The sequence below is a fragment of the Chlamydotis macqueenii genome, chromosome 6 (genome assembly GCF_036417535.1).
Source record: "Chlamydotis macqueenii isolate bChlMac1 chromosome 6, bChlMac1.mat, whole genome shotgun sequence".
In the NCBI taxonomy this organism is placed as follows: Eukaryota; Metazoa; Chordata; class Aves; order Otidiformes; family Otididae; genus Chlamydotis; species Chlamydotis macqueenii.
Window position 1 is genome coordinate 28,223,171 of NC_141561.1, and position 121,030 is coordinate 28,344,200.

Here is a 121,030-nt window from a genome sequence, read left to right on the forward strand (position 1 = left end):
CGCCGGAATGCGCCTGGGCACAGGAGGAGAGGAGAGGTCAAAAACTAAAGCATGATAAGCAAAGGAGAAAGCCCCTTAAAATATACAGACACATTTTTTTTGCCAGGATCTATCAAGACAAGAGCCAAAGCATGGTAATGGTATTTTGTTCATAAGGAAAAAGAAATCGCTTCTGGCCTAAGAATTTTTTTGCGGAGTTTCAGGCAAGGGGGGGGTCTAAATAACTTGTTCGTTAAAGAATTTGTGTATTTTTAAGGAGGTGTTTTAATAAGATTGGTGGCATGGCCCTTTATAACACTGAGCACAAAGCCTGTAAGTACTTACTACAGAGCATGACACTTACACCGTGGAAGCCAGCCCAGCGGAAGTCAATGGCAGCACTTACAGTTAAAGACGTCATGCTGGCTTTGCAGGGCTCAGCCACTTGGGTCACATCCAGACGTCAGTGACATTGATGGATGATCTCCCACCAGCTTCAGCAGACTTTAAATGAGGCCCTTGGTTTGTGACTGTAACTGGGTAGGGGTCCACAAATGTGCCCTTCTAATTCAGTCTGTGGAAAATTTGCTGTTGACCCTACCTGGAGTGTGGTCCAACTGGAGCTTCTCCAGCGTGAAGCTGACCAGATGCTGGGTAGGGATCTGTACCTACCACAGAGGCAGGTACCTCTGTGGGTGAGGACCTGCAGAGACCACAGTCAGTGGGCCATTTTGGGTGCTTTTGGCAGGTAGCTTGGGTCACCTCACATTAGCAAGAGGTTATTTGATTTTTCAAGAATCTTAACTGCACCCTACTGTTACAGTGGGGCAAGAAACTCAAGCCCAGTTCAAAGCCCTCAGTTGCACAGCCAACAGAATTGCCAGGGTCTGGTGGAGGGACAGACAGCCTTTACAGCTCCATGGTCTCCTCTTTGCAGGTGAGGCGAAGCCGTGAGGGATCAGCACCTTCCTTGCAAGCTGGGGGCCAGCACCAGTGGCTGCAGGGAGGAGGATACCAAAGCAAAGCAGGAACCAAGCAGGTTATTTGTGGAGATGGGGTCAGCAGGGATGGCTTGGGGTTTTGCTGCAGTGGCTTCTGCTGCCGTTAGCAAAGGGCCAGGCCCATCGGTGTGTTACAGTGGTTCAGGGTTTGTCCTCTCCAGCCTGGGTCACTGTGTGACCCACTCCCCTCCTCCATTTCCCCTTCCAGGTCCATTCACTGTGCCAAACAACAGCATGCAATCATCTTGTGGGGGTTATTTCTGCCTAATGTACCCACCCAGTGGGATTTCAGTGAACATTAAAGCGGTAGATGGAGCCTTTAATGAAGTTAACCTGCTGAAACCAGGAGAGCATTTGGCTGAAGTACACCTGAAAGCCCTGGATTACACAGCAGCTGCTTCAAAAGAAGCCCGTTGCCTCCTTTCATACTGCTGCTGTATTGAGAAATAATACAGCACCTTTGTATTCAGCCTAATTTAGTCAGCCTGCTGAAGTCTGAAAGCTTTTTTTTATTAACTCTGAAGATGCAGGGGCTTTCCTCCCCCAGTCAGCTCCGCTGACCTCCCTGCAGCGGCTGCTGTTCGGAGCAGGCCCCCAGCAGCACGCCTATGCCGCTCCCACCGCTGAGCACCTCCCAAGCCACAAGGAATCACGCTCCCTCTCTCTGCTAATCTGATGATGGATTTTTAACTCCATTAGTTTGCTTCCTCTCTTCCCTGTTTTCTGCAGTTTGTTCATTTTCCCCCATCCCCTTGTTCTGTCTCTTTGTTTCTTTCACCACCTCCCTTCTCTGCTCTTCTCTCCTTTTTCCTCAGGTTTTTTCCTCCCTTCTTCTCATTTCTCCTTTCCAGGCTGCCTCAGTACTCCCCTTGCTTCCCCAGCAGTGGTGTTGCTCCCTGGCTCTCCCCGTAGCCCTTTGCCAGCTCCTTGCACCACGGCAGGCCCATACTGGCCCAGCGCCCACCATGGCCACCTGAGCTTCAGGCCACACTGCAGCCCAGTAGTGTGAACACTTGAGTAACCTCTGCACGCCAGCAATGCTCCTGCTGTACAAAATATCTGCGAGCAAGTGAGGCAGGGAGAGAAGGCAGCTCCCTGCCGCCCTGCAGTCGGACTGGCAGCTGGAAAAACAGGGGCGGGGGGGGATGTGTTAGGAGGAGGCAAGCAGTAATGGGGTGGGGTGGGTGGGCAGTAATGGGGTGAGCTGCAGCACCCGCAGAGCCAAAGGGGCAACCTCTGGGCTCAGCCGGCAGCTGCTGCTTTCAACCGCAGATTAGCAGCCATGGTACTCCCCATGAAAAATTAACTGGGCAGCTTGCTAATTAAGCCACCTCTACACTGGAAGTTTATGGACTTGAATGCAACATGCCAAACTGCTTTCTCCAAGTTGGGGTATTGGCCTGTTTTTTGAATACAGACAAATTCCCGAGCAAATAGTCTGGCTGAAGACTAGGGCTAATGGGATGCTAAGGTAATTATTGGCTATTTGTGGCTATAAAATGAGATCTCATAATCATGCACCTGATAGAGTAATAAAAACATTTTATATGATGCACTTAGACCTTTTTAGCTGAGGATCTCAGAGCACTGTCTGGAGGAGGAAATCTGCAGCGAGAAGTCTGCACTCCCGCAAGGAATCAAGGAGACAACCCACGCCGTCTGCCCCCATGTGCACTCACACTCCTGCCAAAAATGTTTGAGTCCTTGCTCTCCTGCTGACTGACAGTACTTATTGTTTTATCTAGGCTGGGTATCATTTTTCCCCACTCTCATTCCTAACTCTGTTTCAGCCCTGACATGTTGTTTTCTCTGGAAGGCTGTCAAGTTCTGCATTGGAAACAGTATGTTTTGACATAAAACTGGGGGAAAGACCCTGTTTGTCCAGCTACTCTGGAGCCCAAAGAAGGTTACAGGAATACATGATGCCTTCGTTTCAATTTTATTTTCTTTTAAATCAGGATTGAGAAACGCTCTAAGGAAAAGCTGGGGGGTTTCCAGCTTTGCAGACACCTCCTGATGATCAGTTCAGGGGGTGAGAAGGACTCATGTAGAAAGAGGAAGCTGTGATTGAAGATAAATTAAGCTGTATGGTCAATGTTGAAAAAGAGCTGCAATTAGAGGGAAGAGAAGAGCAGAGCTGAAGAGTGCCAGGGAGAACCCCAGGTATGGGGGCCCTTGGGTCGGCAGCAGGGAACGAGGCAGAGTTTGAGGAGGCGAAGGCTTTCTGCTGGAGGGAAGGAAAGAGATGGGGAAAATTTCACTTCATTGCAGCTCTGACTAACACTTGGGCTGCAAAATTCCTTCAACCAAATTTAATGCAGATGGTACATTAAATATTACATATTGTCTCATTTTCAGTGAGGTTCTGTGGATGTTTCTGACATACAGATACGGAAAAACGCTGCAGTTCCCAATGGGTTTGGCAAGTGCTTACTCGTGGGTTTTAAATACCCACAGGAGGAATGAATGGAGAGCTGAGCCCTTTGGCAGAAGCAAGACTCCTCCAGCATCGAAAACTGATGAGGTTCAGCCTTGCTTGGGGCAAGGAGCAACGGCCTCAGCAGCAGCAGCTGCCCCTGGAAACAGGCAGAGGTGAGTTCAAGGTGCATAGCTTCACCTTGTGTTCAGTTCCTTCAAACTCAATAAAGGATCTGAGTCTTACATGCTCCCAAAATAAGTATTTTTGACTCTTTCGTATCTGAGCTGGACTAGCAGGTGTCACCAGTTGGGTGTCATCCTGGCCTGAACACCTGCCGTGGTAGAAAACTGCAGTAGTGCTGCCTGTGTTTTAGTTGTGCCTTTCCTTTCCTGACAGTGGCATGTTGTGGAGAGGAGACTTGAGATCTGATACTACACTCATGGCTGGATTTGTGGAGAGCTATTGAAAAGGACCTGAGAGAAACCTCTGCAGAGCAGCAGGTAACTTCATTTCCAATCACAATTTTCTTTCCTACGGTTATCTTCTCTTCACTCAGTAGCAGATCATAGCTGATACCAGTTCAAGGTCACGTTTGCACTCTTCTATTGACTGCAACCAGGGGAAACTCTGACTGAATATAACGGGAGGACAATTGCCCGTGTGCTGTATGGTGTGTCTGTGACTAGGGCTTGGTAACCTCTTCCTTTTCCGTGCACATCTCAAGAGAGGAATGATTCATGCTGTGGGTTGATATTACACTCCAGTATCTGTGTTATGGTTTGCAAGGGCTATTTATACACACACCAAAAAATCACACTTTGCTAGCTTCATAGTAGTCTTAACTATAAGCAAGTAGTAAATAGTAGTTGCATAATTACACATCAAAATACAATAAATAAGGCAATAGACTCAGTTGCCACTGGCTTTGCATTGACTTCAACAGGTGTTGGAGCACATTCAAGCCACAGAAGATGCAAAATCAGGTGTTGAAACACACAGGAGGAAGAGGCATGCCCTCAGGGTAGCAGGCTGAAATATCAGATCTATCTGTCAGGCCAAATCTGTTGCTGTCAATGAACTTCCACTGGCCTCAGAGGAGCTCAGTGTGTTCGTGTTGTGTGAATGCGCTCAAACAGGTTGGCATCGTGATATCATTGACGTGAGTTGGTGATGCTACCCGTAACTGATAGACAGCAGAGTACAAAATAATTAGTCTCATCACCCTAAACGAGTACCAGTGAAACGTTTGTACTTTCCCTCTCACCCACACAATGATGTATCTCACTTCTGCCACATGCCAGTATCTCTTTCACTAATTACCAACTTAAAAGAACTGAGGTAAAGTAGTTTTAATCCCTTTGTCTGCTGTAAATTTGGAAGTTGGAATCTATAATCTAGGGACTGATAACAACATAAATGCTTTTAAGTAGCATTTTGGTGTGGAGGTTTAGGGCTCATTTCACTTGTGTGCTTTGAAATTCCTCCTCTCAAACTGGATGGAGGTGTGAGTTAGCCCCGGTTTGCCAGGTACTGGCTTTTAAGCCTGTTGCGGTCTGTGAATTTAAGCAGTGTACAAACTGAAGGTCCCGGCGGTTCCGACCCAGGCAGGGGCTCCTCGCCTTCTCCAGGGCAAAGGCAAACAAACTTCCTGAGCGCTCTTAAGGTGACGATGGGAGGGCTGCTCTTGGCTCATGTTTGTACAGAGTGTGAGAAAAGGGCCTAAGGTTTTGCTTAAGCCATATCACACTTCCATTTTATAACCTTAGCCCGAGCCACGTAGATAACCGAGGGGTTTCGTTTACTAGAAATTACGTAAATGCCGTTGAAACGTGGATGTGGTCAAGTAGATGGTGAGTTCCACCAAAAAAAAAAAAAAAAAAAAAAAGGAGACAGACAGATCGGGTGATGAGGGGAAGGATATAAATATTGTAACTCTGAACTAAGAGGTGTGCCTCTCTCGTTAGAAGCACCCGACTCGGCTGACTCGCAAATAAAAGATCCTTTGCTTCGGTGACTTCGTCCTCTGTAAATTTTTCATGGTGGGCGATTGTTTCTCACAAGAGCATCGTGAGAAACTGGAGAAAACTGGTTGGGAGGATGGAGGCCGACGGTGGAGAGGTTTTGCGTTTGTGCCCCGCAGCCCTCACGCCGCAGCCCGGGTGTCAGAAGCGCGGGAGCGTGCGTGCTCCCCGCTCCGGCGCGCGGCTCGGGCCGAGGCAGCGGCGGGAGCCCACGAGCAGGGACAATCCTTGTCCTGATGCTCCCCCATCTGACAATTTCTGGGTGTCTCCCTTTCGCGCAGCCCTGCTCTTTCGCAATTATTTCAGCCCGGTTTGGTTGTTCGGGGTTGGTTTTTTTACTTTTTTTTTTTTAATCCCCGCCTGCGCTGCGAGGCTGCCAGCGCCCGGGGAAGGGGCCGGCCGGGCACGGCGGTGCAGCCGGGGATGCGCTCGGCCCCGCGCACCGCGCGGCCCCGCTCCCGCCTCCCGCCCCGGCGCTGCGGGAGCCTCCGCGTTTCGGCGCGGGCGGGGCGGCGCGCGGGGCGGTGCGCGGGCGCGGCCGGCCCGAGGGGGCGGTGCGCGGGCGGGCGGTGGGGCGCGGGGGGCGGTGCCGCCGGCGCGCGCTGACAGCCACATGCCGCCCTGCCTGAAAAGGCTGCGAGGCGCCGGCGGGGAGGGAGAGGAGGTGCAAACGGCGCCCCAGCCCGCACCGCCCCGCACCCCCGCCGCTGCCGCGCCCCGGGGGATGCCGAGGCGCCGGCCCCGTGGGTCGCCCTAGGGAAGAGAGCGGGTCCGTCGGCACCACCCGCCCCGCACGCCCGGCCCGGGGGAGGCCGCCGCCTCCTCTGCCCTCCCCCCCCCCCCCACCCCCGCGCTGAGCCCCGCCGGAGCCGCTCGCGAGTGGGGCGCCCACGCCGGGCGCGGCGCGCCCGGGGCAGGGAGGCGAAGCCCGGCCCCGCAGCCTCGGGCGTTGGGCTGTTTGTCTTTTAATCGCTTCCGAAGGATGGATACGTTTCTCCTCGCGTGGGGATTTCTAGGGCTGTGCTTGCCCGGCTCCGGAAGCGCGGCGGAGACAGGTAAGGCGCCCCCCGGGGCGGGGGATGCCCCCGGCCACTCGTGGGCCAGGGAGCGCTCCCCGCCCGCCCAACTTTCGGGTGCCCGTGCGCGGTCCGGGGCGCAGGCACAGAGGTTCTGCCCGGCCTCGGGCGTCGCGTGGGGAATAACTGAGGGGTCGGCGGCGCCGCGCAGCTTTCGCGGTGCGGGTTGTGGGGTGGGGGTCGTGCGTGTGGCGGGGCCGGGATGGCGCAGCCCCCGCGGCAAGGCGCGCAGTGGGTAGAGCCGCGGAGCTCCCGTCGCCCGGCGTTGGAGGGGCGAGGGGATTGGAGTCGCATCGGAAAGTTGCGTGCTGGTTTTTGTAAGGGGGGGCGGTAGGGACCGGCCGCATACCGGGCAGCCGCATCCGGATGCCCGCGGCCCCATGCCCGGTTGCAACCTTGGGAAACTTTAGGTGGGAAATTAAAATCGCGGGGCCGGGAGCCGCGCAGGGCGGCACTGGGAGCAGGCGAGGCGCGGCGGCGGCACCCCCGGTCGTAGGCGCTCCCCGCCAGCCCGCTGCGGGATCCGCGCTTACTGTGCAAGCGCCGGGGTGTCCCGGGACCTGGCGGGTTGGCGTCAGGTTTTGGGACGCGAGTGTGGTTTTTCTTGTCTTCGCTGAAGAGCCAGGCTGAGCTGTCAGCAGGCGCTGCGATGAAGCCCCCGAGCTTGCGCTGCTTCGGCGCTCGGGGACAGGAGAGGGGCAAGGGCGGACTGTGGCTGGGTCCCGAGCTTCCCCGGGCACTGGCTTTAGGGTCTGGCTGATGGGGGCAGCAGGGTCCCCCCCGGAGCAGCCACTGGAGGAAGGGACGTGCCTCGCCCAGCCGTCCTCCGTTCCCTCGGGGCTCCTTCTGTGGTCAGCGGCCCGGGGGCTGCCTGCCAGGACGGGGGTGCCGAGCCAGCGGCTGCTGGGCTGCGGGTTTACCTTCCCGATCGCCGGGGCCTCGGGACGCGCCCCAGGCAGCTCGCGGGGACGCGGGGCGCTGAGCCGGACTGCAAGGCGCGGGGGGGTCGGTCCGTCCGTCCCTGCCTTGCCCCCGGCCCCGCTGCCCGGCCCGGCCACCAGCTCGCCCTTGGAAAGGGAACCGGGAGAGGCTCTGCTACAGGAGAAAGTCCCTCTCTTTGGCAGCAGGGAAGCACAGACGTTCCCGGCACACGCGCTCCGCGTCCATTCAGATGCCGGTTGGCATCGCCTCCTTCCTTACGGTTGTAAAGGAAAGAGGAAGATCCCATCTTTTGTTCAAATAAGAAAACAAATGAATAGGCACTCGATGGGGTGAAGAGAAAGGGCAAAGTCCTGAGAGGCCCCTGCTGAGTGCAGCAGCCTTTTCGAATGGTGCCTGGTCTCCTGGGGCGGGAATCGTGCTGAGGCGGGTCGGGCTGTAACCCGAGGCTGCTCCCAAGGGGCTCCGGCCAGCCTGGCTGCATCCCTGGCGCTGCTGAGCCCCACCGCCTGCCCACGTCTGCGTGTGCGCCTCCTTTGGCCCCCGAGTGGGCTCGGGATCACGGCTTCTGGCTGGGAAGGGGTTTATGAGTCAGCCGTGTCTCCGAGGCCGTTCAGCCGCTGTAGGAGCTGTTTATTTGAACGCGGGGTTTTCCCGGCGCAGCAGAGCATCACATGGTGTTGGAGCCAGCAAGGAAGTTGTCTCCCTGCGGCTGACACCCGCGGCTGTTTGCCGAGACGTTGTTGTGGTGCTGCAAACCCGGTCAAATGACTTTATTGCTAGCCTGACGAGCAAAGGTATGGGGTAACGGGACGTGAACCTCCATCAGGCAGTGTCCAGCCCCAGTAAATTAGCCAGCCTGGTAAGAAAAACACACCAGAGGTAGATGGATTTATGTTTCAGCCTGGCATATCTGAAAGCCTTCCCCCATTATGAAGGTCCCTTTTAAGGTTCCCTAAGGGAGGTTAGTAGAGAGGGTAGATGTTTTTAATAGACAATAATATGATAATCCACATGGAAAAAAAAACCCTCGTGCAATATTTCTAGAGTAAGAGATAAACAGTGCAGCTGCCAATTTGTATGTAGCCAAGCAAACCCTGAGATAACCGTCCAGGGGAGTGGGTGGGAGACCCTGGAAGATAAATCTGAAGGCTGGGTGACTGTGTGTTTTTCATCTTCCAGTAAAAAGCAATCAAGTTAGAAAGTAACACATTTGAGTGACCCAAGTACTGAGCTGTTCAGACAATGTTTATGCAGCTCCGAGCAAAGCTCACTCTTGAAGCCTTCTAAATAGTTTGCTGGTATTTTTAGTAATGACTTAGGAGATGTACCAAGGTGGGGAGGGGGACCAAAACAAATTGCTGCCGAGGAGGCACACGGCTGCACACGTACAAACAAGCACACACACACCCAGGCAAGCGCTGAGTGTAATAACGCCTGTTGCCCGTTAGTTGCCCGTTATGCTGTTAACTCGGCTCTTACTGGGAACAAAAGCTTTTTTTAGCTTAGGAATCAGACCGTTGTCAGGAGCATCACTGAAAACGACTGATACAAGCTCAGTGGGGAGCTCGGACCCAGGTTAGGACGCTGCATTTTGTTTTCCTAACTTTCCCGCCACTGAAAAATCACAGTGTGTGATGTCTGGAGTGACAGGCAGGCGTATTGGTCCCAGGGGGCTTCTACAGAGGCGCTTCCTATCTCCCTGCCCTGCTCCTTCTCCCCACCAGCCACCTTCCCAGTATTTACTCTGTGTCTGGTGCTCGTGTATGGCTTAGAAGGTTAAAATGAGAAAGTGACCCGCTTTGCTGGGCCAGAGAAGGCAACGCTCCCAGTCCCAACAGTGCGCCGCTCTGGGCAGGCGGGTGGATTGGTTTCCTAGCAGAAACCTCTGGTGTCACTGGGCTCCAGGACATGGTGGCCTTGTATCACAAATAGCCTGAAAGGAGAAAGCATCCTTCATGGGGTTTAGGAAGCTGTCAGGTTCAGATAAGGCTGGGATCCTATCCTGTGGGACCCCCAGTTGTATTAATAAGGAAAAATTAATTTTTAAGCACTGGGATTGCTGCCAAATTATATGACCTCTGACAGACCAGCTGTGCTAGGAAAATAAATCTTCTCTATCTCAGACCCGTGATCCTATCTGAAATCGAAATAGAAAAAGTCGGCATTTCACCACAATGGTGGGGGCAGATTGCAGCAGCCTGAGAGCAAACTGGAAGCTGCTAAACTTGCTCTCCATTGTGCGGTGAAGTCACTGCCACTACGTCCCCATGGGGACTCGGGAGTACAGTTGTCTAATCCAGGAAGTGTGGAGAGCTGATGTGCCTGTACACACCCAAGCTGGGGCTGATGGTGTCAGCATGGAGGTGGGGGCAGATGTAGGGTGTGAACATTTCCAGCTCTACCCTCACTCTGTAACAGCCCTTTGACACATTTCTAATTATAATACACACACAGACAAAGAGGTAGCTGGGCTATTTTCGAAATCCCTGTCTACACCCTGGTGGAAACCGCAATACTAGCAACAACATAAATCAGGGCTGTTGCTAGCAGTGTTGCGCACGGCTTAGTGCTACAGTAGCATGGTTTTAATCATACTCAGAATCAAAGGGTCAGCCTTCTCCCTGCCTGAGCCAAATTGCAATCTCAGAAGGCCGAATCCTCAGCCAGGCTTGATGCCTGCGCAGTGAAAAGACACAAGCACAGACACGGAGGAGAGGTTTGTCAGCACGAGGTCGGCAGGCACAAGGCCAAACACTCCAAATCACAACTCAGATCTGTAACCCTTTCTACATGCAAGCAGCGCCCATGGATCGCATGAAGGAGGACAGCTAGGATAGTGCTGAGGGGCCAGGGCCCCGACTGCAGCCTTGGTGAGGCAGCCTTTTCCCGGTTTGGGGAAAGGGGTACAAGCAGCGCGTTGGCATGCAGAATAGCGCAAAGTATTACTTGCAGGGACGGATGGCTGCAGAGACTTTCTGTCTGAATGCTTCTCACCCTCTCTTCATACTTGATGAGTCAAAGAAAATGGGCTCCAGAGATGAAGTGCTGGGAGCCAGGTCTTTGAAACCTACCCTGATTTTTCTCCCCATGCATTTGAGACAAAGGCAAGACATCTGCCCCAGCTGTTCCGGTGGGTCACCCCAGCTGTTAAGTGCTGTCTGTGTGGGGCTTGAACTCCTGCCATTCTCTGTGTCCCTCCTCAGAAGATGGTGAAGCCAAAAGGACACTGTCCTTTCACTCTGCTTACATTTTGTTGAAAGGCTTTTTGGGACCTGTTTTTGTTTTTTTTTTTTTTTTTTTAGGGGATGCCTGAGGGGAAAGGAGGGAGAAAAACCACAACCCCTTGTGCATGTAGACACATACACACACGCTTACTGTCTCCCTGGTTCCTCCTCTCTCTTCACAAGCACACAAATCTCTACCTTTTCTCTTACACACAGAGCCCCCCACCTTGCTGCCTGCCGTACATGCACTCCTGCATCTTTCTCTTCCCCATGCTCTCCCTCGTGCACCCAGAGCCCCTCAGCAACTTTCTCTCTCGTGCACACCCTAAGGCTTACTTGCTTTCCTCTCTTTCTATTTGACTGCTGAATATGTGCTCAGCAGGAAACAATGTGTTTAAGACACTCGCCAGAATGTGTAATAACTTCAGCACTAGTAGTGAGGCTCAGCAGTAGCTGGATTTGAGCAAGCCATCGTAAAGGCTGAAGCGGCTGCTGCTCGGCAGAGTGTACAGAGGGAGCTGTGGAGGGGCCTCTCCGCAGCTGGCTCCGGGGGGCCTGCATCCCATCCCATCCCATCCCATCCCATCCCATCCCATCCCATCCCATCCCATCCATGGGGCTGCCTGCTGCCAAGGCACTGGGTTTTGCTCTGCAGCACTTGGGAGGGAGGACTGAGCCAAGAGTGGTGCAGGATTCAGAGAGGCTCTGCTGGCCACTTTGGGAAGAAGCAGGAATAAACTGCCATTGCCCGGTGGGAAAAGCCAGGATTCAGTTTTTGTGAAGAATGGACCCTGACAGATGGACTCGAAAGGTGTGAGGGAGCTGGGAGGGCGCAGGGGGAGATGAGAGATGAGACAGGCTTTTTTTTGTTCTTGGAATTGTCGTAATAACAATACTAATTAGTATTTCAGAGGCATTGAACACCTTTCATCAAGCCTGAAGCTCTTTAGAGAGGAATCCTAGGTGAATCCATGGCTCTTTCTTTAATGTGTGAAATTAGAAATGTCTCTCATTTTTTTTCTGTGGCCCTCAAACCAGCCTGTTATTGATGGCATTCACAGGGGTGGCTCAGCAAGTTGTTTCATCCTTGTATTATTTCCTAGTATAGTCTATAGGTAGGGTGGCAGGCTGCCATGCAGGAAGCCTCTGCTTTATTTCTGCCTCTGCTCTGAGCAGAGTCTCTGTTTCCCTGCCTGTGGTACCGGCAAGGTTTCCTCAGAAACTGGCCAATCTGCAGCTTGAAGGTCTCCTGAAGCTGCCACCTATTCCTGGGAGATGGCAGTGTGTTTCCACGAGACTTCAAACCCTTGAGAGCCTTAACACAGAGGCAGGAGAAACAGGCGTGATTCCTGTGAGTTCAATATGCAATTATCCCCTTCTTTGCACATGCACTCACGCGCTTTCTCGAATGATTACCGGAGTAGCCAGGAGCTGTAATTCCAGACGCACCGATTACATTTGCAGGCAAGCTGGGAGAATGGTGTGCACACATATCTGTATAAAGACTAGCACTATTAAGCCGGTTGCCCTATTGGAATTGTATTTGGCTGTGATATATGATAACAAATAACAAAGTTAGCAGAGGTGGCACCACGTAAAAACCAGGATATGAAATCTCACTGAAGAGACAAGGTTGCAGGGTGGGGGGGCGTGGGGGGGGCTCTCATTTTCCATGGTGAAGCTTGAGTAGGTGGCTATTTCAGGTTTTCACTCAGTTCTTTGGTGGATTAACATGGCAAAGAAAGTGCAGATGTGAGAAATCTCAAAATCTCCTCTCTCTTCCTCCCTCTAACACTCCCTTCTTATTTAAAAATAATTTTAAATGGTCTCTTTTTGCAAAGGCTCACAGTTAAAATGTTCCATTTGCTGAGCTTTCCGGCGTTTCCCTCTCACTGCTGTCCAGCGCTATAAAGTGAATATATTGCATCCCTCCCCAGTTGCTTTAGGAAGTGGTCAAACGGCTGCATTCCTCAGCTGATGGATTGGCGCGTTCCTTTCTTGCGTAAGGCCAGACAGTGTTTTTATGAGCCTGTCTCGTGACAGGCTTGAGACACTTTGAATCAAACAAAATCCTAGCTCAGATCACAAAAGCAGTCTTTAAATTCTGCTTTGCTGTGCCTCTACTTTTAAGTGGAATTTTAGTTAAACTGGTAAAGGCTCTCGATGAAATGTTCAGGGGACTTTCCCTGGTTGTGTGAAATCCCAAGACGTGGATGTGAGTACCGCTCAGGGATGAACCATGCGTGTAAGTGCTTTGTGTTGTTTGGGTGTGTTTGTCTGTTAATTTGTTCAGGAAGCCTTTGAAGCTTTATCTTGCAATCCAAAGCAAACATGCTTCTGCTAAAATGATCTGTGCTACTGGGGATAAAATATCTAATCTTATTAGCTTCCTCTGCACTATGTCTCCCTCCTTGGCCAATGGCTAAGCTGTATCATTTAAATCCCGGAGTTCACATTTGTGTTCCTGCCTGATGCAAAAGTTGTGCCATACGGTTTGGGGTGAGAGCCCCTGCCACGTTAGCCATTCCCAGGCTCTCCCCCAGGGCCTGGGGAATGAGGCAGGATGAACGTTAACAGTAATGAATTAGCTGTTTCTCCCCTCCATGCCAGGGTTTGGCAAAGTGCTTGGACGCACATGGACCTTGAAAAACTTTGCTTCTTGAAGAGCTGTTTGACTCTAACAGGACTGAAACGCAGGGTTTGCTGCACAAGGGCTCGTGCCAAGCTCTGAGAGCAGTAGGTCGTGTGTGCCAGGACCCATATTTTGCTGTGCTGTTGGAGGGCTGGCAGGGCAAGTCTCCTCTGCCCAGCGCTGATTTCCAGGATGTAGAAATCTTCTGCGGTGACTGGATGGGAGTGTGGGGCTGGGCTGTGAGGGCCTCATGCGAGGAAGAGAACTAAGTGACGAGGCCAGGCGATGCATCCCTTTGCCATGGGACTCCCGGGATATCTCCCTCTTGCTCCTTTGCCACCCTCAAAGGCTGCTGTTCCCAAGCAGCACAGACCAATGCTGCTGCTTACCTCCAAGGCCTCAATTTAAGAACGTCTTAAATTTAGTGCACAGCCCTAAATTACATCCCCAAAGTAAACTGAACCCAGCAGATCAGAACACGTGATAGTTTTCTGCTGGACACTACAAGCTCTCAGAGGCTGTAGTATGTGTTTGTTGTGAAACAGGCCTCTCTGGTGATGATTATTTTTGTTACAGGCAGAGTTGGCTTTAGTTTCTGTGTTGAAGGTCCAACAATAACAGTGAGCCCTGCTCTCCTGGGGTGAGGGAAATCCAGAGGGATTTAATCGGCAGGAAATTCAAGTAGGAGAACGCTCTGCTCCCGGCCTGAGGTTTCAGCATGTGCTGATGAGCTACAGAGCTGAAAACCCCAAGTGTGGGTGCAGGTTCCCCAGGGTCTGGCTGTTATTTTTGCCTCCTCTGAGTGATGATTGCTCATTACAGTCTGGAGGAGGCAGAGGGAGACTTCATCAGCCTGGATGTCTCCAGCAGGTCAGGGCAAGGAAAGAAGGGTCAGCCCCTCACCAAGGGTGAGGAGCTCAGCTGCTGATACCCATCTCTGTGGGAAACTCTGGAGTTGCCCGCCATATGATGCGACGTTTACAGGAGTCTGCCCTCGTGAACTTTCCAGGTCTTCCTTTCCCGTCCCCATGGCTTGGTTGTTGTCCTCTGGTATAGTTCCCTTGTTGGGGTGGTCCTGCAAGGCTGCTGGGATAATGTGATTCATGTGGTGAGCCTTAATGAAGGAGGGCATCTGGGGATTTGTGATCCTGAACACAGCCTCCTCTGGCATTGCCAGGGAGCACCAACCTCCATAGCCTCTGCTGAGGAGCCCGGCTGCTCTCCCGTGCCCTCGCCATTGGCACGGCGCTCCACTGGCCCGTCCACCATGCAGGCTGGCAGGGGCCCCAGCAGTTTGCTTTCAATCTTCTTTTCAATCTGCTTTTGCTTACTGAGCAACGGGATGTCCCACGCACCTGGCAGACTTGGCTTATACTTCAGAATTTAATTTTAATTTTATTAAGTGAATTCAGGGCTGGCAAAAGCTGCCAGAGCCCATTAGCTGTGGAGCACGTCTTGCTTCCAAAGCATACAGCCTGGGCAGTAGCCATGCCACTCACCTTTTTTTCTTTTTTTTTTCTTTTTTTTTTTTCCTTAACTTTTGCATAGATTAAATGCATCAGTTTGAAAGGACACGTTTGTGTAGAAGCTTAACCCTCTACTGTGTACAAAACAGACATGATTTTATACAGAAAGCCAGTGGTTGGCATGTCTGCTGAGGCAAACTCATCAGTGGGCACAGTGATAGATTTTTTTGTTGTTGTTGTTGCAGCTGTTTATCTGCTAGACACCAGTGAATCAGAAGAGGATATGCCCCACAGAACACTTACAAAGATATTAAAGTTATTCTGCTTCTTCAGATAACTCCAAGAAGCCCCAGTTTCCATGGTATGCTATTACCCACCACATGGCCTGATGCTGTGCATGGACAAGGCAGCACTCTACTCAAGTAGCCTCCTTCATTTCTCTGGACCTTCTTGGGGAGGGGTGAATGAGAGGACAAAATCTGTTCCTCTGAGAGACACAGATAAGCTTTCCTGCATGTGGAAGGCTTTCCCTGCTGCAGAAGGTGAAATTTTCCTAGTGATATCTGAACACCTGAGGGATGTGGCTGGTGCTGCTGTCCGCTCGGTGGTTTTGCCTGCTTGTCCCGTTTTGCTGCAGAGCCCAGAACTGCGGAGAGCTGGGCTCTAGCCTTGCTGACCCTGAAGTGAAGCAGGCTGTCCTCACTGGCACCAAGCTGACCTGAAATCAGCATCAAGCCCAAGGATTTCCTTAGCTCAGTCTCACTGACCTGTGATGGCCTCGCAGGGGCAAGGGAGAAGTTTTAAGATCAGGATAAACCTAGGTTTCTGCTCCTGAGTTCATTTGTTAAGGAAGAGCCGGAGCAAGCTGGAGCCTAACACCCCTGTTCACATCGCAGCTCCCCTGCAGCTGGTTGAGTTGCAGCGGCTCATGGAGTATTCATAGTATCCGGTGCGAGTAAGGGGCTAGCAGCTCCTGAGTAGTGGGTGATGTTGGTGGTATCAGCCTAGCGGGTAGCATGTGTGTGAAAGCTGGAGAGACGGGGAGGGGATGACGAGGCGTGGAAGGATTGACTGTATTTTCATTGCTTTGAGACTTTGCCCTTTCCAAGAAAAATAATCTGCAGCTTGAATATTTCTCTTTGCTGGAGGGGGCGGACATGTGTGCAAACGAGGTGTGAATTTTTATGAGAAGGTGTGAAAGTGTGTACATGAGTGAAGTGTGAATTACACGTCTATTTGTACATTGATGTCAACAAGTTCGTGAATTTCTTCCTTCCACGTGAATGTCTCTCTCTCTCCCCCCCAAACCCACATAGACACGTGTGTGGGCAAATATGCCTTTCTGAGAGAAGAGATTTGTGCAGGAACGTAGGTTTGTAAATGTTTGTGTGTTGAGCAAGCTCTTCTGTGGAACAAAACCAGATGTTCTTTGGTATTCTCAGCTCTTCCATGGCAATGTTGCGATTTTTCCCCTCATATTTTTCAGGATACTTACAGGATTATTTTAAGAAAAAAGGGAAGGCTGCAGAGATGCCTTTGGGTGTGTGAGAAGAAAGTTATTTTGAAGAATGAATGTGTTAGAGGGCATGAAAAACAGGAGGGAACTGAGATAGTGCTTTTTCATGGCGAAGGAAGCCTCGCTCCCCCATGAAGGGCCCTCCTGTTGCCCTTGTTCCCATCCAGGGCAGTTCTGCAGGCAGCATGCAGGCAGCGTGCTGGCAGCAGGTTGTTTATTCAAAGTGCTTTTTTCCAGGAAGTGTTGCTGCCAAGGGGTCCTGCCTCGCTCCCACTGCTCGCACTGACTCCCCACCTAGGGACATCCTTGGGCGGTCAGGCTTGTGACAGCCTTGCAGGGGACACCCTGGGGCCTGGCTGACCTCATGGCAGAGGGACAGAGCCCACAGGAGTCTGTGCTGCTTTGCTTCTCCTGGGTGGTCCTAGGGCTTTGCAGCAAGTGCCACTGTGGGAGGGACAGGGAGAACCCTCAGAGCCAGGGCAGCGGGGAGCACCGCAGGGACCCTCAGCTCACAGAACCCATGGGGTGTGGGACATGTGGTTACCCTCCTGCACTGAGGGTGATGTTCCTCCTGGGCTTCGGCTCCCTCAGGGGCATGGGATGTGCCTCAGGTCCCATTGCAAGGTGTGCACATCTGGTACCTGGGAAAGCCCACCCACACCCCATGGTGGGGACAACCCATGAGGGTTTGCATCCCATGTTGTACCCCTGTTGCTGTGGAGGGGCCCAGGGTTTTGCTGCGTTTTACCCATTTTGCTGGTTTTTGCCCATTTTGCTGGATGTGAGAAGGCAATGCCATCTTGCGAGGGCAGCTGTGGCAGCCTGTGGGGCTGGGACAGGCAGTGGCAGGGGAGTGGGGGCAGCAAGAGGCATGCAATAGGGGCCCTGTGGAGAAAGGGACTTCATTGGGATTTGTAATGCGTTATCAGTTGACCCTGTGATGCAGATTTTCCTCCTAGCAAGTAATGCAATAATAAATTTGATTTGCAGCGTTCATGAGATTAAATGTTTTTTTGAAGATGAAATCACCCTCCAGGGCCTGTTCTAACCCAAAGCTGAGAGTGCTTCCTCCACTCACCACACAGCCGTTGCCAGCCATTTGCGGGCTAGCCCCACAAAACCACCACTGCTGAGATAACTGTGTCTGCAATTCCAACGGCTGGGTTAGCCTGAAAGGTTTTGGGAGGCAGGGTGGTGGGGGCAGGCATGGTTGGAGAGGGAGAGCACAGCAAGAGGAGGAAGGCTGTTGAGGGGCTGTGGCCAGGAGTGCCGGATGCTGTCCTCAGCTCTGCAACGGGCTGTGCGGGTGGGCTTGGGCTCGCCATCAGCCCTGCGGTGCCTCGGTTTCCTTCCTTGGGAACAGCAAAGCTTTTTGCACTCCTGCAGCTATATCAAGGGTCGTACGCGTCCAAATTTTGGTGTCTCCTGAGGCAGCTGTGGGAGACTGCCACAGAGCAGCTTGCAAAGGAGGCAAAACAAGGGATAAAACAAGGCGGCTCCAGATGATCTGATATCAATCTGTCTCTTACTTTATGGCTCTGTAATTGCCTTGGCAAGAGCATTTATTTCTCTTTTCTGGTCTGTGTGAAATGTGGTGTGTAAGTGTGGCAGGAGGTGGAGGGGAGAAGGAATAGGTTTGTTGTGTAGAATAATTGCCCTTGCCCAGAGATTAATATGAAATATTAGTGTACCAAGCGGATGTCAACAGCCTGGAGAATGGCCTTTATCAGACCACCCCTAGCAGCAGCCCGGAGGGACTGGCTGTGCACAGCTGATGCCCGGAACCGGTTTCAATGCCTTGTTCCCTTCTGTGTCTCCGCAGCTCAGCCATGCGGAGGACGCCTGAACTCCAAGGACGCCGGGTACATCACCTCCCCAGGATACCCCAATGACTACCCCTCCCACCAGAACTGTGAGTGGGTCATCTACGCCCCTGAATCCAACCAGAAGATTATCCTCAACTTCAACCCTCACTTTGAAATTGAAAAGCACGACTGCAAGTAAGAGCCTTCCTCTTCCTCTCTAGTACATAGTCACCTCCTCTTTGCACTTTTGTTTGGCGGTTTGGGCCTCATGGTTCCTTGCACGTGAAAACAAACATTGTTCTGAGCCCCCATAGCACTGCGTCTCGTGGCCTTTCAGAGGCAAGTGTGCCTTTACTGACTGGGTGGTTGTAAGTTGCTGCTTTAAACACATAGGATGAGCCTACTCTGCATTGAACTGGTGGTCCTTAACTCAGCCTGATAGCACCTGAAAGCAAGAGCTAACTGGCTTTCAACCTGAGTTTGACTTTGGTTAAAAGACAGCTTGTTTTTCTCAGCGTCAAAGTGGCCTCACTGTCCTTTTAAACTGTGCTGGGAGAGCGGAGCAATTTCCTGGCGTGTAACTAGGCAGAGGTATGGCATAGAGAGCTCGAGGGCTGGAGACCCAGGCTGGGGCCATGTGAGCCTGGGGGCCTGGGGATCTGAGCTGTTTGGGCTGAATCTGACTCTCCACAGTGCTCACTCTGCATTTGATAACCTAGGGGGTTGGTTTTGTTTGCTTTTTTTCCCTTGTCTTCTAAGAAGGGACTCAGAAACTGGATGTCCGGGGAAAAACAATTAACAGCTAGTAAAGAATAATTAACAGCATCAAAGGGCACCATAAAAGGCTGAGTTAATAACATGGTCTCAGCAGACATATAAACCTATGTGTTTAATCTGGAATCCACAGCCAGCTACAAGGATGCCTGAGCTGTGAAGGAGCTTGGAGTCTCCTAAAACGGGCTTGACACAGCAGTCTTGCCAGACATGCTGGTCCTGTTGATTAAAAGAGGGTTATATATGGAGATGGGATCTCTGTTTGCAAAAAGGACAGAGGGACAGAGGAAGCATTTATGGGGCTGTAGAATCAGTCCTGTGGAGAACAAAGAATTCAGCATGGATTTGATGATGTACTGAAGGTTATGAAGTGTAGAGCTAGATCCTCAGCTAATGTAAATCAGTATCACTTCTCTAACTCTAATTAAGGTGTGCTGATTGATGTCACTGGGGATCTCATCACTCCCTACAGATAAAGCCTGGGATAATAAGGCTTTGAGCACCATGACCTCTCCCTGAAGTCACTGTGTGTGCAAGGTGTTTAGCACTTTGCAGGATCAGGCCTGTGTTTAGAGAGGGGAGAAGGTAGAGAAAGGCTTAACGTGGACATAGATGAGCACAAGGCCTCAGCAGTGCGCATGAGAAGAATGGTTGCTATCAGATTTTATTATTGCTTGCACAGGCTGAATTGGATAGCCTTCTCATACCTAATGCAGTTGCCCCAAATTCACAGTACTAAAAGCTTTATGCAGTCTTCAGAGTGTGCAATGTGTATCGGGCAGAACAGTGTTATGTGCAGGGCAGGGGTTGAGCTGGGCAGGACAGACTCCAGCTTCTGCCTCTCCAAGGTTGCACGCAAGCAAAGCCAGGTTGGTCAGAGAGCCAGAAACCCCAGTGGGCACCTGGGTTTTCCTCCACGTGTAGAAAGCTGTCAGTTTTAGCTCTGAGCAGCTTGGATGACTTTTGCCATGTTTTGCTGCCTGTGAGAGAGCAGGGTCTGGTCCTGAGCTGCAGGTGGTGTGTGCTGGAGGGGCTGCCTGAGCACTGGAGATGTTGTCACTTTGTTGCTTTCTACTTTACTGTGGCAGATCTTCTAAGTGGCTGCTACGTGGTCTCGCCCTTTCCCTTTCTCATGTACGGGTATGCAGGGAGGCTTTAGTTCGAGCAGAAAGCTTTGAGTTGGAAGGGTTTGGTCCCCCATGTGGGGCATGAATGCTGGAGGGTTTGTCAGGGTCTCTGATTCAGTTCAGCTCCTGTGGCAACATTGCTCTCTAGAAACCAGGTATTAACATCAAACCTCTCCTGAAAGTGAAATTTGCCTCCCCTCAGCTGCTACCTGTGTGTAAGTGAAACAGGGTTCATTCACAGTGCACTTTGGCTTCTTCTGAAAACAGGTATGAGCTGGGAGCCAAGCTGACTTTGGCTGCCTGCTCCCCAGAGCCAGCACTCCCAAGTAGTGGGTTTGAAAGAACTTCATGGACAGTGGTTGATGGAAAGCATAACCAAACAAATTAAAACAGTGTGTGATAAACACTGCTGGAAAGAAATTGATAGGAGGGAGGGGGTTTTTTTGTTTTTTTTTTTTTTTTTTAAGTGACCTACCAGAAGGAGACAAGTATTAACACTGTGCAATGCTTGGGCATTAAGCGGTGCTACTAGGTGACCATCTAGTAATAAATCTCATCTGAGTGTCAGAGGGTATTTTATGAAGAAGCAAAGGCCTCATTGCAGCTGCAGGTGGGAACCTTAGCAGGAACAAGAGTTCAGCACCAAAGAAACATAGTCATAGGGCAGAACCCTTCTTTTGACATCTGATCATTAATATAGGGCACATTCACACAAAGGTGACAGGCTGATGAGCCCTGCTATGGCACTCTGTCTCTGGGCAGACAAGGTTTCCCCCTGTGGTATTGCTACCTGGCAGCTCTCAGAGCAGGAGTGGGGCTGGTCTGTGCTTCCAGCTGCCAGAAATAAACACCATAACCCCTTCCTCTGTTGCTTCTTCCTTCGACATTTTGTTTTGCCTTATTAGGCTAAAGTTTCTCCCTCATAAAGCATAACATTTACATTCCTAAAACCCATTCTAAGGCCTACAAAAATATCTGCAGAGGTCTTACTCTTAGTTTTACTCTGTCCTTTCTGGCTTTCCTTGTATCTGTTTTAGATTTCCCTTTGGGATAGGAGGCGTTTCCTCCTGTGTTTTGTACAGTGCCTCATACCCTGGGGACCTTCACAGAAAGGTCAGTCGTTTCCCCTTGCTGGGCAGCTGGCCGGAAAGGGCTTGTGTACCTGGTGCTGCCCGGATGTCAAAGCGAGAGCTGGCTGCGGAGAGCGGCTTCGGCAGCCAGCCCTCCTTGTCTGAAGGCGGGAGCATCAGCCAGGGATGGGCGAGGTGGCAGCCTGCAGCAGCCGCTCAGTGTTGATTGTTGCTGTTGTTTTTCTGGAGGCACATCTGGCCTTTTATTTTTCGGCTATGTCCAGCTGCGTTAAGAAGTAACTGCACCCCCACCACCCACCATCATGAAAGGAGAAATTTGGTGTAATTGAAGCCCCTGAATATATTCCTTTCTTTCTCTGTGCTTCATCCATGCTCCAAGGAAGCACCTTACTTTGGGAAGGCACTTCAGGTTAATAAAATTGGCCTTCTCCTGCTGTTGTGGCTCTTGTGCACCAGCACAGCAGGGAGGGTGGGCACCCCGTGATAGGGAGTATGGTACCGGGCTGTTGTTCACACTGTCCTGCAGGCATGGGGCCACAGCAGTAATGGCAGAGCCAAAAGGGAAGTTTAATGCTCTGATAAAAGACCTGCCAAACTATTCGGAAATAATTGTAATAGCCTGTCTCCTCGCTGTTTCTTCCTCTCCGTGCTGCAAGCGCAGCTGTTGCTCTGACACTGTGGCCCTGGGCTGTGGGTATATGCTCTCTGAACAGGGAAGTGGCATCCAGTGGAAAAGAGCATGCTGCTGCTACTGTGGTGAAATGTTTCCACTGCCCGCATGGCATGGCGGTAGCTGGGCAGCCTTGGGCATGCCAGGGTTTATTTGTGATCCCAGGAGTGACCTGAACCATTTACAATGGGTACGCAATAGGGGTGGCTGTCCCCTGCTCACGCAGTCACATAGCTGAGCTGCCTGCTCCTTCCCAATTGCCATTTTGCTGTTCTGTCTCCACTGCTTGCGTGGAAAATCCAAGTCAGAAACCTCGGCTCTGTGTGAATCACTGCATTTATAACCACCTTTTCCATTCGTGCCTCCCTCCCGCTGCTGGGCTTCTCTTTGGACCACTAAAAGCTCCCTCCTAAGACTGGCTACTGACCCTGCCATCCCCGGCCCCACTCTGACTGCTGGAGGATTGGGCTGCGCAGAGCTGCTGTTGAGTGCCGGGACGGCGCCGTGCACACACGGCAGAGAAATGCTCCGTCCAGACTGCAGCGGATGGGCTCGTGCTTCCTCTGCAAGCAGAAGACCTTTCAGCTGAGTCATAACATCTGCACCAGAGGAACGTTGTTCTTTTTTTTTTTTTTTTTTTTTTTTTTTTTTTTTTTTTTTTTAAAAGCCCAACTGACAATCAAACTGTGCCAGTGGGGTTTTTTTGTAGCCCCTTCTGAGAGATGGCACAGCCGGGTTGCGATGGGTGGGATCCTTGCCTGGGGAGGATTCGGGGAACCGCTGCCGTGTCTCGCAGCCCCCTCTTGTGGCATATGCCAAATGCTGGCCAAAGGCTCTGGAGACAGGGGCATGGGGGTCCAAGAACAGGCGGGAACTGGCAAACTGGAGGCAGCACAGAGCTGCACAGGCAGGCTCTTACTCCTGACTTGGGCATCCCATGTCAAGCCCTGGGGGTTTCCAGAAACAGGAACAGGGGCCACCATAATGAGGAAATGTATGCGGTTGTCACTGTGATCTCATGAGCGCCACGGTGGTGCCAAGAGAGTTGAACCAAGTTCAGTGCCCTGGTGTGTGCTGGATACAGGGCAGGCATGGCAAGAGATACCCCTTCTCCCAGCCTGAAGGGCAGAGGGGACCAAGGTTTGGCAAGGGAAGACACCACACTCCCAGTGCCCGTTCTGCAGAGCACTGCCTGCCAGGGGATGCTGGCAAGTAACATGCTGGTGTTCCTGGGCCACACTACAAAGGCTGAGGCACGTGGGCTTGGCTAGCCAGTGAAGGCCTCTTATGGCAGCATGACCATCTCCTGTGCTTCCAGGAAGCTGGGCACTGGAACAAAACAGCTCTGCATCCTTCCTAGAGAGTAGCAGAGACGCTGGCCTGAGTCCCTCGCTCAGGTGGTGAGGGGAGCTGCAGCCAGCCCCAGTGCCCACAGGTGGGCAGGCAGCTGGTGGCTGCAGTGTTCAGCCTTGCTCTCTTGACCATCTCCTTCAAACAAGAGCATAATATTGCAAGAAGCCATCCTTCCATCAGCAAAGGTTAAGAGTAGACAAGGCATCAATTATGGCCAGCTAATTAGTAAATGCTTTGAAAAGTATGCATAATTAGCTTATTAGTAAACATTTTAGAAACAATGCAGTTCATCTTGACATTGGGAAAATGCTTAGAAAAGAGAAATACATTTGGAGCATTACGGAACGCCAGGGCTTGGGCAGGGGGGTTCTTTGCTGGGATGCAAGGGGAAGTGACTGCATCTCCTGCAAAACTGGGGGAGTTGAGCTTTAACTTTGTAGAGAGAGGAAGTCAAAGATGAGATGTTAAGGAAGGCATTTGCTTGCTCATACACTTGCGGCCTGGGTAGCCAGAAGCAACATTTCTAACGTACAGGAAATAATTCAGTCTGGGTAACATGACACTGCAGCTCAAGTTGTCTTCAAATGAGCTTCTACTGTTTTTTAACTCCATTAGCATCCGCTGTATGGTTCATAATTCCCATCAAGTCCAAGTCATTTTCTGCAATGAAACATCAGTGAATGGGTTAGCTGTGATGGTGTTAGACCAGCACATGAGTTAACAGCTCAAGGTTGTTCACATCTCTCTTCTCTGCTGCCCATCCACAGAGCTGTGAGAGCTCCACTTGCTCCGCAGCTGTGCTTCCCTGTGCCTCAGCCTCTCTCCAGAGGGACGGGCCAAGTCCAGGCTCTGCAGAAGGTGATGGCCCCAAAGGCACTCTCCTGGGGTCTCCTACATCCCACTGGATCCAATATCCGGTGCGTAGGAGTCAGATCTGCTTTTGCACCTTGTTTCCTGTTGGCATGAAGACAAATTGAGGGCCAGCTGGTGACATGGGGAACAATAGCATTGGAGACAGAGACCTCTCCCCCTCCTTCCTGCTAGCGCGGAGGAAGAGGTGGTGGTGTACTCGCTTCTTACTCAGCCTCTCTGTCCAGTGAGGGAGGGAGCAGGACCTGTGGGTCCCCCGCAGTGTCTGGGGAGGGAGCGAGCACAGGGCTGGCTGTGGTGAGTCCTCACTAATGGGATTCGGGATCCAGCTAAAAGTGCCAGAAACGTCTGCCTTTTGTGAGTGTCCAGTGTAAGCCACGCTTGAGCTCTAAGCCCCTTGCATCTTTGCTGACATTGCTTAGCACAGATGCCATAGGACAGTGGTAGAGCAATCCCACTGAAACGGCCTGATGATAACCACAGCATTGAGATGCTCGTGCCTTCAGCAAAGAGCTCAGGACCCTTGGCTGTCTTTGCAACAGTGATCCGGCTCACTGGGTGACACCAGGTAACACCATTCACAGAGGCTCATCCCAAACAGATGGGTCTCAGGAGTCTAAATGTCTGTGGGGATATGAGTCTTGGTCATTTTTTTTGCATCACAGTGGGGTTAGCGCTGCTCTTCCGTGTCACAAGTTTGCTGTCTGGATGCAAGACTTAGAAGGTTTAGTGAATGTAAGGAGAGTGCCAGAATGATATTTAAAAAAAAATATCCTTTTTTTTTTTGTTAAGGACCAGACACAAAGCCCAGTAAAGGCAGCAGGAGGTTTCACCTTGATTTCCATAGGAACTGGTTTAGGCTTTTAATGAGCAACTGTTTGCCTTAGCTACACACAGCCTTTTTAATGGATATCATCCCTATTGTCAGGCTCTAACAGGGGAGTGGCAAACTCGCCAGCAGTATCAATGCTGGGAGTTGTGAGATTTGGGTGCTTCCCACTCCCTACTATTGATTTACTGTTCCTGCTTTGGCAAATCACTTTAAATTCTCCACCCTATAAAGAAGAGAGGACCTGGGCATCTGTAGCTGTGAAACGCAGTCTAGATAGCAACAACGCATTGCACCCTCCCCTCCAAAGGCTGCTGCGTGGCAGCATCACACAGGAGCAGGTCAGAGCACTGCAGATTATGACAGGTTCGTTCCCAGCCTTTTCTGGTTGTATGTGAATTCTGCAATTAAATATGAATGCAAAATAAAAAGAACAGACTGCAAAGAGCAGACTGGAAACAGAAGAAATTTCTGGTTGCTTTTGGCCAGAGCTCAGCACAGAGCTTATTTGAAAGAATTGGGGGAGGTTAGTTTTCAGTCTGAAACTAGTTCTCCGTTTTCTTTAAATCAAGCGGCTGCACACCACTATTGAATGGCAATGTAATAATATGTTGCAAACCACAGTCTAGTGATCCTGGAATTCCTTATAAGTTAATAGCAGTCATGGTCCACTAATCACAGCTAGGATGTTTTAAGCAACTGTCTTTGATATATCAGTTCAAATACACCACAGAAAGCCTTCCTTATGCTGGTTTAGCAAGTAGATCCGTAGATCATTAGAAAGAGTGAACAACCTGGGGATTTTTGTTCGTTTGTTTGTTTGTTTGTTTTTCCCCCCTGCCTGAATCCCAAGGAATTCTAGGGATCTATGTACAGCGTTGCTGAGCAATCACAAGCCAGTAAGATGTTAGTGGTTTTCAAGTAGCACTGGGTCAGACTTGGAGGTATTAGTGTTTAATAAATTGCTAGAAGCAGAGCCTGGGGTCTGACAGCAGAAATCCTGTGCCGAAGACTTAGTCCTGTTACAAATGCCACAGAAACTGGCAGGGTGGCTGCTCTGTGGCTGCCCCAAATGTCACTTCTTGCAGAGGTATAGAAGACGTTGTGGTCAGTGTGAGGAAGAGTGCACCCCTGGTTTTTGAGGTGAGGTCCCCCTTTGCTGAGACAGGCAGTACTCAGCTGCTGGTGGTGGGAGAGCCCGTGCGCTCAGCCCTGTCCCTGCCGCGGCCCTGCTGCGTGCAGGGTATTTGCATGGGGGAAGTGCTCAATGTATTAGAAACCCCCAGGGAACCCTCAGAGCTGGGGTTGTTGACGGATGTCCAACAAGGAGTAGGATCACCACCCGCCCCCCCCCCCCCCCCCCCCCCCCCCCCCCGTCGCCAGCACGAGACTTTGAGACGTGCTCAGCTTCCTTCCTCTTTTGCGAGTGTTGGTGTGAGGTTTCATTTACATTGTTATTTTGCAGTGAAAATGGAGGGTGTAACGCCTGGCTCTCACACGTTTACCTTTGGTAATGCTGATGTTTGGCTGATAATCATGGGCAGGAACAGGGTCTGGAATCTTTATCAGCAGAGGGAACTGACTCACCATTGATCTATGTTTACTGCACCTTGTTGAAGTTTTTTGACCCATTTGATTTCTTAGGTTTTCTTTTGTGAAAACCCTCTGATTTTTCTGCTGTTCAGGAGCAAAACATCTCTCTGTGTCTTTAAATATGGCAGATGGGGATTTCTTCAGATGTCCAACAACTCAATTGAAGGAGACCTCAGGAGACCTCTCCCCTTCCCTGTCCCCCTTCTCAGCCTGTCTTTTCATCTGCAATCTGGAGATGTAAGGGCTATAGTAATAGAGTGTCAGAGGAAGTAATTGATTCATCAGATGCCGAGAGAGGAGTCTGTTGCCTTCCATGTCAATGGAGCTGAACCACAGCCTGGAAGGGTGAGGGAGGCTTGTAAACACTCCATGGCTGAGCTGGCAGGACAAAGCAGATGCACCACTGTGGCTGAGTGAGAGGGTGACACAAAGGGTTGCTTCAAAGAAAATCTTTCTAAACAAAGCAGTAGCAGGACCCTTATTTGTGCAAGAAAACAGGGATGCTCCCATCCCCCTGGTCCCAGAGCTCATTAAGGAGAAAAGGTACCAACCAGGTTCATGCAGCAGCCCATTCCCTCACCTCTGCTGTCTCTCCAACTTGCTGTCCCAGGCAGGGCTGGTACCTCAGGGGTACTAGGCAGCCCCTGCAAGCAGCTTATTCCTCCCACCCTGCCTGTTGGAATTTAGGCCCCTTGGGACAAGCTACGCTCTTTTTTCTGTCACTCTCCCCACCCTCTGAGAGAGTGGGGGAGAGATAATATAGCAAAAAGCTTGAGGTTTGAGGTAAGAAAGAGATCATTCAAGTTATCGTTATGGGTAAAACAGACATGACATGACTTGGGGAAAACTATTTATTTATTATTATTAATAAAAACAAAGCAGGATAATGAGAGAGAGAGAGAGAACAAAAACAACTTCCCCCCACCCCTTCCTCTTTCCAGGCTTAACTTAATTTCAGTTATTTCTACCTCCTCCCCCCGGCCCCGAGCTGCATGGAGGGAATAGGGAATGGGGGTTGTGGTCAGTTCATCACTTGTTGCTTTCTGCTGCTCCTTCCTCCTCAGGGGAAGAACTCTTCACATTCCTCCCCTGCCCCGGCGTGGGGTCCTCCACGAGCTGCAGGTGGGTCTCTGCTCCTCTGTCGGCCTCCATGGGCTGCAGGGGGACAGCCAGCCTTACCATGGGCTGCAGGGGAATCTTGTCAGGAGTGGCTTTAGTCCTCCCCCTTCTTCTTCACTGACCTCGGTGTCTACAGCCGTTCCTCTCACAGTAAATTCTTCACAACCCGCTCAGGCAGATGCCTCTCAGGTTCCCTTCGCATCTCCTCTCTTCACTTCTCTCACCAGGCTGGGCCAAGTCAGGCCCAGACGGCCGCATGGGGGGAGGCCAGAGGGTGAGGGTCACAAGGCTCGCACCTCCCTGCCTCTTCCCTGGCTTCTGCTTCTTCACTCTTCCCTTTTTAAATTTATTTTCCCCTTCTAAATACATTATCAGAGAGGCATTATCACTGTCACCAATTGGCTTGGCCCTGACCAGCGGCAGGTCCACCCTAAACCCAGCTGAGTCCACTGGACAAAGGGGAAACTTCTAGCAGCTTCTCGCAGAAGCTGCCACTGTAGTCCCCACCGCTACACAAAACCAGGACACCCCTCAATAGATACTACTGCCTTCGAGACCCGGGTGGGAGGCCACTGCTGCTATGAATGTGCAGCAAGGTGTGATGTATGCATGGCTCAGCACTTGCCCTCGTCCAGGCATTGATTGTACCCAAACCCTTGGCGAAGCCCGATGCAGATGGCTGTTGAGCTGCAAGTGCCCTTATTTTGCGGGGAGAAGGGGGTAGGAGTGCTCTGTGGAGGGATCAGGCAGGTTTAGTGTCTTGTTTGCCCCAGAAACTGCTCTTACTACAAGCTGGCATGATTGGATTGTTCTGGAAGTGCCCAAATAGCAGAGGCTGCAGGCCAGCTTTGGCAGCAAAACTTTGCTTGTGCATCAGTTAAGGCAGGAGCTGGGCTGTGAATAGACTGTGTGAGAGAAACTGTGGGGTCAGAAAGCCGTCCTGTGGTGGGCCGGTCCTGGGGTGACCGTCTGTCATTAATGAGAGATGTAGGCAACCAGGAGCGCTGGAGGGGGCTGGTCAGGGCTCTGTTCTTGCAACCTCCTTTATACAATTGGTGCTTAATGGGGTGTTTGTTTCGATTCTGTGCTGAAAAAAAAAGCCAGTGCAAATGAGTGACATGTGGAAAGCTGAGCTGCAAAGCTCCCATCTGATCCCAGTTATGACCAGCTCTTTCGTTCTTCACGGCATGTTGTATCTAAGGCCATGACTGATCCCATGCCAGCAAGGTGCAATGGGACATCCTTCGCTACAGCTCTGTGGAGGGTGTTTTCCTGTGGGAACAGGGCTGGCACAGCAGAGCATGTGAGCATCCCTTAATCCTCATCAGCAACCGCCAGTCTGTCCCCAGACCTTTGGCCACCAGGGCCAGCCTGGCCCAGACTGGTCTCCATTTATTGCCTGGGCTGTCAAACACTGGATCCCATCAGGAGATGGGAGCCTGTTCTCCTGTTCCCCCCACTGCAAAACAAGCAAAGTGAGCTTTTGCCCCCTGCTTTCTGCCTGCTCTGCTGCTTTTCAGCAGTAAATTTTCCTCTTGTGGTTGTTATCTTTTACTATATGCTTTTTTTTCTTTCTCTTAGTGATCAAGTGCCTGTGAGTGGTGACAGTAAAATGACATAGAAACCAAAGTCTAATTTTTTCCACAGATGGATTGTAGCAGAAGGAGGAAAGTGCAAATGCAGTTTCTCAAGTGTCCTGCATTTTGGGGTATGAAAAGGTTGTGAGTTGCTTCAGTTCCCTTAGAGCAGCAACAGAAGGCAGAGTGCCATGGGAAGGAGGGCTATTCTTAACGTGCTTTATGTATTTTATTCCTGGTTTCACCATGATTTTTTCCACCCAAAGAATACCAAAGACATCTTGCAACAAAAGACCCCTGCAGCTAAAGATAGAAGGGTGAGCAATTTATAGAGATGGTTTTGGAGACAGAAATAAAATTAAACAACCATGTGTAACTCCTGAACAACAGCCTGCAGAAAACCCCTGAAGTGCACATTAGCACATCTTGTTTTCTTATATAATGAACGGTTTTCCAGACATGCCCCAGATGAGAGCACTTCTCTACTCCAACGCGCTTTTCCGCAGTGATCTACCAACACAGCTTGAAGAAGGCAGCCCGAGGATGAACTGCAAAGCGCGGGGGAGCCTTTGCTCTCCCATCTCAGGGCGGGGGGGCAGCAGCATGCTCGGAGCTGAAATTCCCTCCTGAATCAGAACGTGCCACAGGAGCTGTTTGCAGTTATGTTTTAGTCTTCCCTTTGCAAGATGTATTTTGGCTACCTTTTTTTGTTTTGTTTTTTTTTTTTCACGTAAGTTAACAGTAACTGCTGAAAGACTCTTCTTCCCTTGAGTGGTGCTTGTATGGGGGTGAAAACAACCCAAGGAGTATAAATAGAAGCTATTTGTAGTTTCCATTTTTTGTCTTCAAGGCATTTTTGAAGAAGTTTTCCAATCTGTTAGGGTTATTTTCTTTCTCTGTCTCTCTTTTTTCTTTTTTTTTTTCTTTGACTGGATTTTTCTCATTTCTCAAAAATTCTGGTCAGATTTTTGAGGAGATAAAAAAATAATCCAAAGCACAGTGGAATGATTACAAAACCCCACAATACTGTGATTACACAAGATGTAATTAGATGCAACAAATACAAGACAAACTTCCGAGAAATCCTAAGCAATTATACCTCCCCCAGGCCTGGCTCTCCCCATGCTGCCATTGGATTTTGTTCATTTTAGTTACTGAAATCCAGTGAAATCCTGGCAGATTCAACGCAATAATAGCCTATTTCTCTCTGCTGTTGCCAGGGGCAGTTACATCCATCGGGAAAACAAGGGCCAGCTCTGCCTGCTCTGTGAGCATGTTTTGCCTCAGCATGGGCAAAAACAGCTCCACAAGCTCGAGACTGAGACTAGATTTCTCTTTGCTATGTTCAGCCGCCTGAAGTCCAGGTCCAGTCAGTGAGAAGGATTTAAACTACCTCTGTTGTCAGTGCAGAAGAACGATTAATCCCATCCTGAGATGGGATTAATCCCATCCTGAGATGGGGATGAGTTGTTGTCTTCCACTGAGAGCAGAGGATGTTTAGTTGGCTAAAGCTAGATATGATACAAACTCTTTAGTTCTGTGCACGAATCTGTATCAGGATCTGTGTCTATGAGGACTGATTCTTTTCTCACCCCAGGATAAATCAGGAGTGATTACCCTTAAAATGATGAGTTGCACATGCGTAAAACCAGTTCAAGTCAAAGGAGAATCCAATTCATCTGCTGTATTTATAATTAATTACTCTGATTAAGGGTTGGCAGCTAAGATCAAACTTCACTGCTCTTGTTTCAGCAGACAGCAGAGGTGCTTCCTTCTGCTATCATGGCTATAAAAAAAACCCCCACCATTTAAAAGTCCCCAGTAGCTTCTGCAGCAATTTAACCTTTGCAGGGTACGTCCTGCAGTTGCTTAAGATTGTATAAACATCACAGAAAAGTTTTCTTGTCTTTCAGAATGTAACTACCCATGAAATAAGGATTTGGTTTGAAGGTGATGTGTGAAAGCTTGAAGATGGGTGGTGACACAGAAAAATCGACTAAGCCAGATAGCATGTAATGGGCATTAATTCTAGCCGCCCCTTGATTGCAAAACAAGCACAGAGCTACTGGTTCACCGTTTCTTAACCCAACTTTATAAAGCAGCTGCTATTTCATTTCTAAGAAACAATCTTTTCTTAGAGCATGTTTAAAAAACCTTACGCTTTTTATAACAATTTCTGAGAAACAAACCACTCGCCACCCTTTCAAAGGGAACAATTGCATTTACCAGCTGCTGTTGTGGTTGAGCAGATTCCCCACACCTTCCCCCAGCTACTTGCAGAGTATTACACCTGCTGAATTTCACCAGAATTGCTGTTTCTCTTCCTGTTTGCAGCAGATGCATTCAAGGCACCATGACATATGGTTCAAGCAGACCAGAGGTCTCGAAGGCTCAAGTCAACACTGGGCATTCCCAAATTTGGGGCTGTTGGCATGCAGTCAGTACCTATTTATCTCTCTGTCTATCTAAGCCAGACCCCTCCAATATAATATAATCTGTCTAATCAAGGCTGGCTTCTCTTCTTGGCTGTGCTGCAAACTTCCTGTGTGACCTTGGGCCAGCCACTGCTCCTCTCTGTCTTCCCACCCCCCAGGGTCTCATGAGGATCCCATCATTACTGTTTGGCAGGTGCATTCATGAGCTCCATGGAAATGCCTATAAATAACAGCTCCAAATTAAACATTGGGGAAGTTCAGGTTAGAGCCTTGCAACCCTCTCCGGCCCTGGCAAGCACCGGAAACCAGGCTTAGCTGCATGCAAGCCCTCACCTACTCCAAATCATAGCTCTGGGAAGAGACTGAGAAAGCTGCCAGCTAGGTCAGAGCTTGATCAGGGGAGCCAGGCCTCCTCAGGCTTTGAAGCAAAGCTTGCACAAATTTATGTATTGGGAGGACTCATATGGTATGGCTGTGAGCATACAAATGATTTATGATTTGTATTTATCTCCATCCTAAGTTCATGTCCTGTAATGTTTTTGAAGCATGTTTCACTGGGGAAAGCCTCGGCATCTCTTCGACCTGGAGGTAGGGGCAATAGGTTTGTTGATTATGCATGGAGCGGTATGAGTCCCAAAATTGTGCTTTGTGCTGAGTTATTTACCTCAGGAAAGGAGCACCCAGAGGAACGGCACAGGCTCTCTGGTGCTGCTCCTGAGGTGGGTCGCAGGTTTCTGGAGCTCACCAAATCTTGGGTGGGCACCTGGGCGGTCTGTGCTGGCCTCGGGGGATGGTGGAGCACAGCTTAAAATGGCCAGGGAGCAGATTAGCTATTTCACCACAGAGAAGGACTGAAAGGGTGGAGGTCTTCTCATAATCACTGCAACTGGGGCTTGTTTGCCTTTATTGTGCCTTGCAAGCCTTGTTTGGTGAGCCAGCAGCAAAGTGACTTAGGGAAAACAGAGAGAAAGGAAAGACTGGGAAGCAGAGGGTTGACTGGAGGAAAAGGCAAGCAAGCAACCATGAGTAATACAGGCATTAGAAGTGCTTTATAATTAGTTTATAAAAGCTCTCTTAACATCAGCAAAGCACTTTCTACTAGAAATCTTTAATAAAAATGGAGCAATATTTATAAGCATTGTATGTTTTCCATTTAATTCTGTTAAACAGCTCCAAGAAGAGCATCTAAGCAATGCATTTCCCTCCTTTCTCAACCTCCCATTGTCTGGGCAGTTAAAAGCACTTCAGCTTTGCCTCCCTGCCTTAAAACTCTCTGGTGGAAGCTCTGTTTGAGGTGGTTTCAAACCAGCTGGCTGGCCTTCCCACTGAAGCAACAGCTGAAAATATACTGCTGCTGGAGGAGCAGCCAACTGTGGTCACCTTCCCTGCAAGAAGACTTGGTTAATCCATTGACTGTACTTGTGGGTTACAGATGCTGCACCCTGCCCTCACATATTTATGGTTGGCTCACTGGAGCAGTGCGTAGATGGGGAGAAGTGGCCATGAAATGTGCTTGTAGATGACAGCTTGCCCAGTGGAGGTAATGCCAGAGGGTCAGCCCACAGGGATGGATGTTGGTGCAGATTGACTGAAACAATGGATTTGGTTACATGAGTGAAATGCAAATTGCTGGGCACTGGTCAAGACAGTTTGGATGCCATTGCTGCATAGATGTGTCCCACCCAGCTGTGCCCTAGTCTGTAATTACCTGGAAATGAAATGGTTAGAGTAGAAAGCATCCCCAGGGTTGAGTTTTCTTCCTTTCAATTTTTCTTCTTGTTTTTCACATGGGAAGAACAAAGTCTGGAAACCATGCTTAAGCTTAACAAAAGCAAAGGTCTGGCCAAACTAAATTTTAACGTGGCCAGTGACTCAATGGGAGGAGAATGGGGTTTATCAGCTTGTTTGTTTGTGGGCCAAGGCATGGACACAACTGAAACACATGATGCCAAAAGAGTCTGTGGTGGGGATTAGCTGGTGTTCTTGCTGAAGTTTGAAGGTTTCACGGTTTGGATCGGACATCTTTGTTGTTTCATTTTGAAAGCCCACAGCTTAATTGCTATGTGGGAGAAGAAGTAGGTGCTCCTGCTCATCTGGGCAGGAGTTATCTCCTGAGTTACTCTCCCAACTCACACTCCGTTTATATGACCTGAAGAAAGCAAGTTTTGCCATATGAGGAGCAGAGGGCTTGGGCCAAGAGTTTTTAACTAGGGAAGAAAACTTATGCATTTATATTCATTTTACGTTTGGCAAAAATTATTCCCTGACCTTCTCATAGGGGCTTTTTTAGTTGTTTGTAACATTTGATTTATTAAGGATTAGCTCCAGTAGGAGGAAGCTTAGTTAGATGCTTGGATGCAAAAAGGGTTTAATTCAGAGAGGCAAATATTTCCTGATGATTTACTTACTAGATTCATTCTTTTAATTTTCCGTTTACAGATTGCCCACGAGCAGATTGCAATATTCCCAAATTGTATGTATTATTGGAAGTTATTCACCCATTCAATAAGCAAATATTTCTTGGTCCAGAATTTGGTTCTGAAATTGCCAGGGCTCCTACAACACTGAGTGATTTGAAGAGCAATGAGGACAGCACTAGGATGTTTGGCGTGTTGGCTGCAGCAGAAGCGGTGATCATTACAGTCAAGTAGTTGAAGCTGTGTACTGTGTTGGCGAATTACAGCCCCACGAGGACACAGACAGATGTGGTTTCCCTGGGATGCAGCTAACCTCTGCCTATGCTGTGCAAATGGCAGCTTTTACAGTCCACTCCATTTGCTGTGTTTTGCCAACGTTCATGTTTTCGCCAAATTAATCTTTTGCCACATATTCACGATTTCACTAGCAGCCGGTAGTCCTGCGGCATACGTGTAGTTTGGATATGGAGGGGCTGCAAGCACTCGGAGAACAAGTATTTATTTAGAGAACAAAATGTCCCCACTGTTTGCTCAGTGCTACTTCAAACAAATAGACAAACAAGGAGGAAAAATTTCTACTTAAAAGAAGCACTAACACTGCCCTCTATGTTCCTTCTCCCTGGGGAGACTGTGGGATCAAGCCACACGTGATGGACATTAGTGGGGTCGTGCAGGGTGCTGCTGGACAGGGTCAGGGTAATAAGGGGTTACAAGGTGATGGGGAACTACACAGAGCTGAGGGAACAGATCTTCATTTACATCACTGTGTGTCCACCCACCAGCCATGCTAAATGCTCTTCCTGTGTGAGTGCCTCTTCTCAAGACCGCTTGGATTTCACCTTGGCCAAGCCAATTGAGTCTGTAATAAAGTTAAAGGCTGGGTGATTGCAGCTTGCTGAGTGCTTGGTCCAGCATAGACAGGATTTTATCTGCAGGCATTTTGCTTCTGGCTCTCAGCCTGATTTGATCCCAGAAAGGAGTGAAACTGAAGCTGTCTGGGCCATCTTTCTTTGTGAAGAAGCACACTGAGTCCCTGTAAGTTTGTTTTGAGATTGTTGCCTGCCGATGTGTACTTTGCAGAACAGGAATGAGTCACATGAGAATCATTTTGTAGCCAGCAAGCTACTTCTCCTTTCAACTCTCCATTCCCGAACAGGAGATCTTGTGACAAAGAAGAAAGGCAGATTCCTGGCAGCCTGGAAATGCTTTTTTCTTCCCTGGCCCCCTGAGAAGAGCTGTAGCATGTTGTTCAAACAGGTTGATACAAAGCGAATAAACAGTTGAAGAGAGATGGGCAGTTTCTGTAAATAGCATGCTGGCCAGAGAGGAGGAGAAGAGAGGTGGAAGAGCACCGGTGTTAGAAAGCAACTGAAGAACAAGATGTTCGCATAAAAGCTCTTTGTTTCTTCACAGCAGAGAGAGCCTGGTACTACCTTGCCATTAGTCATGGCCTAGAAAATATGAAGGAATCTGCGTGAGTTTCACCATCCAGACAGCCTTTGCAACAAGCTTTTGTCTCTGCACTAGGAGGCAATTCTTCCAACCCTACACATCCCTCCCCTAGACCATTCAGATGCCCAGAAGCCATGCCAGTGGGCAGATGGGGCATCTCCAGGTAGGCCTTAGCAAAGGCAGGTTGTGGTTACAGGGTGTGCAAGGATGTGGTTACCCAGATCTTAGCAGCGCTTATCGTCTACAGAAAATCTTTGTTAGCGTTTACTAGAAAAGGATCAGTATTCCTGTCCAAGTACTAAGTAAAGTGTGCTGGCCACACTTCTTAAAGGACCAGTGTGGTGTCAGACAGTGCACAAAATAGCTACCTGCTCACGTGGACTGAAAATTAACTATTTGTTTCATGCTTGGTGCATGCTGGGCCAAATCCCACCTGAATAGTGGATTCAACTGATCTGTGCTAAGTAGCACGATGGCACTTAAGGAGAGAGGTAAGGGAAGGAGAGCAGCCCCAGGAGAGTTGTAGCTGAGCTTCTCCCATGCTGAAGGAATATTGTGGAAATTGGAGTAAATTGTGTCCTAAATTTTGCATGTTGGCTCTGAAGTCGAAGTGGATGTGGGTGCAGGAAAATAATGATGTGAGGAGTAACAGAAGAAGGGACTTAGATGTAGCCAGACAGACAAAAGGGAAAAAATATATTGGGGAAGGTGTGGTGTGAGTCACAGAGTCCCAGGTACCTGTCTGAAAGATGTTCTGTGGAATATGCAGATATAAAGAAGTGTTTTGTGTTTGTTCCTGGCATCCTGAAGCATCTCCCTGACAGATGGTTTTACTGCCATTTCACCTCCCTCCACAGGTATGACTATATCGAGATCCGAGATGGGGACAGTGAAGCTGCAGACCTGCTGGGCAAGCACTGTGGGAACATAGCACCTCCTACCATCATCTCTTCTGGCCCCTCTCTCTATATCAAGTTCACCTCAGACTACGCACGGCAAGGTGCTGGCTTCTCCCTGCGCTACGAGATCTACAAGACAGGTGAGTGTCTGAGTCAGTGCCTGTCTCCCAGGCTGTTTGCCACGATGATCTTCACAAGGAGATGTCTTTGGCCACCTTTTCAATATGATTTTTAGCATGTTCTCCAGAGATAAAGGGCTCTTATTTTTTAAAATTTAAGCAAAACTCTTGCATCGCATTTCCAAGAAGGTAAAGATGTTAGTGGCGCATGATAGTGCATTTTTGGATCACGGTGTGACGTCAAAAGCAGGGTTCCTTGTTAAAAGCTCTCTTGTATTCGAGGACTAGAACAGTATCTCTCTTCTCCTTGACATGTGTGGAGCTTGTTAGGGCTAAGTGTCCCTTGGTTAGAAGCGCATGGAGCTCCTCCTCCTGTGGAGCTGTGATTCAGGTCTAATCATTGACGCTGTTTTCTCTCCCTGCAAGCAGAGTTTTTGACTGAGGAGCTCTGGTTTTCAAGGGACAGCTGTCAGCAGTGCTATCAAGGGCTGAGACAGTGCCTTTCCAGGCAGATGTAAGAGGAACTATTAATAATTCTGATTAATACCGAACTGTTATTGAGGAAAGGGGAAGTTGGTCAAAGGCCTTTTGAAAGTGTTTCTGTCTAGATATTTGCCAGAATTGTGTGTCTGGGAAGAAGGAGGCTTGAGAAAATAAAACCCACCCTGTTCATGCTTTGTGTGTGTGTGTGCATGGGTTAGAGGTGTGCTTGCATGCCAAGGGGACAAGAGTGTGTTTTGCATGGGGACATGGGCACTTGCCATGTGCCCACATTCCTTCAGTGGAGCCTTGGAAGAAAACAAACACATGGCTTTCTCATCATCGCATCTAGCACGAAAAAATGCCCATGCCTAGTGAAGAACCAGAAAGGAGCACAATACAGTTGCTTACCCAGCCTCTTCAGAGGCAGCAAGCAGAGGCACCAGTGCCCCAGGGCCCTGGCCCAGCTGTGCGGCAGGCAGAGGTGCGCAGGCACCCTGCAACCCAGTCACAGGTAGATGTCAATGTGGAAGCTCTGCTGTAAGAGGATGGGAATGGGAATCCCCAAATTCATTGCTAAATGGTGATGACAGAAAGTATCTGGAGGTTCAGGTGGATGAGAAAAGTGCTGTTGCTGGTGGTTGCCTGGGCTGTATACCTGACCATTGAGCTGTTGTGGTGCTGCCAGCTCACCACTGCTGTTTGTTAATGGTTATGATGCAGATTAGTCCCGAAAGAGTTTAGTGGTTCATCTGGCTATTGGGGTTTGCTGAGGCCAGTTGCCAGCATAGAGGATGGCAAAGAATGCCTATGTTGAGGTGGGGAGACTGCCAACCCACCTCAGCCTCCCTTGCCCCTTGCTCCCTGTACACACCCCATCTGACTGCGTTGCATTGTGCTTGTCAGGTCCATGCCCTGAGTCAAGGCAAGGGGTGATGCGGAGTGGTCCAGCTGGCTGAGGTGGCCAGGCCAGGCTGAGTGTGGCTGTGGGAAGGGGTGACAGGCAGGAACCCTGTCTGCCTGGGTGGGAGCCAGCAAGGGGCCGAATTCACAAGAAAAGGAGATTTTGTTGCTGTTGGTAGGAGGGGAGAGGAAGCAAGGGCTGTTCTGGGAGAGAGTGGTTGTTGGATGGAGGATGGAGCTGAGTTTGTTTCCCTCCATGTAGGTTCCTGCAGAGCTGCCCTCAGGTCTGAAGTGGTGTTGGGGCTCCTTTCACCACCACTACTCCCTGCGGGCAGCCATCCTCTCCAGAAATACCCATGCTATCTTCCAGCCACAACCCATGAAATCCAGCCTGGCAAGGCAGATTTTGGCGCAGGAGTGAGGATCAGCCTGTGACCCAGGAGCACCCCCAGCTCACCTCGCTTGCCCAGCCCCTTTCTGCCCCGGGAGGACAATGGGCAGCACTGGCTGCAGGGCAGCTGCAGTACCAGCACACCCTGCCTTTTGTTTGCAGGCAGGCAGGCACCAGCAAAGTTTCCTCGGAGCTAGCAGGGTAGCCAGCAAGGATGTCACCAGCTTTAAAGGTCATCAGATTGTCATTGTCCACATCAATAAAGGCAAAGGCAGCATGGTTGCAGCTTCTTTCTTTCTTAAAGGTGACCTAAAAAACCAACTCTTTCAACTGAGCATTTATTTCCACACCTTGTGCTAAATTTTGCTTATCACGGTGTGCGAGAGGAGCAATCTGCATACAAACAACAGCATACCAGTCTTTGAATCGCCTGATGGGTATCAGTCAGCGCTCTGTGGGCTGACAAAAGAGCCGCCTGCCCTGGCTGGTCCAGCCTCCCTGCTGCTCACTTTGTGAGTCAGTTTGGCAGAGCTGGCCTGAGCTCTCCATCCCTGGCCATCAAAGTGTCCTGCTGGGCTGGTCTGTGCTGCCGAAGCCAGCGTGACTCCCGCTGGTTATCCGCAGCTTCCTCATAAAAAACCTGATCATTGTGTTTGCTGCTATCAGCCAAACCGTAGACAAAGATGCCAAATGTGATAAGAGCCCCACATGAGGAAACTGTTGTTGACTAATGCAGTGACATAGTTACATCTCTCCTCTGACTCTAGAGGACCGTCCCTGACTCCGAGTTTAGTCTTTGATTTTCTCCCTACCTCAGAGCTTGTGTTACTTTCCCTATTTTTCTATTTGTCTTTCAAGCTGTTCAGAACAAAGTACACCCTTATCCCTGTTCACAGCATTATGCTGTGATTTGTGTTTGGCCTCATTTTTTGCCTCTGCGTTTTACCCCACAGGTTCTCACCAGAAAAGCTGGCTGCTTCATTAGGTAGTCAATTAAGAGCCTCTCCTGAGTAGCTCTCCAGCTAGGCGCTGCATAATGTGAGCAGGGATCCTGCTATTACTGTGGACTGCTGGCCTGGCTCCTGTAGGTTAATGCTGAATTGAATAACAAGTCTCCCATTAGTCCCGGGAAGGCTCGTGCTGCCTGGAAGAGCTGGAGCAGAAGGGTTTGTAGAGGAGAAGCAGGGTGTCCCAACCAAACCAAAGCAGAAACCTTTGCAAATGCTAATGCCGGGTTGCAGCGGCTGCCTCTCTAACATCCCCTTTCCCTTCTGATAGCTTCAGGCTGCAGATTTCTGTTGCCTATTGTCCTGTCACCACAGTACAGCATTTCAAAGTCACTGTGGTATGAATAGGACGCAAATTCCCCTTTCCCGGCCACCCCGAGGCACCTTGGCTGTATGAGAGGGGGCACGGAGCTGGCCCGGCTGCAGCCGAGGCCAGTGCTGAGGTCAGCAATAAATGAGAGGCAACATTGTCTGCCCTCCTCACCACGCAAAGATCTTCCTTAAGGATAGAAATAACTTGCATTTCTGGTGCGGCCGGCTCTGTCAGTGAGAAAGAGGGCTCTGTTCCTCCTCTCACAGAGACTCCCCTGCCACGGTTCCTGTTACCCCTGCTCTTGCCACGGCCACGGAGCGGAGGCATACGGTGGAGGTGGCCATCGTCCCTTGTGTGGGTCTCCGGGGGCCGCAGGCTAACCGCATGCTTTCCAAGGATTTCCAGCTAACAGTGGAGACGTTGGCACCCTCCCCCGGGCCCTTTCACTGTGTAAATATTTGTGCTACCTGGTTGTCTCAAGAGGAAACTGAGGCACAGATGTCCGTGTTGGAGAGAGAGAGGTTGCAGAAGACCAGCCCCTGGGGACAGCTTTTCCAAAGAGCTGACATCCTCATGACTCCTCTGCCAGTTCCCAGGCAGCCCCCTCCCCGAATGAGGGACCTGGAGCTGCTGTGGCCCCATGCCAGAGCATCCGAGGGATGGCAGCCACTGCAGCAACGGCCACGTATGGCAGTTCCCTGCACACTGGCTGGCTCCTCAGTGGGCTTTGGAGGGGCAGACACAGGTCTGTGGGCAGGTCACTGTTTGGGGAGACCAGCAGATAGTGGATAGGGCTGGCAAGGGAAGCCTAGCTCGGCTTGGCATGGCCTCCCTTCCCCACCAGGGCCACCACCACTGGCTTGGGGGACACAGTGGGGTGCTGGCCTGCCAAATTGCAGCCATGGCTTTGGATGGGATCACTCTCTTAGTCCTGTTTTTGGAGTAATAGACAGGGGGATCAGCAGTGGCGTACAGGTTACATTTGCAGAGCTATCTGACGGATTTAGACACATGCTGTCCCCTCCAGTGAATGCATGGACCTTGTCTCTCCACCTGTGGAAAGCTTTGAAAATCACCCTCCCAGTCCTTGCAGGAATTCACACAGCTCTTGGGTTACAGGACATTTCCAGAAGTGAATGCACAACTTCTCTAAGCTCAAAATGGAGTTTCCACAATGTGTCAAGCTTTTGGCATTAAGCTGCATTGTTGCTAAGGCTGCATTTTTTTCCTGCCACTACAGGCTCTGAGGACTGCTCCAGAAACTTCACTGCCTCCAATGGCACTATTGAATCTCCAGGTTTCCCTGACAAGTATCCACACAACCTGGACTGTGTCTTCACCATCATAGCCAAGCCAAAGACAGAAATCCTCCTCCACTTTCTGCTCTTCGACCTTGAGCATGACCCACTACAGGCAGGGGAAGGAGACTGCAAGTATGACTGGCTGGACATCTGGGATGGCATCCCTCAGGGTAAGCTATGGGATGCTGCACTGGTGTCCTCAGCCTCTCTTGGTGTCTCACAAAGCTCCAAAACTGTGCAGCCTGTGTGTGAAAACCAGAGGTGCCTAACCTCTGGCTGCAGCACGCAGCCTGCCATTGCAGCACTCCATGGATGGCTGTGGGGACGCTGCGCTTGCATTAAACTCCAAACTACTGCTCTGTTGTAACCACTGATCTGAAAAGCCCCGTGAAACACCCCCAAGATACCACCAGTGCTCCCTTGGGGTAGGGTGCTGAGTTCATGCAGTGTTGGGAGGACCTCCGTACCCCCTACCAACACTGAGATTGGAGCATTCCCCAGCAATTGCAGGGCAATGCCTGCTGCAGTGGATGTTTCTGCACGGTGCACTGCATGGCACTCCAGCAGTGAATGTGAAAAACAGCCCCTCCCCAAAGCCTTTCTTTTATATCCTAATCAGTCCCACTAAAGCATCACTGCTGAGTGACACCAGTCTGCTGGTGACCCAGGAGGCCAGTGTAAAAGCAGGTGTTACCTTTGCTGCTCTTTCTTTTGCAGTCGGCCCCTTGATAGGCAGGTACTGTGGCACTAAGATGCCATCGGACATCCGCTCAACCACTGGTGTCCTCTCACTCACCTTCCATACGGACCTGGCAGTGGCTAAAGATGGTTTTTCTGCTCAGTACTTCTTGATCCAGCAGGAAGTCCCAGAAAGTAAGTTGGAAACATGTGTGTATGACTTTAGGTAGTCTTGTCACCCAAGTCTTTCACTTGGCACATGTGAGCGCGAGGCAGGCAGGAGTGTGTCCGGGGGGGGTCCCCCACCAGCAATGCAGACAGCAGCTACATTAGGTGTGTTCCCTGTCTCTCACAGAAGTGAGATTTCAGTAAGAACCACACTTTCTGACCTTTCTTTGACTTTTCACTTGCTCATGGAGTCTTCTCAATAGCATTTGGGGTAGAATCCTTCATGTATGTGCTCAGCCCAAAGGACTTAGAAGACAACTTCAGCCCAGCAGGTGCAGCAGATTAATTAAAGCACAGGGGAGAATACTCTCTCCTCTCTGGTTTTCCAAAAATTCACAGCCTTGAACCGTAAGTTGGAGTTTCTTGGCTGTCTAATTAAAAAATGCCTAAAGCTTTAAGAATTTCAAACCAAAATTTGTTTTAGATCCTTTTAGGCAAATTGATGCGGAGTGAGGAAGTAAGTTGTGTGTTTTGAGAATGAAGAGCATTTTGATTAGCTGTGATAATGCTTGCGGGCGAGGAAAGATTGTTTGTTTTCCCATGGTATTCTACATCAGAGCTGCAGTTCTTGACCTCTGTTAGCAGTGAACCTGCGATGTAACAGAAGAAGCCTTCAGGACACCCCTCAGTCCCAGAGAAAGAGAGGAGGTCCCTGACCCGACACTGAAAGCCCATGACAGAGAGCAGGGTAGAGTAGGGGTTGTGCAGCGCTGGGGCAGCTGGGTTACAGGCTCTTTCTCTGTGATTGAGTTAGGGATGTTCTGCTCAGGCTGTGAGAGTTACAGGCAAGCATGAGGTCTTCACCATTACCTGTATCCACACTCAGCTGATCTGTCCTTTAATCCCCTTTCTATTCTGTTCTTTAAAAGGATTGGGAAATAACAAGTTAATGACACACAAAGCTTGAGAAATCAAGCACAAGAGCTGTTAAAGGGCCAGGCCTATTTTGATTTATGCTGGTGTAAAATTGAAACTTAATAATACCACTGAGATCTTAACTTAGCCCATCATTTCCACCCAGGGTTAACCTGGCCTTCAAGAAGATGGGGAACTTTGTGGCGAGGAGCCATGGGACATCTTGGTGGAGATGGAGGGAGGGAAAGGACGGAATTGTGTCAAAACTGTGCAAAGGTGAAGGAACTAGAGAAAGGGAGAAAGATCTGAACTGTATTATTTTTCAGGCCATGCAAACATAAAGCTTCCCTATCTTTAATTTTTTAGTGCCATCTGTGAGCACACACAGACTGCAAGATGGTGCAGATCTGTTCATCTTTCCAGACAGGCAGCTTTGCTTGGGGTTAGCTGGGGAGGATAGTTCAGGGCTGCCTTCCACTCAGGAGTGAAGTACAGAGACTGTAAGCTGATCTGCATGTGTGCGTGTGTGTGTGTCTGCTCCAGACTTCCAGTGCAACGTGCCGCTGGGGATGGAGTCTGGCAGGATCTCCAACATGCAGATCAGTGCCTCCTCCACCTACTCAGATGGGCGATGGACCCCTCAACAGAGCCGGCTCAACAGCGATGACAACGGCTGGACCCCCAATGTAGACAGCAACAAAGAGTACCTCCAGGTACGCACGCTTTCCAGCCCCCTCGCCTCTTCCCCCACCAAATGGAGTGTCACACTGTTAAACTGACCCTTGCCCATAAGGCTTGTTGAATTTTTTATTGCCTCTCTGGCTCACAGAGAGCAAGCAGCAGGGGAGCTGCAGTGCCTCTGTGAAATGCAACAGGCTCACTCTCCCTTTAGCACGCTGCACGAGGGCTGATTTGACCCGCTGTCCCTCTCCCACCCCCTCCTTCCTGCCCAAAACCTTGATGGACTTTCCAGCATACTGACAGAGACTGAGGGACCTATGCCGCTTACAAGGGCCATTGACTTCGCCACTGGCCTGAGGACTAAAGGCTCAAGGAGGTGTGTGGAAAAACAGCTAGAATAATATTTATCTCATCAGTGATGCAGGGAGCGTGAGCGGGCTAACATCAGGTAGAGGGGCTGACAGATCAAAGACTTTCCCTGGGAGCTGGTTAGACCAACAGTCTCTGTCCGCGCAGGGCTTCTGGCTGTGTCACATCACCGTGAGACACTGCCTGCTAAAGGGCGCTGGGAACGGGAGGTGGTGAATGTCATTGCCTCTAGCAGACATCTCATTCTTCATTCATGGCAGTGCTACCAAGCCATCTCTGCTGACCTTTTTCAACCCACGTTGTAAAAAAAAAAAAAGGGAAAACTAGGAACTGCAGCACTTGCTAATTGGACATCATGCTGTTATTTTACGTGGAAAAAATCAGCCTCTATCGTGCTTTAATGGACATGAGCTTCTGTGCAGATCCTGTTGCTTGGTCTGAGGCAGGAAGAAGGCTTTGTGATGGTCCCATATGGACAGACATCAAGATCCTTATTTACTCTTACCCTATGGTCCTATCTGCAAGCAGCCCTGCTGAAATTAGCCCAGGGGGTTTGTGGCTGTTGAAATGTGTGCCCACAGATGGAGCAAGACAGACTGAATTTGCACCTTTTCATGTTTCAGAGACAGAGGGAGGAACTAACTAGCCAGCTTGGCTCTCAGGTGGTCACTGTTCTGTCTCTTGTCCCTTTTTCCCCCGGAAAGGTGGACCTCCACTTCCTGACTGTGCTCACAGCCATTGCCACACAGGGTGCCATCTCCAGAGAAACACAGAACGGCTACTATGTCCGTACCTACAAGCTGGAGGTCAGCACCAATGGGGAGGACTGGATGATGTACCGACATGGGAAAAACCACAAGGTAAAGGGCCTTTTTTCCTCTTTTGTAGGCACCTTGGTGAATCGTGCAGCCGGCAGGAGGGAATAGAACAGAGAGACTTTACAAACCCGAAGGGTTTAATCTGTGAGGGACCCTTTTTCTGAGGAGGGCTAATAGACTGATGATGCTTTGAGCAGAAATAGTCCTTTCTCCTCTGCACAGCAATGAGGAAACATTATTCCTTGGAAAACCTGGCTGCTGTTGCATCTTTCGTGGTGGCGAGAGTATGTTATTTGACTGCAAATGAAGGAGAAAATGCTTTCACAGCCTGTGTTTTGCCATACAAGATTCATTGAGTTTTTATGGCCGTAGCCCTGTCTGCATGCTGGGTTAACAATCACAAAACCACATGAAACTGTAGTTCAGGAGTTATTGAAGCCTGGAAATGAAAGGGCACAAATCCTAAGAGGGGATCACACCATCCCAGAGAACAAAATGAACAATAAATAATGAGGCTGCTGGAGCTGTGGGATCTGTGCTAGCAGGTGTGGTCGGCAAGGATGCATTGAGACCTGGCAGCTGCTGCACACTCTCACCATGTTTCTGGGAGGCACACAGAGATGGGGGTGAGGAGGCAGGAGTGTAAATATGCGTGTTCCAAGCCTTGCGGGTGCTGCTGTGTGGCCAGGTGATGCAAGCTCGAGGTATGGAGCGTATGGGAGCTTTGGCATATGGGGATGGGGGTTTAAGGCAGCCGTGGTGCTGGTCTTGTCCTGCTCTGTCAGTTGCCTTGGTCGTGTGGTTGTCCCCTGGTTAAGGGCACCTTGGGAAAGCCCTTCCCTGCTCTTCTGTGGTGCCCACCAGCACTGCTGCTGCGTCTCAGGTCCTCCTCATTGATGTGCCGTAATCTGTCCGTACGAACTTGGTGGCTGGAGTCTCACACACCTCCCCCTGCATTCATGTCCCAGCAATTTATGCTTGCTCAGCACTTCTGTTAAATTAGCTGTCCCCTCCCTTTGCTGGCACAGGCATTGCTGGCATGAAGTGCAGTAGCTGCCTTGTCCAGGATTCATCCAGACATTTCCTTCCCTTCTGGGCCATGTGATTTCCCCTTCCCCGCAAGTGTGTCTCATGGTTCAAATTCACTCTGCTTCCTAGAATGAGTCCTCTCTGTGCAGAGGCCTCTAACAGGGTCTCATACGTGCAATATTTGGAGTATTTAAGCTCTTTGCATGCCAGTGAGGTAGTGTTAGTTATATATTTTAGAGACAGAGAAATGGAGGCACAGGGCAGCCCAGCACCCCATAGGAGAGTCAGCAGCTGGGCTCCTCCAGAGCAGGCTAGCTCTGGGGCCGCAGCTCGTGGCAGAGCTCAGGTATAACCCTAACGCGGTGCGCTGATGGCCTGTGCTCTCCCAGGACACACAGGCCATGACAGACGTTTCTGTGAACTGGGGCCGTCTCTTCACCCCAGGCAGCCTGTGGAAATGGATGAGTTTGAGGTCTCACTGGGACCATTTCTGCAAGCCGAGGCAGATGGGAGATTGGCAACATGCTGGGCAGTGTGATGGGCTAAATATACAGTTCAGCGTTTCAAATAACCACTGGCAAAAATTTACCTTTCGGAGTCTAACTGGAGTGGGAATCTGGCCTGGAGAGTGGTTTTAGTCGCAGGGGAGAGTAGGTGTCCCATCCTTGTAGTCCTGGGCGTTGGACATTGGATCATCAGCCAGGATGGAGCAGGACAGCACAGCTCATTTCAGTGCTGCTGGGCCAATGAACAACACTCCAGCAAGACCTTATAAAGCCTTGCTGGTGTCAACCCAGAGCAGTCCTGTAGCCACATGAATTGCCACCATTTCAGGATTTGGCCCTTCAGTCCTATCAGCTCTTTTCTGCTCTGTTTTCTCTCTTCGTAAAAAAGAGAAAAAAATCCAACCTCTCCTTTTTTACTCCTTTATTCCAGTCTCGCTTCGTTCCCATGTTCTGGCCTCAATTTAGCAGACACTTCCTAAGGCTGGAGGATAAGTAATTGCTTTTTGGTAGCTCGCCTACCCCTTACATCTGGGTGACTGCTTTCCCTCCCCACCAAACGACCAGCCGCCAAGCCACAGCAGGGCCAGGACAAAGCCTCTCGCTCACGGGCCTGGTGCTGGGGGGTTCTGGCCCCACATTTCCCACCCTCATTAATCCCCACCATTCCTGCGTTAGGCAAGCTCCCAGATGTCTATATTCAAGGTGCAGATTCCTCCCTGCGTCAGTGCGGCGCTCCGCGCAGTTGAGGCTGCAACGGTGGAGTGAACCATGCCAAATAGATTTGTCAAGTCTGCCGCAGCTTGATTTGGTGCCATCAAGAGCGGGGAGGGAGAGGAGGGGGTGGACAGACAGGGACTCTCTATTCCTCTATATACATGCAGATATATACATATATACACACATATATATATATATATACCCATACATATATATATATGCACATGCACACATAGGCATATGGGTTATATCAAACACTGCTTTGAATTTCTGCTGGCTGTGTGGGCCAAAAGCAAAGCTCTGCCATGATATAGGTGGGTCAGCTAACATCTACATCTTCATCAGGGAGCTAAAGCAAGAGAAAAACAGCAAGTGCAGGAGGGCTGGGGAGGGGATGGCGCACTCTGCAGAGGGTGGGAAGGTCTGACCTCCTCTCTTTCACCTCACCACTTCCCCTTCCTCTGGTGTTTCAGAGCAGAGTGGGACGAGGGTGTTTCCCTGCAAAACGTGATAGCTCAGCTTTGAGTCCCCAGCCACTGGCACTCACGGCAAGGGAAACGGGAAGGGCAGGATGAAGCAGAGGAAAACAAGATTAATACGTGCTCACAGCAGACAGGCCTGGGTGGGCTGTTTCCCTGACAAGCGCTGCTGCGTTTCTGAGGTGAGAAGGCAGTGGGAAGGCAGTGGCAGGTCTGCAGCTGACAGGAGAGGAGCCCCACACTCACACCTTCCCTTTCTCACCCATGCCTGCCAGGCTTTCCTCCTGCCTGGCAGCCTGCTCCCCACAAAGCCCAGCCCAGCACACCCTGACATCCCCCTCTGTAGGGGTTGATGCTCTGTCCTTCCCTGGGGCGTGGGACCAGGGGGAGAGGCTAACCCAGTGACCTGGCTGATGGTGCAGAGCTGTCTTCCTGTGTCCCCCAAGAGAGGAGATGGGGAGGAGAGTGGTAACCACCATGTTGCCCCACACTTGCTCCTTACCTACCCACCAGCACGTCCTCATGGGACAGGGCCAAGCAAGCCCTGCCCCAGAAAGGCCGCTCTGGCTGTTGCCTTCTCTGTTACATCCCCCTCTGTGTCGTGCGGGTCCGTAGCCCCAGAGGTTATCTTCCAGGCACTGACCCTGCTGTGCACACCAAGATCTTATCTAGCAGCTTGCAAATGCCTTTAGAAAACAACAACTCCTTCTTGAACCCAAGGAAGGAAAAGAGCACCTGGCAAGATTTGACCTTTTATTTCTGGCCGTTTTCTTCAAACAGATTCAAGGATGAGGATTTTATCAGAAAACAAAGTGCTCATCCATTCTGATCCACTTCCTTCTTTGTAGTGTCTTGGTTTCCAGCTCCCGTGTGGTCTGCGCTGCTCCGTCTTACATGGAGATCAGCTCACATGGGGACCATCTAATGTGTCAAGGGACTGGGGGAAGGGATGGATTTCGGGATTCAAGGTGGGTTGGCACAGTGACGAGTACTCTCGCGTGTGTAAAATGGGAGGATGCAACTGAAACATTTGCTCTGAGAACCTGTAGAAGTCAATGAATGAGAAATGGCAGCACAATCCAGCTGATGTGCATTTTGCATTTCCTGCTCATTTTGATGGCCTTCTGCTTGTTATCAGCTAACCTTCCTGGGTGGTATTTCTGGTGGATGCAAGAAGGCAGGTTGAATTACTACAAAGAGCTGAGTATCTCAGCTCCCAGCATGGAGCTGGGGATGTCAGAGGTGTTTGGTGCTGGCAGGGAATATTGAGGATGACTCTTTTGGAGACCCTTGTGCCTTCCCTTAGAAGCATTCCTCTGTCCTCTCGGTTCTTAATGAGATCTCTTGTGTTCATTCACCTGGGGAGAGAGAGAAAATCTTTCAGTCCTGTAGCTTCTTTATCTGGAGAACTCAGAAGAAGCTTGCATGATCAGCCAGAAAGCCACAAGTGGTTTTGCACAGAGGCATCATGGTGCAGAGGGTTTGCTCAGAAGCATCCCCACGTCCCAGCCTTCTTCAGCTGCCTTTGCAGGCAGGCAGGAAAAAGACATCAGGCTTTTGGAAAGGCAGCCCCGCGCACTCACGCTTGGTGCAGTACCAAGGGAGAATTACAGCTCTGGCTTTCCTAGCAAGGCTGCAGCTTTGTACTTCTGGGCCTGATATCTCCTTTGCAGGCTAACAGAGTGCCACTCCTCATGTCCCTGGTGACTCCCAGATCTGAGTGGAGCCTCTCAAAGACACAGCGCTGGCAAGCCTAGCCCAGCACGCTGTGCCTTGCCCAGACGGCTGTGCTTCGTTGAGTATTGCCAAGTATCATTTTTCTTTTACCTCCTTGTTCCTGGATTTAATAAATCCAGAACTATCCGCCCTCCACTCGAGCCAGAATCCTCCCACCATCAAACATGTCCCATTTTATGCCTTCCCTATCTGACAAGGAAAATAATCTCCCCTACTTTTCTCCTTCATGCTTCTCTGTCTAAATCCTGAAGCCCTAATCCTGTTAGCATGCTCTGTTCCAGGGCTCTGTCTCCATGGGAGTAACATAATCCTGCAGTAAATCTAGTGGGTACAGAGAGACACATACACACGGACGAAGGCAGGGCTGCTGCCATCCTTGTCCTTCTCCTCTGCCTGCCCCAGCCACTTTCTTTAGCTCCCCAAGAAATTGCAGAGTGGCCAAGCAGCACAATAAATAAAGTGGGAGAGAGGTTACCTCCTGCCCTCTCCCTGACTCACAGCCTCTTTGACTTCACGGTGCTTTTTGTCTCCCTGTCCTTCACTCCAAAATGCTGTTGGCACAATTCCCATACCCACTGGAACTAATGCAGCTTCAGAAATCCCCCCATCAGCCCGCAGCAGTTCCAACAAGAAGTACAACTTGTAAATGTTGGTGTGGAGCCTGCACATGTGTGCACATGGAAAACTTGCCCAGTCCTCCTGTAGCCTAGACATCATTTCCCACCACTTGCTTTCTGCAGCAAATTAATTAAGCAGGTCAGCTCTCATTGATTATCAATTTAATTTTACATGTGGACCTGCCGACTGCAGTAAAGCGGAAGTAAGCATAAAGTATATGGGGAGGGGATGGGCAACTTTTTGATGCAGCAGTGAAAATTAGTTCCCTTGACTGCTTCTTGGAAGGTGCTTTTAACTTGTTAATGGTTTTCCTATTTGTCTTCTGGCTCCATCACCCTTCAGTGTGTGTGCGTGTGCATGCGCGTGCGCATATGTCCTCTCTGCTGAGTGTGTATCTATCTATCTCCCTAGATCACAGCCAGATTTATTTTTTTTCTACTGGTGTAAATTACTGTGACTTCTTATACTTCGATGGCGATATGTTGATTTACACCATTCGAAGACTTGGCTTAAAATATGTGCTGAGTGGGATGGGAAGCAGATAGGATGGAAGGAATAGCAATGTTCTATTTTTGTAAGGGGGAAGAAATCTTTACTTTCTTGGCACTCCCAATTTCACACATTTTCCTGCTAGTTCTTCCCATGCCATGAGTGCTAATTTGAGGCAGGATGTAGAGCCTATTCAAGTCAATGGGACTCTCTCCACCATGCGCTCGGGCTCTGGGGTCAGCATTTTCGGTGCAGAGAAACCATGCGCTCAGGGTCAGACCCTGGTCAGCAGCATCAGGACCTGTGGTCTCACAATGCATTTCCACTGCAGAAGGAGACTGAGAAGCCAGGCACGCGAGAGGACCCCACTTCTCTAGCAGCACTACGCACCTGCCCTCTGAAAATGTCCCCTCTCTGTTAGGCTGAACAGAGTGCGAAGGAATTACTTCCTATGATCAGTTGGGGGTTTTCAGAAACTAGATTCACTGGGGCAGATCCTGCCAATGCAGCTGATGCTAGAGCTGGAGGTTAGGTGCCATTTCTGCCCTCATAAACTGGCAGTCCGGAGTGTCAAGGCCCCTGTTCAGAGTTACATATCTTGTTGAATGTGATCTAGTCTGAGGAAGTTACTGGGCCCCAAATCTAAAGCAGAATTGAGGTTGCTCTCCTTGGAAGCAGGTGGTTGGGACTAAGGTCATGTAAGAGATGCTTTCAGATAAAGTTTTTGGGCTCAGTCTTGCTTCTGCTTTCTGTCAAGCTTGACTTTGCAGAAGTCAGCAACAAATTACGCTGGTGTAAGTTTGAATTCTGGCCCCTGATGCTTGTATGTGTGAAGTGAGCTAAAAAAGAACAAAACTGGAAATATGTTAAACCAAAAAGAGCAGCAAACCTCATCAGTGACTGTTAAACATGCTGGTCCATATGCAACCTTTGGCTCATGGTGTCGTCAAACTGCTGATTGTGGGAAGCAAAGAGAGGTTGCCAGCAGAAGATTCCCCCGGGCTTGCTGCCCCCAAGCATCTGCTGAGGCCACCATCAGGAGCCACCCCCTGGGACAGAGGGACCTTAGGGCTGACCTGACGTGCTGCTCCTCATGCTAAAATAGTTGCAGCAGCTCAGATAAACATTTCCTGTCCTCCGGTGTTAGGTTCAGAGGTAAGGAGTTGTGTGTCAGCTTCTGTGTTGACACAAAGCTGGAGGCTTTGCTGTGGTGTTGAAATGTATCCTTTCAGCCTGTGCGTGTGTGTGTTCCCACAGGTTTACAAGACACACACACATACACACGCATGCCTGGAGAGTGTTCCACAGTAACGACTCTTCTTACAACCCTCCTGCTGGAAAAAAGGGTATTTGGTGTCTGCTGAGCAAGGAAAAGGATGGGAAGTGGGGTCAGACAGGATAAAATAGGATATTAAAAACACATAAACCATGCTGTGTTGCTAAAGGGTAGCAGCATAATGTATATTCTCCAGATTAGCATTACCGCTCAAATTCATGTCAACCCCGAATCCCAGTTGCCAGCCAGATTTGCATCCAAGGCCCTCTGCGGGGTGGCTGCTCCCTGCCCTGCCAGGAGTGCCGCTGTTTAGGGCAGGATGGTGATGTGCAGGGGCAGCCCAGAGCTGGTTCTGGTGCTGTGAGGAACTGCTGCCCCTCTCTGCAAATGCCCTCTGGGCACCCTGACATGCTGGATCCTGGGACAAGAGCAGTAACACATTCTGTCTGCAAGCCTAGAGTCCTGGGAGGCTTGTAAAATGCTTCTTAATTGCTATTGAAGGTGAGAGGCAAGGATACAGCTTCACCCCTTTTTCTGTCCCAGAACACAGTGATCTGCAGTTGAATTGTTTGTCTGTCTCCAATAGAAGGAGACCAGTGCCAGAGATTACACTCTCCCGCTTCACTCTGAGATGAACTTAGCAGGATCTCCTGTGCTCATCATGACACATGCAGAGCAGGAGCCTGCAGAAGAGTCCAGCAACATCCCAGTGCAGATGCGGCTCCTGGCTGAGGAGGATGCCCTTGCCCTGTCCTGAGAGCCTGCATGCTTGGAGGGAAAGTGGGCAACACCTGCTCCCTCAGTCTGTCAACTTTAGTGCTTTATGCTTGGGGCAGAGAAAAGGTTGAAAATTACTCTTGAGTTGGATATTTCCTCTTTTCCCATTTTCTTACCTGCTATGGCTCTGCAACCTGCAACATAAACAAGTATCCAGTGCTGGTCCAGCCTATTAAAATAATGAGAAGGAAGGGTGGATCTAACATCCACCTGGTAGTTATTGATTATAGCCATCTGCTACGGCAGCAGCCTTTTCATATCATGTCGGATCATAAACTCTCCTGAAAAGCTGTCTCTATGTGTCAGGCTGTGTGCGTGCCAGAGAGACAGAAGCGAGGGGCTGGCAGGGACGGGGGCTTGTTGCCCCAGGCAGAGGCAGCATCCTCCCTGCTCATGCTGCTCCTTGCACACAATGTTTCCTCGTGGAGCTCGGTGTGAGAATGTATCAGCCCTTTTACCTGCAGAGGGGAGGCAAGATCTCACACAGCGTGTGAGGACATCTGGCCTTTTGTGCTGGAGCGACTCTAGGTCTGGGAGTGAGCTCAAAGCAGCTGTGGCCTGATAGTCCAAGATGCCTCGGGGTGCCGTGAGAGGCAGCAAGGTCCTGGTCTCCTGCCTGATGGGCGAGTGCATCCACCATGCTGTCCTGCCAGTGGCTTACCTCTCCCTGCCTGCCCCTGGATGCCTGCCCTGGATGGAGACTGCCCCTGCCCAGAAAGCCTCTCCTCAGTTTTCCCTGTTGAGATTATTTTGACTGCTGATCTGGTTATTTCTTTCTGCCTGGAGAGGATGTAACCGTATTTGTGCCCCCTCTCTCCTGCAGACATTTCAGGCCAACGAGGATGCCACAGAGGTGGTTCTCAACAAGATCCACAGCCCAGTGCTCACACGTTTCGTGCGCATCCGTCCCCAAAGTTGGCACAATGGCATCGCCCTGAGGCTGGAGTTGTATGGCTGCCGCATCACTGGTGAGGATCCCCTCCTCCCCTTGGCCTCAGCCCTCCTCTCTGTCCCTCCGACAGCCTGTCCCAGGGTGCTGTCCCCCACAGTGGTCATGGCTACTTGGGGTGGGAATGGTGACACTGTAAGCAGCACAGAGACACCCATCCCAAGGGATGCGCTTGTGGGGACAGGCACCCAGGCCCTGGAAGCAAGGGGGAAACACCCAGTGCTGGTGCTGATTTAGTGCCCAGAGCTCAAACCTGCGGGGAAAACCACAAGTGCTCCCTTCAACCACCCTGGCTGTTCATGCCCTTTCCTTCCCTGCAGATTTGCCCTGCTCCAACTTGCTGGGAATGCTTTCCGGCCTCATCCCTGACTCGCAGATCTCAGCCTCTTCTATCAGAGGCTACGACTGGTCTCCCAGCATGGCCCGCCTAGTGAGCAGCCGCTCGGGCTGGTTTCCCCGCATCCCCAAAGCCCAGCCTGGGGAGGAGTGGCTGCAGGTGGACCTTGGTGTCCCAAAGAATATCAAAGGCGTCATTATCCAGGGGGCTCGTGGAGGGGACAGTGTGACCACCACCGAGTCCCGCTCCTTTGTGAAGAAGTTTAAGGTGGCCTACAGCATGAATGGAAAGGACTGGGACTTCATCCAAGACCCCAAAACAATGCAAGCCAAGGTAAGAACTGGCTGGAGCAGCTGCAAAATGAGATACGTTTCTGTCTGTCTTCAGTCTGTCTCATGAGGTCTTGGGAAATTTTCTGTCTTTCCCCACAGAGACCTTGGGAGTTTGAGTTGTCACCGTGAAATCCCAAGTTGTGTGCCCTGGCCCTGCTTCTAAACTTTACTAGAGAGTGTAGGTTTCCACCTTGCCCCAGGGATGGTAATTTCCCTTATTGTGGCAGGCCTGGGGATGTGGACATAACTTTCTACTCCTCTTAGCTCCTGCAGACCAGAGCCCAGAATATGGTGTGTTCGATTGAGTTTGACACAAACTCATTATATATTTTAAGGGGAAACACGTTGCTGTCATGGCTTGCACCTCTGGAAGAGGAAGATGAATTGCAACTTGTCTTTAGGAAATTTTCTGTCTGAAGTCCCTTTTGCCACACTGGTGTGACCTTGAAATTCCCTGTGTTTTTACCATATCACTGGAGTTCCCCATAATCTTTCTGCTTAGTGGTATAATCCTCTGTTACTGCCTGTTCTGTTTTTGGTATAAAGTCATCTGCTTCTGAAAATTTGGGTAAGTTTTACTTTTTCCTGATCCTACAAATGAGTCTTAGAAGGCCTGATGCTATCTATAGCCTTCTGTTTATTCCCCACAGACTTGAGTTCGTGCACGTAAGCTGAAAAGCAGCAGTACTTGGACTGTGAGGAAAACTGAGCGTTTACACTATCCTAGAACATGCAGTAGCTTCTTTATTTGCCAAAGGACAAATCTGATCTTATTTATATCTGAAGTTAGTGGATGGATATTCCCCAGGCTTCCCCTGCATGGCTTGGATTACAATCTGACCCTTGGATATAAAGCAGAGGCCAAGAGAGATTGTGCAAGTTTCTTAGAAACAGCCTGTCTGATCCTCTTGAAACTGAGGAGGAGCAGCCCGATTTCTGCTCAGCTGGGCTCAATGGCCCGGAGTCGGACAGCTAAACTGTTTCAAACTGCGGCTGTGTCCTGCCAGACCCAAATTATCAAGTCTGGTGGAAAGCATGTGGGATGCACACATGACTCGCCTTTTCTTTCTTTCTCTGTAGCTTTTTGAAGGCAACATCCACTACGATATCCCTGAAGTCCGGAGGTTTGACCCTGTTCCTGCCCAGTATGTCCGAGTGCACCCAGAGAGGTGGTCCCCAGCCGGAATAGGGATGCGCCTGGAGGTGCTGGGCTGCGACTGGACAGGTAGGAGCCCCTGTGCTTCTGCCTACTGGCTCCGTTGGGGCCACGGTGGGCAGTAAACCAGCAAGGTGCAAGTGTAAGGCTACTTCTCTCCCTGCTGTCCCGCGTCAGGGCTATACCATGGCAGGGAGACTACAGCCATGAAAGCAGGACCTGCAGTGTGGCCTGAGCCCATCTTTCTACTTCCCCCTTAAAATAAACTAGCCTTGATGCAGAATGTAGCAGCAATGTTTGAACCCCAATCCAAGCTTTCACACAGAGCCCCATATGGAATTTGTCCCCAACTTCCTTTCTCCCTCCTTTCAGATCTTTTATCTGGATGTTGTGCAGATTTTCCCACTCTCTGTGTTAGTTATCATTGGGGCTTTTTAATCCAAATGGATAAGGTAAGCAGTAGGAAGAGAAGCAGAGGTGCAGTGAGTGGTGCAGTGACCAGTATAGGTATCTTGAGCTGCCACAATAAGGTTGTGCTGTAAAAACAGCTCTTCCTCTCTCATTGAACCCCATGTGAAAATCCTTTTGCAGACAAGATAGGGGAGTTAACTCTATGACATCTCTACATCTCTGAGAACAGGGAAGTTTGTTCACTTTTGCCCACCTGTTTTTCACAAGTGATACACCGTGCAGCCACCATTAGTTTTAATACAGAGGGAAAAACTGTCTAACACACTCACTAAGATCAGTAGAGGTTGTGCCTCTGACCCTTCTGAAGCTTGATGGTGTTTGATTGCTCGATAGTTTCATTCCCCAAAAGCCAAAAATGCACCCAAGAGCTCATTGTGTCTGATGCTAGCTTTTCAGTGCCAGGGGCTAGTTATCCCTTTTAAAAATATTTTTTATTTTTTAATAATCTGCTTAAACCTGAATCTGGTGTCCAGATGTCAGTGATAAAGAGGTATGATTTCCATTTTATAAACACATCTGTAGAAGGCATTTTCTTGTAAGAATTCCCATTTTAGGAAGCTTAAAAGACACACACCCTTTCGTGGAGTCTTTACTACTCTCTCCTCCTGTGATGTGCTGTGAGAGGCATTACAAACACTTAACAGCAAATAAGAGAACACACGTACACACAATTAATAATGATAATTTGTCACCTTTGAAGTCAATGGCAAATCTCCCCCTGGACAGGGAAGGCATTGTAAATCATCTAAACTTTAAATCAAGATTAGATCTTAATTTAAATCCTACAACATCTTTGGGATGTTGTAGGAGAAGCAGGCACTCTGGCTTTCATGCAGGCAGCAGGAGCTGAGGCTGCGTGCAGAAGTGGTCAGGCAGCTCCCACATTGCAGCTTCCTGCAGTTCTCAGGAGTCTCCAGCTGCCAGATTTCTGCAGACCAGTGCTGGCTGGTGCCTCACTGCACTGCACCTCTGCCGCAAAGGGAGATAGTCACACAAGACCTCTGACCACGTGCCTGTCAGTCCCTCCATTGCACACCTCCAAATTAGAGAATAAGAGGGGTTTGGCACCCTCAACTTCTTGTGTTATCTTTGGTCCAAATTTTCTTTTACAACTATGGTCACGTTCAGTTTCAATATCAGCAGAAACAGCCTGTGTTTTTTCCAGGCAGGGTGCTTTATGGTCATTTCCCAGTGTGGCTGTCTAATCATTTGCACATTGTAATGTTTAAAACTCAACTGCCAAGTCATAAATATTTGTAGCTTTATTGATCTACAGGCATTCAGCTTTGTAATCAGAGCAGGGCTTGTAATCTTGTGGATTCACCATGTTATAAAAATCATTTATGTCCCTGATGCAGTCTGGGGAGCAGAGATAGCCCATGGCATTAACTGCATGCTAAATCCAGGCTGGCTACACGCATCAGTCCTTGACAACGCCAAGATACAGCCCTCCTTCGCTGGGAGGACCCAGGCACATTACAGAACTGGCTGTGAAAACCCAGGCGATTGCACTTGCTTGGGAACAAGATTAAGAGAGGGATTAAAACAAGCTGATTGGAAAGTGAGGGCCTAAGCCTGTGTGTACCCTGCCCAGCTGTTTGTATTTCTTATCAGCAACAAACATCTTAATTACCGAGTCAAACAGGTAACTTAACAGCAACTGGGCTCACAAACTAGTTGGCTAGTAGCTCAGCAATTGGGAAGCAGGCAGTTGGCAATTGGTTTCTTTCAAAGACCTGCCAAAATTTTTCCTCTGAAGAGCAGAGATTGATGAATGTTCACTTGCAGCTGGTTTTCTCTCCTTTGAAGTTCCAAACATCTGGTTTCAATTGCTGAGTGACTTTGCATTTTGATGAGCAGTTGCACAGACACTTGCTGGGCCAGGGAGAGAGAAAGCGAGCAAGCAAGACCTCTCCTTTTCACTTTCCATTTCACACATCACATTGTCTTCCCTGCTATTTTCATTATCTCTTGTAACCATTGTGTTGCAGCTCTGCCATGGTAGCTGATTTTTCAAGATATATTTCTGCGGCTTGTCCAGGGCAATGCAACACTATTGATTTACATCCGCTCAGCATCTGTGTCCCGTATGGGACTTGGCTTTCAAGGTCCTTCCACATTGTCACATTTCAGCTATAAATCTCAATATACAAGAACAACAACCTAAAAAAATGTACCAGCTCTAAATAACTTGCAGCCTTTGATATGTTGCCTTCACCTGCTGGGTTTTTTTCCTTTTCTTTTTTTTATGACATTTTTCTGTGCCTGGCTGCTTGCAATTTGCTTCTTGGTTGCATTTGGAGTTTTATGGGGTTGTAACAAATTTGAACTTGCAAATTAAAAGACTTTGAGGTTATTTGGTGTTTTATCCTGAACAAAAGACAGCCACTGGAGAAAAAAAAAAAGTAAAGAAAAACCTGAGAGTTTATGTGCAACATGTTTAATAACGGGAAAATAACAGGGCAGAAGGGAGCCTATGGAAAATATTCAGTGTATTTAGCCGTTTCCTCCTGCTTCTGGCTTTATTAAATGATATCCTGAAGGGTGCCAACAAAGAAACACAATCCCACGTAACTGAGCAAAGCAGTCTCTTTTAAAAAGTGGAAAGAATCAAGCCTGCTGTATTCCAGTTAACACACTTGTAAAAAGGAGAGACTGCTGGAACTTAATGTCATTTACTGCTGATCTTAATATCCTTCCCTTTCTTGCTTAAATTTCCCCTGACACCTGCTTGGAGGTTGTTTCACACAGGCCATGTTGGAGAGAGGGAAATTGGACGGAGACCCTTTGAAGGCATAGTCAGGAGCCTGGATTGTGAAACCAGATGCTTTCTGCAGCGAGCCAGAGTGCACTAGGGGATCCTCTGGGTCCGTTTGCAGTTACGTCATTTGTGGGTTTGAGTGACTTGTTTTATAAATTGGCACAATTGATGAGAATGTTGCGTGTGTTTTTTTAACGTGTCGTATACCTTTATGAAAGAAAAAGACATTCTGCTTGTGATCTCTCTTATCCAGTAATGACAGCTAAGGGGATTGCCAACACCAGTGTAGATTAAAAAATTAAGAGAAAAAGTAGCATGTATGTCTAGAGGAGAGCCTTGTCCAACAGGAACTCTAAATCAAAGGAACTCCCATACGGAAACAGCCAGTTCACTTGAAGTTGAAACCATGCTAACATTTGGAGCATGTGGAAATTTTGTAGTGTTCTTGTTCTGTCTCTTCCTGACATTATAAGAATATGAGAAAAAGATTTTTCGCTTTGTTTCCTCCTACCTGGGTTTTTTGTACTGTCTATTGCACATAGCATCTCTACTCCATTTTTTTCAGATGTAAAGGCCACTGCAGAGACACTGGAGCCCACTTTGAAGAGTGAAGAGACCACCACTCCATACCCAACTGATGAAGAGGCAACCGAGTGTGGTGATAGCTGTGGAGAAGAGGAGGGTACGTATCAGAGCAGCACATCTTCACATCTTTATCTCAATAAATGATGAGTTAAGAGCTAAGTAAATACTCTTATTTTCCCATTAACTCCTATACATGGGGCTGATTCCTGGAAAGCTTAGAGTAATATTATTAGTGATAGGCCAAGATTAAAAAAAAAAAAAAAACAAACCTGCATAAATCTGATAAGTTGTATTAAGGAAGGATGCAAGAGCAAGAGATAGCAGCTAATTCAGTCCCTAGGGTATGAGACTTGAAGAAGTCTCCCAGCTTCCTTCTGTGACCTGAAGAAACTCACTTCGTTTCTTTCTGAATAGGGCACTAAGTGCCCTATTCAGAGCCACCTCTGTTCCAGATCCCCTTGGCTGGGTGTCATGAATTCAGAAGGTGATTCAGAGGAGAGATTCAGACTGCCTGGTATGCAGGGCTCCTTTTGCAGAGGTCACAACTCTGGGAGTAAATCACAACATGTAGGGAAGGCTGATGTCCTGAACACCTATCTGTTAAGGATCATCTTCCTTAATATCAGCTGCTTAAAATTTAGGAGGACAGTCTGGGCTCCATGTGCAGGCAGCAGAGAAAGAGGAACACTAAGTGCAGGCAGGAGTTCGTCCCCCTAGTCTTAGCTGGCTGTCTGGTGTACAGGGAATTGTTTAGTATCTGTGGCACTTGCCTGTCTCTTCTGACTATAGAAGAGGCTGGATGTTAGTTTAGACTATATGCTGTGCTTGTTAAGAGCCAGTGCTGGAGGGGACTGATCTTCTCTACCTCAGATCGCTACCTGTAAAAGCAGACATCATATTCTTCTGCTCTTTGCAAGGGGGGTGTGAGCATCTAAAGCTTGTGAAATGTCCAGATGAAGGGGAGAGGGCATGGAAGAGCTGTGCAGGATTAGCTGTGTGCAGTGTGCTGGGGATGCACACCCCTGGGCATGACAGCAGAGCCTGGGCCTCAGCGCTGTAGCTGAGGCATTTACACAAGAACTTCAACAAGAGTAAGTTGTTTTCCTCTTTCCTTTTTCATGAGCAAAGTCTGTCTTTGAGATAGCTCGCAGGACTTCTGTCACTTCAACTTCCAGTCCCAGAGAAAAAATTAATGGGTATTAAAATAAATAAATTTTTAAAAAAGAACATTAATTGGCTTTTTCACACCTCCCATTGGGATTCTGCTGTAGTTCAGTTCTGGAAATGCAAGTTGCAGAAGTAGCTCAAAGGGCCTGATTCTCATTGCTTTGCCTCAGTGATAAGGTTATGCAACTCTTCTACCATTGAGACACTTGGGAAGCTGCCGAGAGGAAATTTAGGCCAGTAATAGTCTCTGCAACATGATTCCTGGGTGCAGTCCAGGGCAAGAGAGCGAGCAGAGTATGCCATGGAGCGTGGAACCAGCCTCCCCGTCAGCTTCCCTCAGATAAAGCAACAATTTTCATTCTCATACTCCATAAACAATGAGTGTGTTTCTCTGGATAATCAGATTTATGACAGCCAAACAGAAACAATGCTGCTCTCCGGGGTATGAGATTATATTGGAATAAAAGGATCCGTGATCTGCATTGTTTTATTTCTAAGTGGCAGCGTGTAAAGAAAGCCCTCTGCTCCTCGCAGCAAAGTTCCCCTTGATGCCTATCGCTTGAGTCACTCACCTCCTTCTGGCTATCGCTCACTTTGTGAGCGCTGTGATTTAAAACTTCCTCTTTGCTCAGGAAAAACCCAGCCTATAATTGGGCTCTGATGTGCGTGTCCGCTGAGTGCTTGGGATGGTCTCAGACCATCTCTGCAGCCTCTGTGTCTTATGCCTGCTTCCCCAACTGAAGGAACCAGCAGCTGCCTCGCTACTACATGCAGCCCCTGGCATGTGCCCTCCTGCCCACAGACCTGTCTCTGCAGGAGACCTCTCTGGAGCTTTTAAAGCTGTTGACACAGGGGAATTAGCTCTGCTCTTGTTTCACAGATGAAAAGTTAAATGACTCGCCCGGAGACCATGTGGTGAGTCCATAGCAGAACTAGAAATAGAGACTGGCTCCTTTTACTCAGAATCCAAAAGCTTGAGCTCATGGTGGCCCCACATTTCCCCTGGTAGCATTTCCATGAGAAGGTAGGAAGTGGTGAGTGACAGCTTGCCATGTTGACAGACAGCTCCCGTCTGGTGCAAGTGGCTAGATCTGTCACTCAGGAGCTGGGTTTCTGGAGCACTTGAGATTCTCCTTTTGGAGCCAGAGCAGGAACTGATGAGCACAGGGCACTCAGGAAGCACTCTTCCCTGACATTTAAGAAGGCATTTAATATCTGACCGCTCCAGGGGATGAAGAGAAGGTGCTGATTAGAGTCTGGAAGCATTTGGTACTTGCTTTCAGTTTTTCTTAGTTTGGTGGATTAGCTGCAGGATGTGGTGTGAGCATTTTGATGATGCAGAACTTAAGGCTGATCCCTGGAGCTGACAAAATGTGAGACAGGTTAAAAGCATCAGTGTGAGTGAGATTTCATGCTTTCTTCAGTATTTATGGCTTGCCAGCTATTTTAGTTTTAGGTTGTTTTTTAATAGCAACCCTTCATGGGGAGGTCATTTTTAATCTGACTTTATTCTGCTTCTATTTCTTTTTATAAGATTTCCATCTCCCTGCGAACTTCAACTGCAACTTTGATCTCCCTGAAGACCTCTGTGGTTGGTCACGCGACTTGGCAACGGGTTATATGTGGTCTTTTCAGCCTACAAACACCTGGATTGGCAACTCTGAACCAAGCCCTGAGACTGTGCCTGGTAAGATGGTTAATACCATACCAAAGCAGGGAAGAGGAAGCTGATGGAGCTTTCTCCATGTGAACAGTATGAGTGATTATTGCACAGCTATCGAGAGTTGTGAAGGCTCTGCAGAGCTGAACATTTTCTTTTGTGGAAGCTTTCAGATGCTTTGCTTTATGGTTCATGACTTATTTATAGGACTGTGACCACTGGCACTGAATTATACTAACTGTCCTCTTGAGATAGCCTTGAATTGGACACTTGGCTTTGAATCACCTGTGGCTGTGTAGGTTAGGCTGGGCTTTGTTCCACATCCTGCTCCGAATGTCCTCTGTAGGACCAAATGCTTTTTCCCCAGAATGCATTTCCTCTTTTGTTAGAGATGCAGTTCTTCCTCCCATATGCTGCTCAGATCGCCTATAGTCTTCAGCTATTCTGCACTCTGGGCTTGGATAGGCTGGATTTCAGCCTCCTCCAAGTGAAGGATGAGCTAAGCCCTAAGAATGCAGAAATATGCCAGCTTCTTGCTGTTTGACTTTTGCTCTTTTCTCTTCTGCGCTTTGGAAGCAAAAAATTTGCATGAGCATGGCAGAGCCTAATTTATGGAGGACTTCACTGAGATGTGCTGGCATGGGTTGGAAGGGAGCCTGCCTCTGTCAGTGTGGTTGGTAGATCAAGTTCTTCAGCTTCACATCTTGGAACTCACCTCGGGACTAGTGCCCTTTCCTTGCCCTCATTGACTTTGTGGCACATGTGGCACAAAGAACATTTGCCAATTTCCTTATAGCAGTAGATTGTGTCACCATAACATCACTTCTCTTCACTGACAGTCATTGTTTATGAAACTCAAGGCTCCCCCAGGGAGAGCTGGCTTTATCTTACCTGGCTTCTGCTCTGCCCTGATGCCTGGTGACTCCAGTGCCTGCATGCCATGCGCCCAGGGAGCCATGCATGCTATGGGCTCCTCCCCGCCCTCCCCCCGATAAGGTTGAGTCTGGAGATGCAAACATTCGGGCGAACCTGTTAGCCACCTGGCAGAGGCGCTGGCCAGATTGGCAGTGCCGCCAGCCAGTTGGAAAGCCGTGCAGCCAACACCTGGTAGGCAGTGCTAAAGAGGAAAATATGTATTCCAGAAACATATGGGAAGAGGCGAATCTGCTACATCTCCACACACAAATCACCCCCACACAAATGCACACATCATTTCTCTCTTCAGCTCCTGAGGTGCTCGGCATTTTTCTAAGAGACACGGTAATGCTGTAAGTGCAGCCTATATGGACATCTGACAAATTCTTTGGCGTGACATAGGGTCACAGTGTCTGCTACAGAGAAAAACATTTTCATATTTCAAGTGTTTATCTCTTCAGCATTTGAGTGCTTTAGAAGATTAATATCTGGAGCTCAGTGGAGCCTCAGGCAACAGGAGAGAACACTTACAGCCAGGCCCAGACTTAATAACCCTCCCCATCTCATTCACTGTAATAATGTTTAATTAATATAAGCCTTCTGCAAGTAGGATAAAAATTACTTATTTTTATAACTCAGACTCAATTTTTCATTTCATTTCCTCTCCCCCAAGTCTCCTTACAATTAGTTGGCCATAGTTTCTTGGAACACTCTGTTGTATGTGCACACGCGTGTGTGTGTGTGCATGCACAGCCCAGGAGAGGCTGGTGCTGCTCAGACAACTCAGCACACAGTTCTGGTTTTTACCCTTCTTCTACCCTTTCTTCTCTTTCTGAGTTAGTTATGAATTGCAAACCCTCATCACTGTGGCCGGGAGGATGTTTTCCTGCTGAGTTCAGTGATCTGGTTCTGTGCCAGTGTGGAGAGCCCTCCGTCGCGGTGCTGTGCTGAGCCAGGAACCAGAGCACGCACGAGGTGCAGGCAGGCGCTCAGCCCGCCTGGCAAGCTACTGGCTGTACGGGCAGAGGATGGGGAGGACGTAGCAGCTCCAGGGGACTGAAGTCACTTGCCCACAGTGGTGGAGGAAGTCAGCAGCAGGCACTGGCTGAGGGACGGTTGTTGGCACTGCCGTGGGATCAGCCTCCCAGCTGGTTTGGGCAGGGATGCGTCCTCTCTGCGACTGAGCTGCTGCCTTGCCCATGCAGCGTGGGGCTGCGGAGAGGCCGGCAAGCAAAGGCGTTGCTGCCACGCCTTGCTTCGGTCCTGTTCTTAGAAATGAAGAAGACATGACACAAAAGGAAACAACTATTTGTTTTTTTCCTCTCCACACAGCTTTTAAAAGCAACTTGAGAAACATGAAAAAGAGGCAATGCTGGCCCCTCAACAGGGACAAAATTGAAGCATTGTTTGGTTCACACTCCCCCATTCTTCTCCTGCCTTTCCCTCGCGCTCCCTCCAGCACTTTGTTTCTACTTAGAAAATTCATCCTCAGACTCCAGGGAGCAAGGAATGAAAAGCCCTTGTTCAGGGTGGTCTTTTCTTGTGAATTCCCCACCCCGGGGTGAGCAGTTGGGTGAAGGAGAGCAGCTGTGCTTGGTTTAGGGGCAGGGCAGAAGCTAAGGGGAACTCAAAGCCGCTAGAGCCCCCTTTACTCTGATTTAAAGGTACTGGCCCTGGCTAAAGGCCATGGCTGCTGCACGGTAGCAAGGAAATGCACTGTGCCTTTAAGAGCCGTGTGGGATGTGTTTCTATTTCTTCTGAAAATGGCAAAACAGAAATTAAAATTAAAAGGGAAAAAATAATAATGAAAGGAGGAGCCCTGGCTCAGTCTGCATGAGAGAGAGAGGGGGAAGGAAATGACCATGGTGAAATATCCTCTGTGAGGCACTTGATTAGAAAAGTCTGCTGAGAGACAGGCCTGAATTCCTCAGATATCTCCCGATTTCATTTTATGCGCTGCATGCAATTCCTCCTTGTCTTTGGCGCGGAGAACTTCTCGAGACTGACAAGACACCCACTGCTCTCATTCCACTATTTTTATTTCCAAGATACTCTTTCAGGCAGCTCTGCATTTCTTTTTTTAGCCCTGTGTTCCTTGGTCTCTTCGCACCATGGATTAGCTCCACGTCCTCTCCTACAGGCTCCCATTACACGTCTGGGGACCCCGTTGGTGAAAGTGGACCCAGAGTGCCCAACTCAGCAGAAACCCAGCATGGTTCCAGCTGTTACCTTGCCCTTTGCAAGCCTAAAAAATACTGTTGCTCCCTTTTCCATGCCCCTGTGAGAGATTGCCAGGATTTTTCCCTCTATGGATTTTCAGATGCTTCTCATCTGTAGAAAGATTCTCCTTAGCTGCATCTAGCAAGCTTCAAGGAGCAACAAGTTCAGGTTTCAATGAGATTTCATCCCTCCTCCTGCTGCACGCGATGGCAATGTGCCATTAGTGTCAAGGTAGAGGTCTTAAGACCTGAAAATAAATCTGGATTGGTAAGATGGACACGTCAGTTCCTCACTGTCTTTGAATTTCACCAGAGTCTTGATCCTGAAGGGTGTAAAGGTCCTGGGTCATATCCTTAGTGGGTAGGTGTGGTTGCATTGCTCTCAGTGATGCTATACTAATAAGCCAGTACTGAAAAGCTGGAATCGGTATGTTTTGCCCATTTTGTTGCACCTCCCCTTTTCTTGTAGTCATTAAGTAAATACCTTGTGCTCCTAGAACAGCACTGTGGGGTCTGCACCTCTTCCATGTGCTGCTTCTCATTCAGGTGAGCACGGTGGTGGGGTTGGAGCCCCGGCAGCACTGTGACCTCCGTGTTGTTTGGATGTTGGCAGCTGTACATGAACACAGAAGAGGAAGCGATTTTAGCATTGCAGCTCTCCTGACCACATAGTTCTTGGGCTGGGCTGTAAAACCCACTGAGAGCTTCTGTTGTGGGCTGTGGCCTCACTGGCTTTGAGGGTCAGGAATGCTGCTCGTTCGAGTCGCAGGCACTGCAGGGAAAGGTTTATTTGTTTCAAAGCGTTTCCAGCAGAGGAATATTTGTAGTGTTCTGAAGTTTCGCAAGAGCTTATTCTTTAAGGAAAACAAATGTTGAGCTGTTTTTAAGCTGATGGTAACCCTTTACCATTCCTGTGTTTTTCCCATGGGATCTTTAAAAGGGGAAGTTTCATATTTTTCCTGCAATCCATGAGAACTTCTGCCTGAAGGCCTTGATCCTACTCTGTCTAAACGAGCAGAAGGGTTTTCATGGTGTTAATGGAGCAGGGCTGGACTGAACTGGGTCTGCACTTACTGTCATGAGACTTACTCTCAGGGCTTGTGCTTTGGGGACACATTTTGACCTCCTGTCCCCTTTGAAGTAGGAGAGAGTTCTGCATGTGGCATGGTGTGAAAGTGAAGCACTTCTGTGCAAAAAGCGAGCAGCTGCGCGCTGTGTGAAGGAGACCACATACCCGGCTCTGTCTCTCCCCGCTCCCCCATGTGTGGTGCAGATTGCCTCTCAGCAAAGCTGTACGTGGCTCTCCTGACCCTCGTTTGCACAGTGCGGACAACAAAACCTAAAAAGTGCCTTCGCGGCCTGCAGCATGGTGGACCATGGCACCTGGATCATGGGAGGTTTGCTAAGCATCAGCTGGGCTGTGTGAGTGCCCTGGCCACGGGCTACAGCCAGGATGTGGCTGGACTGTGGAGTCCTCCTGCCTGTACTGGCTTTCATGAGAGAAGGGGCACGGCCACGGTCTGTCCCCACATTGCCAGCAAAACTCCTGCTCGCTAGGGCTAGGCTGGAAGCAGAGAAGAAACCATTCTTCTAGGGCGCACTCGTCTTTTTGCTGCTTGCCTGTCTGAGTCCTTAGTCACTTTTTGGACCCAAACACCAGTGACACACACTGCCTATAAAACCAGGCTGGAATGCTCTCTGGAAAGCAAGACGTTGTCTCTCAAATCCTAGCGCATGCATCACTCCATCGCTTTGCAGCAGTGACTTAGCAGTCTATGAGTCACAGAGCCCGATGTGGGAAAGCGTGCGTGCACTCAAGCAAGCCACCGTGTGCAGCGTGTGGGGTAGAAGCGCCAGCTCAGCAGGTTAATGCCTTTAATTGTGCATGCACAAATGCCAGGCACGGGTGGGTCTGTGCACACCCTTTCATGTGGGGGCATGCAGGGTGCCTGCCAGGCTGGTGGTGCAGCAGCACGGTGGTAAGCAGCTCACTTAGCATAAATGTCAGGCTCTAATTGGCATTTGGTTTGTCAGGGACGCTGTGCCCTCCCTGCGCTCCTGGGGGGAGGCAGTAGGACTCACAATTGCAGCACGCTGTTGAGGACGTGAGGCTTAATTAAGAGAGAAGATGTAATGGCCCATCCATTAGAAAGGCTCTGGAGAGCAGGCAGAGGGCTTCGTTTTGGGCAGGTGTGGGGTTTTATGCCTTTTCACGGACTGATTTAGAGACTGAAATGGCAAGGACTTGGCAAGCTAATTAACACATAATCAAAATTGAGGGGATTTTCCAGCAGACGCAGTGATCTAGTTAATATAAATATTAGTTTTACGGAGGATTGATTTCCCTTCGTAAATGAAAGTCTGTCATTGAGGAGAGGCCTGTCACTGAAATTATGGCAGCAGCCTTTTGAGGTGAATTTGCATGATTTGCCAGAAAAATTAAAAATATAACAACTATCCAATTTCAATATGCTTATTCATGCATCTGCCATCCCCCTGGTAGCAGAGCACCCTGCAGTCGTGAGAGGATCTGAGCTGATCTGCTCCCCAGGAAAGGCAAGGGCTGACACAGCCTCCAGCTCACACACCGTAGAAGGATGACAAGATCTGGCCCCGCTGGGATGTCTCCCCAGCCTTGACACAGCACGGTCAGGGTGGCTTTTGGGGCTGTGCAGGCAGCAGGCAGGGCCCAGAGCAGAGATGTCACCTATGGGATTTGGCAGACAAGAGGTGGATGCCGGTGGGCTGTGGTGCTAAATCTCACTGTGAAAGAAGCTCTGCAACGAAGGAGAGTGTGGTGACCTTTGGAGAGACATAAATGAAGGCACTTCAACGTGGGTCCTCCATAGGAGCAGCAGCTGTAATTCAACGATATCCACCGAGGGGGAAATGCAGAGGGAATCTGAAATCTCAGTAATTGCTTGTGTACATCCTGCCCGATGTGTTTTGCTGGAAAGCCTCCAGATGTGCTGCTGGGACTGGTGAGGGAAGGTGGTTTTCTTGGGAGGGGCTGAGATGTGCAGGACCTCAGCAGAGGCAGACTGCCCTTGCAGAGGGAGCGGCTGCCGTGGGTCACGGTTGCAGCCTGACGCAAACTGCGAGGCTTCATCCCCTGTTGCCCCTAATGTCCTCTCAGATGGCTGGCTAGCAGGAGGGGACGAGCTTGCCAAGAGGAAACTGCGTTGGCCAGATGGTTTGTTTGCAGGGCCCGGCTGGTGATTTATCCAGGACTCGCTGCCATGTACACATACAAGCAACTGCCATCGTCTGGCTGGGGATGATTGCATGTTCACGCTCCACTGGCTCCCCTACATCCAGATGATCCCATAAATCTTCCATGAGATTTATGCTGTAGCATCAGTTGCAAAAACAGCGGTAGGTTAAAATGCCTGAGCAGGTTTGTCCTGCCTTCTTTGAGCAGGCACTTTGAACTCGCAGTGCCAGTTCAGTGGGGGATGTAGCTGCCGTGTTAGCTGGAATAGAGGCCGCAAAGCAAAGTTCTGGGAAAGAGATTAAAATGCATTTCTGATCCTGGAAGAATTGATCAGCTCTTTGTTGCAAGGCTCCCTTCAAGCATTTTAGAAGGGGCAATCAGCCTTTCAGGTGCTTTCTGTGCCAAAGGCTTCCATTTACTGTATCAAATAGAGCAACTACTGGAACCACCAGGCTCCCACATGCTGTTCCAGCAATTACCTTCACGGTGCCCTTGTTCAGTGACTCTCAGCAAATTTGTGGGGCTTTTCAGAAGGTCCAACTAGCCATTAGAGGGATCCAGCCATTTCATCTTCAAATGACACAGAAAGTCGTGTCAGCTTACACTCCGCTCTCCATTCCAGAAGCTCCTGTTACCAGGAGCACGTGGTACCCAAACCCACTGCCACTTACAGAGAAGCCACTGGGTTCATCACCCAAAGACTGAGCCTCCCCACAGCCCTTGGGATTGCCAGCAGGTCCTGGAGAGCTCTATGGGCCCCAGCAAGCACTGGGCAGAGAACACAGAGGATGCAGAGTTTGGGAGGGCTCCAGCAGCTCTCAAAGAGCCTGTGTGATTGGGGACCGGGGGGGGCATTGGTTTTGGCTGTGGTTCAGGAGTTTCTTTGATTTCACAGCCTGATAGAAATGGGAACAAATTGGAGGTCTGTGTCATCTCTGGTGGGAGGGATGTGACTCAGAGGCACGCAGGCTCTTTTGCGGAAGCAGTGGAGGCAATGACACTGGGTACCACCAGCTCCCAATGAGGGGTGCGGATCGTGGTGGGTTAACATGGTCTCCTGCAGTCAGCTGTGGGCTTTGGGTGGATCCAAGGGTGGCCTGAGTCCCTGCACTCCATCAGGCTGCCTGGATACTGGCATCAAAAGGTCAGTCCTGAACTCTGAGGATCTGGATTTGATCCTTCTTGAGCCTGGCTGGTGCTTTTATTAAGGATTTTCTTGTGAGACCATTTCAGCTGTGAGATAATTGTATGATTGTAGTCTGATTTGCTCTTCCATCCTGCTTGTTGTTGCAGCTTTTTTCTTGTTGTTTTTGCTTTTTTTCTTTGAAGAGGCTTGTAGTGAATTACAAAAAGAGGATTTTAATTCAGGAGACCTTGGTGACTTATTATGCCTTATTGCTTCTTAGGCATGGAGTACAGCTTGTTCTTTTTTTTTTTTTTTCTTCCTCCACTTGTTTATCTCCCACATCTCCTCCTCCACCACTACCACTCCGAGGTAAATCTTAAGAACACTCCTCCATTAGAGAACGGCATGGTACTTTTTCAAGTGATTCACTCAAGCAGGAGAGGGCAAACATGCTTTCATCTTTTTTTTTGCTACTATTTGTTGGCATAAAGTGCCAAGTGGCCCAAGTGCATTTCATAGGTGCTGGAAAATACTGCTGGAAAACATTGTTCTTTATGTGGCCGGTCAGGGACAGATTTGTCCTTCACGCAGCAAAATCAGTGAAAGTTCATATGGAGTGGACACGCTTTTGCAGTATTTTGATCACACATCCCAGGAGTAGAGTGATGGCAAACCTTTCTGCTGTCTTGTCCTAAATTTATTTTAGAAAGCTGTGTGGCTCACAGTGGGTGGTTTCAGCTAAGCTCTCTGGCAGTGACAAACTTGTGGCAGGGCCAGTGGCTGTGTAACCACTGATACATCTCCCTTGGGCTGGGATGTCACCAGATTGCTGAGCGGCAGCAAGGTCAGCTCCTGTTTTCTGGATGGGACCTGTCTTTTAGTGCTTGGGAACTGGGCTTTAAGTTCAGATCTCTTTAGTTTAAGTTTTGGAGGTGTTTTGTGTGCACTTTGCAAACACTCTCGGTGCAGACGCTGCTCTTCTGCCTTTGCTGTGGGCACTGAAGCCACAGAGGGAGTAGGGCAAGCAGGAGGCAGGCTGCTGCTCAGAGCTTTCCCCAACAAGCACAGCAGGCTAAGACGCGGGGAAAGGAAGTGACAGGCCCTTAGGTGTGGTCCTGGGGCAGATGTAACTCCCCTGGGCTACAGGAGGGCTCACAGGTGCTGGCGTGAAACACCAGTGACACTTGCCCAAGAGCAAGCATGTTCATCCCTGTGTTGAGTGAAATGCGACGTACAGCAATATTTGTCATTGGCCTGTCTGCATCACCCTGCACTGTAGGTGCTGCAGTCAGAGCTACCCAAGGGACTCCGTCCTGCCACTGGTCATGATGGGAGGGGGCAGGTAAGGGTCAGATCAGCTGCACGCTTGGCTTTCAGTCTGTGCTAGGGGACTTAAGGCTGCAAATGGGCAACTCCTTGAGGAGGCTTCTTATCAGAGAGGGCTGGAAACCACTGATTCCAGAGCAAATCAGCCATGCCCAGGGATTTGCATCCATGGGCTTTTGCTGCTGTTGATATTCAGATCAAGTATCTCAAATTCCAGTCTCAGCCTTGAACTTCTCCTGGGATATCAAACGTACTGAATCTCCTCCCTGAGGACTGACAAAAAGCATGGCACAATTTAAAAAGTAATAGTGAAACAAAGAAGTTCATAGTAAAGCAAGTGAATCCCCTTGTGTGTGAAGTGTGTACTTCAGCTACCTTCAAGTTTGCAGCTTTGCAAACTTGTCACCCGTGCATACTTCACTCACTGGGATCACGTCACTCCTCTCTGCTGTGCTTTAGGGGCTGTTTTGCTGCATTATGGAAAAAACGAGAGCCAGGCTTTCATTTTGTCATGCGTATCCTTGTAACAAAATTGTCAGCTAGACCCTGATTATGGAGTATTTACTGCTGGGGATGAAAAGAGGTAGGTTGAGCACAGCTTGAGATCCCATCCCAAGATGAGTTTTCAGCACCAGCGGTTAGAAAAACCTGCCTCAGGCTTGTTCACTGAGCAAGCTCCCAGCAGAATAAACACCATTCCCACCAATGTCATTATCATGGCGTCACTTCTTCTGACAATAACTGCTCTTTAACTTCTAATTATACCAACCCCTGGCTTACCGCTTTCTGGTTTTGCTGTTGACCTCCTACTAGATGTGGTGGCTGGCAGGGGAGACGTGCTCCTGGGTGCCCTGCCCTGGCTGGGCAGTGCACAGCAGCTTGCTGCGCACAAGGGTGCCGGTGCGAGACTCTGCTTCTGCAGGCATGGCTGTGGGAGCCTGCCCAGCACTGCCAAAGCCACCTGGCAGGAGGTGAGACACCTGTTGCAAGTGGCTGCAGAAAATAATATAATGGTGTTTTCCTCTTTGAACAGATGGCAGGAATTCCCTGCAGCTGCAAAGCAGCGGAAGGAGGGAAGCCCAGCGAGCCCGGCTCATCAGCCCCACCATTTATTTACCTCGGAGCGCTGTCTGCATGGTCTTCCAGTACCAGGCATGGGGCAGCAACGGGGTGATGCTGCGGGTCTGGCGGGAAGCCAGCCAGGAGCGTAAGGCGCTGTGGGTCATCACGGAGGACCAAGGGGAGGAATGGAGAGAAGGCCGCATCATCTTGCCGAGCTATGACATGGAGTACCGGGTAAGATGCTCAGGGAAGGTGTGCTGGGCCAGGCAGGCATTTCCAGCATCTTTATTTCAGTGTTTCAGAGCCAGGGCCCATTCATCATTAGGAAATGTGGCTGTTTTCATTGTATTTCTCAAGTTACTATAGTAACTAAACGACACTGTTTGTTATTCAGAGAGTGCCTGTCTTCTGCACAGACTTGGGCCTTTGTTCAGCCTGTTGCCTTTTATATTCCTCAAATCTCCCACTCTGCAAATATTTTCCCTTCTTTTTTTTTTTTCTTTTCATTTTGTTTTGTGCATTTCCCCGCCTGAACTGATGGTCATCAGATAGTCTGACCAGAGGCAGGCACACAGCTCCGGGGAGCAAACCTGAACCCTGCAGGCAGGAGAGGTGGGAAGCTGGGATGGGGCACAGCCAGCTCTTAAGGATAGGCAGCAAACAGCCCTTCTCCAGCCTCAGCTGCAAGCACTGATGTGGGAGAAGGAAGGGGGAATGTGGATTCGTTTGTGATTCTGCTTCTCGGATACCTTAGACCAGATCAGAGGGCTGGGTGCAACGCGGTGGGATCAAGGCCCAATCCCACTGTCAGGAGATCAGTGGAAGAGACGGATGAGCTGGAGGGAACTGTGCTGCTTGGCGCAGCTGCCTGAGCCCTCTGGCTCGGCCATGCCAGCATCCCGCGGAGAGGCTGCTGCTTGCAGGAGTGCCTTTGGCATGGTTAGCCCTTCCAGACAGTGTGCCGTTTGCCAAGGAGGCAGGGCTGCTGTTGTCACTTGTTAATGAGCATCAGCATGGCATCCAGCACCCTCTGAAGCTGGAGGAAACACTCACTTGCGGGCCCAAGGCAGAGCTTTGACAACCACCCGGGCAGGGAGCCTTGCTCTGGCTGGCTTCGAGCCCCAACTCTGACCCCAGAAGCTGCTGTTCTCAGGCCACTGATCCCTCCAGACTGCTTTCTCCTGCCTGGGTTGATGGCCTACGCTTGGGACCAGTGACTCTGACACTCTGTCCTGTGTGCAGATAGACACTCAGCCCTTCAGGGAGGTCTCCCTTACAGGCAGGCATAGGACTGGGCTGTGCAGCCACCCCCAGGGAAAAGGGGCACCTAAAACAGGGACGGATGGTTTACGAAATATGTAGCCCTAGGAAATTATTTGGACCCACGAGAGCAGGCAGAGTGATAGAAAGCAAAAGACTTGCACCGGAGCTGCGTGACTAGTTTGAGTGTGTGTTTTGGCTTTTTAATAAAATATCAGTAAATGCAATATGCCTACAGATAAGAATGATGGGCACTGGCTGACTATTTTGTGCATTAAACGTGAATATACCGGCATTAGCTAAATAACAGTATCATTATGTAAATAATGCAAGTCTCTCCACTCAGCAGTTCTTAGAGCTAACGAGTCTATTTATTTTTGTAAATATATTTTGCCTGTGATTAAGTAGGAATAAATTGACCCTTCTCCTCTAACATTTCAATATTTCTTATGTAATGTTGATAGGAACAGCACTTTACAGTCAATGTAGCTATGCGTTCTGTGTCCTTCCCTTCCTTTTTCTGATCATAGCCCAGCTAATATCACAGGCCAAATCTGCTGCTGCTGCTGTAAGTCAGTATTACACCACTTGCATCATTTGTGCAAGGGCCAGAGTGTGGCCTGCAATGCTGAACATTGATTCACTGAGTCTTCATCCAATACAAGTGACATTTAATTGAACAAATTGCAAGCCAAGTACTGCCAGGCCAGGTAACAATCTTTCTGCCAACCTCATCCCTGCAGAGCAGCTTTTCCTGGGGAAGGGGTGGCAGAGACAGGGCAAGGAAGCAGGGCTGGTCTCAGGTCATCCGCAAGTGTACAGGGAAAGCCAGGAGTAGATCTCCTGCCCTTTCTCTCAGGAGCAGCAGCCATTCTCTGCCTCCCAGCTTAGTATTGACATTTCTGTCCTGATTTCTCACAGATTGTGTTTGAGGGATTTATACGCAGCGGCCACTCGGGAGAGCTCGCCCTCGATGACATTCGGCTAGGCACCGACATCCCGCTGGAGAACTGCATGGGTACGTGCTGTGTCCAGCCACGGGGTCAGGGATGGTGGTGAGGGCGGCCAGGGCTGGAGAACGTTCACTTGCAGGCTGCTAGTTGGCCACCGCTTCTCCCTCGCTTGAGTTACTGAGAATTTCTGGATCTCAGCTGGGACTTTCCTTGCCCATGAAAGAAATGAGGGAGACTCAGTCTCTGGGGGATGAGGGCTCTGTGTTGGTGTGAGAGGCAGGAAACACGTCTCTGCCGCACACATCTGAAAGAGCAGCTGAGGGTTACCGAGGACTATTCTGTGTGATAAGGACATACACTAAATTTAAAAGGAAAGTGCTGGACAAAAGAAACCAGCTGTCAGTCAGTATTACATGCTTAGAGGGGCCGATGAGTTCAAAAAGAGTCTTCTCTAATAAGAAATAAAATAGCAGAGGGGTTTTACAGCAATGTTAACAAAATAACAAAAGAAATTTTTGTCCTAGAATCCACCGTTCCCCAAACCAGGCCAAAAGCCAGGTGGATTCATTCAATGTGAAAGACAGAGAGGACTTCATAAAAAAAAAAAAAAAAGAGAGAGAGAGAAAAAAGTATGTTTTAGCAGTTTGCTGGTGGAGCTGTTGCCCTGCCCTGTTACTCTAGCTGGCATATCCGTGCACACCCTCTGATGGCTCCGGTCACCATCTAGCTTGGATGTGGATTTAGAGCTGTCCCAGCTGAGGATGGGAGCAGCAGTATTCAATTAGTGGGATCTGTGCTGAGAGCTGCCTACAAGAGCGAGGCCCTGCTCTTCTGCATGACCCGGAGCAGGCATGTTTCACTGTTAAACATCCGCAAAGTGACCATGTCCGGCCCATCCTGAAGTCAGTGCAAAAAGCTAGGTGGGGCAGAACCTCTCTCCCCTGTGAGCTCTGAAAGGTTCGGTTCAGTGAAGCCGCTCTTCTCTCCTCTACAGAGGGAGGGGAGGATCCCGGTGCCTCCTAACCCAAATGGGACGGACACTCCCTTCAAGGGGCTGTATCTCAGGGGTGGAGGCAGGGGACAAATTGTGCCTGGAAAGGGCTGGCCACATCACATGCTGCCCTGTGCAGGCAGGCAGCAGTGCAGATGGTGCCAGCACCAGCATTGATAATAGAACAGAGGACCGGGGCTGCCCCGGAGATGCACTTGAGTGCTGTCGGTCCCTGTTTCTTTGATGCTTTAAACTCTGCTGGTCTCCAATCTGCCAAAGGAGCTAATACTCCCTTGCTGAATTCCCTGTATTTAAGACTTGACAGTAGTGTTTTAATCCCTTGCCTTCTACGGCATTAAAGAGAAGCAAGTCCGATGATTAACACTAATGGCATTTCCTATCTAACTTCTTTTGAGCTCAGCAATTCACCTAGCTCCAGTGTGACTGTGTCTTGGGCCTCATGGATCTAAAGCTTAATATTTCAAAACAAAAGCACTAATAAATTACGAAGTTCCAAGCATTGCCAGCCCTAAAAATAACACCAAACTGGTACACAAAATTATTTGTCCCATTCTAGGAAATTGAATGGGAATCTTAAAACCGATAAGGATAGTTTGTTTCAGATAATTTCTAACAAAGGGCTCCCACTGCAAACTTTAACATAACTGATGGGTCATTTCCGATGTCACCAAAATAATAATGAAATGGTAGAGATACAGAGCTGTTCTGTCCCTGTCAGAGCCATGAGAATAGCTGACTCCAGCACAGGCTACTGTTTTTTCAAATGTAATCCTGGGAAGTAATCTGATTCCTTTTTAGCATGAAAGAACGCTAATAAGTCACAATAATTTTTTCCTTTGACAAATGTGTCATTCGCATTCTGAACTTGAGTGATGATTTCATAGCACTCGGTAAAGCCAAAGTCTGCTTCTGTGACTCAGAGGCATAATGCAGAAGTAATCTAAAAATAATCAGAAGTCTATTACTTCTGCAAGAAAGTAATCAGTAATAAGTACTGATTATTGCTTTTCAGATCCAATAATTTGTAATAGATTACTTCTTCAAAGTATCTTGAAAGAAGAAAAAAAATCACTTGCCTGTGTTTTTTGGCACTGTGAGATGGAGAGGAGTATGGCATCAATGCCCAGAAATAACACAGTTCCTATGTGAATAATGATGCCAGACTTGAGCCAGAAACCAAACTGCTCTTGGAAATTTTAGGAGATTTCAGAGTTTCATGACGGGTGGGCCAGGTGAGGCTTTGTCTTTCTTTGGTTGATTCATGCCAGCCAGCTAAATCCAAATGACCCTCAACCTAGAACATATTTTTCTCTGAAGTCCGTATCTGAGTCAAAGCTTATTGCATCTGGTCAGTCCTCAGCTGAGACAGGGTTTCTCCCCGTCCCAGTGAGACTGCCTAGGACCCCACGCTGTTCCCAGCAGTTGGCTTCTGTGGAGCACAGCCACATGCCTGCTCAGCTTGGTTGCTGCAGATCAGGGGAGACATGAGCTGTGGCCTTGTGTGTAATATTCCCCTCTCTAATATTAGTTTGTTTTTTTTCCTTTGCAGAACCCATCACAGCTTTCCCAGGTGAGAACTACTTTCCAGGTAAAACTGCACTTCTCTCGGTGGTTTCTTTTTGCTGGCATGGGCTTTTACATCAAAGGAAAGCAATGTGCGTGCTTGTACAAACAGCAAACATTCTGAGCAGTGAAATGGCAAGTGTGTGCTAAACCTCCCCCGCCGCAGCAGCAGGAAGCGGCACCCTCTGACTCCTGCTAGGTGGCAGGGAGCGGACAAACAGACAAGTCCCGCTGTCTTGGGGCTGAATAGCATTAGGAAACCTGCTATCACAAGGCACCTGGCCTCCTGAAGAGCAGAAGAGCCCAAAATGGGAAGGCTGAGGAGTAAAGGGTAGTTATCAACTGGCTTAAATGAAAAACTAGTAGCCAATTAAAAGTGCTATGAGGTGGCAATGACTTAGGTCAGCGTGGAGGAAGGTTATTCTCTAGTTTATGTATACTCTGCTGGTATGGATGGTGCTCGAGCTGCTGGCGGAGGAGGGTGGGGTCAGTCTGCTCGGAAGGACTTGGGAGGTAGAATTGAGAGAGCAAACTGCCATGAGGAGCTCTCTAGGTGACAGTCAATAAAAGGAAAACAAGGTGAAATGGTGCATTTAATAGCTTAATACCAACCTGGAGGACAGAAGCCAGCATTTCTCTGATCATACCTACAGAGTAAGAGAAAAGGTGAGGAACTCAGAAAAACTGCCTCGCTCTTAGAGCTGTCAGTGGGGATGCCATTTGTCTTGCTCCGGGGTGGGAAAAGCAATCTTCTTTTGTGGAGAAGATCAGTTTAGTCTGTTTGAGGTTTTTTTCCCTTGTATTTTGATTTTGGATTTTGTTTTCCTGCCTGCCTCTTCAGGAATGTGTCTAGGGGTTGTATTGTGATGCAGAGCAAAGTTGGGGCTCCCCTTAACTTTGAGAGTTGTTTTGCCAGTTCAATCAACGTGCCCTTTGCTTTCACTTGGACACGATGTCCCTACTCTTCCCATCCCCTACTCTGCTGGTGGGCTGTAAGATATGGGTGGCCTCTACCCTAGAAGTAGCTGCGTTTCTGTGCAGGGCAAAGCTCTCTCTGGTAGGTACGTACGTTGGGAACTGTGGCAGTAAAGGAAAAGTAGATGCTGAGAGTGAAGTCACGTGTGTGACTCCATCCCTGGAGTGTGAAACAGGCTGTGGAGTGTTACCAACAGGAGGCACATGCACAGGGCATAACACCGTGTTGTACAGTCATACCCATACAGTAACAACTTGTAATTTGGGTTTGCTTGTTTGTAGGCTGCTTATTTATCTGCTACTCAGGCTTGTGGTGTTACTGAAAAGCTGCTGCAATATTCCTAGCTGACAGTTAAAGCCTCACTACCCTTCCTTATTTACACCATCGCGCTACGTTCTCCTGAGCTTGGTCTGGTACCTATTTTGCAGACACTGTCCTTGTCTTTTGGGGCTTGTAATGTGTGTCATCTTCAGTTTGAACCTCCTTCTGTATCCTCACATTAAGTCTATCCCAAAGTCCTGCTAACTCATCTTGTTTCTTTTCCTCTTCACCCCTCATGCCTCGCTGCCTGTATGTCTCCATTTTCCCATCGTATTCCCAGGGCCTGCTGGCTGGGGAGGGACAGCATTTGCTGTCTGTAGCACAGTGAGGTCCTTGAGAACCACAGGCAGATGCGGTTGCAGGCACACCTCCCCTTCACACAGGAGCTCGCCAGCTCACGCCAGTGGGCTCCTGCCCATCGCTAGCTCCCTGGAGAACATCCTAGCACTGCTTACAACAGGGGAGCAATTGCAGCAAAAGGTTGAAAAGATGTCCCTGGCTGATGGGCAGAGATAGATGGAACAGAGGGACAGAGTGACCAGGGAAAGAGCAAAACGCAGACAGAAAAGGTGAAGAAGTGAAGATGAAGATTGGAGGCTGCAAGATAGTAATTAAAATGAAGGAAAGAGAGAGATGGCCAACAGAAGGAGAGGGGAAAGGGAGGGGAAGGAGTCCATGACTGGGGACAAAAAGGGAGCTGGAGAGGAAAGACTGTGCAGGAAGTATTGAGATGTTCTGTAGCCCCCACTCCTGCAATTATATGATAAGCTGAAAAAGTCAGATGCCATTAAAAATAATAGCAGATCCTTCCTCTCTTGGCTTGGGAGCAAAGCTGAAAATATGCACCTTACAGGCTCCAAGATCATAAGGCAAATAATAAAAGAATTATGTGGGTGGAATATCTTTAAGCTAGTGGGTCGAGATCTTACAGGACCAGTCAAGTGTGCTTAAACTGTGCTGCATTTGAGAGCTGATGCATCTCACCCTTAAAGAAAAGGTATAACAAGTGGCTGGAAGCAAGGAGTTTTATAAATACCAGGCTAAAAATAAGAGGCATATTCCAAATAGTGTGGAGACAAACCGCAGGGACAGTTTGTCTTTGGGACTGGTGGATTCTCCCACACCAAGTATCCTGAAATCAAGACAGGGATATCTTCCTGGAGAAATGACAGGTAGCAGTTAAGGGATTGAGGCTGATACTGGTTTTGTGGCATTCAGATTAGATGAGTGTAATACTCACTTTCATCTGTGCCATCTATGAAAAGTCCAGCGGTGTTGCTTGTCCACAGCACTTAATGTCAGTAATTTCAGAGAGGAATACGAGCTGTGACACGGCAGTGGCAGAGCAAGGCAGGCAGCCTTCTAGGAGGCTCTCTGGAAAGGATTTTCTCCTTTTTTCCCCAGATGACTTTTACTCTTGCTTGTTTGGGGTTTTGATTACTGCTGCACAGCTCTAAAACTGGTTCCTGTAGAGTCTTCGCTGTTGGGAAGAGGAGAGGGCTGTACCTGACTGGGTTGGAGGTGTGAGTGCAGCAGCACACTCACATGGAATTGTCCACACCGTAGGGACTAAATCGGGTTTCCACTGACCGATGTCCCCAGCCATGCATAGACACAGCACCCACAAACTTGACAGCAACAGCAGGAGGCATTTTGGTATTAAGAGAGAGCCCTAGTGAATAAATGAGGAAGGACAAGTGTGTGTGTGTGTGTGTGTGTGTGTGTGGCAGAAGGCAAAAGGGAGTGGAAAAATTATTAAGTTGAGAAGATGGATTTTTTTTTTTCCATTTCCCTGAGCAGAGAACTTTTCCACTGATATAAGAGAAAACTTCCAGAGAGCAGCAGAGCCAGTAAAAACAGAGCAGATAACATCAGCGCTGTGTGCTGAGTGGATGGGCAGCTATATTTAGTGGCTGACAGTGTAAGGAAGAACAATCATTAATGTTGGGAATTGGCTTCATTAGGGCTTAGAGGCAACTGCGTGTGATTCCTTAATGACTTTAGTTGCTAAATGAACTCTCCAGACTTCTGCTCTCTCCCCAGCAGAGCCGCGAGGTGCGGAAACAGGGGCCGAGGAGGGGCTCTGCGCCACCCCACATGCTTGCGTCCCCCACCGTGGCACAGGGACATCTTGAGTGGGTTAGAGCCAAGCAGAGGTTGTCCTGAACTCGCAGCCGCCTCAAGATCCCCCAGGCATCCTTCCCACGAGTGGGATCATCTGGGGCGCCTCACTCTGCCTCCTTCCATTCCCAGGCAGGCAGAGGGCAGGCTGGGCACCATGGCACGTGCTCCTCTGTGGCCAGACCCACCCTGTGTACTCCCAGTCCTGCACCAGGCAATGCACAACTCTTGGGAGGCCATGGAAACCTTCCTCCTCCCCGTTTTTCAGAGAGGAGCACTGCTCACCCGCATCCCTGATGCCTGCCCTCCCTCTCCCCACCCCAATTTCCACAAACAGGGCTGGTGCATATCAGTGGCGTGAGAGGCTGTTCGCCTGTAAATCTCCCGCTGGAGCAAGGTGCTACGTAAGCAGAGGCTGTCAGCCAGTGTAAACACAAGTGGCTTCTGCACGGCGAGCAACCCCGCAGCATTCCTTGGAGTCAGCCCTGCACACCAGTGCTGTCAGGCACAGGCGAGGTGTTGCCGATCCATCGGGGATGGCACTGGGATGCATACAGATCTGGGGCGGCTTGGCCAGCTGGAACTGCAGCGGGAGATGGGGGCAGGCTACCAATGAGGTGCAGAGATGTGCTGCTTTTGTTCCCCCATGCCGGGGCAGCCGGTGGAGGTACAGAAGGAGGTCAGAGGGCTGCCTCCTCCCTGCCTTTCCACTCCCAACACACAGCCCAGCCTGGACCCTCCTTCCCCAGGCAGGAGGGACAGGGCCACCCCCATTCCTGGCAACGAGGGTCAGCTGGGGTGAGACGAGGCAAGGCCAGCATATCTGGCAGGTAGGCTTCTCCTGAGATACCCGAATTTCTTGTCTACAATGACAAATATGTGGGTGGTTCCCAGCCTCCTGCTCTGTAAAAGCAGAATTTGTCTTGCCTGTGTGGGGTTTTTTTGTTGTAGCTATGCATCTGGGTGCAGTTCTTTCTTATTTTACTCCCTGTGCCCAGGTTTTCAGGGATGAGGAGCCATCATTTTGCTTTATCTCCTGTGCTACCAGCAGGAGAAAAGTCATCGCCATCCCAAATTTTCCAGCTGGTGGCTCTGCTGACAGGAAAGTGTTTGGAGGGGAGGGCTGAGGCTGTGCTGTGAGATGCCCTTGCTGCTAGCAAAGCCAGGTGCAGCCTGCACTGTTTTGGTTTTTTTCCCCTTGGCATCCTCCAAGCCTGTTCAGGAAACCAAGCTGGAGTTTGGTTAGCACAGAGCTCAACAATATGCTGACACCAAACTGGAGGAGCCCCCAAAATTCTGCTTGCTGGCACTCGATTTGGGGCAAGAGGAGAGGGCGAGGTCAATGCATCCAGTGGCAGAGCAAACCCTTCAGAGAGCTTCCCCGGGGACTTCGTCCCCTGTGAAGGAGCCAGTAAATAAGGTGATGCAACGTGCATCTCTCCCGAGTTAGTTACAGCTCGCCCCCGCAAGCAGAGCTGGGGAGTGGGAGCAGGAGGAATAGTGCAGAGACACTCTCGGGCCATGGATGTCAGCGCAGACACCAGCGTTCCTCTCCTTGGTGCCTGCCAGAGGCACATGTGCGTGCATGCTTCTGCGGGCTGGCAGGAAGGCCCTGCGCCTGTCTGATCACCAGATGTCTGATCACCAGATGTGTGCCGCGAGCTGTCCCGGCATGACCTGGGAAGCAGGAGCAGCGCCTGGCAGCCCTGCCATGCAACACGCTGCAGCTGCAAGGGTAGGAAGGGGTAAGCATGGCTGGGCTGAGCGTGGGCGCTGCCTGCCCTTGAATTCAAGGGAGGCAGATGTTTTTCCAGCCCTCCCTAGGTGTGTTTGCTTTATCAGCATGAATTCCTAGTCCTGGTGGCTTGCTTAAGCTGCAGAAAGCATGACTTATGTGAGTGTTGGGTTGAATTTCACAGCCTGTGCCATGTAAATAAGTGTGACCATCCTTACTGGCTTTAAAAAAAAACTAAGGAAACCTGTAAGTGTGTGAGTGGGGTACCTGGTGAGACCAGATCTGTGTGCAGAGCACTTTCAGAGAGATCTTCTTCTCTGTCTTTTCCACAAGAATAGCAAATGTCTCTCCCTGTAATTTCTTTCCCAGTCTTCTGCGGTAACTTCCTTGGCCATCTGAGATTACACTTTTCCTCCAATTAGGAATGTGATGTGTTTTGTCACTGCTTGACAACATCTGCCATGTGGAGACAAAACCAGGCGGCTAATCTGGAGAAGGCCAAAAAAAAGAGAGGAAAAAAACATTTGTTGGTGCCAGAAATAACAGTAATAATAGCATGCATATGGAATTTGTATTGTGATCCAGGCAGCCTAATTAATTAAAAGGGAAGAAAAAGGCGCTTGAATATGCAGGCTCAGCAAACACCAGGTTGTGCTCCCCCCCAGGAGCACGCCCTGTACGCGGAGGCGGCCCTGGGACCTCGTGTTACTCCGTGCTGTACTCTTGAAAGCATGTGTTTTTCTTTTTGTGCGTCTGCATGCCTCCCACCTAGCAACCCTGTTCTGTGTCTCCTCCCCAGGGGCAACCCTCCTGCCAGGGACCGAGCCCACAGTGGACACGGTGTCAGTGCAGCCCATCCCAGCCTACTGGTATTACGTTATTGCCGCCGGAGGTGCTGTTGTGGTGCTGGTCTCCGTCGCGCTGGCCCTTGTGCTCCACTATCACCGGTTCCGCTATGCGGCCAAGAAGAGCGATCACTCCATCACCTACAAAACCTCCCACTATGCCAACGGGGCCCCCGTGGCCGTGGAGCCCACCCTAACCATAAAACTAGAGCAAGACCCCAGCTCGCGCTGCTGAGAGCCGAACAGGAACGAGAGAGCAAACAAAACACAAAACAGACAGACAGACAGAAATTAAGACTTCAAATACGTTGCCTCAGTTTTGCACTTTTTTCCTTACCTAGCATACGTGTGAACTCTTAGACATCTCCGTCCCTTCTCCGTCCCCCCAGCCCTCCCCAAATCTTTTACAAACTCTAAACTAATGCTGCATCTTGGATCACCAGAAGAGACACACCGCCCCTTCACTTCAAAAGTGAACGCTCCCTTTCGATTACTTTTCGAGGACTCTTGGGGTGTTGGGTGGGGTTTTTTCTGTTTTGTTGTGTTTTTTGTTTGGGGAGTATTTTTTTGTTGGTAGGCTTGTTTGGTTTGGGGTTTTTTTCTCCTCGCGGTAGGCAACCTGCAAAGAAACTTGATGGCGAGCCTGGAAGCTTGTGTGTGCAGCTCGTGCACGTGCGTGCTAAATCTGTGTTTGCGAGTGTGCATGGGAGTGCGTGCGTCTGACTGACTGAATGTATATTTAGAATCAGCCCCTTTTTAATTTGCTTGTTGTTGCTTCTACTTGCACAGGGAATGTTTTTTTGTTTTGTTTTGGTTTTGTTTTTAATTTTCTCCCCTTCCCGCCTCCCCTCTGGAAGGTCTGGGACACGTTTGTGGTAAATACCCTGATTTGTTTACTTGGGGAAGAAGCAATGCTTTTTTGTTGCCTTATCTAGCTTTGGCTGGGTTTCTTGTTTGATAGCGTTAATGTCTCGGGTGCAAAATGAGAAGAAGAGGCCAGGCTGGACAGTAGGAATGTCCACCTCAGATGCCTAGAAGAATCCAGAGAGGTTCATAGACGTCCAAAAAGTAAGATCTCTCCATCTTATTCTTTCTGCAGCCAACATGATAACACAGCCATTGTTTGGAAGGGAGGGGGGAACCCTCCTCTTCCCCCACCCGCAAGTGAATCTATTTAAAGTTGCCTTATATAAGTGAAGCTTATAATGAATGTTTTGTTTATATCTGTTAAAGCCAGCCTTAGGGTAACACAGGTCTAAGGTGGATGCTAAATACTGTAGTTTCTTGAGAACTGAAGGTTTATTTATTTTGTAAGTATCCTCATTCTGGGTGCTGATGGTTTTGCTTTTACACGGGGAAGGAGGAGAGGGCTCCTCCTTGTCTTTCTGCTATAAATGTTCAAGGGACAAGTATAATTCCCCTTTCTGGGTTTTGGGTTTGTTTTTTTTTCTCTGCCCAATTCATAGCTGCTGAATCATAAAAATTGCCAGTTGACTTTCTAGAATGTCAATTAGTTTTGCATTTGCTAATGTTCTGCTTCTTAAAGCGTCAGTAACATCTAGCAAGCAAAGCCTAGCAGGCGTGCCTGGGAGGCCCAGCTATTGCTGCTGCTTTAACTGGGGAGGTGAGATGGAGCCTCCAACATGCCTCCCACTGCTGAATGGCCCAGCATATTGTAGTGGAAATGCCTTACATAAATTACTGAATGATGACATGCAAAAGTGGTTTGAATCATTAATCTGTTTGCAGGCAAAAAAAGTAACCTTCAGTGAGCAAGGTTTTCCATCTTGTTTGTGTTCATTTGTGATGAGTGATCAGTTTCCCTGTCCCCTCCTAAACTTGCTAGTGCTCCCCACCCCTCCTTTGTCCGTGAATATTGCATAAAATGAATCGAGGCAAGCAGCTCTGTTAATTTCCCTGCAGTCTTGAGATTCCTATTGGTCTGAGGAAAAAGTGGAAAAAAAGGGTGCTGTGAGTACGTGGCATTGGCCCCCGTTGCAGCAGAACCCTCTTCTCAGGGGATCTCTGTCGATGGGGGTGTCACACTCCCCTCCTTCCCTGCCTTTATTCATGCAGCCTGTTTAAGCCCCTCATGCCCTTTATTCAGCAGATTTCAGCAGGACCCCCATAGCTGCAGCAGCAAATGTCTAAAAGGTGCAGGGAGAGCAGAAAAACGCTGGGTAATTTGGCATCATGAGCATGTTAGGGGTGGTGGCTGCTTGGGGCAGCATCCCCCTGGGCCCAGACTCCCAGGAGCTTTGCAGCACCCTCTGCGAGGGCGGCAGGGGTGTGCCTGTCCCAGCAGAGCTGAGAGGGACCCAGGGCAGCTCCTGTCACCTTGCAGACGATGCTGCCCAGAGGTCCCCGGAGAGGGGCTGCGAGGGCCTGGGTGCTTTCTCATTAGCAGGGCCTCCTCGTTAGGCAGCACTAGTGTTGCAGCGCGTATGGTTTGTGATGTGAAATCCCACCCTCCCCCCGTCAGCCAGCTGCAAATTAAAACAGATGTCAAACATTGGCATGTGCTTGCTGCATTTTCAGGTCAGCCCAAGCCATGTCAGCAGGTGATACTGTCGTCTTTCCAAAGTCAGCCCCATCTCCCTAGGTCAGATGATCCCCTCGCTTTGACCAGGTTCACCCCCCATGGACTTTAGCAAGTGCACATCGGTGTGTCAGAGAGGAGAATGTGGCACCCTGTCTTTCAAACCAAAATCACCAAAGACAAAACAGAAGGTCACTTCAAGATTTTTATTCCCAGTTTTCCCATGCTCCTCGAGCCCTGATATCCCCAGCATTGCCCAGTTGCCTGTGTGTGAAAAATATCTTGTGGAAATTTGAAACTCTTTGAAGATGTATTGTGTGGAATGTAATAAAATGATGATATTTTTATACAAATATCTGGGGTTTTTCTTCCTCCTTCTTTCTTTGCTAGCGAGAACGCTGTTGGTTGAACCAAAGTGGTGGTTCAGAACTCCGTGTTTCCCTTCAGAACATCAGGGCTATATCCTTTAGGAAAGTGAAGCTCCCGTTCCTGCTGCGTGCAGATGGGTGGCTAACCCCCAGCTCCCGGCAGCCCAGCTGGTGTGTGCACCCTTCCTCGCTGCACTCGGGATCGGGCCATTAATAGCAGCTTTTAGATCCATTACAGTTGTACTAGTCCTTAGTGGGAGTTTGGGGCGGCTGGACTGACACTTAGGATTGATTGGGGATTTCGTTAACGTTGCTTAAGTGCTAAATTGCTCAATGTGATTATGCAGAATTTCTCGGGCCAGAGCCCCTGGAGACAGGACATCCAACTTCCCGGGGCCCCGGAGGCCAGCTCGGCTGCCAGCTCAGCTGAGCCACGCGCTCCGTCCCAAGGCACAATGAAACCCGGGTAAGCCATTACCAAAGTTAATAATGAAAATGGCAATGCATTCCTCTTGTAAGGTCCTCGCTGGGCCTCTGCATGTTGGACTGCACAGGAGAGCTGTGCGGGAGCGGCCTGGGTGTTGTGGCACCGAGGGTTTGGAGAGATGTGCGTCCCCTGCCTTCCCTCCACCCGAGTCCTCCCAGGTTGTTACAGGTACCTCTTCTGCAGCATTTGTCCTCCCCATCTTCTTCAGTTGCACTTTTCGCCTCTTTAGAGGAGTCAGCAGCGTCACATTTCATGTGGAATTATTTTGCTGCCAGTCTGGGAAGTTTTTCTTCCCCCCTTGCATTTATTTTCCTTCTGTCATACTCTTTACCCTGTCATACAGCGCAGCTTTGCAATGAAACTTCCTGGCTTTACTAGGAATTAAGGCTATCCACAAAAAAATAATTCAGATGTGATCCCTTGCTTTGGCTGTTCAAACACAAGCAAAGCTGAGGACCCATGCCACCTTTTTTTTTTTTTTCTCTAACTGTACAGCAAAGCCCATACACTTGTAATTTGCATTTTGTACACTTCAGTGACTGTCCAAGCAGAATTCAAAACAAATACTCACATGCGAAAAACAGGGAGGGAGAAATGGCTGATGGCTTCCCAACAAGGAAGAAAAAAAATTCTGTTAAGTAAACAGACGAAAAGGGAGGAATCGTTAATTATCCTGTATGTGCGCTGCAGCCAGATTGACTGGAGAGTTGGGTGCTGCTCAGGCTGCAGCACATCGCAGGGAAGAAAGCAGCTAAAATTAGCACACTTTGTTTAAGAAAATAAATGCAACTTAGTGTGATTTTGATGCAACCTCCTCTGCAGGTAACTTCAGACATTTAACAGTCTAATTAAAAACAAAAGGGGTAAACTTCTTGGGGCAGTAGTAGGGGCTCCATACTTCAGGGAGTGGCATTAGGGGTGGGAGGCTGAACTCTCCTGCACGCAACAGGGAGAGTATGGAGGTGGCTTCACCGGTTGTATGTGGGATGATGGTGTTGGTCTTTTTCTTTCTGCAGTTGCTGCCATGTTGTAGGCAAAGTGCCCACGGCACTCTCTGTAAGCAATGGGGTAAAGCCGGTGGCAGACGGGGGTGTGAAAGAGGGAGCGATGGCCTGGCAGAGCAAAGGGCGCCATAGAAAGGGCTGTGCTGTGCCTTGCCCGGGCAGTGTCAGCGTGCCCGAGATGCATGATTGCTCAGGAGCAGGCTGCAAAGCGCAGTGCTCGTTCAGCCAGCCCAAGACTGGACACTGAGCCGGGTCAGCCTCCTGCCGGGGCAAGTGTCTGCAAGATGACACTTCGCGCAGGGAGCCCAGGGCTGTGTTCCCCTGGACTGTAAGGGTGAGGTTTGTTTTTTTTTTCCTGCGCTGGGACAGGTTGCAATGCCACTGCTGGGAATTCCAGGGAAGGAGGTAGAAAGTGGTTTGTGCACGGGGGCTGTGTTGTGATTTTTGCCCCTCTAGAAACTCTGTGAAAACCTGCTGACTGTTGGGGCCGGTCCCAGCTTACCCTGTATCAGGGCGGCAGAGCCTGGCAGGCGGCAGCAGGCGAGGGCCCCGAGGCGAGCTTGGACAGCCTCTTGGCCTTCCGCCACAGCTCCTCCATCAGTGGTTTTGGCGGCTCTTAGCAGCGATTGCAGGCGTGACTGCCAGTTTGAGGAATAGTGTCGTTAGCCATTGCCACTGTAAAAACAAACAGCAACAACGGGGAGGGCGATAAACATATCAGGATGCCGCAGAGCTGCTGGCTTCTCCCCCAGCTCCGAGCCCTTGCATGGAGGCGGTGGGCTGGCAGCACTGCCCTCGCACTGAGGAGCTGCTTGGGTTGGAACCGGTGAGCTCCGGCACAGAGCACCCAACACAATACCTGGACAGTCCAGTGCTAGGAGAGAAAGAAGAGAACCACGCTGCATAATGCCACTGTAACGCCGTATGCGTGCATGCAGCCACCACAGTTTCCCTGGCCTTGTGCCGGTGCCGACGAGAAGTGCAAAAAGCAGGATGCACCGGGGAGGTGCCAGGGAAAGGGTCAGGCTGCAACGGGGGACGTGGCTGCTGCGGGGAGATTTTGGCAGGGTCCCTGGTTTGGGCAGCCGCCTTGGCCATCTGCCGTGCGTGCGGCAAGGGCAGGGTGTCACGCGTCGGATGGCAGTGCCAGGGCTGGAAATAGCTGCCTGCTTGCATTCGCCTCCACACCAAGTGCCCAGCCTGGCTTCATGTCTCTGAGTGCTTTCAGTGGGAGCCTTCACCTCCCTGGCCATGCTTCCCCATCTTCTCTGCATATGGGAAGCCCAAGGAACACAAGAGGCTGCTTGGTGCCACCCCGGTTGAGGATGGTGCCACAGCAGCCCCAAGGCAATCTGAGGATAAGGTCTGGGGTTCCCGCGCTGTGGAGGGTGGCCGGGCCAGGGGAGAGGCTGCTTGTTTGCTTTCTCTAATGCTCAGCTATAGCCAAAGCACTGTTTTAATTTGAAATTTGGCAGAAATTTAGCCCTTTTGTAAACTAAAATCATTCTGTGTTTCTGGAGGAGTGAGGAAGAGAGAAATGAGGGAGATTTTCGGCTGGAAATAGAGCAATGGGGGAATCAGAGGGAGTGTTTCTGCCTGATGCCTGTGCTGCTGCTTTGAGAAGCGGTGTGCTTCCCCATTCACCGAGGGTGGGAGATGTCCCCACCCCCAGTCCTGGGACTCTCAGCCGGAGGAGCTGCGCTGCGCCGCTGCTGCCGCCGCCAAACAGAACCGTGTCAAGGCGAGGCCACAGCAGCTGCTCTGCTATGTCAAAACAAAATGATGTGTGTTGGAGTCACGCTATTGCTGCAGAGAAAAAAGAGCTGGGAATGAGCAAAGGGAGGAAAGCGAGGATCAGAGCAGAGCTGGAGCTCTGCCTCTCTCTGCCAAGGCTGGGGAGCAGTAATTTCTGACCCCATTTTTCTGGGCTTAGCTGGATTTAATGTTTCAGGTCCTCGTGGGTGCTGTTTGGCAGCAGAGCAGCTGTGCACCTCCGACGCTCCCCTTGCCGGGCAGGATAACACAACCCGAAGTGACTGTTGTGGCAGCAGGAGAGAGGGATGAGCACGTAGGAGGGCACTTGGTGGTTTTGGGGAAGTACACGGTTGTTTCCCCACTGTGGAAAGGACCAGAGGGCAGTCAGCTACCCCTCTTTTGTACCAGGAGGCACAGCCACCTATGTCACTGGGGAGGGAAAGACAGTAGGTAGCTGAGCCCACAAGCCACCATCACCTGGTGCATCACCTTCAGCCCCAGAGCCTGTGGATCCCTGTGGGAAGTGGGGAGCAGCAGCACAGGGATGGTGGGAGTGCATCCCAGGCACTCTCCAGGTCAGGCTCCCCTGCACCAGAGAGGCTGCAGGCAGAGAACAAAAAGGAATGGCAATGGCTGCAAGTTTGATATATTGTGATACATCATTTGCTGAGAGGCTCATTTTGTTCAGCTAGGAAAAGCCCAAGAGGTGTCAGGGCCACCGTCTGCAAATGCCTGTGTGTAGAGACATGCATGGTGATAGACAGAGCTCTGCCCTGGGATGGAGGGACCTGGCAGGAAACAGCACTTGGAGCTCAGGCTTAAACCAGACAGTCAGTCTAGAAAGAAACAGCAATTTGTTTCCTGATGGTGGTCAGTTGCCTTGGAGAAATATGTCTAGGCTTCAGCAACTGGGACTGGGTGTCCTTTTCAAAGCAATAGCTCTTGGCTTGGTGCAAAGGTCCGTGGCTGAGGTGGTGGGTCACTGCTGGTAAGCCCGTGCAGGCAGGCTGGCACTGGGCGTGTGTGGTGGTGGGAAGTAGCTCCCAGTCCATATGATGACCTCAGCTTTGCAGCGGTGAGCTGCCCTGGGCAGGTTTGGAGAGCTTTCCTGCAAGAGGCACATGTATGTCTGTGGTGGGGCACCGGAGAACCTCGTCTGCTCTTGTGCCTCCTGGTGAGGCATAGCGAGCACGTCACCTCCCTTCCAGTAACCCCCTCCCTGCCCCAATCCTTCCTGCCCCTGCTGCTATTTTAAAACAGATGTACATTAAGGGTCTTTAATATCTGCAAATAGTAATTCTCTCCTGCTCTCCCTCCATCTGAGTTCATACGAACGCAGTACTTAAGTTGCTCCTTGTCTTTGATTAGAATCTCATCTTTCTTCTTTCAGGTTCCATAAATTAGCCTTTTAGCTGGCAGTGCTCTCAGATCCAACAGATAACAGCCTTTTCTCAGCATCTGGCCGTTTCCAACAGCATCACTAACATCATCTTTCGGGCACGACGGGCTAGGTGCTCGCAGCCATCATTCAGCACACACACTTTTAAAAGGGCCTTTCACTCAGGAGAAAGCGCTCCTCCTGTTTAAATACAGTTCCCCCTAACTTTCTTGTCTACCCTTCTCCATTATATTTTAAATACAAAGTAAATTGCACCTGAAAGCTGCCCTTTAAGGAAACAGCTCTCCACAGCACAGGACCATGCATGTTCCTCCCATTCTGCCCAGCAGCTTGCAGACTGTTTTCCAAGGAGCTCACTTTCCATGGCATGCTCCGCTTGTGACAGTGCTGCTCGGATCTGTCACAAAGGAGCCTAATTGATGACAAATAGCAGGCTAGTTTCTGCGACGGGAAATCATCTCCACTAGGAACTGAACTGAGACCACCACTTCAGTTCCCACAGCCAGAGCTGATTTTGTTAATGATTCGAGAAACCTCAGCATGGAAAAAGAAAAGTCGTCGAGCTGTGTTTTTCCAAAGCCAGCATAGAGCCCTGTGTGACAGCATACAATCTGATGGCAACAAAATGGCATGCAGGGCCTACCACGGGCCTGAGGAGGAAGGAAAATGGGCGAGGAGGAAGGTATCAGTTAAGCAGGACTTGGAGTCATGTTAGCATGGGGAATTGAGAAAATTGCTAGAAGAGTAAATAGATTTTGGGCTGGGCATTTTGTATACATGTTCTCTTTTTTCCGGTTTTCCCAGCACTGCTTCCTTTCAGGCTGGAAGAACTGGTGTTCTTTTGAAAGTGTTGATTAACCAATACTTTTTTTTTCTCTGACTCTTCCCTCATGGCTACCCTGGGAAATAAAAAAAGCATTAGATTGCTGGCTTGTTCTCACACAAAATTTAGAGGAGCTACAATATGGAAAGGCAAGAGATTTCCAATGGCCTTTCCCCACACATGGGCTCCTTGGGCAGACCGCGGTCCAATTTCCACCTTTGCTCGTGGTAGAGTAACCTACGGTTTCTGTAGGGTTGTGTGGGCAACATGGACGGCAAATTTCACTGCTTGTCTTCTAATGGAGGACTAGCAAAGCAGATATCTCTGCGTGTGAACTGTTTTGCAAGTTATTTTTCCACATGTTTGGTTCTAAATGTTTGCAAGAGGCCCTCAGGCAGTTCTCCCAAGATGTTGCCATCTGGGCCTGTCAGTTCTGGAAGTGTTGAGAAATCATGTGAACTCGCTGCTAAAGTGAGGATTTACAGAAGATGGTGTGCACCTATGTTTCTTCAACATTGTCAGGAGGGGCAAGTGTTGGGTTTTGTGCATTCCTCTTGCCATGTTCGCTTGAGAATTCAAAGAAATCCCTTAATCCTTTGAGTGTGGAGGGCGAAAGACAATTCTGCCCAAAGAATGGGTATTTGGGAAGGTACCATGAGTACCGACTGGCATGGAGGATCACTGCAGTCAGGTGTAAGGTGGTGTTGAAGCAGCTTGGCGTTCAGCAAAGCCCCCTGCTCTGGAAGTGAAGCTTGAAATGTCGCTGGCGGGTGTTGCCTGATGCCATTGCTTGTGATACCAAAAAAATGGATTTGACAATTCAGGAGGACTTTTCAAGTCCGAGATCTCTGTGCAAATACACACAAATATTATTTTATAAGGTTTTGAATAATTTCTTTGTGCGTGGCTTTTTAGGCACAAGTTACATTCTTTGGTTTTGGTTGTTTGTAAGTAACGTCTTCAAACTCTTTTTGCTGTTTTTGTGTAAGATGTGAAGTAGCCTTGATTTTCAACTATTTCAATGGTGTGACTTCTACTGCTTTCTAGTAGTCCCTGATTTTCTGCATTCCTGATCATTTTGAGGTGCCTTCTCAGTTAAGCACCCCAAGTTACAGTCAGCTTTGAAAAATCTAAGCAGATTGAAATGAAAGGGCATTTTATTTTGGGAAACTGAAAAAGAACCATGGTAACTATACGTAGAGATAATGGTAGAAAGGCTGCAGAGGAAAATAACTTACTTCTGCTCAGATTACAGCATGCGTGTTTGGTTACTAGTGCTTGGTCTGTACTGACCAATAAAAAGAAATGTCACCACTTAAAGGCATTTGGATCAGAGAAATGTTAACATAAATGCCTAGAGGTGGACATCCATTTGCTGCTCTCCTCATTTCAACCAGCTTTTGCATTAAAACATATAATAATGATATATGACTTCCTCATATTACTATGAATTTATCTGAAACCCAAAGAGAAACTGGGTCATTGAAACTCTGTGTCCAGTAAGATGTATGGGAAAAGATGAAAAGTAGAGTCTGCTAAATGGATCTAGCATTAGTGGCAAGTAATGACAGGCACTAAGACCTATTCAAAGTTGTAAGGATAATACCCACGAGCATATTAATAGTGAATTATGGCCATTATGCAGGCACCAATGACAATATTTTAGTGCTATTCAAGATATCTGATTTCTTTGCCTTTCACTCGCTCTCTTTTCTTCTTAAAAGCTGGTCATTTGGTGGTCATGAAATGTGATATAGTGGGCAAATCCTGTTCTCTTGAGTGTGCAAGGGACGCCTTTGACTTTGGCCAAAGAAAGAAAAGAAAGAGTTCTTCCTACTTCATAAGGAAGAGCCTTTTAGTAGTTCAACTATTGCATTCTTCTGGGTGGTCTCACAATCCAGTGACCAGTGGCAATAATGCCCCCGACAGACCTCTTTAAACAAACAGTGCTTCCCATTTTGTTGTTCTAGTGAACTTCCCGAGAATGGAGGATGACTTTCCGATCTCTGAGCAAGACTTTGAAGACAGCGATGATCCAGGTTGGTGCCTAAATGCCAGATGGGCAATTTATCTGAGCGAGCTTGTGTTTCAGTGTCAGATCCTACAATTACTGACAAACCTCAGCTTTAATAGGGGTTAGGAGCTGGAACACACTTGAGAACATACGCTCAAGTGGTGGCTTAGTGCCTGGACAAAGACATTAGTTTTCTTTTCTTGTTTTTCTTTTTCAATAGCCAGCAACCTTGCAAAGTCAATATATTGTATTTGTGTTAGGACAAGTGGAACTGATCTTTCAGGCATTAATTGCTGCTTGCGTGGCATTTTGACTTGTAAATGGAGAAAATTAGGTCTAGGGGCTATGACAGATTGTTTCTATAGTTTTGAACCCAAGGGCACTTGAAGGGCCAGAGTTTCAGTGGGTGTAAAATGCTATTTACGTAGCCTGAGGTGTAAAAGGGAATTAGAGTGCCTACATTTCATGGTAATTTGGTGCTTTGCATTACTTCTAGACCGGGGTTAGAGAACATTGCTGAGATATACTCATAGAGGAGCTTATACTCTTGTAAGGCCATCACAACTTTGAGTGAGAAATGCATAAAGGTGGGAGGAAAAATAAAAGTGATCCCTGGATAATAAGTGCCCATTCCACTGCAGATTACTTTGGATCGGATAGGAACGACACACTGTTCTCTACTAACTCTCCAGGAACCCCGAAGCTGGACAAAGAAAAAAGCTGGCTCTACACCCTGGATCCCATCCTGGTGACCATCATAGCAATGAGCTCCCTTGGAGTCCTCCTCGGGGCCATCTGCGCTGGTCTGCTCCTCTACTGCACATGCTCGTATGCCGGGCTGTCCTCACGGAGCTCCACCACACTGGAGAATTACAACTTTGAGCTATATGATGGCATCAAGCACAAGGTCAAGATGAACCACCAGAAGTGCTGCTCAGAGGCCTGATGGGTGCCTGGGGCACCCTCAGCGTTGTGCCCGGTGAGGTGGGCTGGCGAGGGGTTACTTTTTTTTGCTGTTTTCTGTGGGAACTGAATGCCATAATGGGGAATGAGGGGCATGGGAGGAGCGAGGGGAGGTGCTGCTCCTGCTGCCGGGTCACACTGGCGGATTGTGCTCCACCAGGACCAAGCAGGCATTCCCACAAACCAGACTGCGCCAGGCGAGGGAGGACCGAGACCCTTGTTTGTTGGTTCATCTTCATTTTCTGCTGATGTGAGTGGCTGGGACGTGGCAAGGGAGATGATTGGTGTACATTTTGGATGTGAGAAACTAAATGTTGATCACTATTTTCCACCTCCTTTTTTTCTGGTGAGTTGCTGAGAAGGCTGAGGGATTACTTCAGCCACCCTATCTTTAGAAATAACACAAACACACACACAGAGACCCTGTCCATTTTAGACCCTGTCCAGATACTGTTTTGGTGTAGGGACTTGTGCACCTCACACTAAGTCCTGGAAGGTGCAGTTTCCAGTCCTGAAAATGGAAGCATGTTGTTCCCTGCAACTTTCCTTCTCCTCGTGGAGGGGAAAGGTGGAATACTGGGTTTAGTGTCGATGGTAACAGCAGTGCTTTCAGAAGTTGTTAAGAATAGAATAGAAAGGAAACCCTATGTGTAGAAGCAACTCTTTGAGAGAAGCTGAAGAGCCTTAAAGTGATTTGTGAATAAGAGCCATTTATTAAATCCAGATCTTGGATTGCAACAGCTGAGGCCTTCATCAGGAAGGCCTTTCTTTGAATCTCCCACCTTTCTTGATTCAGCCTTTTTTTTTTTTTTTTTTTTTTTGCTATAATTAGAAAATTGCAGCAAACAAAAGACAGAGCCTGTCAGGCTCTCAGTGCTCAGGCAACAGCTTTGTGAAGGGGGCTTCGCTTGGAGTTTGACTTGAGGCACTCAAGGCCTCTCCAAAGTGCCAGGGAGGGAAGGTGAACAGGGAAGGAGGCTGGAGCCATGCCCACAGCCCCGGGAGCCCGGCCGTGGCCCCTCTCACCTTCACGGCGCTCCCCTTCTCCCTGGAACTGGTGTGCATGAGCTGGCGCCGTCAGCACCGATGGACCAAACGGCTGCTGTCATATCCCCTTCGGAGCAAAGCTGTGCTGCTCCTGACCAGCAGCAAAAACCTGAAGTTTTATTTATGAACTGTGTTTTCTTTTGCTTTGAACAAGTGCCTTAGAAGAAGTATTTTTCCTCGATCTGATGATCAGTGCTGTATCAGACAAGAAGTGCGGCCTTCATCTTTCCCTGGCAAGAAGGTCTTCTTGACCGCTCTCTACCAGGTAGAGCTCGGCTGAAGAAGTCTGGTCCTTCTACTTCCAAGTGGTCTGGCTACATTCTCTGTCAGCTGATACCTCTCCGCTTTCCACTGTGGAAGAAGGAGTGTTATCAAAACAGTTTAATGGAGAATAAGAGTTCAAATGCTAGGCCCTAAACCAATGCCTTCATTTCCAATTCAGTAGAGACAGATTGCCCTTATCAACTTGCACATACATAAGTGAGAAACCTTTCCAGCACACTGGGTTTGCTTTTCCATGGGCTCTTTGGAAATACCTGACATGTCCTGATTTTACATTTTGCCTAGCAGATAGCTTGGGTTGGGGATGTTTTTTTTTTTTTCTCACTAACCACAGAGCACTGAAGGTGTGATGTGCTGTGAAGCTCAGTTTGCACAGCCCCTGCATACACATCCTGCAAGAGGCCAGGTGTTCAGGGAGACAAGCAACATCTGGAGAGGAGATGAGCACGGACAGTGCCACAGCTGCTCCTCGGTGTGCTGCGAATAGGAACATTTGTCTAGTGTTTCATTAAAAGCTCCATCAGACAGTAAGTTTTTAGAAGAAAAAAAAAAAAAAAGACTTCTCCACTGAAAGTTAGACCCATGTGTTACTGGGGAAGCGGATACCAGCGGCGGTGTCATCAAAACATCCACGGTTCATACATGCACACACAGAGCTGCGCACACACAAAGGCCTTCATTTTTTTAATTCTCACTGTGCGCCCAACAGAAACGGCAGTAAATGTATCTCAGATTCTCCTTTTGAATCATCTTATTTCTTTTGGCATTCTTCGTGGACAAATTCCACAGGGGTGTTATTTTACTGTACAAAAGAAATAGAGGCAGTAAGAGGAAATGTACCAGACCATTTCAAAGCTGGATTGCTTTGCTGCTCGATGATTTTATCCCCTTCAAATAACAGGTGAGGGGAAGGATGAATGGAAAAGGACCATACAGTAGAAAAGTCAACTTAGGCAAACAATAGGTGAAAATTTATAATTTAAAAGGTGACGTTATGGTGTCTAGTAGGCGTACAGAGAGAAGAGTTCGTATATACATTTATTCAGAAATAGTGTGTTTGCACACGCACGTGAATTCTCTGTATGTATCGTGTATGTGACTTATTCCGTGGGACTGACTCGTGTTAATATATCTCTTGATCTGGGCCAGGAGAGTACTGTTGATCTTGGCACTAACTTGGCATGGGCCCAGCGAAGCATCCGCTCTGCGTGTCCCACTTGCCCCTTGCAGACGGGGCAGGGCCCAAGTGCGTGCACTCGCCAGGCGGGAGCAGGCCAATAATGCTGCAAAGCCGATACCTCACTTACCTCTGCTGGGTGCTTTACTGTTCTACAGAAAACTGTGTTTGATTGTAACTTCAACAGGGAAAAAAAAAAAGTCATCTGTGCATTCAATTCATTGCATCCTCCTTTGCAAATAGATTAGGTTTGCTGATCGAAATTCCCTCTGTGAAATTCAGAAAAAAAAAAAAAAAAGAAATTGGTGTTAATACTGTTGCTGAAATGAGCTGTTTCTCCACCACCCTTCCCATGGTGAGGACATGTTGCCAACAGATGGGCTGTAGTGCTGGGTGATTTCATTTTGTGGGAAGGTGCCGGGGGTGAGTATGGGAATTAAACCATTAAGAAATTATATGCAGAAATGGAACTTCTCCAAGGTTTGCAGTTCAAGGTATTTGACCATTCACTGGCTGAGCCAGGACTTATGGACTTAAAAAGCTTTTACTGTGATTCTTCAGTGTAAAAAACAAATAAACAAACAAACAAAAAAAAAACAACAAAAAAAATCAAACTGTGTTTATATGATTTGTATAAAAACCTTTTAAAGTTACTATTTAATAAACATTATGGTAGAGATTATGTTTCAGTGGCTTTTTTATTTATTAAAGAGCAGCAACAAGGAAACCTATGAGGAAACTGAGGCACAGCTGGAGGCACACAGTGCCCACTGCCCTCCTTTGCCGTGCGGTGCCTGTCCCTTGGGTCACCCCGAGGTGATGTGGGGCTTTAACACAGACCCTGTGCATACACACATCCTCCCACTTGGACACGGCCTCACCTCCCAGAGCTGGGGACAGCTAGAAGCTGCTCTGGCCCAAGAGCAGCACCCGAGCACAAACCCAAAAGTAGACACAGGTCTCTTCCTGCCGCCCTGTACCACTGCTGGCCATCCCAGTGAGGAGTGTGGTTTTAGGCTAAGGAAAACACAATTTAGAACTAAAGCAGCTTGGTGCTGAGTAGTCAAGGCTTTGCAGTGCAAGCACATGGCAGGGTAATGGCCAGCCAGGGGTATGAGGGCTGGGGAGGACACTGGCTGCATGGGGGGGCTGGAGGGGACTCGGGGACACAGCCACCATGCGAGGAGCAGCCTGCATCCTCTCTGCCTCCTTCCAGCTGGCCTTGGGCGCACGCAGGGGGACAGACTATCCCAGCTCGACCCACCTCACTGGGGTGCAGGTGCTGGGTGCCAGCATATCCCTGTCCTGGTCCCATGGCTCTGCGATGGTGGGCAGTGATCAGGATGGCGTGGTCCTCTGCAGTTCGGCTTCAGCCCCATCCATGGGGGTCACAAGAGGCGTTCGGTAGCAGGGACTCCCAGCAAACCCCAAAGCCAAGCCTGACCCCATGCATTTGTCTTCTCCAGGCTCTCTCCACTCTGTTCCACCACCCTGATGGTGGCCCTGACCCAGGGGAGCCTCACATCTTGCACCTTGTATCAGGTGGCCAGCAGCCAGCACAGGGCTGCAGGGAGCCAGCTGAAGAAGGCATGGGGCTGAACCTACAGCATTGAAACACTTGTTTATTTCAGGGCACCCTGACAAACAAGAGCCAATCCATCAAGCCCTGGGCACCTCAAAAGCAAATGAAATTTTGCTGCCATCTCCTTAACCTCCAACACGGTGGCCCCCTCCTAAAGCGTGTGTGTGTTAAAGAGGGTCTTAAAGCGATGAAGGGCAGCTGGCAGCTTAGATGAAGATGACAGTGTAGCTGCAACCTTGACAGCTCTTCCCTCACCCAGGAATAAAGAACTGATGTGCAGACTGATACCTGGGGAAGAGGCTGTCAGAGAGCAGGACGGAGACGGCAGATAAGCGACTCAATCAGTGTCAGACCTGTCCTGCCGTAACACCGCCTGTAAATCACTGCGGTTAAAGAGGCGCCTCCGCTAAAGCAAGGAGCAGAAAGCAGGTAATAGAAAAACGGGTGGTGAAGCAGATGTGTGCACCGGCTGTGTTAAAAGCCTGGGAGCTGGACTGCAGCTGCTACCTGGGCACAAAGGGGAGGCAGGCACCCACTTCAAGATATCAGAATCTTTAGGGTGTTTTAATCACAAGCTGGGATTGCATTTGGGTGAGCTGCTCTGCAGGCAGCACGATGGGGTGGGACCTGGAGGTGGCCATCCACACACAGGTACCTGCCACCAGTGGGGGCTGGAGTGTGGGGGGGGCACAGGGGCACTTCATGTGGCACAAGAGTAATCAGTGGCTGAGCGGGCTAATGAAATCGATTTCACCATTCTCAGGCTGCTCCAAGCTGGGGACCCAGCCGCTCCAGCACATCCTCGGGAGCTGATTGCTATCATGCACGCACCCTCGCTGTCTCTCTCTTGCTCCTTCTTCTTTGAAATATTCCTTTGCTTTCTAGTTTAATGGGAAATCTTTTCAAATAATGACTTGCTCTCTGGGCAGCTGGGGGCTTGGCAGTGAGGGGGAGCCATGGGGCTGAGCTAATGAGTGGATTCGTAATTAATTAATTGCAGGCAGGTGCAAGTGGAGTCTCCCGTCGCCTGTCTCTCTCTGAAGACCTCCTCTGTCTCCTGGAGCCTGATGCTATCGTCAGCCATCCAAGGGGACGGAGTGAAACCTGGTGCTGGCTTTGCCATGGGCAGTGAGCTTGGCAGGCAGGATGGATGCTGGTGCTTCCATCCCCTCCCCGCAGGGACCGTGGGGAGCCTGCTTGTTGCCTTTACATCTCCATCTCTGCCAGGCTCCCTGTGCTCAGACTGTGATGACTAGCACCCATAAAGGCACCCTGTCTCGGCCGGGCAGCTCCCCACTGCCCTTCCCCAGGGAAGTTTGATTGCTCTGTTGGCTGTAGCTGCACCAAAATAGCTCACACCTTCCCATTTTACACCCTAGATGGGCCAAACCCACCTGGACCTGAGAGGTGTTGGTGACCCCACAAGCGCTGACTGCTGGTGAGCTGAGCATGGGGACCCCCTGCAGCCGGTGCCACCACAGCCATGTCCAGGAGTGTCCTTTCAGCCTTACTTTTCCTGCTCCGGTGGGTGCCCAGCAGAGCTCTGCAGATGTAAATACAGACGGTAACATCGAGTTTTGGTCCGTACACATCCATAGAAAAATCTGCATTGAATTCAATAGGTCCCTATTGTCACTTGCACTGATCAGGTAGGATCAGGTTTCTTATCAATGTCTCTTACACACAGTGACCAATTTAAGACAACAAACACACCATGACTAAGGCAGTTTAATAGGAAAATAAGTAATCCTTAATCTGTTGAGAGGGAATGACTCCTCTCTAGGCTCCTGTATCATAACTCAGTTGCACCACTATATCCGAAATGGAAAACACTGATTTAAACACTCAGCAGCTCTACCCCCGCCTTGGCCTGAGTGCCAAAAACCAAGAGAAGAAATACAGCCCTGCTGCCGTGTGCTGCTGCGGTGGGTGGAGGGCTGCGGGCTGAGCCAGCGTGGGCTGGTGGCTCAGGACTGCTTGCTGCAAAAGGCTTTGCTCACATTTCCTCAGTTAAATGTTTACAAACCCGGAGGAAATAGCTGTCCCAGATGTTGCTGATAATTCCTATCAGGTCCCTCCTGGCGCAGTGCAGGGCTGCTTTGTCACCCTTCGGATCAGCTGCCAATCGCTCGCTTAATAACAGAGTTGACTGACTTCTTTACAAACACCATCAAAATTTCTAGCACTATTTTTGCCCTCCTGGTCTCTCGGGTTTATACCAAGTGACTCTGCCCTGGCTTCAAGCCCAGCCTGCCTCGCAGCCCTCGAAGCACCCGCCCAAGCAGAGTGGCCTTCAGCAGCAGCACAGGGCAGCTCTTTCCCCCCCACCCCACCTCGGTGACGGGCTGCGTTGGACACTGGGCTGTGCTGGCCCTTGGGCAGCACTTCCCTGAGGGGTCCCGCTCTGCCACAAACGGCAAAGGGGGTGAGCTCTTCCAGCAGCCTTCAGGGACAGCTGCTGCCAAATGAATTTCAACCTCGTATTTTAAGAAGACATTCAATGTGCTTACCAGAGCTGGGGAGCCCTTTACATCACAGCAATAATCCAGCACTTGGCCATGAAATCCTCAGCACAGTGTCACATCCATCCCTTTCAGCAGAGAAGTTTTATTAACTTAGGGTGTGAAAAGTTTTGGAGAGCAAAAAGTCTCTCTCCCACCGAGAGAAATAAGGATGATTTAAGCAGTCTGGGTGTATTTGAGATGGAGAGTGAGTCCCCCAGCTGACACATCAGAGGGAAGAACTGTAAGCCAAGGCTGCACTTATTAAAGAAGGAAGCTGGGATTGTGTAAAGCCAATCTTTTTAAGCACTCCACGAGAGCATTTTAATAAAAAAGCACAACAAACCCACAACAAATCACAGCTTGGAAGAGAAAAAAAAAAAAAGTCAATTCCTGTCAAGTTTTGAAGAACCATCTGAGCTTAAGGAAAAGCAAATTCCTGCTACGCTCCCCTCCCCTGCCCTCTGCTCCCGTGCACGGAGCAAAGCCACCCCAAACACCGCCTGTGACACGCTGCAAATCACACCCGGGAGTGGGGGGAGGCAGCCGCCGACCCAGCTGCGGGAAGGCCCACAGAAGGATTGAAGCTTAAAGAAAATGAAATTTATAGTCATAGCATTAAAATATTAAAGGGCCTTAAAGAACAGCCATGAATCTGATTTGGGAGCGGGGGGAGGCAAGTCTGTCACCAGGCAGAGACAAACGGCTGCTGGACTTGACAACTCACATAAATCTGGCAGAGGAGAAGAAATAAAGCCCAATCAGATCCAGAAAGAAAAAAAAAAAAAGGTGATGAAAAGATTTTAGGGCATAAAGAGCGAAAAGGAGAGGGAAAGCTAAAGAAGATAAGGAGTTGAAAGCAGAGAAGCTATTATAAAAATAGCAGCAGAAGTCCAGATGGAGGTAGAGGACAGAAATAATTTTAAAATGGCCAGAAGTGCCTCAGTGGTGCAGGTATTTTTGACAATCTTGGCCAAGATCGCTTGTTTTTTCTTGCACACCAAGAATTCTTCTGGTGAGCCTCAACAACTTAGACCCTGGGTGGCCGGGTAAGGAGGAGCAGCCCGTACCAGGCAAAGTACCAGCTCTGAGCCGTCCTGCGAGGTGGGGTGGGCACGGAGAGCCCCATACAACCCCAGCGGCCTGGGGGGCCACTGCCACGCTGTGCTGAGGAGATACTCCAAATCCAGCTGGGAGCCACCCCCAGCACCCGCTGTGAATTGGGAAACAGGGTGCAGCGAGGGCCGGATTTACGAAATGCTGTCTGTAAGCCAGCCCTCCCTCCAAAAATGCTAAACAAAAAACAACATTCGGATACATTTCAGAGGAAAACACGAAGCATCTGGTTCCCTTCGCTGGTGTACATAGCAAGAGAAAAGTTGGCAGTACATTTGATTACCATAAAAGAGAGAGCTATGCAGAAAAAAGCCACATTAGAGTAACATTGCCCAAAACAAAGTTAAATGTCTGCCTTGTTTTGAACGTGCTGGTGGTGGAAATGTAAGCAAAGGTCAGTCCAAATTAATGAGAACTGCAAATGAATTGGCTGGGCTGGGACTGGCACCCTGCCACCACATCTCGCCTGGCAATTCTTATTTATCAATTTACTTATTTTGCTGGATGAGGAAGCATCCTGCAAACACAAAGCAAAGCAGGCCTGGCGCTTCCTACAGCTGACACGTGTGGTTTTGGCCAGGGTGACTGGGAGCCACAGGCTCACACGTACCCATCTCTGCTGCACCCCTCTCCTCTACCCATGTCACGTGGGGGGGAGGCCCAGCGCTCCACTGAGGAGGCCTTCCTCGGGTGCTGGGGGCCCCTGCCCAAACCCCTCCTGCCCTGCACTGAGGCTGAAGCAAGCTCCATGCTGGAGCCACCCATCTGTCATGGACTGGACAGGGATGGGGACACGGATGGGGACGGGGATGAGGACGGGGACAAGCAGAGGAGCCGTGCCACGTCCCATCCCAGGCTGTGCCATCACTGCTGCATGTTACTGTCACTGAAAAAAAATCCCACTGCCTGAAAGTGCCACTTCCCCACCAACACATGGCAGGCCAGCTGTGTTGGCGAGGATGACGGATGTGTCTGCTTGGTTTTACAGAGCAAAGGGGGTTTTCCATGGCTCACTCTGACACACAGGCAGTGATTAACTGCTGAAGCAGCTAAAAACTTGTTTTTGTTTTGTTCCGGGGGAAAAGGGAGGAAGAAATGCCAGTCCTGGCTCTGGCTTTCCTCCTGGAAAGGCAAAGCCATCGTGGCAGCTCTCACTTTTCTGACCTTCAAATACACGAACGCTTCGGTGCCGACCAAGCTGCTCCTTCCCACTTTGTGCAGCAGCACACGCCAAAGGGCCATGGGGAAACACGCTGAAGCCACCAAAGGCAAAGGCGGCAGCACTGTTAAGCCTTCTCATGGGGAAGGCACCTCCATGGGGCTGCATGCCTTGGGGGTTCAGGCAGGGGGGGCGCCTGAGCCCATGTCCTTGGGATGGGGAGCCCCAGCTGTGTCCCCGCCAGCTCTGCAGAGACCAGATGCAGGCACAGGAACCAGTGAGGAGCATCCTTATCCAGGCCTGGCAGCGTGACGGAGCCAGTCACAGAGTCCCACTTGGACCTTGTTTCAAAAATAGTCCTTTTCCTTTTTTACAAAGGAGGAAGTTAGTCCCCACCAACTTCGAGATTAGAAACAGTGTTAGCCTCAATTTAAGCAGAGGGGGAGGGCTGGGTAAGCACAGGCCCCTTCAAGCACACTTTCTGCAGCCGTTCCACATCACAGCTGCAGCCCAGCTGTGCTATCGGCATTGCCCCAGCCAGGGCTGCGCGCAGGCACCGGGGTCTGGGCGCACACCAGATTAATTAGCCCTGCTGACCGCCTTCAAACGGCTGGGTCCACGCGGCCGATGCAATCTCCAAAGCTCATTAAAACAGAGCAGCACCACTTTTGGGAACAAGCTGGTGTAATGCTTTGGGTGTCGTGATAAAAACATTAAAATAACGATCTGCAGCCCCTGGTAGGCCCTGCCACACAGCAATGCCAGACCCTGGCAGTTGAGGAGGGGGCTGTAAGAAAACCTGCAGCCATGCTGCTCTAAACCAGGATCTATTTCAAGGGCTAAGCTGGACAGTGTGGCTGGGTAAAACGACGGAGTGTTTGGCAAGTGATCTGGGAGAATGGAAAGAGCTGCTATATGTCTTGTATTTCTGGATATCCATGGTGTGACAAACAGGACATTGCTCAATGACTTAAAAAATGAACACCTCTGCTTGAGGCTATCAGCCTCAGGATAATGACAAGGTTGTGAACGCAGCAGTGTTGCTGGAATTGAAGAGCTTCAGCATCCTGAGTCGGGAATAAGTGATGCTGATTCCCCCAGATACTGAAGCTGAAGGGGAGATAATGCTGATGAAGCGCTGGGACGGAGCAACCGCGCAGCCACAGTGACTCATCACAGCTGGTGGGGTGACTTGGCAGGCTAGGAAAATATTTGCACGGTTTAACGAGCCACATCTGCATTTCTCCTGATGCCTGAGGGATGCCCTGAACTTGGATGGTAGTGGCAGGGCACTGGGCTCCTCTGACCAGGCAAGCAGGGTACAGAGGTCTCTCCTGGGCATATGGGGATTTTCATATCTAAAAACCTCCGGTCAAGCGACTCAAGCTGCACTGCAATACTGTCCCTGACAAAACCAAACACTGCTTTTTCAAACAAGGAGGCAAATTATAAAACACTGTCTCTTGACACCCCTGTCTAGTCTAGGCAGGATTCACTCTGGTTCAGTCTGCAAACGCAAACTGTGCTGCCAGCCCTGCGCCTCCTCCCCAACCACAGGTAACTACGGGGTTTGGTCCACTGCAGGACAAAACTTGGGAGACTCGCTGCTGCCCTGCAGTCCGGGCATGGAGCGGGCCCTACAGGCGTACAGGGGCTTCAGAGGCGCAGCCCGGGTCACCCACCTCCAGCCACGTGAGGAAGTCATAATGGCGCCCAAGCATCCTCCCATGGAGAAGGCAGCTCCTGGCGCTTGGTGCATCGTTCGCTGTCAACTGATGGTGGGGCTGGAGCTGATGTCTGCTGGAGTCACTGCCTAACATGGGTCAGAAATGTTAGCCAGGGTCTTAAAAGTAAACTTTTGTTTGCATTTCCAGAGGCAAAAAATACATGCAGAAATCATATATTTAAAAAAAAAAAAAAAGGAGGGAAGCATGGAGATAAATACAATTCATTATCAAAATTAATTAAACAAAATTAAGCCTGGAATTGTGTTTTGGTGGCACTGACCAGCAAAGCCTTTGCTGGGAACATGCCACAAGGGCAGGAGCCCGGCACAGGCTCTCCCTCTGCAGCCAGCTCCGCAGCCAGCAGGAATGGGCATGATTAGTCCTGGCAGTGTGGGTTGCAGCCGGCACGAAACATACCTGTGCAAGAAAAGGGAAGGGAAGAGCCAGAGACCTGGCCCCTTCCCTGGTGCCATACATCCAGTGGGTGTGTACCACCTGCAGTGCTAGAAAAGCCAGCGATGGACTGCATGTGTGGCAAAGGGGTTATGTACGTGCCCCCAGCCAGCTCTGTGCCCCAAGGGGCGATGCGTCAGCAGCAGGAGCATCATGGTGCCCCTGTGCAGGATTTTGACGTGCCGCGGCAGACATGCAGAGTGAGAGTGACAAATTGCAGCACAGGTGCATGGGCTGCTGTTAGTGTGCCAGACTCGCGCACGCCTGTCTAACCCGCAGCCTGGCCTCTCCCCTCCCCGCGCCACCGCTGCGGATCCTACAGTCCTACCTTTAACTCACACCCACGGCAGCAGATCCCTGTGCCGGGCGAAATCCCAGGTAACCTCAATCTACAGAGAGCCTTTGGCCCTGCTGGAGTAGGGGGCGACTGTGAGGCTGTCTCCTTCTCCAGTCCATGCCTGATTTTCCTAACTGGCTCTTGCAGGAGACCCACACTCCAGCCTCAGAAGACACTGACGAGGCAGGATGCCAGCTTTACACTGCTCCTTTGTTGCTCTGCTTTACAGTGGAGATTAATACAGAAAAAAAAAAAAAGAGCATTATTTCAAAAAAACCTTCACCCCTCTCTGTCTTCCTCTGCCCTCCCCGCACAGTGATGGGGGATAATGAACTGCTGGGACTATCATCCGAAGAGTCCTTAATGACACTATTCACTCTGCGTGTGCGCGTTGCCTGTTCTCAGAGCTCTCGTTATGAATAGTTTTCAAGCTGTTTTGACTATTGTCTGTTACAAAGAGGAACTCACCGTTAGCTGCCTATTTCCGATGCTGAAGCTGGCCAAGATAATCCACATGGAGCTGTAGCACCATAGCTGATGGCTAATGCTCTTGTTTCCTCACCTCTGCTTTTACGGCTGTGGAGAAGGGCCAGGCTCCCCTTCCCTGTCCCTTGCTTCCTTCTCACTGCCAGGCTCCTTTTTCAGGCTTGTGCTGCAGGTGATGCTTCTCCAAATTGTCTGGTTGCAGTAGCCGGAGTTGCACGCCCCTGTGGTGCTGCCAAGCCCGCACCTCCGCCTGTCCACTTTTGGGGGCTGGGAGTCCCCGCTGCAGGCTTGGCAAGGGAAAGGGGACCCAGGCTGAGCTTCATCTGTGCCACAGAGACACAGTGAAGATGCGCTAAAACAATCTGTTCTCCCATCTTTTCCTGGACCCTTTGCTGCGAGACACAATATTTTGGAGGGGCAGCTGAAATCTTGCTGGTGTTAATTTAGTTTCGTTCTGCTTGTTGTTAACTTTGGGCTTGCTGCGCTTTTTGTGGCTCCTTTTCCTTAAAGAAAGCTTATTTTCTCTTAAAACAGGGCGAGAAGCAGCTTGGCACCACAGACACTTTAAAGATGTTTGAACATTTGCAAGAGGAAGCAAACACATTTTTAAAATATTATGAAAAGCACCTTGAACAACAACTCCACAGCAAGAGCCCTCCGCAGGCTCCATCTTCTGCTGAAGGAGCCCATCCGTCAGCTCAGGGGTGTCTGAGGCTCAGCCCATCCCTCCATGCTTTTATGCTGCATCTTGAAATTCCACTCCCAGTGCACCATCCCACAGCACTGGGGCAGTGATTCTGGGCACTGAGTAGGAGATGAGCTCTGCCGAATCACAGTATTATTAAAAATGACAAGGGGCAACCCAAGGCAGCTCCTCTCTGAAGCCACGCTCATCTGCCAGCCCTCGGGAGTGGCTCATAAAAATAAAGAGGACAATAAGTTCACTACGTACTTCAGCATTGTCAAGTCAGTAGTTTTTCCTCAGCTGCTCTGGGATCTCACTAAGGTTTTCACTATTGTTTCACCGTACCCTTCTTACATGAAATTGGGATAGGGTTTGTCTTTTTCTTTCCCCAGATGAGGTTTTCCTATAAAAATCTTGATTTTTCTGGTCACTATAAAACTTGAGAGGTGGTTTTATTTTTAAGGAATTGTGAGAAAAATTAGGGATGGCTATGCACAAAAAAAATTTACATGTCCTAATGTCCACAGAGTTCATTTGATTTTTTTTATAAAAAGTCATCTTCTGGCTAAAAGCCTTTCCTTTCTAATATTTTGACTCTCCCCACACACCTGCCAGTCTTTGCCTGCTGTCTTCTTCTCCCTGCTGACACAGTGCCATGTTCCTTGTGTTTCCCCACCAATTTTTCTTGGTAGAGCCCCATCCCCGTCAGCCAGCCAGCCACAGGCACACAAATCACAGCCGCTGGGCACGGGAGGACCGACAGCCAGCAGAGCCCATTAGATCATCTCGCTTGACCTCTCCCTGATACAGGGCTGAGTCTGGCATCCAATTACTCCTGTACCGAGCCCGATAGCTCCTGCTTGGCTAAAGTGTATGGCGCAGAAATGCATCCTGTCTGGGTCTAAATATATCAAAGGCGAGGGAATGCGCCACTCTCCTGGGTAGTTTAATCTTTATTAACACTCATTTTCTAAAAGGTCTGTTTGATTCTCAATTTGAATTTGTCTGGCTTCAGCTTCCAGGCACAGGCTGGTGTGATGCCTTTCTCCTCCAGATTAAACAGCCATTTAATACCGGCCTTTCTCTCCCCGTGAAGGTACTTCACACAGCACAATTAAGTCACCTCTTGATCTTCTTTTTAATAAGCTAAACTGGCTGAGCTCCTCCAGTTTTGCACCGTAAGGCATTTCCCCCAGCACCTCCCAAGGATCAAGTCTCTAATACCGCCCGATCTCGTGCGGGGGGATGCGTGGCAAAGCAGCCCTGTGCAACTGATGAAATTAAGCAGCTCGCTGGGAGGCAGCAGCCTTTCCCCACCTGGCTCCCCCAGCCAGCCCGTATTTTTGGGGAGGCTGCTTAGGAGTGTCCAGCGAGGTTTCACAGCTCCCCAGGCACCTCTGCACCCCATGTCCTCCAGTTGCTGGGTGATGGGGAGGCAGTACCACAGCTGTCCCTACCTGCGCATATGAGATGCCAGATTAAGTGACAAAATTTAAGGCTATTTCCTAGTGTGGGGAACTTGGGTGTGCCCAGAGCCACCCCATGCTTTACAGCCAGGGTGGGACAGGAACCATTGTGCCACATCGATCCATCCCCATCAACTTTAGCCATCCCTAAAATTCACAGCTCCCTGTGGTTTTAAGTGGCATCAGTCCTGTCACTCACCCAGTCTCTGGGGGGAGGTCAGGACACGCAGGTCCCAGACGGCAAGCAGCAGTGCCTCCCACCCAGGGCACCCGCTGCATTTACCAACTGAAACAAGAAACTGGCCAAGGCCTTTCCTCATTCAGCATTTACCTGGAAGAACAATAAATCTCAGCATTGGCCAAAAAATGGCAGTTGATGCGCAGGCGATGCCACACACACATTATTAGCAAGAGTCATCACTTCTGATCTGGTTCTTAATGTGTTTCCTTCTGAACCTAGAGCCCGGGTGCCACAGCCAACGTAGGCAGGGACAGGCATATTTTGGGCAAAGTAGTTTTACAGCCAGCTCACAGCTGGATTTTAGCCACGGGCTTCAGAAGAACCATTTCACACACCATTATACGGGTTTAACCAGGAGAGTAGGCAGAGCCCCTTGCACTCTCTGCTGGGTATTTGTCCTGCCTGCGAATCAATTACAGCAGAGACACCGCGTGCATTAGGATTGCAGCTTGGTGCGTATTTCAGCTGTGATATATGTTGCTCTGCTCCGCAACAAACAACTTAAATAAACCTCCAGGAGGTTGTGTCTGTCAGCGAGGCTTTTATTAGGTGAGCCATGCCCATTCTCACAACAGTAAGGGCTACCTGGCAGAAAATTGTAAGCTGTTTCCCTCGGAGGGGGTGAGCCCTAAATGAGTTTCCCCATCTCACTTTGGGAACACACGCGGATATTAAAGGGACCGGAGAGTATCATTACTGCCAGGTGATAAAAACAACCACTATTTGGGAAGACTGATGGCCTTTGTAAAAGCTCCCAACAGAAGCTTCATTCTGCACCGTGGATAATAACAGCCGTCTTGGGCTGAAATCCCAAAGCAGCTGCATTTTCCAAGGCTAGAAAACTGATTTCAGGATTCCTGGCGCCACGTTGCTCAAGCATCAGTTTTTGGCAGTCACAAAGCCCAAGATCGGTTAATATTCTTCAACGATCACAGCTTAAAGATGTCGTCTGCTCTCTCCCTGCTTACAGCTCTGCTTTCTGGATTGCCTCCCTGGCTCAGCAAGGGTGAGGTGTCAGCAAGAGCAGAGGCTACATCGGGCAGGAAAGCCAGCAATCAAAGTGCCTCCTTTTATCTTCCCCCTTGCAACAGGGAGAGGAAGGTTTAAGCCTGACTCTTTGCCACTAAAATAACTGCCAACTTGCATTATGACATCATGAAGACATCATTGCATCACACAGCAGACATGACCTTGCACTACAGCTCATTGTGCTCCTGGAGCAGGCTGCCCTTTCCAGCACCATCTCCAGCCTACTTTCACCACCTCTGGCAGTCACAGCCCCGTGATGGCACTGGCACTGGCCCCGGGACAAGGCAAGGGCTGGGACATCCTCATCTACCTGCTGCTTTATTGGCCACCGCCGCATCAAGCGGGCACCTGTCCCAGCTGAGAAATGGCCACCCGGCTCACCCAGGGTCACTAGGATTTTTCCAGGGTTTTGCCGGTCTCTGGGCCAGAGTTCCACACCAAACACAGACCTGCCACCAGCTCACCTGGGAGCCGGTCAGCTCCCCACTCATCTACTGAACAGCTTAAAAACCAGTTGTTTTCTATGTCCATTTCCTGCACCCATTCCCGTGTCACGCATGCACTGGTGACCTCATGAGAGCCCAGAGGGAAGGTGGAGCAGCATGGGGATGCAATGTGCCGTCACCCCACCCATGGTGCTGTCCACCCTGGCAGACCCAGCAGCCCAGAGCAAGATCTGAGCCCATGGGCTGCCTCTCACCAGTCTCCCTGCCCCAGGGCAGAGGCTGAAATGGTAGCATACTCACCAGAGGGCAAATAAAAAAGCAACAGCGCATTTGAGCTCTCCTTTTTGCTTTAACACTGCCACTGTTTGTGGCTCTCCCCCCACCTCTAGTGCAGGGGATTTGGTTGTACGAGGGCAGGGGTGCCGGCCAGCCCCTTAGACGCCTGGTGCTGGAGGTGAGGGCTGTGCGCGGCAGCCACAGGCTGGCTCCTGCACCAGAGCTCCCCACGCACGGGACTGGCTTCAGTTCGCTTTCACTGCAAGGTGCCCTACTGCCGGTGTCGCTCGCATTCAGCCCTGACACCTATTCATCCAGCTCAAGTGCTTTTTTCAACGCGGGTTTTCTTGGCTGTTTTCTCTAGATGAAGATTTTCTGAAGACCGCTGGTTTCTTTTGTACCCTTTCAAGAGTCCTCTCTGTATGAAGTTCTCTTCACATCATCTCCAACAGATGCAGGTAATAAAGTCACAGCAGATTTACGACTTTGAGAATCTCATTATATCTATCCATCAGGAAAAGGAGCTGTTTTTAAAAGAGGCAGGAGATGGATTTTGCCGTTATTTATTGTTTAAAAAAAGACAAGAAAAATAAAATCTCTTCAATCCTTCTCAGCCCCAATTGTGTAAAAACATCCTCTGAACTCACCAAGCACAGTGCCAGCTCATGCCAACATCAGGACACAGCACCATGGCTCTTTGGGGAGGCGAAAGCACCCAGCTCCACATCTGTGCATCTCAGCTGGAGTGCCTTAGGTGGCACCAACTTCAGGCCCAGCCATGGTGTTGCTGTGGATGACAATCAGTCCAGAAGGTCTGTGATCTCAGAGACCTGTTAGAAACAAGGAAGGATGGCTCATGAAGGACTATGGCAGCTCACTGCTGCTGCCTGCCTGTGAAGGTGAAGATCCTCAGCAAGCAGTGAGGTGGGACAGGGAGCTCCCCATGTGGTGCCCATGCCCTTAAGGGTGCCCAAAGCTAGGCTGCCATGCTCAGAAAGCACAGGTTTTGGCTGTAGAGCCCAAGCACGGCCTCCATCCTCCATCCATCCCAGCACAGACCGCACACCACAGCCCACCCACCCTGGCAGTGGTTTACTACAAAGGACAAAGGCTGCAAGCGAAGGATTAGGCAACAGAAAAGGAGGCAGGAGGGGCTGACAGCCTTCCGAAGCAGTAACACGTCAGGAAATATATGACAGTCCCCCACCCCAAGCACCACTGGTGCCACTGCCTTGGTGAGCCCTTGCACCAAGCAGTTGCTCTCGGGCTCTCTGTGGGAGCAGCACAGCTGGCTCCTCACAGGTTCCCATGCTCTCCTCTGCTGCTTTCCCAGCATCCGGGCCAGCTCTTCTCCAGGGAGCTCCCATCTGGCCATGCCTGCAGGGATGGGGGGTTTTGCACCAGGAAGGGCTGACGCTGGTGACACTCAGAGGCAGAAGCTTCTGCGTGGTGTCAGAGAGGGTTAAACAAACACATCAGCTGGATCCAGCCTGGCGAATCATGGTAACAGGTCATGTATTTGCCATGTCCTTCAACCACATCAGTCAGGGATTCATAACTGCTGAAGTCCCCACTTGGGAAATACATTTTCCAGGCGTGGTTCCAGCCAAAAAGCATCTCTGCAGGCCTATTGTCAGCATGATTTTGCAGCTTGTTTGCAAATGGTCAGAGTCCTGCCTAGCATCTCTCCCAGCCCAGCTCATTCCCAAATTGCCCAGCAGCCCCTGCTCTGCTCAGCCCTGGAGCAGGAGAAGCCCTTGGGCTCATCCCGCAGGAGAACGACCCAGAGCTTTGCTGAGTTACATTGACCAGGGCAGGTCAGAAACTGGGCTGGGAGAGGGGACCAGGATGTGACAGACACCTGACATGAAATCATGGTTTCCGCAAGGTCAACAGGGCTTTGCTCACCAACTTATAGCCACAATCTCAGCTCTAAAATGCTGGTGTCTGGGGCCTTCAGTCACTCCTTGCTCTGTTTTGCAGACACAGAGCCTCTTTCTCTGCAAACATAACAGATCAGTTTTGATCTTTCCCATCAGCCTCTTTTGCAAACACACATCCCGCGCGACATCTCTGCTCGTACATCAAAACATTTGGCGAAACAAAGCAGAAACCTGTTCTTCCTGTCAACTAAAAAATTAATTAGGACAGAACCCTGATTCTCAAGAAATAAACAAAAAAAAAAAACCAAAAACAAAAAAACACCTCCCTCCAGCTCTTTCAGCAGAAATCTCCATGCAAGGATTAACTGCCAGTGAGCAGTCACAGCCATTTCATTTGAAAGGTAACTGGTCTGCAGCTGAAATGTCAGAGTTTACTTTGCAAACACTGTTTTCCACAAAAGGACAGGGGAAAACCCCACCCTCAGCCATTACTGTTACAAATTATCACTGCTGCATGAAGCAAAATGCCACATCCCATCTGAAAATGCTGGTTCTGGACGGTAAGTATTTTGTCTTGTGCTGATCTAATTTGTGAGTTGTGGAGAGGTACGGCTTGTATTTAAAAAGTTTAGATGGCTCTCACTGTAGCACTAAATTAAGGCCCTGGTCAGATGGGACTTGCCCTGTCCCTGGCACCCCTAGACTCAGTTTGCTGGACCCTGTGCTGGGCTGGGGGTGATTTTGCACCCGCTGGACCCTGCAGCTCAGTGCACCCGCCTGGCATCCAGGCTGTGTGCGTGTGCAGGACCGGAGGGCTGGCCCTGCTTGTACCCCTGCAAATGGCTCCTTAACTGTAGCCGCTCAGGGAACGAGCACTTCCACGGGCTGTGCTGGAGGAGGAGCGATGGGCTTGGAGGGGAGCAGCTGGTGCGCACCCACTTGAATGGCAGCTGAACAGCAGAGGTGTTGGTGTGCTGCAAGAGTGGTTTGTCCAAATCCAAATGTATTGCAGTCTGGGTGCTCCCATGCCACCATGACAGCAAAGGGCCCGATGCCAGGGTGTGGGGCTCCACAATGTCCCCTTGGTCTCAGTGGGATGGGGCAGCAGAGGCTGCTGGAGCATCTCATCGGCTCCAGGCTGGAAGAAGACAAGGAGCTCCAGCTTCACTGCAGGCTGGTGGTGACCACCAGCAGCACACCAGCTCCTGCTTCCTCCCATAGCGCAGCATAAAATACAGCTGATCGAAGAGTTTTGGTGCAATCTACAAATTTCAGTACAAGAGTCAGCAAAAATCTCCTCTGCTTGGAAAAGAAAAGCCAGTTGGGAGCACAGACAAAGTCTGATTTAGAAGCAGAGGGAGAACCAGTCCTCAGAGAAAAGAGACAAGAGTTCTGGCCAACACACCATGGTCTCCATTAAAGAAAACAACCTGTCATTTGCATTCACTTGGCAAGTGACTAGACCTGAACTTGGCTGCACACTTGATGATCCACCATTACTTTCCAGGGAGGAGGTTGAAATATTCTTATTCCTATTCATTAGGCCAAAGTAATTCTCTTAATGCCACTGAACCAGCCATGGACAAGATCCTGCACATAATGTCATTGGCAGTGTTGCTAAATGAAATCCCTCTGCAAGCAGCCTGGGGAATCAATACTCGTGGTAATTTGTCCTTCCAAGTTTTCCTCCCACGCCACCTTATTTGCGGCACCAGTCTGCGTCAGCTCCATCTACCTCAGCTGCGAGCAGGGCAAGGAGGGTCCTGGGGCTGAGTAGGTGCTCCAGTGCGGTGCTCTGCCCCTGCTACCTTCCTCCATTTGGGAGCCGCCTCTCAGCCCCGTGGACAGCATCACTGTACAGTTGGGCACGTCGCTGCAGGGCGGGCAGGCTTTGCTGCAGGACCGATTAGGAGCTCAGAGAGGGATGAGGTACTCTTCCCTGGCTCCATGAGGTATGAAGGGCTGATTTCATAGCACGTAGAAAAAAAAAAAAAAAAAAGGATCATGGCTTTTTCCAGTAATTGGAAATACAGAAAAGCCTTCATTAAATTATTAGCCAGAAATTCAGCTTCTGTTAGGCGAGGCTGCCACACCACGGCAAACACATCAGACCATCGTCTAGGATGGGGTCCAGGGACAACCCAACGCTTGCACATTAGCTGGAGTAAATCTTTATTGCTTCCTGAGCCCTTGCTTTGGACCACATTAAACATCAATATCGCAGCACTCAATGTCACCCAATATTCTATCAAATCATTAGCTGAGGGTTAATCATTACAAAAAGAGGAGGTCTCGGCTGACAATTCACTAATTTCCTACATGAAAGCACTATCATTACCACAGTAGCACAAAGATTTGGGCTCGGCTGAGCCATTTGCTACCCAAATGCATCACTGCGACCAGTAGTTTTGTTACAGCAGTGGGGTGGAGGAAGAAGGTGACCCTGTCTGCCTGCAGCCAGAAAGGACATGCCCAGAGGCCAGGCAAGCTCCAGTCAAATCTCTGTCCCTCTCAACCAGCGCCGGAGCTGGCTTGGTGGCAGGACTGAGCTGCCAAAACCAAGAGCCACGTTTATTACCTCCTCCAAGGATTAGCCCTGAAACAGGGTCCCGTTGCAGTGGCAGCTGCCACCGTCCCACGGTGCAGCGAGCCAGGAGCCCTGCAGACTCAGGGAAGTCTGCGCCGCAGGGGGGTGGTTCCCTTCAGTGTTCTGACCTGTCATAAAAAAATATATATTACCAAGTTCAAATCCTTGTGTTTCTTTTCTGCTGGCATAGTAACTTTGAAATGTATTATTGCTCAGACTCACCTCTCTCTGCCAACAACTCCCCAGAGAGAAGCACTAGCAGAAGAAAAGAACTTTTTACAGCTTCTTCATAAAAGAAGTAAGCAATCCACTGGACCTAATCAAGTTTTCCTAGAGATGACGGGGACAGAGCCTCAGCTGCAGTAAACCAGTGTAACCTCCCCGGTATGCCATTGAGGTTTTTTTTTTGGTTTTGTGGGGTTTTTTTTACACTAGCAGTCTATTTGGCTCTCTAATTCAGGAGCAAAGCACAGGAGACTGCTCCAGAGGTGCTCTATACCTTTGCCATTCTCTTCTACTGAGGCAAAAATTTGTGTTATTTCCTCCTCTGCGAGCTGTGCTAGGAAAGGGTGGATAACCAACATTGCAGCCTAGGAAGAACTAATAGAAAAAGAGAAGCATTTCAGTAAAACCACTCACTAACACTATAGATCTCCTTATCAGGTTGGTCTGCCAATGTATCAGCACAGCTGGATGGCATGCATAAAGAGAACCCACAGCTGATTTAGGATAACAGCTTAAATCAGGTGGCTTTTAGGCTGCTCTTTTCAGTCAGACGCAGAACACCAGTGCCAGAAATTTCAGCGAGAGCCACATTAGCGGCTGGTCTTTCCACCATCAGGAGCTGTGCCGTCTGCAGGAGAAGACTTCCAGTTCAGACAGCACCTCAGAGCCTCCGAGCTAATTTTCCCTGCTCTCAGAGATAAAGGCAGCCACAGATGTGGTTACAACTGTGATTATTTTTTTTAAATCATTTGAGAAAGCATCTTGCGAGAGAACAGTTGGAAATGATAGTCCTAAGCAGAGGCAGCTCAGCTGGCAGTCTTCAAAATAAGGCCATTGTATTAAGGGTTTAAAATGGAAAAGTTAATGGTTTGGCAACGAGACAGTAGATCAAAAAACTCATGCTGTCCTGGGGTTTTGCAAGTAGGCAAGGACCAAGGGCACGAGGTGGGGCTGAGCTGGCCCAGTGAGCTGCTCAGCTCCATGGGATGAGGGCTGACCTGGGCAGGGTGCCCCTGCTGCTGGCAGCTTGACCCTGGCCAGTGGCACCCCTGTGTCACTTTGCCTTGCTGCACCCCAGTTCAGGGACACCAGCACCTCTCTCACCTAGCAGTGTGTTTGGACACGGAGTGGGAGAGCATCCTGGCCAGCGGGTCAGGGATCTTGAACCATGCTGCAAAAACTGGATCCTGATGCCATTGTTTCTGGGGTGCATGCTGGCTGCAGCAGCAGCAGGTGGCTGCAGGGACCCAAGGAACCAGGCAGTGTGGGGTAGTGTTTTGGGGCAGACCACGAGGGACTACTTCCCTTCCTTCAATTCCTGGTGGAGAAATAGAAAGGCAAGTGCAATCAATTTGGCGTGTATCTATTTACTATGCGCACATACAAAAGACTGACAACAGATCTCCTCCCCCACCTTTGGCAGCCAGCCTACATGTTGGCAAGCAAAAGATGTTATCTTAAGGATACACTGCAATACCCTGAGTCATGCTGGAAGTCTGAATCCACCAGCAAGCCTGCTGAAGTCAAGGATCTAGCGCAGGAACACTGCCTTCTTACGTATCGCTCATGGCGACGTTCACTGGGGCAAATCCTCCACACCACCAGCATTGAGGGGGCTGACAGACAGAAACACTTCATTTGCCCGTTCCAGACGGTGGGAGACACGAGAGCCCAGTACCAGCGCCAGGACTGAGATGACAAGGGCACTGGTCTTACAAAGCTCTGTCCCCGCTGACTGGGCTGTAATTGGCATCTCCAGCTGAACCACACCTTCCTACACAGGGCCTGTGGGGGCAAGCAAGGTTGCTGCAGTGGCTGCCTTGGGGCACTGGGCTGCAGGGAGATGGCGTGAGCCAGGGTACGTGACAGAGGAGCAAAGGTAGCAGAGCTAAACTGATTTACATCAGCTGAGGAACTACCGCATGGTTGGGCAACAGAGCGTAGCAATTCAAGGGAGGAATAGCAAATTCAAAGCCTAGCATTAACACAACACTCAGCTGAGCACCTCAAGGACTCAGAGGAGAAGAAATTCAAACCATGCAGCAGCCTTAAATCAGGAGGATTTGGCAGCTGAGAGCTTTAGGTTTGTGCCCCCATCAGGCAAATTTGGACTTGGACAACAGAAACCTGAACATTTATTGGGGGCAAGAGAGGACTCCTTCTCCTAGACTGTAAAGTTTTCTATAGAAGCAGGTATTGGCTCCCACTGTTTCAGCCACTGTCACATTTTGGAGTAGCCAGAGATCAGCACAAGTAAAGCCATACAGCCTCTGCGGACGATGCCATATACTTCCATAGTCCCTGGCAAACAGCAGAGCCCAGCCCACAGAATACGCTGTCGTCAGATTGTGCAGCAGCAAGACTTCATCCACCCCTGGACAGAAAACTAGCGTGAGGAAAATGCTGCACCACTGAAATCTGTCTGAGGGAAATGGGGCTCAAGAGGCACCCTGCTGTGTGCAATGGCACAGCAGTCTGGGCTCTAAATCAGGACCGTGGTTTGGGATGAGGTGGACACAAAGTGTATCACATCATGGTCATCTACAAACTGTCAGATGGATTCAGCAGGTTTGTGGCAGCTGTTAGCCATTCCAAGGAGATGTATAGATCTTAAGGCCAAAGGATCAGATTAAATAATTTATTATGAACTCTTGCAAGACACAGGCCACAGAATCACAAGTCCGTAATTTCTGTCTGACCCCAGGCATGTCTTTTAGAAAGATATTAAATTCGGATTTAAAGATATTGAAGGATGGAAACTAACATCCCTGAGTACATTAGTAGATAACTTTAAGCATTAATGAGGAAGACGCCCTTTTTTTTTTTGCCTGTCATCTTTCAGACATTGTATGTTGCTATGCCTTTGTCCTCCAAATTAAACGGCCCTCTGCTCCCAGAAGTCTCATTCCTAATAAGTACTTGGAGATGACGATCCAGTCATCTTTTAACCTTTCCTTTGTTATGGTAAATTAGATTAAACTTCCTTCATGGCGCCTTCCAGGGAAAGTTTTCCAGTGTCTGAATCTTCTTCTTTCCAAAGCCCTTACCTCCCTGGGCAGCCCCTCCGGCCGTGGTGTCCTGGCAGAGGAGCCAGCTGATTGAGTAGGAAGTCAAGGCTGATTAAGCAGATCACTCTGGTAGGTAAGGAGACACGCTGCTGCTCACGCCACTGGTGTCCGGAGGCCTCCACAAAACCGCCTTGTTCCAGCCTGGACATACTGTCACCCCACTTTGTCAGTCCCTCAGCAAGTGACCTGCTGACGGCAGGGCTTCCCTCCGCTCTGCCGCTGCCGCCTTCCTTACCCCAGCCCCACCGCCCTGGCTTCCCGAGCGCTGGGGCACCAGGCAGTGCTGTGCGCAACCGACTCTGCAGAGCAAGTAATTAACAGCGGTAATTAACCTCTTCCATTGCTTTTATGTGGTCCCATCAAAACTCTGGGCTGCTTTTATTTACTTGCCGTGTGACAACAGCTTGACGGATTTATATACGAAAAAAAATTAATAAATAGGCAGTACCCATGGCAAGAAATAATTGGGAGGACTTAATGTCACTGATTAAATTATCCGTTAAAAAATATAAGAGTTCGAGCAAAGCTTTTCTGTTTTCTCCTACACCTACACATCAGGGGTTCAGTGCCTGCCAGGCCACCTCTCTGTGCGCATTTCACTTAAAACTTGTCTGTGTCACAGCCTTTCAAAGACGCGTGGCGGTGGCGGACAGCGAGGATGGCATTTTTCACCCTAACCTTCGCCCCCGCGTCCTTTCCCTCTGCCGCCTCAACGCCCGTTTTCCGCCCGCTCCACTCTCCCCTCCAGCGCCGCACACCGGGCGAGGGGCGAGCGTTGCCCACAGGTCCCGCGGCTCTGCTCGGCTCTGAGGGCCGCAGCGCGGCCGGGCCAGCGGCGCGGCGCGGGCGGCCGAGGGAAGGCGGCGGCGGGCCAGCCCCGCGGGCCGGTGCCTGAGCCCCGAGCTCCACCTAGCGGGGCGGGCCGGGCCCTGCGCCGGGCCGGGCCCTGCCGGGCCGAGGCGGCCCTCGCCCCCTCGCCGAGTGTCCCCGGCGGCAGCAGGACGTCCCTGCTGCCGGGACCTGCCAGCCCTCACCCAGATCTGCCCGGCCCCGCTGCCCACAGGGCCCGCACCGCCCACAAACACGGCACTACCCTCTGGGCACACCCGTGCAGGATGCACCCCACGGAGCCTGGCAGGGCAGAGCTGCCATCAGGGCTGGTGTGGCAAAGTACGAGGAGACCAGTGCAGGTGGCTGCTGTGCCAGGGCAGAGCGAGCAAGTCCCAGGGCCAGAGTCTGGCCAAGGAATCCAGCGGGGTGAGGAACACGTCCATGCTGGATCCCGCTGCTTTAGTGACAGAGCCAGCGCTGACGCCTGCTGCAGCCTTTGCCCCTCTTCTCCCCAGCCCCTGTCTGTCTTCCAGAGAGTCCTCACTGAAACACAGATGGAGATGTTCACAGGCTGCTTTCATGAGTTCATAGGTTACTTAAAATCTGCTGGCTGTGTAAGTACAGTTCCCTAAACTTCTTTAGAGTTTATTTTCTCTCTAAACTTGGAGAAGGGACACAGACAGATTCAAGGCCCAGATGACATTTTCAGACACTGTTCTGCTCTGGAAATCACAAGGTTTGAGCTTTGCATCCCATTCCCCATGGAGAATTAACATATCCCTCCACCAAAGAGAAGGTTAAATAGTTACTTTTGGCATTACTCCTTGCCCAAGGGTCACAGTATTTGGTGTTCCTATGGAGACCTGAGTGCACACTTTGCGTGGGGTAAGAGGAGCTGCTTGCTGCCCAGACCTGGTGCCCAGGTGGTGCTCCAAGCCCACATTCCAGGCGGCCAATGAGGGACGTGGGTCAGCTCTCCTGGTTGAGTCTCCTTCCCCTGCTATCTACTGCAGCTTCAAGAAAACAAGGTTCCAACCCAGAACATCACAAGATTTGTGTTAAAAAGTTAAAGCAAGCAACAAAAGTTTGGTTTGCTTACCTTCTTTTTTCAAGTCTGTGTAGCAAGAGCTTTGGTTTTTCTCTGCAGGCAGATCAGCCACTTCTGTCCTTTCTAAGAGAGCAGAGTTTCTCTCCGAGACTTTAGGGAAAGTCCAGCTGCTGGAAGGGCAGGCAGCAGAGGGGCCCTGGTCACTGCAGGATGGAGAAGATATGCAACCAGGCTCTGTGTTTCTCCAGTTTTGTATTGACATTTTTATTCTGCGTTGCTCCTTATCAGCTCAGGGCCAGCCTGGCCCACAGGCAGCTGATGACATTTCCAGTCATCGGCATTTTTCCAGTTGAGCTGAGATTAAGCCAGAGTCTTCTCATAAGGACTTGTACATTAAGATGGCTGCAAGAGCATTAAAAACAGCCTCATCAGTGACCCAGGCTTTCCTCTGATCTCGCAGTGCTCCTGCCACCGTGCACAGCGTATTTCAGAGCTGGTGCCACATGCCGTACCTGCACCTGGAAAGGGCCCAGGAAGGGCTGATGGCTGAGCTAGCAGGGTGCTCACCAGCACACAGACCTCAGGCACTGTGGAGACCTTGGCTGCCTGCTTCCACCTTGTGAATCAACTGAAGCCAGACATCACCCACCCCCTCCATGCACCTGTGTGCCAGGAAAGACAGCAGCAAGTGTAAATCAGGGTCTGCAAGAACTTTGCCAATTGTGCTCCTGCCTGTGCCCTGGCTGCCTGCCTGCCGCAGCAACGTTGGCTCTGACATTGTTTTATGGAGGCTGTATGATGGATCCCTCCACCTAGACATCTCTCCTGGCTTGAAGCTGAGCCCCATGCCAGCTAAGTCACTGCAATGTCTTGCCTGGCTTTTAAGGGGGCCTGACCCCAGTTACCCTTGTCTGTGTGGTCTGGGGTGTGGATGTAAATGTACATTGAGCCTTTCCTGTGAAAAGCATTGAGCACCTGATTCCTAAACTCCCTTTGAAGCTCTGGGGCAGGAGGCTCATGCAGAGGATGCCAAATGGTCTTAAGTCAGTTTTTCTGCACCTGAAAACATCATCACTTTAAAGTCTCTTATCTCTGACTTTCCGCAGACATATCAGAATCTGAACACCCACAGCCCTGTGAGACAGCAAGACCTGGGCATCCAAAAGGGTACAAAGAAACACATTCCTCCACCTACAGAAGCCAGATTTTGCCTCATCTGAGCATGGCAATGTGGAGGAAAGAGCAAGAAGATTAAGAAATGACAGTCTGTTTTATGGATGTGCACACTCACCCCCACACACCTGGCCCAGTTCATGCTGAGGAGCCCCCCCCTCCCCCACATCCACACGCTGGTATGGGAGGCTGTGGCTTGCCCAGATAGGTACCCACAGGTTCACAGATAACAAAATAGGTGCTGGCATTTAGGAAGGCAGAAATAATGGCCTGTGTGTCTGGGCAGGTGTCCATAATAACAAATAATAGTAATAACAACAATTACAATAATAAGAAGAAACAGCAATAAAGGACCCTACCTACTGCTGGCTGTACTGGAATGCCCATGCGGAGCTGCCCATCAGCTCTCCCTGGTCCGATGGCAGAGGGGCCGCCACATCAAACAGTTCCTTATCTGGAGAGAGCCAACGCGCGTGGGCTGCTCCCCGTGGTCTCCTCACCCTCAACAAAATCTTCCAGCAGCAGCGAACAAATCACTCACGTCATAGGCATTCACCAGAAATCAAAGCCCCAGCAAGTTATTATTGCCCTGACGCTCTCCCCAAGAGGAGGCTAATGCTGAGCTCTTTATCCCTTCTGTGTTCCCGCTCTCCTCAACACGCTTTGATTTTTTGCATTTGCACGTAATTCTGCTGTTTGATCACAGCTCTCTCGTCTGTCTGATTTCAC

The 121,030-nt window shown here is 49.8% G+C and overlaps 1 protein-coding gene across 4 annotated transcripts; it reads left to right on the top strand.

The window, feature by feature from the left end:
* The first annotated feature begins 6,114 nt into the window (after positions 1-6,114).
* On the top strand, positions 6,115-96,661 carry NRP2 (neuropilin 2). 4 transcript variants are annotated; one of them, XM_086750954.1, is made up of 17 exons: positions 6,115-6,475; positions 18,099-18,276; positions 36,246-36,427; positions 40,741-40,971; positions 41,519-41,674; positions 43,106-43,275; positions 44,317-44,472; positions 52,882-53,026; positions 53,328-53,677; positions 54,757-54,901; positions 58,630-58,746; positions 61,351-61,503; positions 71,310-71,572; positions 73,520-73,616; positions 76,113-76,133; positions 92,470-92,538; positions 93,155-96,661. In XM_086750954.1, exons 1-17 carry the CDS (start codon positions 6,403-6,405, stop codon positions 93,457-93,459), a joined length of 2,811 nt encoding a protein of 936 aa, XP_086607080.1. In that variant the 5' UTR covers positions 6,115-6,402; the 3' UTR covers positions 93,460-96,661. The 4 variants fall into 4 exon arrangements, with proteins under 4 accessions (XP_086607080.1, XP_086607081.1, XP_086607082.1 ...); XM_086750955.1 differs by having other exon boundaries at positions 93,206-96,661; XM_086750956.1 differs by lacking the exons at positions 92,470-92,538; positions 93,155-96,661 and adding an exon at positions 82,079-85,016 and having other exon boundaries at positions 76,113-76,151.
* Positions 96,662-121,030: the final 24,369 nt, after the last annotated feature.

What these genes read in the sequence shown, in the direction of transcription:
- NRP2 (XM_086750954.1), top strand. Translation starts at nt 6,403, where the DNA reads ATGGATACGTTTCTCCTCGCGTGGGGATTTCTAGGGCTGTGCTTGCCC. An exon ending in GACATGGGAAAAACCACAAG is followed by an intron (nt 44,473 to 52,881) that starts GTAAAGGGCCTT and finishes TCTCTCCTGCAG; the next exon opens with ACATTTCAGGCCAACGAGGA. An exon ending in TAGCTGTGGAGAAGAGGAGG is followed by an intron (nt 58,747 to 61,350) that starts GTACGTATCAGA and finishes TCTTTTTATAAG; the next exon opens with ATTTCCATCTCCCTGCGAAC.